Raw genomic sequence first — 127,722 nt, 5'->3', positions numbered from 1 at the left:
GAGGGAGGGAGGGAGAGAGAGAGAGAGAGAGAGAGAGAGAGAGAAGAGAAAGAGAAAGAGAAAAAGAGAGAGGGAGAGAGAGAGAGAGAGACTACATGGTAGACAAGTTTGTGGAGAATTTTTTAATTGCTTTCTAAATTCTAAAGTGATGTTAGAGCAGTGGTGGGATTCAATTTTTTTTTAACTACTGGTTTTGTAGGCGTGGCTTGGTGGGCGTGGCTTGGTGGGTGTGGCAGGGGAAGGATATTGTAAAATCTCCAGTCAGAGGTGGCATTTGCTGGTTCTCCGAACTACTCAAAATTTCCGCTACCGGTTCTCCAGAACTGGTCAGAACCTGCTGAATATCACCTCTGTGGTTAGAGGTTAGATTTTTGTATGATATCAGATCACAAGGGCAGAAAGAAAACCTGAATAGTTTTGTACGGGAATATAGAACAAGAATGTTTTTATAGGTTTCGATACCATAATGAGCATCTACTTATTCTTAATATAGGGAAGGTCTTTTTCTTCCTCTTTTATAGAAGAATTCTCAACTTTCAGGGTGATGGATAGGAAATCATGTAGCAATTTTATAATGACTGTAAGGAAAATTCAAATTAGGTTCATTAATCTACAAGCAAATCCTCACCTAATGCAATAAAGATGAAATTATGTAGAAAGGGATAAGGGCATTCTTTTTACATTGGACTCTGGCCACATTGCAGCTGCAAGGAAAGAATAAATCAACAAGAAATCAGACCTCTCCATTTCTGTTAGGCTTCATGAAACCCTGCAGTTTGAAAATGCTTGCATTTTTTCAAAGCAGACTTGAAGATGTAAATGTAGTATTGAATCCAACTCCCTAGTTTTCAGTATTGATTATCTTTTTTTCATTGCTCTACACACACATACACCCTGTTTTACGGCCACAACTGAGCCCCCAATTTCTGTTGCTAAGAGAGACAGTTGTTAAGTGAGTTTCTTCCCCCAATTTTCTTGCTGCAGTTGTTAAGTGAATCATTGCCGTTGTTAAATTAATAACATGTTTGTTAAGTGAATCTGGCTTCCCCTGTTGACTTTGCTTGTCAGAAGGTTGCAAAAGCTGATCACACTGCAACTGTCATAAATACAAGTCAGTTGCCAAGCATCTGAATTTTATCACATGATCATGGGGATGCTGCAACGGTCAGAAATGTGAAAAACAGTCATAAGCCACTTTTTTCCTCCATTGTCAAGGATTCTCTCTCTCTCTCTCCTCCCTCCTCTTTCTCTCTCTCCTCCTTACCCCCTCTTTCTCTCTCTCTTTCTCTCTCTTTCTCTCCCTCTCTCCTCCCTCTCTCCTTTCTCTCTCTCCTCCTTCTCTGTCTTCTCCCTCCCTCCCTCCTCTCTCTCTTTCTTTCTCCTCCCTCTGTCCTCTCCCTCTCTCCTCCCTCCCTCTCTCCTCTTTCTCTCTCTCCTCCTTCTCTCTGTCTTCTCCCTCCCTCTCTCTCTCTTTCTCTCCTCCCTCTCTCTCTCCTCTTTCTCTCTCTCCCCCTCTCTCTTCCCTCCCTCTCTCCTCTCTCTCCTCCCCCTCTCTCCTCCCTCTCCTCTCTCTCTCCTCCCCTCTTTCTCTTTCCCTCTCTCCTCCCTCCCTCTCTCTCTCTTTCTCTCCTCCCTCTCTCTCTCCTCTTTCTCTCTCTCCCCCTCTCTCTTCCCTCCCTCTCTCCTCTCTCTCCTCCCCCTCTCTCCTCCCTCTCCTCTCTCTCTCCTCCTCTTTTCTCTTTCCCTCTCTCCTCCCTCTCTCTCTCCACACACACACACCACACACACACACACACACACACACACAACACACCTCTATCCTACCTACCTAACCATTCTCCCAACTTTATCTTCTGAAAGTTGAAAATCCTATCAAAGAGGTTTTGGGATGACTTATAATTAATCACAGTTTTAAATACGAAGTCTTTTGCTTAATTCATACATCAGCCCTCTACTTTCAGCCTCTACACAAGTGAACTGCACAAGTAGCACACAATGGCTTACCTTATGCACATGAGATAACAAAGCAACACATCAGCAGTACCTTGAAGATACAAAAATACATGTTCATTAATAAACATAAGTAAGACATACAATGTATAAATAGAAAAATAGATGAAAACATATTCAACACTCCTGTAACCAGTGTAATAACAGAATATATAGAAGAAGGGCACTTTATTATGAAAAAAGATATTTATGGAACAGTTAAGGAGGGATTATGGTGGCATTACATAAACAACTCAATTAGAATTGATACTTTTGTGATGAAATTACTGTTTTTTTAACTGAAGAGTATAAATGACAGGTTCTAAATTCATTGTGTATTTTTTAAAGTCTGCCTTGAAATGTTTTTAATAAACTTTGTTTGAATTTCATCTTGATTGCAGCTTTGTGTTTATATTCAGTAGACTAACTAAAAAAAACATTTTGCTATAATGCTTTAATTCCTAGGTGGACTTCCTAGGAAAACGGGGTTTTTTCCCCGCTGATTTGGAAAACCAGGAAGGTGTGGAGAGTGGGCATGCTTTAGGTGGTGGGGAGACAGACAGAGACAGACAGATGGATGGACACACAGATAGACAGAATAAATATGGCCAGCTTTTGGAAGAAAGGAATAGACCCAGTGGAAAACTTGGCAACCATTAATTTCCTGGTATCAGAACTGCTACACTGGAAAGATTAAGTCAAATAGATATTTTCTATTTGATTTTTACAAATATCTTTATTAAGTTTCTCTTCATTAAGTTTCAAAAGCAAACATTTAAATACAAATTAATATAAAGGGGAAAAAAAGGGAGGAAACTACCGGACAGGTTAAAAAGTGACAAAAGTACATCGAACAAATATATTACAAAAGTGACCTCCAATTTTTTTCAGTACAGAAGTAATCATACAATACCACAACCTCTCTCTAATTTAAATGAGTAATCAATATTTAAATCATATTAAAATGTTAATAAACATTCTACATGATCAATATTTATATTTTTATTAATCCAACCCATAATACATTGTCAATTGTCATATATTTAAAAATCCATATTTTTTTTCTATAGTTAAATTAGATCTAATCCTTAAATCTCATAGTCAATAATTTATTTTTCTCCGGATCTTGTAAGAAATCTATCACCACATATTCTTGGAATACCCACAAGAAACCAAAAGACGGCTATAATCAGACCTGTAGCTATCACAGGTCATTGGCTGTCTGTGGAACGCACAAGATGAACCCAGAAAGTCTCATGATGGCAGGACTTGAGATTCCACAGAGGCTCTGAAACCATAGCTCTGTACATGACTACCTAAGTATTCTCCCGGTAAAGAAAAATAAAAATATGCACATGGACACATAACTCAGAAGTCAAGGTAGATTATTCCACCTAAATATCAAAAGTCTCCTTGATACCAGCAAATATGTACTTTAGGAGTACCTCTATTTCCCCAAAATAAGACCTATCCAGAAAATAAGCCACAGCATGTTTTTACATGTACACCTATTTATTTATTTATTTGTCAAAAGCTTACAATATAAAAGAAACAAGAATAAACATAATTTTAAATACAAGAAATAGGAACTAATAATTGGGGACAATAGGACAGGGATGGTAGGCACAATTGTGCACTCGGGCACATGTAATATAAGCCCTACCCCTAACATAAGCCCTACTTAAGAGTTTGAGCAGCTGGCCACACACCCATTCCATCTGGTTCCTCACGGTGCTGCAGCCATGAGGTGAGGTAGGGTGGTAGTGCAGCTGCCCCATGCATCCCACAGCAGCTTAACTCAGGGCCCCTGCAGCCAGGCCATCCACTTCCCAAGACTTGCCTCTCAGCAGCAGCACCAGCAAGAGCCCATGTGATTGCCAGCCCATTCCTCCTTGCTCACGGCCACAATGGAGCAGGTGGTTGAGCAGTATGTTGCTGCCAAAGCCATGAGGCAAAGCAGTGTTGAGGCATGAGTGGCCTGGCTGCAGGGGCCCTGAGGTAAGCTGGTATGGGGCACCTGGGGCAACTCCACCATTCCTGTTTCATGGTGGGGGCACTGGTATGCCATGTGCCCCCCCCAAACAAGCAGAAGAACTGGGCAAAAAAGACCCCCCCCCAAATTAAACCCTAGTGCTTATTTTGGGGTCCAAAAGAAAATAAGACCCAGTCTTATTTTCGTGGAACATGGGTGCTGCAAGTTATCTTTTACTGTTTTAAGTGGGCAGATAATGAAAGTCCTGTAGAGCTTATAATTTGAAGAGTGCTGTATATGTTGTATTTTGCTGCCCCCCCCGAACCACCTTCCCCCCCTCCACATTGTTGTACTGAATCATGAGGTTACGTTTCATTCTGATTACTTCTATTTATGTACTATTTAAAGGTAGGGTTGTAGAATGACCTAAGGGGAAATGGCTATGATACTGAAATTGTATGAAGCACAGTTTGTGGTAAATTTCTGCATTCTCTTAATAGCTGGTAATCACAGGGGAGAGGAGGATGGTGCTGAAATGGAAATGGTTATACGGGTACCTGCTCTGCATACAAAAAAAAATCAGGTTGGCTTTTTTCATCAAAACAGTGTGATCTAGATGTTAATTTAGGACTGAGAAGACCCAGGCTCAGCTTGCCTAGCTAAATGCAAGGCCTACCATTTAAAACAACAACAACCTCAGGTTGTCAAACAAAAAGGCAGCTATAAGACTATTTGGGACTAAAAACTTCTTTCAGAAAAGACTTTCATTGTTTCTTGACTAAAATGCTACTTTAAAAAAAGGTGAATTATAGATGGCTGATTCCAGAAGGTTTAATGTTCACATGGCAAGAACAGAGACATAGAATTGACTCAATTGAGAAAGCAGAATTATTTTATGCAGAATTTTTCGGAAAGAAAGAGGAAGAGGCAGAAAAAGAGATCTCACTAATTGAATTCCACGAGGTCTGCAAAATGGCGATTGAAAAAAAAAAGAAGGTGCAGTAGGTGGAAAGGTAGAAGCCAAAGAACAACGTGAACCAAGATCTATGAGAGCTGCTAAACCTAACTACAAAATATAACCATGGAAGAGAAAAAACTGATTACAATTAATATAAATGGACTTAACTCAGCTATTAAAAGAAGGAAAACCTTTCATAAATCAGAGAAATTAAAATTTGATATAATTTGTCTACAAGAAGTACTAGTTAAAAAACAATATGAACAATTGTTGATACAGCCAAAACTAGGGAAAATATTTACTTCCTTGACCCAATGTAAGAAAAGAGGAGTGGTTTTATATATTAAAGAGACCATCCCAGCAAAACTGATTTATACTGATGATGATGGAAGAATATTAATGGTGGAAATAATGGACAATAAACTGAAAACACTCCTGATTGCAATCTATGCCCCAAATGACAAACAAGAAGAATTCTACAAAAAATTACATATGAAAATAATTGAACTGGACTATGCTAATATAGTTATGATAATGGAATTGTAGACAATAAATTGGACTATACAGCACAGAAAACAATAAAGCAAAAGTAGAAAGACTCTCCCTAAATCTTTTTTTAAAATGGTAGATGAAATAAACTTAAAAGATACATGGAGAGAAAGAAATGCCAAAACTAAACAATACACCTTCTACTCAAATAGACACTTATCATGGTCCAGAATAGATATGATATGGATGTCAACAGAATTGTTAACTCATATTCAAGAAATAAATATTGAAACAAGTACTTGGGCAGATCACAATCCAATGACAATTAAATGGAAAGGACAAAAAAGAAGATCTAGATGGACGTTAAATAATACTATTTTAAAGGAAAAAGACTTCACACAGTGGATGGAGAAAGAATTGGCTTTTTTCTTTAGAGAAAACGAAAAAGATACATCAATTCAGAATGTATGGGATACAATGAAGGCATATGTTAGAGGCTTGATAATAGACTATACAAGGAAAAGGAATACTATGAAAAGATTAGCCTCTAAGGCCTTAGAGGATGAGTATAAAAGACTTGAAAAAGAGCTACAGAAAAAGGACATCAAGCTAAAAATGGATATAGTTAAACATAAAATGGGTCAAATAGAAAAAGAAGAATTAGCACAGAAAATTAGAGGTGCTAAACAGAACAACTTTGAAGATGCAAACAAACCAGGTAGATGGTTAGCATACAAATTGAGAAAGGAGAAAGAATCAAGGAAAATATTGCAATTAACAGATGACCAAGGCCAAGTTTGCTATGGTAGTAAAGAGAAGAAGGAAATCATTCGAAACTTCTATGGGAAACTATATATGCAAAAGAATATTGATCAGGAAAGAGTTAAACAGTACTTACAAAATGCTAATTAACCTCAGATACCTAAAGAGATTGAAACAATGTTAGAAAGCAATGTAACGATGATGGAGTTAACTGAAGCACTCAAGAAGCAAAATAATGGAAGGGCACCAGGCCCAGCTGGACTTCCGGCAGAATTTTACAAAACATTACAAGAATCGTTGAATCTTCCATTGCTAGAAGTTATGAATGAAGTTATGTTAAAGAAGAAGATATCTAAATCATGGTCAGAAGCCTATATTACACTTATTCCAAAAGAGGAGGCTGATCCATTACAAATTAAGAACTATAGACCTATTTCTCTACTAAATGTAGATTATAAAATCTTTGCTTCAATATTGGCAGAAAGACTTAAAAAATATCTAAATAATTTTATTCATCCTGATCAAAATGTATTTCTGCCAAAGAGACAAATTAAAGACAATATGAGAGTAATCTTGGACACCTTGGAATACTACGAGGCACATCCTGAAAAAGAAATGGCTCTGATATTTCTAGATGCACAGAAGGCATTTGATAATGTGAATTGGTGATTCATGGTATTACTGCTGGAACAGGTGGGCTTCAGTAGAAAATTTATTCAAGCAATAGAAGCTATATACTATAAGCAAACGGCAAAGGTAATGATAGAGTGAGAACTGACAGAATCTATCCATATAAGAAAAGGGACAAGACAAGTGTGCCCACTATCACCTTTGTTGTTTGTGTTAACTTTGGAAGTGCTAAACAGAAATATTAGAGATGAAAAAAATATAAAAGGAATGAAAATCAAAATGGAAGAATTTAAGCTGCAAGCATTTGCAGATGATCTGGTTTTCATCTTAGAAGACTCTCTAGAAACAGCAATTGATAGAAAAGATAGAGGCATATGGAAAGGTGGCTGGCTTGAAAATAAATAAAGATAAAACAAAGATCTTGACAAAGAATATGCTATTAAGACAAAAGGAAGAACTGGCAGACCTATTGAAAATTCAGGTCACGAATAAGATACTTGGGGATATATTTGACAATAAGGTACTTGGAGATATATTTGACACCAAGATGTAGTACACTAAAAGAGAATAATTATATCAAACTTAAACTGCAGATAGCACTAGATCTGGCGAAATGGGAAAATTTACAACTGTCACTAATAGGGAGAATTTCAACAATCAAGATGAATATATTACCCAGAATTTTATATTTGTTTCAAACAATTCCTATTAGGCTTGGAAAAGATTACTTTGAAGATTTAAATAAAATTGTGTTGAAATATATATGGCAAGGTAAGAAAGCGAGAATAAAGTTAAAACTTTTGCAAGATGCTAGAATTAGAGGAGGATTTGGTTTGCCTAATTGGGAGTTGTATTATCAAGCTACAAATCTGATGTGGGTTAAGGAATGGATAACACTAAGAAATACTAGAATGTTGATGTTAGAAGGACATGATTTGTTGTTGGGGTGGCATGCTTTTTTATGGTATAAAGGAACTAAAACACAGGTGTATTTTAGAAGACATTATATACGGGAGTCTCTGTGGTTAAACTGGGAGAAGATTAAAAGACAATGTTATTTGAAAATTCCAGTCTGGCTATTGACTGTTGAAGCATTTTCTTATCCTATAATATACAAAAAGGAACAAACAGATATGGTGAAATATTGAATGAAAAGGGTGAACTCAAATCTATACAAAAATTAGAGGAACAAGGTATAAAGATGAATTGGTTTTCATATGCACAAATACATTCAAGGTATGATAAAGATTCTAAAATGGAAGGTTTCTATGATAAATTAACTGATTTAGATAAGATTTTGACAGGTACTGATGAAAAGGTAATTAAAAATTGTATGGATATTTATTAGAAATTAAATTAGAAGAACAAGTTAAAGAAACTATTATTGCTTGGGGGAAGAATTTTGGATATGGGATTGATTTAGAGCAACCCTGATTTAGAGCAACCTTTTTTTCGCCCCGCACCTCTAAAGAAATTTCACTCGAACCTCGCACCCCCTGAAATTTAGACTTTAGGAACTACTGAACGCGTTAAATATATGGTAGGATTGAATCTTTTCAGCTATGTATGTGACGGCCACTAAATAACGATACTTAACTCTAAAATGAAAACAAAGTTAATCCATTGCATAATAAATAAAAATGCCAACATATAGCCAATATCCTATTTTTTACCTGGACTTTTCTCACACCCCGTGGAATATTGTCTCTCACCCCCAGGGGGTGTGAGCACCCCAGGTTGAGAACCCCTGATTTAGAGAAATGGCAAAAATTGTGGTCTCAAAATTATAAAATGACAATGTCAACAGCATATAAAGAAAATTTGTATAAGATATTTTACAGGTGGCATTTCTACCCCACAAGAATAGCAAGAATGTTCAAGAATAAATCCGAAAAATGTTGGAAATGTCATCAGACACCTGGCTCATATTACCATATGTGGTGGACTTGTGCGGATGCTAAAAGATACTGGATTAAAATCCACATGTGGTTGGAAAAAAATGACAAAAAACATATAGACTTGAAACCAGAGATATTTTTATTGGGAATTTCACCCGAAATATATAGTAAAGACTTGAAATATCTGATTGTAAATGTATTAACAGCGGCTAGGATTGTATTTGCCAAAAACTGGAAAAATGAGAAAACACTATCACAGGAGGAAACCATTAAGAAAATATTGGAATGTGCTGAAATGAGTAGATTGACATTTGAAATTAGAGAACAAGAGGATAAACAATTTTATAAAATCTGGGATCTATTCTATCAATGGCTAGACAATAAAATACAGTAATGAAATATGTAGACTCTTAGAAAATAATAAATATATAGAGATGTATTTCTTTCTTATTATATCTACAAAATGATTTTAGGATAGATTTGGGATGATAATATGAACTGTTATAAAACAAACTAAGTAAATTATGATTATCTTGTAAAACATGAATGAATAAAAGTATATTCAAATTGATTACCGTATTTCCCCATGTATAAGCACCCCCTTTGTATAAGCCACCCCCCCAATTTTTGGACTGTGAAGTTTTGAAAAAAATATTTTATTAGAGAAACAAGTTATGAAGAAAGAAAATTTACAAAGAAACAAAATTCGACGTCTAGATCTACAACTTCGGTCATGGCGCCAGCGGTGCGGGCGGCGCTAGCAATCTACGCATCGGAACAAGAGTAGAGCGAAGCATTCAGGCCGATGCCTAGCGTATGCATTTCTATCGCGTACTCGCACTCGTAATCGTATCATCACGTACAATTTTTACAAAAAAGTATAGCATACTGCTGGAAAATCAGTTTATTCCTACTTTATTATTTTATGCATTTTTCACGTATAAAAAGTGTACCTGCTTTGTATATACCACCCCCCTACTTTTTGGGCTTGAAAATTTTGGAAAAAAGGGGTGGCTTATACATGGGGAAATACGGTAATAATGATACTAAGGTATTTAATTTTTGATTAAAAATACGAGATTATATGCAATGTAATTGTAATTGAAGACTACTAAATGGAAGCACAAAATAATTTGTAAATCAACCGGCACATTGTATGTATACATATGGAAGATGGCTTGATGTTTTTATGTTTTGTTTGTTTATGTCTGTTTTTAAAAACCAATAAAAACTTAAATAAAAAAAAAGACTTTCATTGCAACCAGTCACTCCAGCAACTCAACCTTCTGACTTGGGATTCTGAGCCATTTGCACTCTTGGCAAAAGTTTCTGACTCCAGACTGGGCAGGTGCAAGTAAGAGCATTGAAGAGAATCCTCGACTTACAACAGTTCTTTTAGTGAACGCTCAAAGTTACAATGACATGGAAAAAAGTGACTTATTTCACACTTATGACCATTGCAGCATCCCCATGGTCACGTGATTTACATTTGGATGCTTGACAATGCTTCACTTTTATGACAGCATTGCCCCAGGGTCATGTTATTCCCTTTTGTGACCTTTTGACAAGCAAAGTCAATGAGAAAGCCAGAGTCATTTAATAACGGTGTCACTAATTTAACAACTGCAGCGATTCATTTAACAAATGTGGTAAGAAAGGTCCTAAAACAGGGCAAAACTCATTTGACCAATTTCTCATTTAGCAACACCAAGTTTGGGCTCCATTGTGGTTGTAAATCAAGGACTACCTGTCTGTTTTGTAGTGTTTTGAAACACAATGTTGCCAGCCAATCAAGACAAAAAAAAACACTACAAAACAAAGAGAAGATATTAGAAACACCAATAAAACAGAAAACAGCAAACTCCAAGAACAATAAACACAGACCAAAACTCCCAACCAATCAGGATGAAGAAAAAACCATTCTAACACAGCAGTGGGCTAGCACCAAATTCAAAACAGAAACAGCTGTGAAAGCCTGACTCACAGACAAACACAATACACAAGCCTGATGATGGCAGATGAGCTTCTGCTGAAACGTCGCTACAGCACACAATTTGTTATAAATAATTCAGACTTGCTGCATATGAATCTGCTGCCCTCAGTCAGCTCATTTTCCTTGTGTTATGCTCAGTCACGTCGTCATAGATGCATCAAATGTAAACATTGAGCATTGTAAAATCCAGTTAAGGTAAGAAACCCAGCAAGGTGTTTATCCAGCATTACTTGTTTTAATGCAAGCCTTTTATAAGTTCATTCCTATCTCTGGGTCAGACTTCTTGGATTATGGTGAACTCGTGAGAGGGCAGAAAATGAGTTTGTTGTTGTTTTCTTTAAAAAAGAAAAGCAATTGGCTTTGCTTAGAGGAAGGCAGCTTTTAACAAGGAGATAAATCTTTGCAGATTTCAGAGATAGCAATAGTTGCTCCGAAATACTTCAAGGACAGAACGATACAATTTTTTAAAAAAAGGTTTGGAGCTGAACCAAGTCTCCCTTTCAAGCAAACATGTGGATGGAGAGCCAAAGATAAATAAAAGTGAAGAGAAGTTGAAATTAAAAGCTCTGGCATTGTGGGCCTAATTGGTTCTGTCTGCATATTGGATATTAATTATTAATCAACACCAGGACCCCTTGCTGATTTCAGAATGACTGATAGGTAGTCTGATTGTGTAGAGCAAATTGTTCACTGCTAACATTCTTTTCCAGGTGTAAATTGGTTGCTGCTGACACCAGTTGGCATATGGGGCTCACTAGGTTAAAACGTAATTTCCAATGAATAGAATACTAATATTAGAAATGAGACCTTTGTCTCTTGAAATTAAAGTGCTTGTAAAGATGAAGCTTGCAGCTCCATTTATTAGATCCCAAAGAGATATTATACTGAATCATTCATTCCACCCCTCCTTTTTTTTTAACCTTTTCCCAGAAGCACTGGCTATTTCAGTCATTTTCATTCTATAATGAATTTAGCACTGTCATATTTGCTGCCAGGCAAGATCAGTATTTAGATCTTTTTCATGTTTCCATAAATGCAGAGAATGTGATTCCCCCCCCCCTTCATTAATTTTAGGAAGATTTTAGCATGACCTTCTGTTAGATTTCATCACTTATCTAGGTCTTACTAAAGAATGGAGGGACTCATCTATTTCATTTTCTCCCACATCTGATTTTTCCGGTTCATATTCATACATACACAAACATGGACACACGCAACTGAACTTTTCATTCATTTGCCTCTGTCAATTTATATAGCTATTCCTTGCTTGAAAAGGATTGTGTTGTGCCTGCTATGGAGCTGTTAAACAGCCTGCCAAAGAGCAGTAAATCTAAGGCACCACCATAAACATGATTGAATAGCCCAGGATTCAATTCTGGATTTTTTAAGAGTGAGGCACCCAAAGCCTTCCTTTGAATTAACCGATTTATGAGTTTTGTCTTCTCTCGCATTCAAGTCAGTGAAGTATTTGGAATAATACTCTAACCCAGGGGCCTCCACCCTTGGCAACTTTAAGACTTGTGGACTTCAACTCCTAGAATCCCTCAGCCAGCCATGGGGAATGCTGGGAGTTGAAGTCCACAAATTTTAAAGTTGCTAAGTTTGCTCTAACCCATTGAACTCTAGATGGGATATGAAAGGTCGTATATTAGCAAGGCTGGGATTCAGTTTTTTTAACCACTGGTTCTGTGGGCGTGGCTTAGTTGGTGGGTGTGGCTTGGTGGTCATGTGACTGGGTGGGCGTGGCCAACTTGACATCACTCATGTCAAGGGGTGCTTCTCCTCACCTGGCCTCTCATGACAGTGGGGATACTGCAACGGTCATAAGCGTGAAAAATGGTCATAAGTCACTTTTTTCAGTGCCATTGTAACTTTGAATGGTCACTAAATGAACTGTTGTAAGTCAAGGATTACCTGTACAAAAATACAAAAAGCTTCTTTGCTTGCAAAAAGCTGCCCCAAATACCAATCATTAGATTAAAAATATATCTGCAAGCCGGAGTTACAAATCAGGCAGAGCACCTTGAGGAATGAAAATAGTTAAAATGCAGTGATAACTATTAAGCAGCCAACTCTTGCTCATAAAGTGAAACCCTTTAGCAGAGAGGTCATTTAAACTCTCCAGAAAAAGCACACCCAGGAAAAGCAACCCTTAGATCCATTTGCACCACTTAAAGATACCAGTTGGTCTCACTCACCTCACAAGGTATCCTAAAGAAATCCTCCGGATTTAAGGAAAGGTCACATGTTCCCCAGAAAGCCAGAAAAAAAAAAATCAGTGCCCAGCTTGCATCCTGCCCAAAAACAAAGTGCCAGATAGTATTGCAGTGAAGGAAGACCCCCTCCCCAGATGATTTCGAAGAAGCAGACTTCCATTTTATTTTCTAGAGGACTTAAGACTGCAATATGTGTCTATAAGAACATCTGAAAGAATTGTTGGTACAGGTAGGCCTCAACTTATGACCACAACTGAACCCAAAATTTCTGTTGCTAAGTGAGACAGTTAAGTGAGTTTTGCCCCATTTTATGACAATTTTTCTTGCCATTGTTGTTTCCAAAACAGCCCTCATTGGCTGACTTAGCTGTTATGCCTATTCATTGGCTGACCTTGTTACCAAGCTCTATTCCAGTTCATGAATATACTCTGACATGCTTCGCATCTGGTTCATATTTATGACCAGTACCGTGTCCCGGCATCTTGTGATTACCTCTTGCTATCTTCTGATCAGTAAAGTCAATGGGGGAAAGCCACTGACTTTACAACTGTTTTACTAACTGCACAAGGTCAGCCAATGAATAGGCATAACAACTAAGTCAGCCAATGAAGACTGTTTTGGAAACTGAAACTAAAAGTAGCTTAGGCATGGCAGCTATATTAAGCTCTGCATCTCTGAAGCTATGTTGAGCTCTGAGTCTGTCTATTGAAAATGAAACTGCTTCTCTTCTCTGCTTGCCTGCTGAACTGAAGTGAAACTGATGTCTGTTTCTGAGCTGCTGAAGATGCAGCTGAAGCTCTGAACTTGTAACACGTTTGCTGTTGTTTGAGTTTGCTCCATGTTGGAGAAATCTACAACTGGTTTGTAAAATCTACTTATTATGTTTATAAAGATATTAATTGAAGCATCAGCCATCTGTGTTTATTTTTCTGGTGCTGAATTAATGCTGAAAAACTCTGAATAAAACATCCAAATTTTGATACTGTGACCATGGAGATGCTGCAACAGTACATAAGTGTGAAAAACAATCACTTTTTTTCAGTGCTGTTGTAACTTTGAACGGTTATTAAATGAATGGTTATAACTCAAGGACTACCTGTACTGCAGAGGTAGCAGGGTTTTAAAGGTATTAAAGCTATTAAAGGTAGAAAGGTTGATATCCCAATCTTTCAAAATGTTCCTTTCTTTACCATGGACACAATCAAGAAATGTTACTTTCCAGATCATTTCTTGAAAAAGGATTTCTCTGGGAAGCCGTGGAAACATTTTAATAAACTTTGGCCCTGAGCCTAACCCTAACCCCAAAATAGAACATGTTTTACTAGAACAAGCTGCCATTAGCACAGAAGTAGATCAATGATGTGAACCTATGTATTTCGGTTAAGAAATAATTGCAAATAAGTTCCATGGAATTTATTGTCAGATAACTTTAGAACATATTCCAGAAATACCAGAGAATACTTGAGCTGTTTCATCACAATCTTGTGACTCTAAAAAGATTTTATCTTATTAAATTATCCAGACATTTTCATGTTCATGATAGTGATGAAAAGGATTTACAGGATCCAAACTGAATTAATACCTCAATTAGCATGATACTATGAACTAAAAATTTGTTCTAATTAGTATTATTGACACACCAGTTTCAATTATTTTGGAAAAATACAGTAGGTGCTGAAAAGGGAACTGAAAAAAAGCAGAATACTTGATCACAAATTTAGCCTTCCTTCATCTTGTATTTTCTAGCATTGTTGGACTATAGTTCCTATATAGCCAGTGTTGCCTTGATGTAGATGTTTAATAACATTTCCCACCATAGAGAAAGCACAACCTTTGTGAGTCTGGAAATCTTTTTGGTCTGGATTTGTCTTTAATAATAGCAACAAGAGCAATGACAGGGGTAGTAATTATAGCAACTATTTCTAGGTAGATTTGCTTGGGGAAACAGATATCATAGTTTACAACCAGCCCTGGATACGCTTAAAATACAGAAGATAGGTTTAAAATGCAGAAGAATCTTGACAGATTCGAACATTGAGTGCTATCCAGGATGGGATTCTACCAGTTTGAATTGGTTCAGGCAAACCGGTAGTTCCGGTGAGTATTTGGCCCCCACCCCAGCTCTTTCCTGTGCTTTATTTCCTGTTTTTTTTAGCACAGCTGATGCACGCGGCAGAGTGGTTTGCTGTGCCGCAGCTGTTTTAGTCTCAGATGCTGCAGTAGAAGGTAAGTAATTGAATTGAAAATGGGCTTTTTGAAATGTAGAGCACGTGTGCACGAAGCACGTGTTCACTGAACCGGTTGTTTCACCGGTTGAATCACATCACTGGTGCTATCTAACAAAATGTAATTCAATGGTGAAAAAAGTAAAGTTCTACATTTAGGCAAGAAAAACCAAATGCACATGTATAGTATAGGTGGTACCTGGCTCAATAGTAGTAACTGTGAGAGCGAATCTTGGAGTCCTAGTGGATAATATGAGCCAGCAGTGTGCTACAGCTGCCAAAAAAGACAACATAATTGTAGGCTGCATTAACAGAGGGATAGAATCAAGATCATGTGAAGTGTTAATACCACTTTATAATGCCTTGGTAAGGCCATACTTGGCATACTGCATCCAGTTTTGGTCAACATGATGTAAAAAGATGTTGAGACTCTAGAAAGAGTGCAGAGAAGAGCAACAAAGATGATTAGAGGACTGGGGCTAAAATATAAAGCACAGTTTCTGGAATTGGGTATGTGTAATTTAATGAAAAAAAGAATTAGGGGTGACATGATACCAGCGTTCCAATATCTTAGGGGTTGTCACGACAAGGGGGCCAACCTATTCCCCATCTGAGGCAAGAAGCAATGGATGGAATCTAGTCAAGGGGAGAAGCAACCTAGAACTAAGGAGAAATTTCCTAACAGTCAGAAGAATTAATCCATGGAACAATTTTCCTCTAGAAGTTGTGAATACTCCAACACTGGAAAATTTAAAGAAAAGATTGGACAATCATTTGTCTGAAATAGCAATAGCAATAGGATTTAGATTTATATACCACTTCACAATGCTTTATAGCTCTTTCTAATCTGTGAAGAATCAGCATATTTATTCTTTACAGAAAGAATAAATAAATACGATTCTTTACAGAATCAACATATTGCTCCCAACAATTTGGATCCTCATTTTACTGACCTCAGAAGGATGGAAGGCTGAGTCAACCTTGAGCCAGTGAGACTTGAACTGCCAAAGTCTAACCACAATGCCACCATATATAGGGTTTCCTGCCTGAGCAGGGGATTGGAGTACAAGACCTCTAAGGTCCCTTCCAACTCTGTTATTCTGTTCTGGAGTTTCACACAACCTCCTCTGCCCTTGAAAGACTGTAGAACAGACTGTGCTCTGAGTTTTCGCCTTTTCTGAGTTGAGAGCAAGGGGATTTTGGAGGGGCATCTGCCTGGTAACATGCTTTAGTAATCCATATTCAGGGAAACCTATTTTATACTCCATAGCTGTTTTATTCTTTTTCTGTCTTTTGGGGTAGAAAAGTTGACTGAGAGGGGGTTCGCTTGGGCTCCTAAATGGATTTCTCATTGTTGTTGCTATTGCTATTGTCACTGCCTTTCTTCTATAGTGCTTAGATTAATTTTAATTTTTAAGCCTACACCTTGTTATAATGTAATGTTTTTGTCTACCTCTGTTTGCATATTTCTAAGACAAGACTAGCTCAAATAAATAAATGTAGGATAACATTTTCAAGAAGAAACTTGGTTGGACATTTAATAGCTGGTTCATTCTCCCAGAGGTGGATTGCTCTGTAAAAGTTTGAGGAAAATTGGTTCAGCTATTTTCTACTTAGCCAAGTGTTTTTCAGCTGTTAAGAAAATTGGTTCAGCTATTTTGTGCGTGACTAGCTCAGTCTTGTTTAAAATGTCAAAGTCGGTATATCTAAGTCCTGAAGCATGAACGGGTGTTACGTCCTTCCTTGGAAACTGGAAAGATACTACTGAGTTAATGAAGATCCATTCCCATTGTTTATTTGCACACATTACTACAAATAGTTGCAAGATTGAGCTTGATAAAATCTAAATGTGATTAAAATGTCTAGTTGAGGGGGGACAAAAGAAGATTCAGCTGCAGTTTGGCTTTGGGTCTTTTCTTCATTGTTCCATCCAACCTCAAGGGCAGAAAACTACACCACCATGAAATTTACTGTCCCTATGACTGTAGCTACCCAGGCAATGGGTGACCAAGCCTAAATCATTTTTTTCCCACCTTGAGACTTCCCTTGAACAGTAAGTGGGAAGATCTTATTTAATACTGGAACTACAAACAATGGGTTAAGTTTGACTCATAGTTGGGCTGGGGATGAGATGAAACCAAGCAACATGAGGGGGAAAAGCTAGAAAAAAACATTTATACAAGTCATGTTTATGCTGTGGTTATGTGAAAGGGGGGGAAGAGTCTTGAAATCATGCTGAATTGGCTGTTCTAGATGTTGGTGGATGGATGGAAACTAATCAAGGAGATAACCATCCTAGAATTAAGGAGAAATGTCCTGACAATTAGAACATTCACTGGAACAACTTGTCTCCAGAAGTTGTGGGTGATCCAACACTGGAGGTTTTTTAGAAGAGATTGGACAATCATTTGTCTGAAATGGTATAGGGTAATGATGGCTAATGTTCAGAGGTGGGATTCAAATTTTTTAACAACTGGTTCTGTGGGTGTGGCTTAGTTGGTGTGCGTGGCTTGGTAGTCATGTGACTGGGTGGACATGGCTTGGTGGTCTTGTGACTGGCTGGGTGTGGCCAACTCAATATCACTCACATTGAGGCACGCATCTCCTCGCCTGGCCTCTCATGACTGTGGGGATGCTGCAACAGTCAGTAAGTATGAAAAATGGTCATACGTCACTTTTTTCAGTGCCATTGTAACTTTGAATGGTCACTCCATACAAGCAAAGTACCAGCAAAGGAGGGGAAAAAAACTCCAGAGAAGTTCCTGAGACAGGAAGTCTAGTCCTGCCAAGAATGTAATAAGGGTTAGCGGAGAGGCACTTTCTGTAAGCAACACCAGAATGTTTCCTTCCTGCCTTCCTTACAGGATTAGGCCAGTAATTTCTTCTTTTTGGAGAACAACAAGTTCTCCAAACTGCTTAGAATGTTAACAACCAGTTCTAGCGAATAGGTACGAACTGGTAGAATCCCACCCCTGCCCGCGCATGCACAGCAGAGACCCGAAGATCAGCTGGCTGGTGGAAGGCACCCAAGGATGCATGGCAGATCTGAGCAGGGGCAATGACTCATATGCCCACTGAGAGGGTTCTGCATGCCACCTCTGGCACGCATGCCATAGGTTTGCCATCACGGGTGTCATGCCTGAGTAGGGGATTGGGCAAGAAAATCTCCCACATCTCTTCCAGTTCTGCTATTCTGCTTGTGCCCCTGAATATATTGGCAGTAAGATGAAAATCACTGAGCAAATGCATGAGATCCTCACTGAGTAGAGATAAAACTAGGCAATTCTCATGTAATAGAGCAGAAAGAAATATTTTGCAATATTTTAAATTTTTGGCAGCAGATTAGTAGATGCTGTATGATTGCATTGACAGCCATGTCAGGTCATATAATCCCTAAGTGCATAGAGTTCTATTCAAATTAAGGGAAGGCAAATGCAGCTCTGCTTCAGCCCTCCTGATTCAAGATAATGAGGTTTAGAATATCTGCCCAAGGGCAGAATAGGTGTGGAGGCCAGAATAAGTGGCTTTAGCTCTCATTCTGAAGAAGTCCAACACCTGGTTAATGCTCACAACTCTAGATATTAACAATCACTAGAATAATTTTGAAGAGAGGGGATTCTTCTGAACAGCTGTCTGTCCGCATTCATAAGATCTGGCAGTGCTTTTACACTTCCTTATGATGTAGTCAAGTGTTGTCTTTTTAGTCAGGCTTGGAGTTATTACCACATAAATTCTATTCTTTCCCCCATTCTTCTGTTGTAAGCTGCAGAGACTCCTGAAGGATTTAGTAGCATATAAATCCAATAAATAAGTAAATGAAATTCTCTTCAGTTACTACCCATAGATATATGTATCTATAATTGCAGGCCAGTCTTTTTATTTTATTAATTCCTTTTAAATATCAATTCATAAAAAGACGCGCACTATTCCGCATAAATTGAAATGAAACCAAGAAAGAGATTCAATTATCTAATTCAAATTTATATAAACATCTCTTTTTTGTTTTGTTTTGAAGAATAAAACAGTACTCTTACCTCAGCGAACTGGGTACCACTTCAATCTGATAAATTAGCTGGGAGTTCACATAAATTAAAATAATTCAGTTTATAAAACTGTCAGTTTCTTTTCAATTTAGAAACCTATGAAGAGCACATGTGAGCCAAAGGTCTTTTTTTTTTTAAAAAAAATGTTATAATACCAGAATAAATTACTTTTTAATACAGAGATTTGTAATTTACAGGTAGTTTCAGTTTCATTGTCCAAATAATTTGTGTTGGCCATAATAGTTTAAAAGCAGGCCTTGACAGTGCTGAAGCAGCAGACTTTTCAAATCTCCACAAATTAGGCAGAAAAGGTGCTGAAGCAAATAATATATTTAACTATGTGAGAAATAAAATATAACAAGTGAATAGAGAGGGTTTTTTAATCCAATTATAAGTTGCAATGTTCCTATTATGATGGCTGCTTTGCAATTTCTTTCTGGGGCAGATTACTTTAGTTGAGTCAGGAGTTAACACTTCCAGTTGACATAATGGTATGAAGTTTTTCACGCACAAGTTTTTAATGCCAATTAATAAGTGGAAAGTCTGTCATTCATTCACCCACCTGATGACAGGTGGGTGCTTGTACAAGGGCTCTTGAGCCCAACTCATGCTAATTAGCAACCCCCCAATAATACATATACTCTTTTGGGTGGCACTAAAAACACCAATTAAATATACTTGAGAAGTACATTACCCTCGTAGGTGAATAGGTAGTTCTTGTTTCCATATGCTGAAGTACATTTCTGAAGCCATCAAGGAGCTACTTTATTTTTCAGGTGAGAGTCTGCTGGAGAAAAAGAGCATTTTCAGTATTTTCCAGGCTGGCATTTGTTAGATCCATTATAAAATCCTCTCAGCTTTAAATCAGATTGTTGCTGCAAACACATCTGCTGAAGCCTGAGACACTGGCCTGATAGAAATGAAGCATTCATGCAATTAGTTTCCAGATGAAAAGGAAGAAAAGGGTTAGAGGTGAGGACTCAGGTGGATGCTTTATTTAAGGGCTACGCTTGATGTCAGTGCTTGGCATGGTGGACCAAATACAGAAGGGTGTATCAGCTTAAACTCAAATTATATGTACCGTATTTTTCGCACTATAAGACGCAACTCCCCCCCCCCCAAAGTGGGTGGAAATGTCTGTGCATCTTATGCAGCGAATGTTGCCAAAGCTCTGCCCACCCACTGCCCCCCACCCTTCAGCCTCTGGCTCCAGCAATTTGCCTCCTTGCAACAAACAGCTGGTTTCTGCATGTCCCATTTTCAGCCTCCGTGTGCCCCATTTTTGGCTTCTACATGTCCCGTTTTGGCCATTCAGTGATTAACAGCGATCAGCGGTGGCAGTGATCCCTTTATTGTACCAATTATTCTTCTCTTGAATCCTGTTTGCCCAAGCCTGTTGCCACTATCCAGAATGCACTTCAATGAATGCACGACTGGTGAAAATTTATCCAACCTTGAAACCAGAATGCTGGAAGTACAAACAAAAGAAAGGAACGTTTTTCCATATGTGGTGGAAATGTACAGAGGTCAAAAAATACTGGAAGAAAATACAGAGATGGCTTTTTGAGATTACAAAATATAAATTGAATTTGGAACCCGAAACATTTTTATTAGATATGATCAAAGGGAATTTGAGTAAAGAATAAAAGATACCTTATTGTACACATCTTAACTGCAGCAAGAATCATGTTAGCACAAAATTGGAAGAGTGATAAAATATCACCAGATGAAGTTTTGATTCAAAAAATAATGGACTGTGCTGAACTAGATAAATTCACTATGGAACTGAAAGGCAAAGAGGATCGAGAATATTATGTGACATGGGAGAGGTGGTACGAATGGGTGAAGGATAAGGATAAAAATAATGTATAGTCACAAAATAAGAAACATGTATATACAATGACACAATAACTGTGAATGGAAATGAGATTTTTGTAATTTTTGTTTTTAAAGAATATTTTTTTTTAAAAAAAAGGTTTGCCTTTTAAGTTGCATTACTGAAATAAATGAACTTTTGTACGATACTCTAATTTTTTGAGTTTCACCCGTACTTGGTGGCATGTCCTGCAAAGATTGGTCTGGGGCTGCGTATGTCTTGTGAACTGCATGCTCTACGGTAGGGAGATAATATCACAGATTCTGTTGAAGAAGGACAAAGGCAGATGTCCACCACTCCAATGAGCAGAAGCGTTTCCAAACCAAGGAAGGATAACTTGCTGTATTTTGAAATAAGTTGTAAATTGGCAATTATATCCAAAGAAGAGAACTGAAAAAAAAAAAACCTGTTTAAAATAATTTAAAATAATTGAATAAAGGACTATTGCACTGAACTGGGGTTAGGCAATTTAAAATGGAGGCAGTTGCTCTTCAAATTATTACAGTGATAAATCATCATGCCTAGCTAAAAACTTTGGCTGCAGGTTTAAAACAAACTAGAGTTTACTCATCTTGATCCTTTTTAATGTCTTCAGAGAGGAGAGAATACTGATAGGTAAAGTGTTATGTCTGTGGAACTGGTTGGGGTCCCCAACCAGGTCCGCTGTTTGAGCGGGAGCACCAGCAGCTCCCATTGGTTGGCTCCATTTGACAGCCGGCTATATAAGCCAGCTGTCGAGCAGAGCCAGCCGTTGTCGCCCGCTGGTCTGCAAGTTAGCAAGCAGACGTGACAACCCTTTATTCCTTGCAATAAAGCCTGTTAGTTGTACGCTCTGGTCTCATGCCTCTTCCTTACCATCGCTCTACAACATAAAGCATCATTGGATATGAGATGGGCAGCAAATAAGTTTCATAAATTATAAATAAATAAATTTGTAGATTGATAAGTTAAAAAAATATTTTCCAATGTTTGGTACCAGCCATGTAGCTTAAAAAAAAAGTAAATGCATAGAGTAAATGAGAAAATTCCATTGCAGGAAGAAATTATTAAGAAAATATTGGAATGTGCTGAGATGAGTAGATTGACATTTGAAATTAGAGAGCAAGAAGATAAACAATTTTATACAATTTGGGACCTTTTCTATCAATGGTTGGACGATGAAATACAAAAATAGAATATTTAGAATGTTAGGTAATAAGGAATATTATTGACTTTTTTTTTCTTTTTTCTTTTGCTATTTGACATTACATTTATAAAGTGTTTTTTTTTAGGATAGAATTGGTATGATTATATGATTTGTTATAGAATAAATTACTTAAATTATACTTATCTCATAAGGCATGAATGAATAAAAGTATAGTCAAATGATTTTTTTTTAATAATGATATGAGGATATATAAGTTTGGATTGATAATAAAAGTTATTATGTAATGTAATTGTAATTGTGACTACGAAATGAATGCACCAAACTGATGAACCAACCGACACACGGTTTGTATATAAGTATGGAAGAGAGCTGATGCTTTTATGTTTTGTTTGTTTTGTTTTGTTTTGTTTTGTTTTGTTTGTTTGTTAAAAAACCAATAAAATTGTTTTCAAAAAAAAAAAGTAAATGCTTGAAATCTTGGCATAACTTCATTGTAATGCACAGAATTACAATGGAAGGAAAGGACTAGAGATACTAAGATAATTGTACCCTAATTATAGTATGTGCCAAAATTTGATTGGGTACAATTAGTAATTAATCTTCCATTAATAAACTGTAAGGGGAAGTTTATATAATACCAAAATTTAATCTCCCATTGATAAACTGTAAGGGGAGGCTTATATAATACCAACATTAAGTTCATTGTTACTCCTGTTTTCTGTGTCCAGCCATGGTGTTTTTTGTAGGTATTGTGTGTAACAAGAAGGAGTAATCAGTTGGTCTGCAGAGTTACAAAAATATTTAGCAATTTTTGAAGAGTGGAGAGGGAGAACAAGTTACATTGAGCAACAGCACTTCAGTCTCGTCATGGTGGAACCCAATTTTGAAATGCAATTGTGGAGGACAACAGTGGGAGGGGAAATTATCTTAAAAACCCTGGCAAATAATTGAACAGCAAGCAATAAAAGAGTAGTGTATTGAATAGAGTCCTTTTTTTAAGAACATAGGAAGGGTCATGTTGAATCAGATTGATCCAGTAGTCTGTCCATGCAGCAGCCAGCCTGGTGCCTCTGAAAAGCTCCAACAGGATTGAAGGCAATGATCAGCTCTCGTCAAACTTCAGAACTACCATAGCTAGGATAGGATGCCTAGGAACTCACTGTGCAGTTTTGACTTTTCAATATACTACAGGTAACCCTCGACTTACAACAGTTCATCTAGTAAACATTCAAAGTTACAACGGTACCAAAAAAAGCGACTTATGTCCTTTTCTCACAGCCTTTATAGCAGGGGTGTCCAACCTTGGCAACTTTAAGACTTTGCTGGCTGAGGAATTCTGGGAGTTGAAGTCCACAAGTCTTAAAGTTGCCAAGGTTGGACACCCCTGCTTTATAGCATCTCCATGATCATGTGATCAAAATTCAGATGCTTGGCCATTGGTTGCATACTTACATGTGATCCCTTTTGCAACCTTTTGACAAGCAAAGTTAACAGGGAAGCCAGATTCATTTAGCAACCGAGTTACTAACTTATCCACTGCAGTGATTCATTTAACAATGGTGGCAAGAAAGATGGTAAAATGAGGCAAAACTCACTTATCAAATGTCTCACTTAACAACAAAAATTTTGGGCTCAGTTGTGGTCGCAAGTCAAGGACTACCTGTATATAAACAGCCTTTGATATGCAAGAGGGGGGCAGTTTATTCAGTTTTTAAATATATGGGGTAAAATGCTAGGATAGCAACGGTGATCAGTACTGTAAATCAAATCATTGCAAAATATCTCTGGAGTACTTGAGAAGCATGCTATACCAAAATGATGGTGGATAAGTTGAAAATTAACATTCCAAGAAATAAAGAAGTTACACCTCATATAGACCTTGGAACAAACAATCAGGTATGGTCTTATCGTCCTTTTTTTTTAAAAAAAAAAAAACCAATCTACTTTTAATGCTGTGCAACTTGACTATCATCCCTGCAGTCTGGAAATGAATTCCTCAGTTCCAATGTGTGCAGTGTGAAGAAACACTTCCTTTAATTTCTTCTGAATCTTTCTTCATTTACCAGATAGCACCATCTCTACATGTTACTCACTTTTTCCACTTCTTAATTTTATGCATCTTTATTATGTTCCCCTTTATTAAACATGCTTTGAATTGTTTTTTTAATCTATATTGAATGAATCATATTGGTTAAGCCACGAACTATGGCATGCAAACCACAACAACTAGTCTCACAGATCTTCATTAGAGTAGAAAAACTCTAAGAAATGAGTATGATGGGTAAGTTAAAATACCCAGCTCGTATAACCTTTTGGCTCCTAAGAATATAGTTCTGGTTCTCTGATCATTCTAGCTGACCTCTTCAAGAGAAACCAGCTAATTGAAAAGGAACCCAGATTTGAAGAAGCTTTATTTGACTAATTAGCCTAAGTCTACATAAACTGTGATTGTTTGAGGCTTTTGCTATTTTTCGTCTGCTCCAGCTGATATTGGTAGCCTTGAGGCAAATCACTGGCTTATCACTTTATTTTGCTTAAAATCAATATAAATGAAAGTTATAAATTGAGTTGTTTGTTATGGAGTATGTAAGGGAATATGCCAGGATAAATGGATCAAGGATTGCCATCTTGTTGATTAGTCTAGTCTAGTCTTGCTAAAACTCATGGTGCTCTGAGTTGCAAGAAAGCATAGATACTCATGTGCACATAAAACAAACAATTCCTTAAAGATGGACTCCAGCACGAGTCCGAAAGCTCAGAAGACAAAACCTCTGGTCCCCGTGATTGACCCATATTGGATCCTGAAACAAACAATCAATCCGTGGAGTTTATGAAAAGTTGTATTTTATGGGCCACTTGGCAAATAACAATGGCAAAAACCACCTAGTTTTGCAAATGTATGAGCCTCCTTCTTAAAACAGAATGTAAACTATGGTTTCACATCCTTGTTAGGTTATTCTTCAAAGATATCTAAGATGCTACCCTTGAACACTAAACTAATCTGACCACTATTCAGTGTTTTTTTTTTTAAAAAAAACTTGTTTATATACAGGTGAAGAGTTATTCTTAGAGTTATTCTTAGCTTTTCATTGAGTTCTTAGATATATTAACTTGAACAATGCATATGTCTTTCTTGTATAGTTATTTAACACTGCTTGACAGCTGAGCTAATTACTCACCTCTACATGATTATTTAATATGGTTTGCTGGCATAAATATTCTGAATGTGAATATTTCATTGCCTAGGTTGACAGTTGTAATGTTATTTTTAATTTTAATAATGTGGTATGAAATATTTTCAGGATTTCAAAAAAGATATGCTCTCCCATCCCACCCCTTTTTACCCTGCAATTGACTACTGGTTTTTATTTTTGTTTTGCCTGATCAAACGTTTTTGTAAAAGTAATAGCTCACAATTGCTGCCATCCAATCTCTACTCTCATTATTGGTTGGTTTAGGTCTAAGCACTAATGTATTCAAGATCCTAAGGAACTGACTTACCATCCCATTGATCTTGTAATAGCACACTGTATGTGGGGATCAATAATTTAGTTAATCTTTTTTTTAAAATATGTTCTTATTAAGTTTCTAATTTTCAACATAAAACATCATAGTTTCAACAACATTCTTGACATCTATACACGTTCTTATCATAAGTATCCTAACACATTGTATTTATATTTATCTAATATTAATTAATAACTTTAACTATTATAATTATTCCTATATTCTTACATAATTTACAAATTTACATTTTACATTCTTAATATTTCTTACAGTTAATTTTTTGTTCTGTTTGCTAACCAATCATACCATTTATTCCAGATTAGGTAATAATCAGAGTCATCTCTTTCTTTCAATTTCAATGTTAACACATTCATTTTGGCACTTTTTTTTTTTTTACTTTTTGTAATATCAGATCTTCTTTAGGAACATTGGGAGTTTTCCATACCTGTGCAAAGGCTATTCTGGCAGCTGTTGTGATATGTAACAATAAATATTTTATTTCTTTTGGTATTCTACCTTTAATAATTCCTAAAAGGAAGGTTTCCAGTCTGAGCTCCATCTGATAACCAGTCTCTTGAAGCCAGTTTTTAATTTGAATCCAGAATGTCCTAGTCTCAGGGTATAGCCACCACATATGATAAAATGTACCATCAACCTTCTTACATTTCCAGCATTTTGGGCCTGTGTTGGAATAAATTCTTGCTAATCTCAGGCTAAATACCATGTATAAAATATTTTATGTGGCTATTCCACCATTAAGCAGACATTGTCAAACACGGATACAGGGATGTTTGCACGTATCCAATGACCTTGTTTTAGCCAACTGAATAATGTTTCAATATGATCACGAAACACTGACTGTTGTTGCTTTTCTTCCCAGGACACCATAGCCTAGTATGATAAGCATATTTGCAAGCTTGCAAACTATCACATACTTTGTTCTTTGTTCTTTGTTTATGATCTTCTTCCATATAAGGTAAAACTCTGCTACCCCCTGTGTGCTCCCCCACCCGCTTGAAAGAGGTTAATAAATGAGGTTTGTACAGAGCACCCGAGGCCCCGCCTTTTTCAGCTCCTTCTCCAGGTCCCCCTCCTTCTCCTCCTCCCCCTCCTCCTGCTGGCTGCTGCTGCCTGGGTCATTCCATCTGCCTCGGGTGTGAAGTGCTGCCTCCTATGAAAACAATCGGATGTCTGGTGTCTGTTATTGGTATTCACCCTTGCGAGGGTCCCTCTAAACTTCTTCCCTCGCGGGAACTCCATAGGCAGCGAAAGACGCAGACGGAGCAACGGACCGGTCGCTCGCTGCGACAACTGGGGGCTCGTCCGGGATCCGTCTGCCTTCGCTGTCTCAAAGGTGTGATCTCTGTCTAGAGGTGCATCTCCTTCACTCCTGTTCTTACGCACCTGGCAAAGGCATCGTACAATCGTAAGTAATGGGCTCCTCACCTTCCAAAGTTTCGTCAAGTCATAGGGGACGAACTTTATACTATAGTGAAGAAGGCTAATTCATTTCAAAAAATTAATGGCACCACTGTATATCCTCTTTCAAAAAAATTATTGACTAACTTATTGACATATATAGAGGAACATTGTCCATCTTATCCTGAGAAGGGAACACTCCGACACTCCTCATGGCAGAAATTGGGGAAATATCTACACGATATCCCGAGCCCCGCCTGAAATATTAACATCTTGGCGGGCTGTCATGGCAGCATTAAACACACTCTATCCTCCAAAAGAGAATGCTGCACCTCCTACCTCTGAAATTCCCTCTTCCTCTTCTTCTTCCTCAACTAATCCTGCTAAATCTGGAGATCCTCTTGTGGCACAGGTGGAAACTCCCTCTCTTCCACCACCTTACATCAATCCTGCAGAATCTTCTAATCCTCCCCCTTCTGCCCCCACTCCTTCTTCCTCTCCACTAACTCCTCGAGGAGGCCTTATTAGCAATCTCCTTTCCTCCCCTCTACTGTTGGATGACTCTGAAACTCTTTCTGCCTTCCCTCTTGCCCTTCCCCCGGGAGGTGGCGGCAACCCTGTACATACTAACATTGAATTTAAGGTCTTGAAAAACATAAAAGATGCTGTAACTAATTATGGTCTGCATTCACCTTACACTAGAGGCATACTTGATTCCTTAGTTTCTGGTAATACTGTCATGTTGCTCTATGATTGGAAAATGTTGTTTTCTATGCTTATGACCCCAGCACAATATGTTGTGTGGCAGTCTGAGTATGAAAAATGTGTTGATGTAGAAATAAGGCGAGGTTTGCCGGCAGCAGTCACTGAAGGCCATCTTAAAGGGACAGGACAATTTGCCACTTTAGTTCAACAACAGACTTGTCCCGCCGTGCGTTTGCCATCATTCATATGTGTGCAATGAATGCTTTAAAAGCGGGTGGATGATACAGACTCACAATCCACCCAAACCTTTTAAAAGTAATGCAGAATCCTGATGAATCCTATGCCTCTTTCATTAGTCGTAAACAGCAAACTGCATTGGATCGTCAGATTGACAATGCTACTGCTAAACAGGAATTACTCATGAAATTGGCCTTTTCTAATGCTAATCATGACTGTCAAAAGATTTTGCAACCTGTTGCTAACAAGCCAGGGGTTACTTTGGCTGAGTTTCTCCAGCTTTGTAGAATTGTTGGCACAACCTCCCATAAAATGGATGCGCTTGCTGCAGCTATTTCTTCTTCTTTCCCTGCTTCTGCTTCTTCTCCCGACGCTTTTGCTTTAACTCGTAATGGCAATTGTTTCAACTGTGGCAAGCCTGGACATTTTAAAAGTCAGTGTCGGATGCCGGGAGGAGGAGGGGCACCCGCAGCCAAGCTAGGGGCCCTCCGCCTCCTGATTCTAAAAAACCAAAAACTATCTGTCCTCGCTGTCGTAAAGGCTTTCACTGGGCTTCGCAGTGTCGTGTAGTAACCCCCTCTGCTCAGCCTTCGGAAACTAACTATGGGGCCCTCAGCTAGCCCCGCTACCAAGGCTGACCTCCCCACTACCACTTTCCCGGTAGTGTTATCTGAAGACCTTGTGTATGATGACCCTGGTGCTGTTATAACGCTTCCTTTAACTGCAACTCTTTTAACATCCTTGCCTCCCTCATTGCCTATTCTGCTCATTCCCAATTCCACTCTCACTATAGAAGGTATTGTTGCTGCTCCTTATCTATATGACTCCTCTGCTCTCAATAATCTAGCTCTTGCTGCAATAGGGGATCGCTGTTTTTCCTTAAAAAAGGGGACTGTGGTCGCACGCATCTTAATGCCACTTACTGATCCGCCTTCCCTATTTGCATTACAGCAACCTGTGCACGCTTCTAAACCTACCCTGTCTGTTACCTTGAATGGTTACACTTTTGATGGCCTGATTGACACCGGTGCTGATGTTTCTGTCATCTGCTCTGCTGAGTGGCCACCTACTTGGTCTCTTACCGAGGCTGCCTCAGTGCAAGGCGTAGGCGGAGCTCAAGCCGCTAAGGTCAGCTCTAATTGGCTCTCTGCTTCTACTCACATTCAACTATAACAGCATATCTTAAGCCTTATGTTCTTCCCCTGCATTGCAATCTATGGGGACGTGATTTGCTTTCTCAGTTTCATGCCTATATTCAACTACCCTAACACCTCTGTGTAAAATCTTTGCTTTCTTTCAATATGTCTATTGACCCTTATCTCTCACATTGAAAACATCTTTGCCTGTATGGACTGATCAATGGCCTCTTACCAAAGAAAAGTTAGAAGCATTGCACCTTCTTGTTCAGCAACAGCTTGCGGAAGGGCATATTGAGCCATCTACAAGTCCTTACAACACTCCTGTTTTTGTCATCAAAAAGAAATCAGGCAAATGGCGCCTCCTGCAGGATCTCAGGACTGTCAATGCTGTCTTGCAGCCCATGGGACCTCTGCAGTGTGGTTTGCCTAATCCTAACTTAATTCCTGTTGGATATGATCTTATCATTATAGATTTGAAGGATTGTTTTTTCTCCATACCTCTAGCACAAAAGGACAGGATCATATTTGCCTTCACAGTACCCAGCTCAACAACTCAAAACCCACGGCTCGGTACCAGTGGAAGGTCCTTCCGCAGGGCATGTTAAATTCACCAACTATGTGTCAATTTTTTTGTTAACGAGGCCTTGCAGCCTTATAGGTCTCAATTTCCCACTTTTCTTGTTTATCATTACATGGATGACATCTTGATAGCTGCAGATGGGCCAAAAGGAACAGTTCAGAAAACCTTTCCAATCCTTTTAACCACATTAGCAAAAGCAGGGTTACACATAGCACCTGAAAAATCCAGTCTCATTACCCAATGCAGTATTTAGGTCACAAGGTATTAGCCTCCACGGCTTCTCCATCTATTCCTCACTTACACTTCCTCAACCAACCACCTTGGTTCAGCTGCAACAATGCCTAGGAGTCATCAATTGGGCTAGACCTTATCTTGCATTGACCACACATATGCTGTCACCACTGTTTCAGGCACTAGTAGGATTAAAGCATCCAGCAGACAAAATTTATCTTTCAGAACAACACTTACACGCTTTGCACCAGGTAAATACAGCTTTAGCCACTAGATGGGTGGACCGTGCCCTCACTGATAGACCACCCTCCCTTGCCATTCTCTCTACCCAACAGCTATTAACTGCTATAGTGATTCAAATTTCGGATGAAAAATGCCTCCACATTTTGGAATGGTTACACCTACCACACACTCCCAAGACATCTATAACCACTAGAGCAGCTCAGATGGCTTCCCTAATAGAGAAGGCGAAAGCGAACCAAAGCCTTGATGGGAATGGATGTTTTACACTATATATCCCTTTTAAGATTGCTCAATGGGAACCTCTCCTGCAAACCTCCATGGTATTACAGGATGCATTGGAAGATTGGTGTGGTCAAGTGTCATGCCATCTTCCCCTGATACTCGGCTACAAGTTTTGCGAACAGTGCCTTTTGTTCTGAAGTCACCTTTTGTTCAACAGCCCTTGAAAGAAGCCCTTACTGTGTTCACTGATGGCTCTAAGACTATTGGGGCCTGTGTGTGGTACATAGATGCTCAATGGAATAAACGCTTAACTGCCCGCATGAAATCAGCACAACAGGCTGAATTGGCTGCTTTCTCATTAGCCTTGTCTCTTTTCCACAGCAACCTTTAAATATCATATCTGATAGTATGTATGTCACTCAAATGGCTGTTTGCATGTTTGATGCCTATATCTCCCCTGTTACCCCTCCCTCTCTCATGACACTTTTTTTACAGCTCCAAAAGCTACTGAAGGAAAGAAGTAAGCCCTTATTTGTGGCTCACATTAGAAGTCATCAACACTTGCCTGGATTTTTATCAGAAGGCAATCATATGGCCGATGAGGCCTGCAAAATCATGACCTCCTCCCCTTTTCCTCAACCACTTTCGGCTGGGGAGAGTCATGACTATTTCCATCAAAATAAGAAGGCCCTGGTACAGCAATTCGGGATTACGTGCCAGGAAGCCACAGCAATAATCCAACAATGTCCCACATGTAGTCTCCAGGCTAGAGGTATCCCTGAGGGTGTTAATCCCAGGGGTATCCAAGCTTGTGACACATGGCAGATGGACATTACTCACTACCCTCCCTTTGCTCCCTGGAAATACATTCATGTGTCCGTAGACACTTATTCAGGGTTTATTATGGCAACATTGCAAAGAGAGAGGCAACTAAAAATGTTATTAATCACTGTATTCGAACATTCGTAACGTTGGGATGTCCAAAAATTCTCAAAACAGATAATGGTCCTGCTTATGTCAGCTCTCCCTTTGCTGAATTTAGTCATAAGTGGGCCATCACTCATAAATTCGGTATACCATTCAATAGCCAAGGTCAGGCTATTGTGGAAAGGGCAAACCAAACTCTGAAAAATGCCCTTGATCGGCAAGCGGGAAAAAGGGCTTAGGCCCCCGAACCTCCGGCGTTACAAAACATCTTGAACATTACACTCTATGCTCTTAACTTTCTTAACCTCACTGGCTCTCCCTCTTCTACGGCTGCTTCTCGCCATTTTACCAAGCCAGTGCCCCCTCCTCTCGCCCTCTTGTCTATTTCAGGCAACTTCCAGATCCTGCGTGGAAAGGCCCTGCACAGCTCATCACGTGGGGAAAAGGATGCGCTGCAGTACAACTTCCTGACAAAGTGCTTTGGGTTCCTGCCGTTGTGTCCGCCCTACCATGGGCCACCCAATGGCCAAGACTCCTCTATCTCTCACCCTCTTGCTGACAATGATATTTCCAGTCTTTTCACTCTTTAATGCATCTCCAGGGGTTATCCTAGCCCCCTTCACAGCACAGTAACCTTTACTTATGAAGACAATTCTCTTCCTGCCTGCAATTATGCCTTTCAGCATAATGGCGCCCTCTTCTGCCTGCTTCAGAAATCACTCTCTCATATTATTATTTCCCTTGCTTCATTTCTCTGACTATACAGGTAACCCAAACAATTGGCTCCTATTCTTGTTTAGGCTTTTCTTTTAATCATACTTACCTCAATCATACTGTTCTCTTATTGTCTACCCCTCTTCTGCTTTTCCTCCCCTATCCCCACCGTTTCTATCCTGGCTACAGCTGCTTGACTCCAACGTCTCTCTTCTTTCGGAACGTCTGGAGAGACACCTTCACTGCTGCATTCCACCCTGCGATTCTGCTGCCTGCCTTTGGAGATCTACTCTTCCATCTTATTGGCCAGGCCGTTATAAGTCACCCTTGGACCGCAGACATCGCCTCATCCTCAATGGCACTTCTCACAAAACAACCACACTCATCTGGACGCATCGCCTCAGATACCCTGCATTTCCGGGTCTCAGCTCCATTTCCAACGCCATGGAATGTGTCCAGCGCTCTCCGGTAAAAAGAAGGGAACTATTTGGAGGTGGTTTCAAAATGACACTCTGTTGACAGATGACACCCAATATTCCATCACTTCTCATTTTCGTGCTACAACCCTGGCCCTTCACCACGTGCGATTGGCTGACTATGGACAGTACCAGTGTGAAATTACAAAAATGGTCAATGGATTTACCACTTCCTCCCGATTGACTCTCACTTTGTATCAACAGCATGCTCCACACACCGCCCATCGTGTCCGTCGATCTCCTCGAGCAGTCTCCATGAATGCACATCAACCACATACCTATACCTGGACTATCCTGGACGTTCAGGACAAGTTCTTAATAGCACCACCAACTACACTCTGTGGCCATGGTTTCCCCCATTATCCATGGACTTTGCTGAAATGGGTACTGGGGTCGAGAAATTTGCTGACAAAAAACTGCAAGCTGATGGGACAAACAAGGCTCTTGCACTCCAAATCCTGCTCATAACTTTCCTTTATACTTTTGTCCTGCTCACAGTACCGGCGAATCCCGCACTGCTTGTGGTGGTCCAATCGATAGGTATTGTAAAAAATGGAACTGTGTGTCCACTGGCCACATTCGGTGGTCACCCCCTACCAAAAGGAGATTATATCAACATTACCCGCACTTTCGTGGGCACCTTCCCTGCTCTTCGTGGCCATGTTGTGGCCAGAGACTGAACCCGCTCACCATTACCTTTACCGAAAAAGGGAAGACATTGACTCAACAACAATGGATGTCAGGGGTTTACATGGGGGGACGGCAATGGGATGGTCATAGGGATGAAGGTAACATTTTCACTATTCGTTTAACAATGTCTTTGCCCACGTATGACATAGGTCCAAATCAAAATTTGAAGTCTGCCTTTTACAAAAATCTGACACTCAGGCCAATCCATTAATTCAATTGGTTAATTCTTCTTTTGCATTGTTAAAAGCCACCCTTAATGACTCCTCCAAAATGGACCAATGCTGGCTCTGCCTATCTGACCTGCCACCCTTTTATGATGCAGTAGCCTCAGATGAACCCATTCGCAATTCCACCTCAGATAACGGATGCCGATAGAATACTTCTTCCATCACGGTTACTGACATAATAGGTCAAGGATGCTGTTTGGGAAATATCCCTGCTAATTATTCCAAGTATTGTCATAATGTTTCATTAGGTCATCATTGCCAAGTCTATTTGCCCAAAGAAGCGGTTAGCCATCACATCCTTTACCGGGCATGGTGGATGTAACCCATTATATACCTCTTCTGGAAACAACATAACTGCTCGCCTCCGGGGTCAGTATTTCATTCAGTAACAACTCTGTTTGGGCATGCTCCATGGGAGCTACAGCCTGTGTTCATGGGGACGTTCTCATTGCTCAAAATCCTTTTGCATACAAGTAAAATTGCTCCCCAAGATAACTTATTACCCAGGGCCGGAACTTGTTAATGTGTTAGAACCCCAAAATTTCCACTTCGTCAAAAGAGAAATTGTCACAGCTCTCACATTGTCTCTGTTGTTGGGCCTTGGTGCTGCTGGCGCAGCAACTGGGGTCACAGCTCTGGCTGTTGGTCATCAACAAGTAGCAGCACTTAGTTTACAAGTAGATGAAGATCTTAAACATATTGAGACCTCGATCTCTGCACTCCAGGCCTCGCTCACTTCTCTGGCTGAGGTCGCTTTGCAAAATAGAAGAGGTCTTGATCTGCTATTTTTAAACAAAGGGGATTATGTATAACCTTAAAAGAAGAATGCTGTTTTTATGCTGATCACTCAGGTATTGTTAAAGATTCAATGGCTGAATTACGCAAGCGATTGAAGGATAGAGAAAATGGCGACAACAGAATCAAGCATGGTATCAAGGCATGTTCAATTATTCTCCATGGTTAACTACCCTGTTGTCTGCTGTAGCCGGTCCTCTGATATTGCTATGCCTTGCCTGTTTAATAGGTCCATGTGTTATGGGACGATTGCTAAAATTCTTACAAGGTCGCACAAGCACTTGATAGTGAAATCAGTAATACTCAAAAAAGCGGTCAGTTTTCTCACATCTGTTATTGTATCCAAAGATTCCGTTAAACAGCCTCTGCTGGAATGGTCTTCTGACGAAGAGTCAGAGAATGAAATAGATGCAAATGCCTCCTATGCTCCCAAAGGAGCCCTATTGGCTATGAGTGATGAAGAGTCAGAAGGTGAGTGTTCCTCCTCGTATGAATTGGTGCAGCAGGGTCTCAACAAACCGAAGGGTTTGTTGCCACCCATTGAATCCATTTCAGGGAAAAGGACTTTACCTGGAGACAGCATCACAAAAATAATAAAAAAGGAGGAATTGTGGCTATTCCACCATTAAGCAGACATTGTCAAACACGGATACAGGGATGTTTGCACGTATCCAATGACCTTGTTTTAGCCAACTGAATAATGTTTCAATATGATCACGAAACACTGACTGTTGTTGCTTTTCTTCCCAGGACACCATAGCCTAGTATGATAAGCATATTTGCAAGCTTGCAAACTATCACATACTTTGTTCTTTGTTCTTTGTTTATGATCTTCTTCCATATAAGGTAAAACTCTGCTACCCCCTGTGTGCTCCCCCACCCGCTTGAAAGAGGTTAATAAATGAGGTTTGTACAGAGCACCCGAGGCCCCGCCTTTTTCAGCTCCTTCTCCAGGTCCCCCTCCTTCTCCTCCTCCCCCTCCTCCTGCTGCGGCTGCTGCTGCCTGGGTCATTCCATCTGCCTCGGGTGTGAAGTGCTGCCTCCTATGAAAACAATCGGATGTCTGGTGTCTGTTATTGGTATTCACCCTTGCGAGGGTCCCTCTAAACTTCTTCCCTGCGGGGAACTCCATAGGCAGCGAAAGAACGCAGACGGAGCAACGGACCGGTCGCTCGCTGCGACAACTTTATACATGTTTTCTTTGTATGCTGAGGATATAGTTAATTTATAATTTAAACTCCATATTTTCTTCCAATGATTTAGTTAATCTTATCTGGACTCAGGAGTTTAGGAAGGTTGGAGTCTACTTACTACTGCTATGGGGAACCGTCAAGTAATGCCAGGGCTGTAGGCTGGATTGGAGAATTGAAAAAAAAAATCTCGGAGGACAATGGCAAATGACTTTTATGAATAGCTAGGGAAACTATGACAATGTTTCTCAAAAGCCATAGAATTAAGCTCAGCTCAAAGGAGTCTTGTCCAAAATCACATGCACTATATATTTTTTCTTTCTGAACTAAATTAGAAATGTGGTCAGTAAGATTGAGCACATTTATGAATGCAATGTGAACACAATTTAAGAGAAGTTTCATTGATTCTAGACCTTCAGATAATTCATGAGATAAAGTAAAAGAGTAAGGGGATGCTCATTGACTGAGCTGAGTTGTAATCCTACTTGAGACACTGTGTCAGCTGTTAGCTGTACTTAAGACAATGTGAGGGAAGTCAATTAAACTGATAAGTCTTAAATCTCACAATGAGGAAGTTATGAGCATGCGTTCATGAATAGAGCCAAATTACCCTCCCAATCCCAAAGAATTTCCCATTTTTGAACAGGAATAATGAATATATATAAAATATTCTGATGGATTCAAATTTCACCCTGAGAGGAAACATTAAGCCTCAAATCATTCTTTTGACTTTTTTTTATTTATATATTCAATGTTTATGAGTACCCAATTCACAAATGAAATTCCAGCAATTATCTTCAGATTAAAAAGAAACAAACAAGCAAAATATCAGATGTACACTAAAAATCTACTACATTACTCCTTAAATATGGGCTCACCTGGTGCCCTGGCCACAATGCTCAAGAGTCTATCCAAGTTTTCAATAATTTACAAAAAGCAAATCGTACAGAAAAGATTTACTTAATTATACATGTCTTAACAGTGGCTAGAATTGTATTTACCTAAAATTGGAAAAGTGATAAGAGACTAATAGAGGGAAAAATAATTGAAAAAAATATTTGAATGTGCAGAAACGAATAGATTGACACTAGAAATCAAAGAAAAAGAAGAATCTGAATACTATATGATATGGGATTTGTTTTATCAATGGATAGAAAATAGAATAAATTAAAAGGGATTGGATGTATTTATAGAGCAATTAGATAAATTAATGTAGTAGATACACTTGATTTTATTATTTACAAGGGAATGTAAATATGGTTGTATTGTTAGACTTGATAAGAAGAACATTATTGATAATGGTTAAATAATTGAAATATGTACCTAATCGACACACGATTGAAATGGAATGGATCTGTTATATATAAAAAACAATAAAAACTTTTTATACAACTTACAAAAAAAGCCAGCAGAGTTGAGGCTGTTCAATGGGGCGGGCACCCTTACAGCCACCAAGGAATGTCTCCTGGGTCCCATCCAATGGCATTTAATAAGGGAGCCCTTGACCTTGTGGGATGGATAAAAATAATTGGAGTCCCATAAATAACCTGGCCTTGTGCCATGAAGGAGCTTATAGGTGGTAACCACCATATTGATTTGCACCCACAAGCCTACTGGAAGCTCATGCAACTCATGAACTAGCAGTGTTACATAGGTGTCCATTCTGTACCAGTTGCAGCTATTCATTCATTCATTCATTCATTCATTCATTCCCTTATTCATTTATTTATTTATTTGTTTGTTTGTTTGGTGGTAGCATTTCTTTGATTATTCTCCCAGCTTCAGGCTAGGAGGCTGTATAGTTTGCCATGGCTGGAGAGTGTGTGGAGAATAATAACTTGAATGTCTTCAAATGAAGCAGCATTTTTTGTTAGCCTGAATGCTCTGAGCAATCTGATCCTAGGATGACTTTCAATATTAATTAACAAAGATGAAATGATACATCAGAATTAGCCTTAAAGAACATTGGAAAAAAAACCCTTATGTATCAGAGAAAATTATCAGAGTAATCACCATTTACATGTCAAAAATGTTAGGCCGATGGTTGCTTTAGTTAAACAATTGAAAATGATTGCCAGGGAGGTAAAATAATAGTGCTTCTTGAAGGCCAGAGAGAGCAGGGATTCTTTCAACATTGAACTTAGCTAAATAACATGATGGGAAGATGCTTGATTTCACACACAAAGCCTCTTCCATGGAATGGATCTGGGTTTTCATTTTCACAGAGAAAACTGCAACGCCCATTCCATCTATGGAAATCTAGGACTGCTTTTGTTAAGGATGGCAGACAAAATAGCTGCTGATAGAGAAGGAGTCCCCAGCACTATGAATCATAAGGTATGGCGCCACCATTTTACTTTTGTTCTTTAATGCATTTCTGCTTGGTAAGAAAAATAAGGGAAGCAAGTTACATGTGGAAAATGACACTGTCTGGACTTTACCTCCCAGTAAAATTCCACAAATGAGGTAGTGTGATTTCACAGTAATAAACTCATCTGGAAGCACTTTGATCTTTTACTGTGGCATAATGTAGAAAAACCCATAAATGTTCTTATTCTCTCTCTCTCTCTCTCTCTCTCTCCCTCCCTCCCTCTCTTCCTCTCTCTCTCTATCCCTCCCTCTCCTTCCTTTATTATATTATACTCAGTCTCCACCTTTATCACTACTCCAAAATACTACTTACTATTCAGCAGAAGCAGGTAGAATCTGACAGAAATTTGGTTTTAGTGTATACCTTGGTATCTGCAGTGGAGTCTCTGGATAGAGTGGGGAGGTGTGAAGAGGAGGCTAAGCTTTAGAGTATTTGAACAGCAGGAAGCAGCAAAGATCTTACCTTCCCAGTATCCCTGAAGCTTTATTTGACTGTTCCCAAGAGAATGGAGTCTGACTGATGAGATTCTTGTAAATAGGCATGCAACAACAAAAAGGTAACTTTGATGAATTCACAGTGTCATTCTAGTTCCTTGTGCCTGACAGTATCTGTATTGATTTTTGGATGCATCATGCATATGCTTTGCATGTAGAGAGATGGTTATTGTATGGCTTGAGAATTACACTTGGATCACCTTTGTTTCTTCTATCATAATTGCTGATATCTTATTATTACAGCACCAGAATCAAAGAGTTGTGGATGTTTCAGTCATGCACCTTTATGATATTTCATACGTTTTTAGTGTTTTTGCTTTTCAGAAGGCATTTTCTATTAATTGAGGGGTAATGACATGCCAAAAATCAAGAATAGACCAACAAAGAAAAACAAGCATCCAAAAACATAGCAGTAGATGATTCATGCTCCCAAGAGATAGCATTCACATTAGAAACATTTTTTATTTTGAGACCAGTATGTTGAGAAGATCATCAGTTTCCTTCCTTCCTTCCTTCCTTCCTTCCTTCCTTCCTTCCTTCCTTCCTTCCTTCCTTCCTTCCTTCCTTCCTTCCTTCCTTCCTTCCTTCCTTCCTTCCTATTTTAGTACTGCATCAGCTTTTCATTTGTATTAGTGGCATACTATGAAAAGGAAATGGAAAACGAGAAAGTCATTTCTCAATTTTTACATAAGAAACATTTCATTGAACCAAATAATGCAATTTTACAAATGGAGCTGTTTGCTGACTGATGCTTAGTTTCAGCCTAGAGTCTACCTCATCACTGTTGAAATGCCATAGCAGCTAAGGACTTCTACTAGAGACATAATAGAGTTACACTACTAGAAGGGAAAGATGTATATCATCTAATCCAATTCCCCAACTGATTCCGGAAATCTAGAACTAGGGTATCTCCTTCCCCCCAATTTGTTGCCAAGAGTGCTGGTACTGAAGAATAGTGGGAGTTGCAATCCTAATGTGTTTTGGAGGGGACCAGTTTGGGGAAAGCTGAGTTGCAACATCACCAAGAGATGTCTGTCCAATTTATGCCTGAAGACATTGGAGTCTTGTTTCCAGTGATTTGTTCCATGATGAAATTGCCAAACAAATCTTCCACTTTTCTGTATGAAACTCTTTAAATGCGTTAGAATATCTTAGCATTGTCATCCGCTTCCAGTTTTCTCAGGGAAAGCACAAATCTCGGGTATTCCATAACTATCATTGTGTTCTTGCCCTTCTCTGAATCTCTTCTGGTACGTCCTCTTTCAAACACAGCACTCAGAAGTGACTCATGTAAAACGAAGTGGAACCATTACTTCTTGTGATTTGGAAATTATAGTTCTTTTTAATGTACTCTAAAATCAAGGTTATTTTTTTGTAGTTGCATTAGTCTTTTTGTATGCTTCTTGGTTTCCATTTAATAGGAATAATAATCAGTGAAAGGATGCTTGCAAAGTTTAGATGCTACACTTAATTGAGCTGGAATGCTGGCAATGTCAATTAACTGTGTCATACTGAGCTAAAAAAGGGGCACTTCACTACATTAGTTGAATGTAATGATTTCCCAGGCATGAATCACTCAAAATTTACAAATTATTTCAGAGATGTAATAATATCATACATGAGTCAGAGAGAAATAAAAAGGGGTATGGAAGGGTATTCATAACTGTAATATTGGAGTGGAGACTTAGAAATGGTTCAGAAAACTTTGGGATCACAGACAGACATAATATAACATCTTGGTCATATTATGAGATCAACTCAATATTAATCTTATAGTTAAATGTAAATACTTATAATTTTACTGGGCAAATAATGTGTCTTCCTTTGTTTCTATGTGTACAGACACACACACATACACACACCAACTCACCCCCTTAATCGTGAAATAATCATATGCAAGAAAAACAATTACAGTTAAAAGTCTGAAAGATTTTAGAGTCTAAAAACTCTAAATGAGTTGAGTAAAAATAATTATTTTAAGTCTCCCCTAACTGTAGCAAGGAGAGGGCTAGCTTCAAGGGGTAAACTGCCCCATAATCTAGGTGCTGCAATGGAAAAAGCAAAATTCGCAGTTGATGGGGAGTGTATCTATAGCACAATGTGCCATTTAAAATTTAAATGTGGGGTATTACCAATTATAGTGTCAAGGATATGACCAGGTACTGATTGTCAAACAGATCGTCAGATGCTCAAGGGCAAACTCCAATTTAAGCCAAAGAAGAAGGCCAGTCAGCTTCCACAATATGGTCTTAACATACACCAACCCTTTTCAGGGAGAACATCAGGAATCGCTTTGAAGTCCTGAAACTCATTGATAGAGAATGGAAACCAACTAGGAAAAAGTATTTGAATTTATAAATAAATCAAGAAAATCATTAGCATGTTAATTATGAAGAGAAAACAATGATATTGAAATTACAAGAGGGAGATACTGTATTAATGGATAATGTTGCTGTACAAAAACATGTTTTCAATGCAGGTAGTTCTCGACTTACAACAGTTCATTTAGTAATAGCCCTTGCTGTGCTGAATTTAGCCCCACTCTCTGCTTGCCTCTACCCTATATTTTGACTAAGCATAGACATTATGGCAATTTCCCTACTACAGGTAGCCCTCAAATTACAACAGTTCATTTGGTGACCATTTAAAGCAGGGGTGGGATTCTACCGATTCAGACCAGTTCTATAGAACCAGTTGTTATGATTCTGCACAGTTCGGAGAACTGGCAAATCGTGCCCCTGGCTGGACGCGCCCCTCTCTGCTCACCCCTCCCCTCCCCACACAGTCAGTCCTTATCACGCATGTGGATCCTCCTCCACTCAGGAGGCTTTCCTGAGGCACAAAAATTGGGGTTGGGGGGTTGGGAGAGGTGCTGCAAAAGCCACACCCACCCAATCACGTGGCCATGCCCACCTAGCCACGCCCACAGAACCGATTGTTAAAAAGTTTGAATCCTACCCCTGATTTAAAGTTATAGCAGCACTAAAAAAAAAGTAACTTATGAGCATTTTTCACAGTTATGACCTTTCCAGCATCCCCATGATCATGTGATCAAAATTGAGATGCAACTGGTTCGTATTTATGACTGTTGCTATGTCCCAAGATGTGACCATCTTTTGCGACTTCTGACAAGCGAAGTCAATGAGGAAGCCAGATTCACTTAACAACCAGGCTACTTAACTGCAGAGATTCATTTAACTACTGAGCAAGAAAGGTCATGAAATGGGCCAAAATTCACTTAACAAATGTCTCACTTAACAACAGAAATTTTGGGCTCAATTATGGTCATAGGTTGAGGACAACCTGCATTATTCTTTGTATAGAAGATGGAATATTTCAGTGGAGGAAATAAATGATTAACTCAGAAAAGAAAATTTACAGAGGATTACAGAAGAACAGAGGAAAATTATGAATGAATCAATCACCAAGAGAATCTTCAGAAGCTATTAAAAACAGTGAATCGGGAAAGGTGTCTGGACCAGATTGGTTATTGGATTTGTACTGTAAGTATTTTGAAGGTGAACTTTTACAAACTCTGCAAAGCATGAAGAATTCTATTTTACAGGGCCAAACAGTTAGAAAGATACTACTAGAGCTACTATATTAGGACACCAAAATTAGATTAAAATTAAAGCAGTAACCAAAGATGGACAAGATATGACTTTAGCTAGAAGCTACAGACTAGTATTATTATCAAATAGTGATTACTTGTGCACAACAATTTCTCCCCTGTTCTGTTTATTTTAGTTCTTGAAATGTTGAGTAGAGACACAAGACAAGAGGAGAGGATTATAAGTGCAAAGATTTTTAAAAGAGACATGAGTTAAAAGCTTTTGCAGATGACTTGGTTTTAGTTTTCACAGGCTCTTTAAAGGGAATCAAGCATTTAATGAGTAAATAAAAAGAATTTGGAGACTTTGGGTCACTATCAGTTTTCAAGACTAGCAAATAAGACAAAAATGTTAACAAAAATAATATACCAGATAGTGTTATAAAGATACCAGATCAAACAGATCTGATGAATAAAATGGATTTTAAGATTGAGAAGAAGGTAAAATACTTGGGCATGACTATGACAAATATTAATTGTATGTTATTTCAAAATAACTCTGTTAAGACATGGAATGAAGTTAAAAACAATATGTTAAGAAAGGATAAAATACAATTGTCATTGTTGAGGAGAATTTCTGTGATTAAAATGAATGTTTTACCTAGAATGTTATTTTTGTTTCAGACAATACCTGTTTTGACAACTGATGTACCATTTAAACAATGGCAGAAAGATATGTCTAAATTTGCAGTGGATAAAATCTGAGATAAATATAGAGCATTACAAGAAGCAGAGGAAAAATGAGGATTGGGTCTACTATATTTGAAATTTTATTTTGCAGCCTGCTGCTTAGTTTGGATTAAAACAGGTGTTGTTAAAGCTTTGGAGTTAGAAGGACATGATCTGAAATTTGGAAGACATGAATATCAATGGTATGACAAAATTAAGATTAATATAGATTTCAAAAATCATTATGTAAGGTAGGCCATTCTTACAATATGGAATAAATATAAATCTAGGTTATGCCCCCCAAAATCTGTCAGCACAGGAAGCATTTTATAGATGAAAAATTATAAGTAAACATAAATGTGATGTATTAAAATAAAACATTGTGATGTATTAAAATTTTCTAATGAAGATTGTAAAATTAAAATCAAGAGAAGATTTGACAACAGAAGGATATTCTTGTCAACGGTTTCTTCTGAACAATTATCAGAAACATTTAAAGTAGATAAAAGGTTTTATGGTTTGAACGACGCAAGATTGAATTTGAAATGGAATTATGTAAAAATGATGAACATATTATTGCTAAAATATATCAACTTTGTTGAAATATAAGATAGAAGAAGGACAAGTGAATGTATGAGCAAATGGGCTAAAAATCTGGTTACAATATACAAATGGATCAATATGTGGTTGAAAAGATTTACATTATGTTCTAGCTTTAAAGAGAATTTTTATAAAATAATATATTGGTATCTGTCACCAGAGAAATTGTCTAGACTGTATAAAGGTTTTTTGAATCTTTACTGGAAATGTGAATAATATGTATGGTGGTTATCAGCTGTTGAAATTCATGATGGTCTTGTATCTAAGAACTAAGTAGGATAGATCCTACTTAACTTAAAAAAAAGATTAGTCAACATCAGTTTAGTGCTGCCACCTGAACAAAACAATGTATTTCCATCACTGAATCTTTCAGTCTGATTCCCTCCACTGTTTTAAGTATTACTATAGAAAGTAATGTTTGGTTTATGGGCCTTCCCTTGAAGAACACATACAGTTCCAGGCTGCATAAACAGAGGGATAGAATCAAGATCATGTGAAGTGTTAATACTACTTTATAATGTCTTAGTAAGGCCATACTTGGAAGACTGCATTCAGTTTTGGTTGCCATGATGTAAAAAAGATGCTGAGACTCTAGAAAGTGTACAGAGAAGAGCAACAAAGATCATTAGGGGACTGGAGGCTAAAACATATGAAGAACGGTTGCAGGAACTGGGTATGTTTAGTCTAATGAAAAGAAGGACTAGGGGAGACATGATAGCAGTGTTCCAATATCTCAGGGGCTGCCACAAAGAAGAGGGAGTCAAGCTATTCTCCAAAGCACCTGGGGGCAGGACAGGAAGCAATGGATGGAAACTAATTAAGGAGAGAAGCTACCTAGAACTAAGGAGAATTTTGCTGACAGTGCTCCAACACTGGAAGTTTTTAAAAAGATGTTGGATAACCATTTGTCTGAAGTGGTGTAGGGTTTCCTGTCTAAGCAGGATGTTGGACTAGAAGACCTCCAAGAACCCTTCCATCTCTTCTCTTCTAGTGAAAGTTCAGGATGCAGAATATGGTTTGTATGTTTAGTTATGGGTGCATTGAAATTTTCCTATGTAACATCTCTATTGTGAGAGCATTGTTGGCTACCAAGTAGTTTACAGATGCAATTTAAGGTGCTGGTTGTCACCTTTGAACCATATATTGCTTAAAGTCTCGCTGTCTTAAAGTAGCATTTGTGTGTGTGATAACATGAGAGAGAATGATCATGGTCCCTCAGTTAAGGAATCACTTTCTTGTGTCTTCTTGATGATGATTTCTTTAGAACCTTATTCCCTATTCCACATATTAAGTATATGAAAAGCTTTGACATTTTTGGCTGGCCGAGGAAAAGATGGAATGAAGAATCATTCCCAAAAGTATGGATATCTTTTACTGTTATTGGAGAAGTATATCTTGGATCTTTGCTGCTGCCTGATATTTGTTATTTAAATGGTTTTTAATGTTATTACAGGCAAAATGCAAATTGCCTAAACTTTCTTGACTGGAGCATTATATGTAAATATGAATAAATAAATACAAGTGCTCCAAGGAAAACGAGGTTTCATTTGATCTAAAAAGTATGCTTAAAAATGTTTACAGCTCTTTTTGGAATGTCTAATAATTGGATGGTTCTTGATACGAAACTTGAAAAACATTATCAATTCTGCCTGTCTGTTTATTTATTGGTTTATTGATCTAACAACTAATCAATCCACACACTAATTTCTAATCTGTGAAGCCTGCTTTAATTGGATAGTTCAGCATCCATACCAGCATGTTTTTGAATCAGAATACGTTTCCTGACATTTTAGGAACATAGAACGTTGCCTAATACTAAACCAGACTAGTGGTTCTTTAAGCTGCACCAACTGGAATAGCTGTTCAAGATTTCAGGCACAGGAATGGCAGGGACTGAATGTGGATTTTTCTTCATGTGTGCTACCACTTCCCTACTAACTCCAAAAAATCCAGTTTATCATTCACCACCTTTTACAGGGATGTCTAAATTAAAGAATAGATTGACATGTCTTATGATAGCTGCTGGAGATGTGTGGAGATACAAAGTTTTTGGGGCTAGTGGACATCATGAGAACTGTCACAAAATAAGAGACATGTGCAGAGTCCTTCAAGTTAGACCAGAGAGGTTGTTCCTTATCACATCTCTGCTTCTCCAGGATGCTCTCTACCATTTCACAATACAGATAGTCCTCGATTTAAAGCAATTCACTTAGTGACCATTTGAAGTTAGAACTACACCGAAACAAATGACTGATGATGACTTTTCACACTTACGGACATTGCAGCATGGTCACATAAATCAAAAGTCTAGATGCTTGGCAACTGGTTCATATTTATGATGGTTGTAGTGTCCCAAGGTCAGTGATCCACCTTTTGTAACCTGGGAAAGTCAGTGGGAAAACCAGATTCATTTAACAACAGTGTTACTAATTTAACAACTACAATGCTTCACTTAAAATATTATAGCAAGAAAGATTGTAAAATGGGTCAAAATTCACTTGATGACTATCTTGCTTAGCAACAGAAATTTGGGGCTCTATTGTAGTCATACATTGAGGCTACCTGTGTCTCTTTTCTTTCTTTCTTTCTTTCTTTCTTTCTTTCTTTCTTTCTTTCTTTCTTTCTTTCTTTCTTTCTTTCTTTCTTTCTTTCTTTCTTTCTTTCTTTCTTTCTCTCTCTCTCTCTCTCTCTCCCTCCCTCCCTCCCTCCCTCCCTTCCTTCCTTCCTTCCTTCCTTCCCTCCTCCCCCCCCCTCTCTTTCCTGGGCAGGTGGAAAGTTTCCTAGAAAAGTATTGGGTCTCCTTTTTTATTTTATTTTTCACAAATACAATACTAAAGAAGGGTGCCTTATTTTGTGGCATCAGTTTCCTATTTATTATTTTAAATTCAAAGAATAAATATATATATATTTGTTTTCGAGGTTCTCGGTTTTGCCCCCAGTCCTATTCATCCCCCCCCCCCCCCCCCCCCCCCCCCCCCCCCCCCCTCCCCCCCCCCACCCCCCCCCCCCCCCCCCCCCCCCCCCCCCCCCCCCCCCCCCCCCCCCCCCCCCCCCCCCCCCCCCCCCCACTTTGACTACGAAAAACGAACAAGACATAATATATATATATATATATGGTTGAAAATGAAGATGGTGTGCCCATGAGTACCAAATTATCATTTGGAGAGTCCAAAAGCAGTTGGAGACAGCGCGGTGGAACTCCTCCCAGCCATTTTATTCTTTCCTTATTTTGACATCGTTTCACCCCCGCCCTCCCTTTTTGTACTCTACACCTGGAGCTCCGTTTGCTGCAGCAGATGAAAGGAGGTGAAGTGGGCCACGGAGTCAGAAAGGCAACTAGAGAGGAGGAACTCTGCTTATCGTCTGTCCTCCATTGCAAAGTTTGAAGCCTGTAGACACAAAAAGTGGTGCGTAACTGAAAAGCCAAGAAACGCGGCTGTTTTAAGCACTGCTGCTCAAAGACGATCCTTGCAAGATGAAGCTTTTCCAGATTCAGAGCACTGAATGGAGAAGCTGTTATTTGCTGCAGCTGTTAAGGCTTATGGCCAATCTTTACAGCCAAGTGCTGGCAGATTGAGTCTGGTTCTTAGGGAAAGCTTTTCGTCCTGCTTGTTGAATCCATTTGTTTTGCTTATTTCTCTGTCAGTGTGCGTGTGTCAGGCAATCAAACCAAGCAGCCCCGAGACTTTAAGCTTAATTTGCACGCATATATGGCAGTATTTCCACAAAACAAGAAAAGATGGTGCACGAGGACAGGTAAGAATAAAGTTGAGTGGATGCTAGCTAATCCTGGACTAGGGGCTAGTAGTCTAGATAATTATGCTTTTGGTGTTGGCTTTGAGCTCAACTTAACAGCCCAGGTGCTCCATTGTATTGGGTGATATTTAATAACAAGTGCGTGTTTTATCAGGTGAACTGTACAATCCTGTTATTTCCATTAACTTTCTAAAGCTGCACCAAAATCAGAGGATGTACTTCTGAAGAGACATATATGGGGTGGAATGTGTCCTGTTCCTATTAGAACTAATCTTTCATCATTGAGTAAAGTAATGATTCATTGTTTGAGCCTGGACAAGTTCCTGGAGTCACCAAGCTTTGCAAGAACCACTAACAAGCAGCGTCAGTGAGCTTCCTGCAATGATACCTTATAACCTTTGCCTATATAGGAATTCTAACGGCCCATGCCCCAAAGCATGAAAATGCTACGTATGAGAAGGAGCGCAGGATCCTGGTGTATAAGACAAAGGCTTATGAAGTTTCTTCACAAAAGCCGATTTTGTCAAGATGCATGCTCCTCTGTGCCACAGACTTTGCCAGTAGCAGGAGAGAAGGATCTTTAGTGCGATTCTCTAGGCTCTCTGTTGGTTATATATGTAGGGAAATCATTAGGATCCCAACACAGAGAGGTTTTTTTTTTTTTGCCAATTCCCATTTCTCAAGCACCTGTTCTCTTGCCTGTTGCATGTTCACATTAAGGTTTTAAAAAAAGGTCTTGCGCCTTTCTTTTAGAAATGTAAGGAAGGATTGTGCAAATACAATATGAATAAATAAATAAAATAAATTTCAACTTGGTGACAAGAAAAATTCTCATCCCTGTCTTTCTCTCCCCACTCCCCACTTCCCCGGATTTAAAAAATTATCAGGAATTTCAAAGTCAAGGGAAAATAGGAGCAATACAGTAAGGTCTCTAAAAAGACCTTTTCTCTTTTTCTTGACCTGAATGTTTTAAATGCTATTTTTTTAAATAAATGATCTGCAGAACTCTAAGGAGCTTCCCAGATCACAAATAAATACAGATATGTATCCATATCTGCAAATAATCAGCACTCAAATACTTGGCTTACAAGTAGAAAGAACATTAGGTAAATCTGTAGTTCCCACGTATCTAGAGAGCCTGTCTTGTCCATTCTATTTTCCATCAGCTTAAGTAGCTAGTGACTGCCTACACATGAAAAAACCAAAATGTTAAAAAGTTATGATATTTATATAGTTATTTACTAAGCATATCTGAAGTATATTAAAGTATCCAAAATATCTTTACAGTCCCCAAGGCATGTCACAACCTTTGAGCACCCCTAATGTTTGGAAATTGAAAGTTGAAATATCTGACACGGCCTACTATTCACTGGGTCAAAAGAGCTTGCAGACGGATACTCCAGGGAACATCTAGGGGTGTTTATCATTTGGAAGGTTTCTCCTTTCCTAGCTACTTGATCTCTTGTACTCCTTGGATCTTAATGACAAACTACAGGTTGTAGGGAATACTCAGTCATTGCTGTTAAATTAAACTTTCTAACAGATTTTACTGGTCAGAGTTTAGGATGTTGACTTCTCAAATGAGACTGAAGGTCAAACAAAGTCCTTTAGGACAAGGGGTCTCCAACTGTGGCAACTTTAAGACTTGTGGACTTCAATTCCCAGAGTTCCTCAGGCAGCTTTGCTGGCTGAAGAACTCTGGGAGTTGATGTCCACAAGTCTTAAAGTTCCCAAGGTTGGAGACCCTTGCTTTAGGATGTCAAAGCAAATGAAGACAAGTTAGGCCAATGTGTGGTAAGAAATTCATTTGGATGGGTTTTTTGATCCTCGTTCGAGAATCACCATGGGGCTAACTGTAGCCAGCTAGATTCTTAGCCACATCCACAACTCTTGCTCTTCCCTCTTCCCAAAGAAATCTAGGGCAGTAGTGGGAATTCAGATTATCACTTTAGGCAGGACAAAAATGTCACATAGCTTCTGAGTGTGCTTGGCATAGTCACTGGCATACAGTGCATAGTTATCACTATGTACATCAGAACAAGGATTCCCTTTGGGACACTCCATCCTGCTTCCTTGCTTTATCAAAGGCATCCATTGGGATGGGATGACAAAGATAGAAATGATGAACCACTCAGAGCACATTTAGTATATCATAGATGGTTAGCCATGGTTGCCTCTCTCTAACCCAACATCTAAGCTGGGTCCTGATCATGTTACATGCTGATCAGCCAGTGCTGCAGTCTAACACCACTGTATGGTGTCAAACCCCCGGTTCCTGCTATATAGAATAACAGAGTTGGAAGGGATCTTGGAGGTCTTCTAGTCCAACCCCCTGCTTAGGTAGAAAACCCTATAGCATTTCAGAGAAATGGTTATCCAATCTCTTCTTAAAAACTTCCAGTGTTGGAGCATTCACAACTTCTGGAGGCAAGTTGTTCTACTGATCAATTTTTCTAATTGTTAGGAAATTTCTCCTTAGTTCTAGATTACTTCTCTCCGTGATATAAAATCTCTAAGGCTCAATAGCATGATACAGAGGCAAGGAAAGCCATCTGAACATCAGATAGAACTGAAAGTGAGCCGAAGACTGTGTACAAGCTAACAGGTTGATGCCACACCAGACTGGATGAGAATCACTGACCTTGAAGAAGACAAGATTCTTCTTGTGAATCTTCTGAAGTGAAATGAAGAAGTTGAGATTAATTGCCAGGTGATGAATTCCACTCAGCGTTTATAATATCTGGTGAGTAAACAGCTCTGAGCTTAGTGATTTAGTTGCAAATGTTTTGTCCCTATTTGAGGAGACATCTTCAGTGCGCTTTGGATCCAAATGAAACCAACAACTTAAGTGAATATGCATCTATGTGCATTATACTACATTCAGTAAGACTCAGAAGTTAGATATGTGCTGTATCTCACTTTCTCTATGTTGTCAAGCAATCTTAGTAGTGGCATATTCTCCCTGTTGAAAGGACTGAACAATTGTTTTATACAAACTTGATTGTTCTGCAAGATTGTACATTCTGAAGCATCAGGTGCATCTCCCTAACCATAGGGTGGGAACAGAGATTGGGGTGGGGATTTTCATTTGTGGACATTACTATTAAGTCCATTTCAGAAATTGAGAAACTTGATGCGTACTTTATCAAAGAGTGTATTAAAGAGGAAAAAACAGTTTAGTATAGTGGTTAAAAGCACCTTGTAGAAACAAGAAGAATCGTGACTTCTATCTTATACATAAATCCAGATGGGAAGTTTTGTGTGAGACTCATTCTCTCAATTCTAAGGGAAAAAAAAACAATGGCAAACTTGCTAAGAAAACTGCAGGGACTTGTTCAGGGATTGTCAGATGTTAAGATTTCCTTAAAGGAATCAAAAGAATTGAAAGAGTAAGAGTGTGTGTGTGTGTGTGTGTGTGTGTGTGTGTGTGTGTGTTAGAGAGAGAGAGAGAGAGAGAGAATTAAAAAAAAAATACTTTCATTTGTTCCTCTTTCTAATTGTCTCTAGATTCAAAGGAAGATAATGTGTGTTGCTTCCCTTTTGGCTCATGTGAATGTCTACTTGTCTGTGGATATTTTGGGAAGACCCATTCCAAGTCCCATCCTCAGAGGAGTCTATTCCAACACAATTCTGCCTCTCCCTCTTTAGGTCAAAAGGTAGAGATTAGTTGCTTCACTGAACTTTGTTATGAAGACAAGACAAGCAAAGAACACACATCATTCCGTACCGGTTTGCAGACATAAAATGGTACAATTATGAGTTCTTCATTGCAGAACAAAGCATCCTCCTTGAACACAACTTACTTATGTCTTTGCTTTCCTACAAGACACAATGCCTCATTCTTGGACTTCTTCAGTCATACCTCTTCTTGGAGAAGTTTCTTTTCCAGTCTGTGTTGTCTAATTCTCTTCAACATTCACCATATTTAGGTCATATCCAAGCACAAGAATTATGGAACAAACTATGATGAATCAGACAGTTAAAGTACTTGCATGTAGGTGTTCCCTTCCAAGAGCTGAAGCAACATTAACTTATATGGTCATCAATTCAATGACCAGGGGCTGTTTGATCTGAAGATGCTGTGCCTCCAGTCATAGTCCTCCAGCCTTCCTCCAAGATTTCCATCAAGATTTCTTGGTGAAAGTAAATGCAAAAGGCAAGCAATACTGATAGGTTTCCTGCTCAGTATTGCTTTGTGCCTGCAAATGCAACGAGTCACTTCCTAGGGTTCTTTCATCTTGCTAGTTGAACATGGCACAGTAGTTAGAATGGCTAACTCTGCTGATTGCCAGGAGTTCAATCCTGAGCAGCTCAAGGTTGACTTAGCCTTCCGTTCTTCTGAAGTTGGTAGAATGAGGACCCTGATTGTTGGGAGTCAATATGTTGACTCTGTAAACTGCTTAGAGAGGTCTTTAAAGCACTGTGAAGTAGTATATAAATCTAAGTGCTAACCAACAAAAAATGTAGCAGCACTGCCTTTCAACCTGTTTTCTCTTTACAAGGTAAATTCTTTTGTTCCCTGTGAAAACAGAAAACACAGAGATGCAGGTATTCTTTCGTAACGTGACTTTCTTCAATAAACATTGACTTTTTGTACCTTAGACTGCCATTTCTAGATATGCTTAATGGGCTTCATTCACTCCTGAATGAGTGAGTAGGCTCACTCTCCTCCAGTGAATGAATTCAAGGATTCCATCCATAGTTATTTTAACATTTCTCCTCCATGCAATTCCAGGCAAATTCAGGTAACATTTCCTAGTACCCACATTATCTGCCAGCCTCACAGACTGCTGCAGGAAAAGTGCTTGAATGAATGACTGGCAGGGTGCTTCCAAAATTGGCTGAGGTCTGCCTGAAATTGGGCCAAGACCTTAGGTTGCCATCCTGATGTAAAGAAAATGGAGACCAAGCAGTGAAAAATGCAGGAATTCACTCAATGATCAGGTTGCCTAACACAGATTAGTTATCTCTTCACTTACCTTTTCTTGTAGCCAAAGGTGGCAAAAGATTATATATAAATGGATTAATTCTTTTCTTTTCTCCCCTCAGAACATTTCTACAGTGCAGTGGAAGCTACTACGTTCCCTTTAGCAAATCTAAGGATAGAATTGAAAGGTGTAATGATTCCATGTTAAATTAATCCAGAATTTTAAAATATAATCCTAATGTACATTTACCTTAGAGTGAATCTTGTTGGCCAGTATCACAAATCTTACTATACACTACCTTATTTATATTCCGTCTTTCATTTTTCAATTCCTTAGCATAGCAGTATAATAAAAACCAAAAGATAAAACAGTAATTTGAACAGCAGCAGCAGAAATGAAAAACATCACTAGAAGGCTTTTAAATTCCTGGGTAAATAAAAAAAAAAGCAAATTGTGCTTCAAGAGTATGATTTTCTGAAAGTGATAAACCTGTCATTGCACAGAGAAGAGGGGCTTGTGAAGACTAAACATTAGGGTAGGGTAGCAAAAGGAACCTTATAGCAAGTTCACTTTCTTTTCACTTGTAACAAGCAAAGCCTTTCAGATGCCTGTTATTCTAACGTGTGCAAAGGAGGAGGAAAAAAAATGGAAGTACGGTTCTTTGTGTAGAATAACTTTGGTCTGTCATCCCATGGCAGTAGGTAACTTCTGTACTTGCTCATGCAGACAGTATGATTTTTAGAGTATGAAAAGAGCTATTTGTTGGAGGAAATAACATGGTTTCAATAAAATCCACAGTAACCAGAAACTTCTACTCTTTAAAAAAAATTCTTTTACAGCATTCCCTGGAATGTTGATAAATGCCTGTGAAGTTTTTGTACTCTGAGGTAATCTAATTAATTGTTCATAAACAAGGTTGGACCTGCTCATCTCTATTTTTTTTTGTTGGTGGTGAAAAAAAGTAACTTATTTAACAAGCCAGATTAACACTCTTCTCTAATTTTGCCTACAAAACCTGGGACAAGTTTGAAGGCCAAAGCTAGCTCTGTCTGTCTGTCTGTCTGTCTATCTATCTGCTATCTATCATTTCTCTGTCTCTCCCTCCCTCTCTAATTAATATGTTATGTCAACACAGTTGAAAGGACAGAGTGTACACTGAAGTTTGACTTGAGTTTATAAATTTGTATAAGAATAACCAGAGCTTAAGTTAGTGCCAAAATGAAGTTTGCACTATGTCAGTTAAATCACCAGGGGAGTGTTTTCCAGTCTGAGCAACTTAAAGTTATATGGACCCCAACTCCAAACATGTTGGTTGAGAAACACTACTCTAGGGAGAAGGTAGTGTCTTACCTGGGTACCATATTCAACAGGGCAATTCTCCATACTTCTTAGAATGGACAGTTCCCAATGGTGGAAAACAGAGAGTATAAGGAAGTATCTACAAGAAAAGTTGTTTCTTCAAATATCAAGGCCACAAACCTTTTTTTTTAAATGTAGGCTCCAGGTTTTATGTCCATGTTACTTACAAATATTAAAATATCCCCACTTTAACTGCACCCATGGAGGAAGAGGTATCACTTTTCATTTAATCCTCACAGAAAGAAAGAAATCAAAAACAAAGGCAAGTGTCATGACCCTGTCGGAATCTGACTCAGAGGGGGAGGCCAAACAGCTGACATGAAGTGGGAGTATGGCTCCATTGGCCGAAACGCAGTTTCCAGTTTCGTGGAAGAAACTGGGGAAGGGCAAAGGCCAGCTGGGCAGAGCAGGGAAGAGGTAGAACAAGGGAGAGGGAATTCAGAGGAAGACCCAGGCCCACACCCTCTTCATCCTAGGGCACGCAGGGAGGAACGGAGAAGGGAGCAACATGAGTTGCGTGGCTTATGGGGGAGGAAAGGGCCCTGATTCCCTTCATTAACTGGAGCTGGGAACACAGTGTTTAAAATGGGAAGCTGCGCACAACGAAGTTGTTGGGAGCAAATCGTGAATTATCTGGTATAGTCGAGGCTTATCTGGGTTCCTGCCGTCTTCCCAACTGAGTGTGTTTTGCTGGGCTTTCAAGTCTGCAATGACGTAGGAAAATACCCGAACAAAGCTGAATGCCATATATATATGGCATTCACTCCCAAGATATTTTATATATATATATATAAAACTTAAGAAAACACACACACACACACACACACACACACACACACACACACACACATATATATATATATATATATATATATATATATATATATTTCTTAAGTTTCTTAAGTTTTCGTGGGTACTTACATGTATGTTATTCAGCTTTGTTCGGGTATTTTCCCATGTCATTGTAGTTGTGCTTTTAAAGTTATAGCAACGTTTCGGCAGAATCTCATCTGCCATCATCAGACTTTTATCTTGTCCCAAATAGAGGGTGGATTTTGCTGCTCAATTCCAGGTGTAGTGCTAGCAAATCTTTGTTTAACTGATCCAATTGGAATCTTTTTCTGTGGAGCTTGTTCCTGAGTAGAGCCATTTCAGTTCTTTTCAGGATATGTTTAGTAGCTGCTGTGCTGTGATGAAATGTTAATTTGAAGCAGGTTGGTGTTGCATTGTTGTCTCTACAGCTGCGTAGGAATTTTGAGGTCACATAGTATTCCTGCTCTTTTAACTTCCAGCTTCTCATAGGTTTTGGTCTGGCTGTTTATTTCCTCCCTGTAGAGGCCTGATATTTGTTTTCTTAAGTTTTTGCAGGTATTTATATGTATGGTATTCAGCTTTGTCCGGGTATTTTCCTACGTCGTTATAGTTGTGCTTTTAAAGTTGTAGCAATGTTTCGGCAGAATCTCATCTGCCATCATCAGGCTTCTGTATAGTGTTAGTCTGTGAGTCAGACTTTCACAGCCATTTCTGTTTTAAATTTGGTGCTAGCCTATTGCTGTGCCAGAATGGTTTTTTTCTTCATCCTAATTGGTTGGGAGTCTTGGTCTGTGTTTATTGGTCTTGGAGTTTTCTGTGTTCTGCTTGACTGGTGTTTCTAATATCTTCTGTCTGTTTTGTTGCTTTTTTTGTCTTGATTGACTTGAACCACTAAAACAGATTGGTTTTGTTGAAGTCCATGACAATTGGGAAATCTTGTCCTACTTATCTACCTTCATTGAACTGGGCAAGAAAATGATCTCATGTTCCTTGTAAAAAGCAGGGATTATATTCATAAAACAATGAACAAAAGCTAGCAATTGTATATGTTACTCTCTCTCCCAAGATTCTTGCCATTTCTAATTGTCAACCAAACTTTAGATACTTTGTGGTCTCTCCCAGGGTTGCTTCCATCATGATTGTTGAGTCACCAAATCAATCATCTTGAAGAATGACCCACCACAAACCCCTCTTTTTAGGGGTTTCTCCCCTGGAGAGTTTTTTTTTTTAAATATTCAGTGGGTTAATTCAGATTTGCCGAGAGTGTGATGTGGACACTGTTTAGCCACTTTGCCTCTCTCCCAGGGGTTTCATGGGGGATTATGATAATCCTTCTGCTGCCAACAGTGATAAGTTAGCTCCTAGCAGCTCTGTCTTTTGGAATTGTTTCTGGATGATTTGTGGCTAAAACAACAGCAAAGAGAGTTATTTCACATCGTTTTAAATATTGTTTCTGACCTCAAAAATGTTAGAAAGAATATTATGTTTTCCTCTCCTCTGCCATGAATTTGGGTAAGAAAGTTATCTTTTATTTAGGCATACCTAATAACCGAAGAAATAAGTGTATTTCCTTCACACCTGAATAAGATTTATATGTTCCGTTACTGTGGGAGAATTCTATGTTCAAATGCCACTGTCAAATGACTGCCTACTTTATAACAGAGGTTCCGCTTACAGTTGAATCCATTTAAGGGTCACTTGGCTTGGTAGGGTGGAATTCAAAACATGTTGTTCCTCACCCCGTCCCACGTTTCTCATTAATGGCATAGACACTTTGCTAGAAATAACCCAGTCAAGCATAACAAAGGAAAACAGAACAAAAAAGCACAATGTAAACCTCCCAATATGCAAGAGGCTGGATCAAGCAGAGGCAGATTCAAATCCTCGTGCACTCATGGAGCTCTTTCGATGGATTTTGATCATTCAAAGGATTGCTGAAATGAATCGACCTGAAAAGCCTGTGATGGAGTTAACACCGGAATATATATATATCTGTGCACACAGTATCTTGAGTGTCTGGTTAAAGAAAAACATGCTTGGATTGTGTGCACAGATATATTTTCCTTCCTTGAATGGAAGGACAAAGAAAAATGCCCTCAACTGGGAAATCCAAACCCTGAGAAGAGAGCTGAATTTTGCCAGAATAATGACCTCCATCAGTCACCCTAGGTTGCTAACTGCCATTGTTTCCCTTGTGCTGAAAGAATAATACTTTTCTCAGTAAAAGTCAGAAAAGAGGAGGAGGAGCTATCATCCCAAATTATTTTAATGAATATTAGTTTGCATTTCTAGTTTTAATGATTAAGCATGAGTTCTGGGGAAGTTAAGACTTGACTTGAATGTGTGCATAAAGGCCGATAATGAATATATGCAGATTCTAGAAGCTTTCTTTTGAGGAATGAGGTCAGAACATTCGGACTGACTTGCATGTGTTAAAATATAATGAAGCCAATGCAGGGTCTCCTGGGGAGCAGGTCTTCTGTCCACTTTTCAATGAGTTGCTGCTTGTATGACAGCTCATTCCCTTCTCTTTTTTAAAAATAGGATAATTATTTAGGGCATATTTCCAATCTCATACAGGTCTCTCCCTTGATCTTCCTCATTTCTAAAAAGTCAATCTGATATGAACGGATTCTTAATGTAATTTTTCTGAACTGCTTTTAGTTGCTCAGACTCTTTCTTTTTTCAATTGACGCAGCATAAAAGCACCTGTCATCAACAAATAAAATATGTAGGATATGATTCTTGATTAGTCAGTCAAGGGGCTGCCACAAAGAAAAGGGGGTTAAGTTATTCTCCAAAGCATCTGAAGGCAGAACAAGAAACAACAGATGGAAACTAATCAAGGAGAGAACCAATCTAGAAATAAGGAAAAATTTCCTGACAGAACAATTAACCAGTGAAATGGCTGGCCCTAAAAAACCGTACCCAGTTTTTAAGAAGGGAATTTGGCCAACCACTTGTCTGAAATAGTGCAGGGTCTCCTACTTGAGCAGAGCACTAAGGCCCCTTCCAACTCTTTTATTCTGTTATTCTATTCAGTAACTTTCCATCTCCAAGCCATGTATTTTTAGCATGGAATAAAGCATTCTAATTTGCAGTGAATATTCATGCTTGAACTGAATAGCCAAGTCTTCAGAACCTGGAGTTCAGTAAGTTTATTAGACAAGTTAATGGTCTGTGGTTAGGAAAAGTGGGAGTTCAGCATATTGGATGAAACAGGTTAAATTCTTGTAGATTTGGAACAATGGGGAGATGCGTTGGCTGGGATACAAGAGGTTTTGCTCTTAAGCTCTAGCCTCTTCTTCTCAACTCATCATATCCAGAGTGATGTCCACTTAGTGACTCCTATGGGGGGGTCCTATATTTTGCAGAAATCTCTAACCATTCCTGAGACACATTTTGCCTTTGTTAAGAATTAAGACAAATTCTTTGACTCCAGAATTAAAAAAGCTGCCATGTTTGGCCTCTGTGTTCTAGCGATGTTCTAAATCACTATTTTATAATAGGAATAAATAGGAAAATAAATAGAAAAAAATAATTAGAGGTTATGACTGAAGATACTGGTAAAAGGAATGAGGATGCCAGTGAAAATAAAATATATTTTTTTCAGTTTCTATGTTATACAAATTAAAAGAACAAGCTCTATGTCCGACAGTATTAATTTTTTTACTATATTTATTTCCTGCTTATTTTTGGTGGGCATATTTATGAAATTCAAGCTCAGTTGATTTGATTTGGATCAGAGGTAGTATTCAGCAGGTTCTGACCAGTTCTGGAGAACTGGTAGCAGAAATTTTGAGTAGTTCGGAGAACCGGAAAATACCACATCTGACTGGAGATTTTACAGTATCCTTTCCCTGCCATGCCTCCCAAGCCACTCCCGCAGAACCGGTAGTAAAATTTTTTGAATCCTACCACTGGTTTGGATCATCCCTGATTTCATGAGACAAATCCTAACAACATAACCTGAACAAAACTGAGAAGCATTATGAAGCTATTGATACTTTTGAGCATTCTAAAATGATAGATATCTAATTCCCAAATCCATACAATGTAAATTGATTCTGTACCCCCAAATAACTGTATTTTGAATAGAGCTCACTATGAAACTAGGAGATTAATACATCCATTTTTTCCCCTATACCCAAATTTATAAAGACTCTTCTTGTACAAAAAGCTGTCTTCCTATCAGTCTGAAATTGAACAAAACTAATTCCTTCAGGAGCAGACAACCGTGTCTGTATGTGTCATCTAGTTTTATCTCAATGAAAAGAAGTGTGTTCCTTTAAAGTGTGTGTTCCTTTAAAAAAATGAATAAAACAGTAAAACTCCAGAATCTCTACACACTGGTTTTGAAGATTTCCCTCAGAAGGGTCTACCATGCATAAAATGTACATTCTATTCTGTTAAAGAATAAAGTGTCTGTAAACATTTATTGGTTTTCTGCACTAGTTAGGGGGAAATAGTTAGCTTTATTAAATTATTATTTATTAGATTTTAGCCCACCTTTACTACTTTATTGGTAATTCAAGGTAGCAAACATACTTAATACTCCTTCCTCCTCCTATTTTCTCCACAACAGCAACCCTGTGAGATAGGCTGGGCTGAGGGAGAGTGACCAGCTCAAAGTCACTCAGCCAGCTTTTATGCCTAAGATGTGACTAGAGGTTCCTGGTTTCTGTGCCAGCACCTTAACCGCTACACCAAATTGGCTCTCTAGCTTAGATTTCTGAAATTCACATTTTGATTTTGACTCTCTTTATTCACTCTCTTATCTGGTGAAGAAGTATGTTAGGTATTGCCTTGGTAAGGCCACATTTGGAATGCCTTGGTAAAACAACACTTGGAATACTGCATTCAGTTTTGGTTACCACAATGTAAAAAAGATGTTGAGACTCTAGAACAGAGGTGTCAAATTGGTGGCCCACGGGCCGGATGCATCACACTTAGGCCATATCCACACCAGCTCCGTGAAGGAAAAAAAGCATAGTGAAACATCTCATGATGTCAACGTGATGCCACGAGTTTGACACCCATGCTCTAGAAGGAATACATAGAAAAACAACAAAGATGATTAGGGGTCTGGAGGCTAAAACATATAAAGAACAGTTTCTGGAATTGGGTATGTCTAGTTTAATGAAAAGACCAGGGGGTGACATGATAGCAGTGTTCCAAAAAGAAGGTGTTGCCAGCCTATTCTCCAAAGCATCTGAAGGCAGACGAGAAATAACAGATGGAAACTAATCAAGGAGAGAAGCAACCTAGAACTAAGGAGAACAATTAATCAGTGGAACAACTTGCCTCCAGAAGCTGTGGGTATTCCAACACTGGAAGTTTTTAAGAAGAGATTGGACAACCATTTGTCTGAAATGGTGTTAGAGTTTCCTCCATGAACAAGGGGTTGGACTAGAAGACCTCCAAGGTCCCTTCCAATTCTGTTCTTCTGTATTAGCTTAATTTGCTTAGAGCACTGGGTCATTATTCAGTGTTATATGAAGGAGCCTTAGATCGGTCATGCTCTTTTGCACAACTATGAGGAGCCTAGAAGCATTCATTCTTGGCCAAAATCAACTCCTCTTTATTGTTATGCCTAAAGGGGCAATCAGTAATCTTCCAATCAACTTCAGTACTAGAGAGTTCACTTAATGGAATCCCAGAACTTCATTTCAAATAGACATAACGGATTTTCCATGCTGGAAGCAATAAATGGCAACTGGCTTTATGGGTATATTGCAGACAGGTGACCAAGTGTAAACATCACGGATTTTGAATGTATTTTGAATGGGGGTGGGGGATATCATTCTCTGATATCTTCCATATTTTCCAGATCAAGGGATTGATATTTTTTATGACTTGAACTTTTTAAAACAGACCTTCTCTATCTTCATACATGATTGCTGCGGTTTAGAAACGGTGAATAGACCTACCTTAAATTTCTGCACTAAAAAGACAGCCCAAGTAGGCTATAGTTATAGTGTGCTATGGTTACCTCTTTTCAAAAATTTAAATTGCAAACCCTGATTAAAATCTCAGGAAAATGATACAGCAGTACAATATCTGAACTGATAAAAGGGGTGTGGAAATGCTTCTTAATAAATCACCCTGCTTAGACACAAAGAAAAAAAAATGCAATCCTTCTTCTTGGCACTAATGAATAAAGATTTGATTATAAAAAGAAATGCTCAGTTACCATTCTGAAAGAATGAAGAAGCAAGAGACGGGGTCAGTCGCCAGGTTATCGATACTGTACAGAAAGCAATAATAGAAATGCATTGAAAACGTGTATATGACCTTCCCAACAGATTAGTAGCCAGTAGAACATGTTAGCAAAATGCAGCGTATTGTGCTTCTTACACATAAGATACTTTGCTATTGTAATGACAAAGACACTGATGTAATACAAATTTTCGTTCCAGATTGCATTATCAGTATTCCCTTGCTGTATTGATAAATGAGTGCCTTGCTTAATGCTCCTGATTCTTCTCTCTTATCCCCAGATTCTATGTGTTTGTTGTGCTTGATGGCTTTTTCCTTGGGAAAGGTGGGCAGTCTTCTATCTCTTTTATTAATTCTTGGGGTGGGGAATTAATCATCCATCAGTTCACCAGATGGCTGAAAAATTAATCCTCCTATCCCATTTAAGTGTAGCTTTTAACTGTAGCCATGTAAACATTTATTCCTAGAAAGATTATTTTATTCTTGTAAACTGGGGATTTTTTTAACAGTAATTTTGTTTAGAATTGCAATTACAGCAGTAAAAACTAATAGATTCTGAAAAAAATACGAAGAATAAAAAGTAGAAGTTGCAGAAAAAAAGTAAAAAAGAGGTAAGAAGGAAAAATAAGAATATAGTAAAGAAAAATAAATAAATACTTCATCACAAATATAAACAATTTTAAAAACTCATGTCCTTCTCTGTATAGCAAATGATCTCTTCTTCCCATATCCCATCTTTTATCTATAAACAAATATCTAAAACTAGCATTTCAATCAGCAAAAGTCCATTATGGGCTACAAAAAACACACATATTTTAGCCTGGATCAAATAAACCAACTTTATATTCCTTCCTTTATTTCTAGCAACTTTAATCCCTTTAAATAATATTTTATAATTTGATTTCTTTTCATCGTTTCTTTGTCCCATCTCACAAAATTCTCTTTTTATGAAGCCTCTTTGGTCAATGCAATATAAGAAAATTACCCTGGTTACTCTGAAATAATACTGAATTATTTCAATATTATTTTTAATTATTAAAATATCAGCTGATTTCTTTGTATGTCCAATATAACAATTTTTCCATATCATTCTTGTAGCTTCTCATTTTTAAATTTACCTTCAAATCAGTCTCAGTCTCGCATGCTAAAACTGGTTCCTCTTCCAGAACATCTTTTAAACATAGTCTGTCAATAGAGACACTCCTAAAATTAATTTCTGACACTCTTAAAATTAATTTCTGAGTCCATTGTTAAAAAATACCCTTCAATATATCCAATGTTAAAATATTTTTAATAATAATAATAATTTATTGTCATTGTACATATATACACAGTATACACATACAACAAAATTCACATAACACCCAGAGACCAGACCCAACATGCACGCACACATGACAATCCCCAAACATCCCTCCACCCACCAAAATTCCCTATCTCCTAAAATACACAAGCATCCACCCAACAAACCAAGTAACATTGTCCAATAGATCACTGATGGTGGTCCTTAAGTTCATTGTTAAATGCAATTATAGCTCTGAAATAAAAATTGTTCAGAAAATGCATGGTCTGAGTTTTAATTGTTCTGCCAGAAGGGAACAGTTCATAAAGATTGTAAGTAGGATAGGAAGAGTCTCTGAAAATCGTGCAACTTCCTCAAACAGCAAGATGCAAAGATGTCATCCAGGGCTGGTAGCTGGAGTCTGATGATTTTCTGGACAGTTTTAATGATTCTCTGTAGAGCTTTTTTGTCTGCTACAGAGCTTCTGCCATATCATGCAAGGATGCCATATGTCAGGACACTCTCAATAGTGCTACAGTAGTAGGACAGAAGTAGATGCTGAGATAAATTTATCTTCCTGAGCATTCTCGGGAAGCTAATTCTGTATTAGCAATAGCACTTAGACTTATATACCACTTCACAGTACTTTACAGCCCTCTCTAAGCAGTTTACAAGTCAGCATATTGCCCCCAACAATCTGGGTCCTCATTTTACTGACCTCAGAAGGATGGAAGGCTGAGTCCATTTTGAGCTGATGAGAATTGAACTGCCAAACTGCTGGCAGTAAGCAGAAGTAGTCTCCAGTACTACGTTCTAACCATTGTACCACCACAGCTCTGCAAGTCAAAGTTAAGTATTCTTGTCCTTTGATTGTAATATTTAGTTCCCCTTTAATCCCCTCTAGTATCCAGCCTTAAAAGTTTCATCCTATCATTCTCTTTAAAGAATTCAAAACCCTTAGCCCATTTGTAATTTTTCAAAATCAAAGTTCTAATAACCTTTTTGCTGCTTATTAATTTTGCTGCTTAAACTTTTATTTAAAATTTCTTTCATCAAGAACTGATGGAACCTCACCCTGTGATTTTGCACTTGTTGGATTTGTCAATCCAAACATTCCTATAAGCACTTAACAAGCAATTTCCAACAGTGATTAGAAAAGGTAGGATGGGAATCCATTGTTCTTTCCAAGGTGTTTCCATTTTGTTTGAACAAAATGGCTATTCCCTTGCCTTCCAGAATTATAAAGTTTATGGAGACCAATATCTTGTAGTTTCCTTGCAAATGATTAACTGTCTGGAGCACTTGTGGGTAATCTCAGGTCCTCTCCTTCTCTGGAGATGAATTATTATTAAAGAGCCAATCTACTCATCATTTTTTATTCTGCCATAGTCATTGGCACTGGGCCTTCAACCTGTCATTTCATTCCTAGAAGTCCTTGTTCCTGGAACTTTGGATATTTTTATTCAAAGCCAACTTGTTCTACTGACTTGACCCCAAAAGGTAGAAAGGCTTATTATTATTCAAAAGATCCAGACAGAAGGGTACACAATCTATGCTGCCATCAAAGGCTGTTTGGATTTTGATCACCCTTTATGGTAGCCCTAAAAGAAACAAACAAACACATAACAGGTAAGAACACCTCTACACAAATTGATGTAAATGGATTGTGAAAAATCAATATCTCTGTTCTTCAGCCTGCAGAAAAGGATTTTGGCATGGAATTGGCTCCTATTATGGCTAGACTCTATTCTGCTTTAATAAGGTCAGTAAGTGAATTTTCCTAACTTCTAAATATTTATTAATGAAATGTATACACTGTCTCATATTGGACTCTTCTTGGATTCATCATTACAATATGATGATGGTGATATGTAAACATATAAGCAATACTCAGTATAACTAAATATTACATTGATGGCTCTAAAACCAAACATGAAAACTCTCACAGTGCTATAGTTTTACAACTTTTCATAAGGAAAAAAAAATCTACAGAGGATTCCCAACCTTTACAGACTGTACAATCCTTCCAAATAACATTATAAGGCATGACATGTCCAAGCCTTCCTTCCCTGACATATTCTAAATAGCTCAGCTGGCTGACATTCTGCAGATGTATAGTGATATTAGAGAAGCACTTCAGCTTTGCAGTCCTGCAAACTGGGCTTGAACTTGAATTGGTCTGGTTGTATTGGCTTCTTGTTTCCAACCAGCATCATTCCAGGAGTTTCTTTACCCACTTGATTTAACAGAACTGCTCAGCAAACCAAATAACTGATCAGGGTTGATTGGTGGAGACGGGCTGTTCAGGAGCAATCTTGTCTAATGCCCTGAATGCAATTGAATTCAAAGAACTGTTGAACAGAATTCTCTTCCAGCTTGCTTGGTAAATCTCCAGGTGCCATTTGGATGCATTCTAGATTCAACGAATGTCTACATTGGAGCATTTTAATTGAATCCTCCATCTGAAGAAGTTAGCTGCTCCAGTGGATTTCACGGTCACACAAATTGATTAGTTGATTACAGGAAACAAGGGAAATAAACATAAGGACCTGATTATATCTTATCTACTCCAGTTAAAGGCCTGATTGAAGGTGTGGTAGCTGTATGGGTGAGGGAAGTGTTGACTTGGCAGAAGTCTATGGTTGTTGGGCAACTATGATTCCCTGATCCATCTCTGATCCAGAGGAGGGGAGTTAAAAATCACCCATTGCTAAGAGTTGGGATGACTCCACAATCACCCTTTCAATGAGACTGAGTAGCTCATGAAGAGATGTGTCAGGGTTCCAAGTAATACACCCATAGCAAACAGAACTCTGAGGTAGATAGGTTTCTCAAAGAATAGTTTTATTGGACATATCATATTGGCACAGGATGGTGAAAACCAACTCTGAATGTTCCTGTGGTTTTCACCTAATTAAAAGTAAACGTTTTTCCCCTTCCCCAAACAATCAGTCACATGGTCCAAACAAGGTGCCACCCAGTTGCCTGGTAACTTCACTTCTCCTACTATCTGTGGAAATGACCTTGGTTCCCAGGAGAATGTACTTTGCTTTGGCTACAAAACCCCAGCTATTTCTATACCCCCCTCCCTATCCCTCAGCACTAGTGTGGTAACATTGAAGCCTCAAAATGCCCTCAACCAGGTCAGCTGCAGGGTTGACAAGATGTGGCTATACATCTGGGAAGACAGGACAATGGCAGCACCTTAGACTTATCCCTGTGATCTAATCTCAGTAGCATCTCATGTTTGGCCACACGTGGAACTCTGTTCCATACAACAGACAGGTCTGCTGGACACAATTGCCACCTTACTTCTCTAGCCTTGAGGTCCAATGGAAGACAGGAAAGCAAGCTGGACAGAACTTAAATTTTGTTTAAGTTACTGAACAATAAGTTCCAATAATCATTATTAAAACAATAATGACGATGTGGTTTTTTTAACAATTGCTATGACATTAGACACATTTTTCTCTTTGTGAACTTGCTCCCTGATTTCTGTCTTCCAAACGTACGCTATGCAGTCAGGTAGCTTGTTAAGCAGTTTAACAAGGTGAAAAAGATTCAATTACTTCCCATGTGTTTATCATGCTGTTGCAATGTTGGGAAGTAACAACATACTGAGTGTCATAGTTGCTTCTGTTGATCTGATTTAATTGTCTTAACTTGAGAAAATTGGACTAATATGAAGACATTAATATAGCTTTGGACTAATTTTTTCCCAGCCACAGATTTCTCTTAAACAGCATATTATATTTATTCTATTCTATTCTATTCATATTATAATATATTATATTATATTATATTATATTATATTATATTATATTATATTATAATATATTATATTATATTATATTATTATTTCACATTTTTGAACTGCCTATCTCCCTCAAAAAGGGACTCTGGGTGGCATACAATAAACATCAAAATGTAAAACAGTATATAAAAATTAAAATATTAGAATATTTTTTTAAAAAATCAAAAGATTTTAAGGAAGTAAGAATAATTAAACCTTGTTAAAATTAGTTGACAAGGGCAAAAGGAAGGTTCTCGTGGGACCAATCACCTGCACAATGGCATGGTCCTTTGTGCTCCCCACAAAAGGTTGCAGAGCCATGTTTCAATCCCTCATGCCGAAATCTTGGTTTCATCCAGTTGAGATTACATTATATGATGGGCTACTACTAGCTGCTGGGAAGGTATAACAGTTTGTGCAGGACAATTTCTTGGGTAGCACAGTTCCACTGGTCTACAGAAAGCAATGAGTAAGATAGCTCTGCTTTTACACCTAATTTTACCAGGAAAAATCTGTGGTTGACCTCCATCTTCAGCATGCTCTTCTTTTCTTGAGAGAAATGGCATCTCACACTTGGTCTATCTGAAAGGCTGAGATTGGGCAACCTTTATAAAGCTGCATGTCTCTCTAGGCAGCCACCCTAGTATAATGGGAAAGCATCCTAAGGGGTGTGTGTGTAGCTGAGCTGTATGAACCAAAATCTCAGTACAAAGACATAATAACATGAAGGCTCTCTTTGGTTAATATATGTTGAGGAAAGAGAAAGAGAATATACCAGCACCTTATGAATTGAGTGTTCGTGACCATGCTTTGGCCAAGGCAGCCGGTTTATCCATATGTATTCATTTTCCTTTCCAGCAGGCTATTTAGGTTCAGCATATAATGCACATGAAAAGTTGAGTGAAAGCATTTTTTAGTACAAGCTACTATTGGTTTTCAATTTGAATCTCCCAACTTGTTCCCAAGACACACATGTTCAGCAAGAAGCATTCCTTTCTTGTTCTTGTTTAAAAAGAGCACACAATAAAAAAAAAAAGGAGAAAAACCTAAACCTGCTTCTTTTTTCTTGAAGGTGTTTTCTGAAACGGATCACTTATGTTTTGTCTCTGGGCTTTTGCCATCAATTTTTCCAAAATATCTCCAAGCATTGTCTGCTTATACTTAATGAACAAATGCTTTCCATCAACAGCTGAAAAAAAGACTAAAAAGTAAATCATCCGAGAGCCTGATAACTGTAAGTGATGTTTTTCAGAAAGATCCTACTAAAAAGAAATCTACTCTTTCATCACCATCATCATCATCATCATCATCATCATCATCATCATCATCATCATCATTATCATCACCATCATCACCCCCACCCCCACCCTGAATCAATCCATTGCAAGATGTAAACCTCTTTACTGATGGCTGTGAGCCATAATCTACCATCCTGGTCCAGTGTGAGTTGGTAGATAGATGCTTTGCAACTTTGTGTATGTATTCCTGAGGCAACTAATAATATGAGAAGAAATCAATGGTTCGTGAACAACTTGCCTCTCTTATGGCTGTTGAACAGGGAAGAACTAAGGTTGGAAAGTTATAGTGAAAGTTATACTGAAAATAGAACTGAGGCACAACATGTGTTAGATTTATGCTTGTTTTGAAGACTGAGGAAGCAGTGGAGCCTCTGGTAGTGACTGTAATCTATTCCTGGACTCTCGTCGGGACCCAGTTTGGTCATGTCGAGAAGCATGACCAACTGCACATGTGCGCTGTAAAAAAAATGGCACCAAAGGGAAAATCGGCGTGGAAAGGGAATCTTTCTGCACCGATTTTGTTTGCCACCTGATTTTTGAATCATGATCTGGTTCAAAAATCAGGTGGATTTTTCGTTCACCACCTGATTTGGTCGCAAACAGGAGCAATCACAACCCGAAGTTCTACTGTAGGCTGCAGTGAAACTTGATAGGGTGACTTCCTTCAGTTTATCAGCCTATCCATTCATTCTTTTGGAGTGGAAAGAAATATGACCTTTAAAAAGCTTTCACTAAGTTTAATTGAGGGTTATACTGTTTGGGGTTGCCTAAGCTAAAAGTGCCTTCACTGAGGAAAAAGATGCCTAAGGGATAGAAGTGTGTTTGTATGTATGTGTATGAACCCAAGATTGTGAGAGGGATCTATTATGAAAAAAGCATCAATCTACTTATAGACTCCTCTTGGGATCCCAGAAGTTCTTCTTGGATATGAGAGAGAGAGTGAGTGAACTGAAGCAATATGGTGGTTAAATGTATCCCAGTACTCTTCAATACCTTCATTAATGACTTAGATGAGGGAATGGAAGGGGAACTTGCCAAATTTGCAGATGATACTAAGCTGGCAGGAATAGCTAACACCCAAGAAACCCCCTGAAAGGACCTAATGGTAAAGACTGCAATGACGACACTATTAAAGCCAACATCTTTAACACATTTTTCGGCTCAGTATTTGTAAACAGCAATGGATCATGCCCAGTATTTCCTTGTCGAACCACAGACAACTACAATGATCTGATACATATTGATTTTACAGAAGACAATGTTGAAAAAGCACTATGCAATCTAAAACCATCTCTATCTATTGGACCAGACGGAATACGTACCTACTTCTTAAAAAAGCTATCCACTGCCCTAGCCGAACCTCTAAGCATCATCTTTGAAAAATCTTTCAGGACCAGCTCCTTGTCAAAACTATGGTCACAAGTCACGGTCCTCCCCATCTTCAAAAAGGGAGGCCCCAGCCTAGTTGAAAATTACAGACCAATCTCTTTATGCTGCGTCACCTGTAAAGTCATGGAATCAATTATTAACCAATCCATTATCCTCCACTTAGAGACAAACAACCTACTCTCTAATAAACAATTTGGTTTCAGAAAAAAACTATCCTGCAATCTGCAACTCTTGCACTGCAAAAAACATTTGGACTACACAACTCGATCAGAGCAAAGCAATAGATGCAATCTACATAGACTTCTGTAAAGCCTTTGATTCAGTGGTACACGACAAACTACTCCTAAAACTAAAATCTTACGGTATCTCTGGACACCTGCATTCAACACCACAGACAATACTGCTACCCTTCAAAAAGACCTCAACTATGTATCAGAATGGTCAATCAAATAGCAACTTCAATCTCAACAAATAAATGCTCTGTCCTATATATTGGCAAAAAAAAATCAGAAAATAAAATACAGACTGAATAGTCAAGACGTTGATGATCCAAACTCCGTCAAGGATCTTGGAGTACTCATCTCTAATGATCTAAGTGCTAGAGTCCACTGAAACTACATAGCCAAAAAGGCATTAAGAGTTGTTCACCTAATCTTACATAGCTTTTTCTCTGGTAATATTACACTAATAACTAGAGCATACAAAACATTTGCTAGACCAATACTCGAATACAGCTCATCAGTCTGGAACCCACATTATGTATCTGATATTAGCACAGTTGAGAAAGTCCAGAAATATTTCGCAAGAAGAGTTCTCCACTCCTCTACTCATTGCAGAATACCTTATGCCACCAGGCTCGAAATTCTAGACCTAGAAAACCTAGAACTACGCCGCCTTCATTCAGAACTAAGTATAGTATATAAAATCATACATTGTAATGTCCTACCAGTCAATGAGTACTTCAGCTTCAACCATAACAACACAAGAGCAAGCAATAGATACAAATTCAAGGTTAATTGCACCAAACTTGATTGCAGGAAATACAACTTCAGTAACAGAGTGGTCAATGTCTGGAATACTCTACCTGACTCTGTGGTTTTTTCACCCAAACCCCCAAAACTTTAACCTTAGACTGTCTACTATTGACCTCACCCCTTTCCTAAGAGGTCTGTAGGGGGCGTGCCTAAGCGCACCAACGTGCCTACCATCCCTGTCCTATTGTTTCTTTTATTTCTTTTATTTTTCTTATATGTATCCATGTATTCATAACTATGTTTTTACTTATACCTATTATCTTGTAAGCAATTGACAAATAAAATATATAAATAAAAATAAAATAAATAAAGAAGATAGGCTCAAGATCCAGATGTATCTTTACAGACTAGAACACTGGGCCATATCTAACAAAATGAAGTTCAGTGTAGAGAAAAATAAAGTCCTACACTTAGGCAAGAAAAACCAAAAGTACGCATACAGACTGGGTGAAACCAGGCTCAATAGCAGTAACTGTAAGAGGGATCCTGGAGTCTTAATGGACAACCAGCTAAATATGAGCCAGTAGTGTGCAGCTGCAGCCAAAAAAGCTAATGCAATCCTAAGTTGTAATAACAGGGGGATACAATCAAGATCAAGGGAGGTACTAATACCACTCTATAAAGCCTTAGTAAGACCATACCTAGAGTAATGCATCCAGCTTTGTTCACCACATTATAAAAAAGATGTTGAGACTCTATAAAAAGTACAGAGAAGAGCAACCAGGATGATTAGAGGACTGGAGACTAAAACATATGAACAACAGTTACAGGAACTGGGCATGGCTAGTCTAGTGAAGAGAAGGACCAGGGGAGACATGATAGCAGTCTTCCAATATTTGAGGGGCTGCCACAGGGAGGAGGGGGTCAAGCTATTTTCTAAAGCTCCTATAGGCCAGACAAGGAATAATGGATGGAAACTGAACAAGGAGAGATTCAACCTGGAAATAAGGAGAAACTTACTGACAGTGAGAACAATCAACCAATGGAACAGCTTGCCCTCGGAAGTTGTGGGAGCACCATCATTTGAGACTTTCAAGAAGAGATTGGACTGCCATTTGTCAGAAATGGTATCGGGTCTCCCGCTTGGGTGGAGGGTTGGACTAGATGATGTACAAGGTCCCTTCCAACTCAGATTATCTGTCATTATATTATTAAATGGATAAAACACAAATGAGAATAGTCTGCCACAAACCACCCACAGCAGAGGAGATAGTCAATCATCATGTTCCCTCTCCTACCACATTTACAACATGGGAGGGGTGCCATCTTCATCCTACCTTACAAAGCAGCTACAAGCATTACAACAAAACAATGAATGTGAAATAAATTGAAACATTTGAAAACTATGTTTATTAAACCATGAATAGAGCTTGGGGAAAGAGTGGCTGTAGGAAAACAACTGAGGTTTCCCTTGCAATATTTTAACTTGTGGAAATATATGCCTATGTTTTGCAATATTCATTAACTTTTCCCCAAACTTCTTTTTTTACTTGGCTGGGTCCAACTGCACCCAACCACTACAAGTGCCTGTTTCTCTCCCTAGCAGATCCCTGGTTTGGGAATAGAATAATGGCTTGCAGAGGTTCCATTCCATACAGGGTGGCCATATGGTATTTATAGGTGCCTGGACAACTGAGTTACCGTAAACATCACCTACAGTTTCCCTAAAATGTTCAATTCACAAAAGTGTAAAATGCTCTCAATCGTACCAGATATCCGAATCATATAAAGGTGTAGTATATTTGCATATTATCGTGCATAAGGACAATAAAATATCAGGAGACTTTGGCCGGGGTACCAAAATCCTATGAAATTGTACCTGCAATCGTTCAAGATCTCAGAGGTTAATTTGGCCCATTCTACACATTCCAATGCAAGTTCTCATGAGATTTCAGTGTTTTTATGGGAGACCTCAGTGAGATTTCCCTTCAAGCTGCCTCATTTTATTCCTGGGAGGGATGTGCACAGAACATCAGGAGTGCATGCCGAGAGTATATAATCCCAGCAGGGTCACCCAAGAGGTCACTCTATATCCAGTAAAATAAAAAAAAAAGAGAGAGAAGAAAATATACAAACAATAGTCTTAATTTCTCATGCTAAGCAAAATGATGTTTATGACGAACCATCGTAGATTAGACTCCTGCATTAAAAAAAAGATGTCAAATATTTAAGCTGGTTTTAGAAAAAGCTGAGGAACGTGAGATATAATTGATGCATGCTGGATAATTGAGAAAGCTAAAGAATGAAAAAAAGTCAGCATGTTCTTCATTCAATAAAGATATCTTTTGAGTTGTGTTGATTATGTCAAACTGCAGAATGTGCTTAGAAAAATAAGAATCCTAGGAACATTTCATTGTCCTCACATGAAACAGGAAGTCACAGTATGGACAGAACAGACTGGCTCCAGGTTGGTAAAGGAAAAAGTCAAGGCTGTGTACTTTCCCCTTATTTATATGACCTATATGCTAAATAAATATTAAAGAAACTGAATTGGAAAAAGGTGAGGGTGTTTTTAAAATTGAAGGAATAAATATTAATATCTGATATGCTAATGATAGAATTCTGATAGCTGAAAGTTCAAAAGATCTATAAGGTCTGGTAATAAAAGTTTAGGAATGCAGTGAAAAAAGGGACTAAAATATGAATATAAATAAGAAGACCAAATTAAATTAAATTTTAGGATCAAATATCAACAGTAGCCATAAACATCTTGGTAAAGATATTCAAATGCTGGTTGGTTGATGCCATGAAAACCTTCCTTTTGCCCTTGTCAACTAATTTTAACAAGGTTTAATTATTCTTGCTTCCTTGAAATCTTTTGATTTTTTTAAAAAAATTATTCTAAAATTTAAATTTTTATATACTGTTTTATATTTTGATGTTTTATTGTATACTACCCAGAGTCCTTCTTTGAGGGAGATAGGCAGTTCAAAAATGTGAAATAACAATATATTATAATAGAATAGAATAGAATATGAATAGAACAGAACAAATATGATATGCTGTTTAAGAGAAATCTGTGGTTGAAAAAAAATGAGTCCAGTGCTATATTAATGTCTTTATATAAGTCCAATTTTTCTCAAGTTAAGACAATTAAATCTGATCAGCAGAAGCAACTATGACAGTCAGTATGTTGTTACTTCCCAATGTTGAGACAGCATGATAAACACATGGGAAGTAATTGAATCTTTTTCACCTTGTTAAACTGCTTAACAAGCTACCTGACTGCATAGCGTACCTTTGGAAGAGAGAAATCAGGGAGCAAGTTCACAAAGAGAAAAATGTGTCTAAGTGTCATAGCAATTGGTTAAAAAAACATCATCATTCATTATTTGGAACTGATAATGAAGATACAGATAAATAAATTGATAGCTTCTACATTTTAGGATCAAATATCAACAGTAGCCACGGACATCTTGGTAAAGATATTCAAATGCTTTGATGTGCCAAGACCTATCTACAAAAATCAGAACCATGCCAGCAGTGTTATTCCCTGTGACGCTTAATAGAAGTTAGAAAGGAAAGTCAAACAGAATAGAAAAAGAGTGTTGATATTTGAACTTTGGCATTGAAGAAGACTTTTGGGAATACCATGGAGAGTGAAGAAAACAAACAAATGGATCATTGAACGAATCAACCCGGAGTGCTCACTTGAGACAAAATAATCAGGCTCACATTATCCTACTTCAGACACATTGCATTAAGACCTAGCTCTCTGGAGAAGGCTGCAATCCTGGGAAAAGGAAAGAAAGAGGGGAAAAAAAGGACAATGATCGGCGAGATGAATGAACTCCATTTGAGTACCAATGAGTGCACCTTTGGAAGACTTGAAACCACAGGTTGTCACGGGGAAGCTTTATATATATGGTCACTAAGAATTACAATGACTTGATAGCATGTAACCAATGAATGAATCAAGTAATCGATTAAGCAATCAATCAAGCAAGCAATCCATCAACTTGTGTTTTTTTTAAAATTAGGATAGCATGCTAATTTACCTATTTCATGTTTTCTGCTTGAAAAATTGTCAACCTCTACCATATTGTTATTACTAGATAAGAACAAGAGCTTTTTATGTATGGTGTTCCCTCAAATAGTGTCACTCATTAATCATTTTAAGAGTCCTCTCACTTCTCTTCCCCTCTCTTCCATTACAAAGAAACAAAGACTTTGGACTTCTTTGGTTTGCTATGGAATACATTTTCTACCAGTTTCTTCTGATGATATATTGCTGAGCAAAAATCATTAACTCATTAAAACGATCACCCCCAACTTTCATGAAGTGGTGAACGTTGCTTAGTGCTGTAGCACCAAAAGAGGCTGGTAGAAATTTCATTTTCTAGCAAACCCAAGTAGAGATGTTCCTCTTCAGGTTTCCATTGTTATAATCAAACAGATGTTGGGGGGGTGGGGGGAGGAACTGTGGGGGAGGAATACAATTTTACTATGCAACATTAGCTTACATGCCAAAAGAATAACCCCCAACTGCTTGGATTTTCAAAGCTATTCTTTAGTTTATATACTTGGTTGTAGCTTATTTACAATATCCTAATAAAATGAAAATCTCCCCTGTCTTTCAGCTGCAGTATTTCCTATTAAGGGGCAGACATCGTGGTTTGCCAAGCATTTGAAGTGAAGGATAAGCAAAGGATACAGATTAATAACAGCCAGTAAATTTCCATCGCTGAGGATCCTTGGGAGAAGAAAGGGAGGGGGCGTGTGTGAGAAGACCTTCAAAATACATTCTTAACATTTTTAAAGGAATTATTCTAATAGAAAATAAAGTAGAGATGAGAAAATGCCTGAAATAAATGATATTTGCAGATGAATGCCTATTGAAATGTCAAACTGCATATGCAAGTTTAGTATCTGGAACTAATGCCCCCAAATAAACCTTCTGGTGAATGAAAGACAACGAGAACATTAAGGCAGGCTCAAACCGACAAAGACTAATTCGTAAAGGACTGTGATATTGTTTGTTGTGTTAAATATGTATATAACCCCTCTACATAATGTCAAGAAGATACATTGGCTAAGATTCTGTATTGCCATGAGTAGGGATTATGACATAGAGCTCATGCTTCAGGGAAGAAGGAAGTCAGAGTGTTTTTGCGATGAGGAAAATCATCATCATCATCATGGAAGAGAAAGAGTGCCAATGAATGAATGAATCCTACTTCAGACATATTGCATTAAGACTTAGCTCTCTGGAGGAGGCTGTAATCCTGGGGAAAGGAAAGAAAGAGGAAAAAAAGGACAACGATCGGCAAGATGAATAAACTCCATTTGAGTACCAATGAGTGCACCTTTGGAAGACTTGAAACCACAGGTTGTCACGGGGAAGCTTTATATATATGGTCACTAAGAATCACAATGACTTGATAGCATGTAATCAATGAATCAATCAAGCAATCGATTAAGCAATCAAGTAAGCAAGCAATCCATCAACTTGTGTTTTTTAAAAATTAGGATAGCATTCATTCATTTTCTACAACCACCCAATTCAACCAAGTGACTCGGGGCAGCTTACAATTCTGAAATTCCAGAGCAATTTAAAAGACTTTAAAACAATAAAAACAACTGCAAAATAAGTAAGGATAAACAGAAGCTGTGTTGATTAATCAATAATAATAAAGACCAAGTAATGAGGACCTTCACATATCCCTTAGCCTAGGTTCCTACAGGACCACTTCTTTAAGCAAAATTGTCCTGTCCAATTCATTCTTTCCAGGAAGAAGTGCTAATAATTTCCAACTTTCATGGGAATGTAGTTCGAATGTATTTCAATGTTTATTTTGTTAGTTCGTTTCTATGATCATTGTAATCTTTCTGATGGATTTCATCTTGCTTTTGCTCTAAACTGAGTGTCCTTGCAGACTAAAGTAGCATGCAACTTTAAAGACCAAATAAATACATACCTGACCCTTTACTCAAACACTGAGCAATTTACAATATAAATCATACAAATACATAAGAATAATACATAAGAATAAATGAACATGAATGGGAGCCAGTTTAGTGTAGTAATTAAAATGATGGTCTAGGACAGGGGCTGTCAAACTCCCAGCCCGCAGGCTGGATGTGTCATGTGCTGGCTATGTCCATGCCTGGTTTAGCGAAGGGGGGAAAGGTCCCGATACATCATGTGAGAGAGCCGTGACAATGTGAGTTTGACACCCTTGGTCTAGGAACAGGAGATTGTGAGTTCTAGTCCTGCCTTAGACATGAAAGCTAGCTGGATGATTTCGGACCAGTTACTCTCCCTCAGCCCAGACCACAAGGCTGTTGTTGGGAAAATAGAGGGAGGAAGGAGTATTAGGTTTACTTGACCCCTTGTGGTTTTTCAAATAAAAATAATAAAGGCAGGATAAACAATCTAAAAAATAAACTAAAATCAATACAGTACTTTAAAAGCATTTATACTATTAAAAGCTATGCTGGAAAAGCGACACATTCAAAACAGACATTGATAATCATATCAAAAAGGCACCAAAAGCCTGCTCTGAGTGAGCCAATGTTTTTTAACGGCATTGGGATTTTCATCTGACATCTAATAAACTGTTGCTATAATTTTTCAGGATCACAAATGATGACTCCTGGTGACAAGGCAGCATAAAAGACTGCTGTGATTTGAATTTCAGATGAGTCAAGCAGAAAAATGGCCTGTTGATAAACTGGGTACCAAATCTGCATTAGAGAAGCTCTGTAAAAGGACACTTCTGATTTAAAAATAATTGGTTTTTGTTTTTTTAAACTTTTGAGTAACTGGTTGAAATATCCTTGTAAATTCAGCCAATAGTTGGTGATTATGGGACCCACAGTTAGCCTAAAGTAGCCAGACAGAATTTATTAGAACAAATACATGCCTGATGAATGAGTACCCCATTTACCAAACGTCCAAATAAGAAATTTAATCCTTGTTCACCGCCCTATTATTTTTGCTTGCTTCATTATGCCAACTTCTCTTTTGCTTGTAACACAGCCTCATTTGAACAGCTTGTGAGTCTTTTAAAAAAAAGTATCATTGGCAAAGTCATTTCCTTGCTGTTCCTAGGGTATTGCAGTAATCTTCCTTATTCCACCTTTTTCTTCTTACCCGTAAAGGAGACTGACTCTGTTCCTCCTGCTAATATAAGATGGTTCCCTGAAGCATATTGCTTTGTCCAGTGTAGTTTTCTAATGTTGAAACTAATGGAGCATTTCTAATTCCTGTTGGGGAAAAAACTATGCCACACTTTAATAGCTTTCACTATGGAGGATACTTTCCCTGATATTTAATGTCCTTCCTTTATGCTTTTGAAATTTTGTATGCTATTTATATGCAGTTCTAGGGCTCAAATATGGATGAAGTCAGGTCTCAGGCATGGAAAGAGGCTCTGAGAACAGAAGAAGCCTATATTAAATTAATTTTAGATTAATTATTGTGTTTTGATAATGAACTTTTAAACATAGCCTTTTTTTCTTTTCATTAACACCAGGTATGCTAAGCAGGTCTCCTTAATTTTGCTGAGATACAGCAATAAATTACTCATCAGTGCCATTAAAAGGTGACTGTAGCTTTCAGCAGGAACCACACTGTTACTACTTACTGCAATTGCTATTAATACTACATTTTGATTAAGTACAGATCCTTTATATAGCAAGTTTTTGCAAAACGTCTGTTAAAATAGTTTTTATTATGGTGTGTTAAAACTAGCAATCTTCAAGCCTGCAAGCCAGGATCCCTTTGGGAGGTGGAGGGTGGATTCTGATTCTGTCAAGGATAAAGTTATATGGATTATTCCTTTTCTCTACATTTGTCAATAGAGTGATATTTGGATTGCTGAACTGAGGCCAAATTAGCCAGGTCCAAACATTCCAAAGCAAAACAATTATTTCTGAAGTGCAAAATGGTATCTGAAGTGAAACTTGCTTGGTGCTTACCCATTCTGCAGTCTCTTATTATTTATTTTGGGGAAGCAAGGCCAGGATAGCAATAGCACTTAGATTTATATTCTGCTGCATAATGCTTTACAGCACTCTTTGAGCAGTTTACAATGTCAGCATATTGTCCCCAACAATTTGGGTCCTCAGTTTAATGACCTCGGAAAGATGGAAGGCTGAATCAACCTTGAGCCTATTAGGATCAAATTCCTGGCAGTGGGCAAAGTTAGCCTGCAATACTGCATTCTAACCACTACACCATCACAGCTCATCTATAGCAAATTATGATGGTGCCAAAATGGTGATGCCAATGAGGACATCATCACAAAATGCCACTCTTGTGTACCTCAGATGTATGTTTTAACAAACAGTATAATGCAAATAGTGCCCATATTGTAGTTTGCTTCTCTTGCTCTCCGTAGACAACCATGAGCAAAGATAAAAACACTGATAATGATTATGCCAATTATAATCGGTGAGTCGTGATAATCTCCGTAGACTGAGGATATTACCAAACTAGATACCTTATACAGTATTGGTTTTCTTTTCCAACTGTTCTGAAAAATCAACCACTTTTCCTAGGATGGAATATAATTGCATCATTATTTGCTTAGAGTCTTCCTTAAGATTTAAGGATATAAAAGAATGTAGGTGGAGCATCGTTGGTTTTGCTGAACAAGCCATAATGGTCTGATTTGCAAAAGGTGCTAAACCATAATGGATTGGTGCATCCATTATGCTAATTTGAATGCAAACTAATTATGCTATAACTTACAGGCAGTAGTGTAACTCACTGAGAATGTAGGGTTAGGGTTAGCTGATAGAAACCTGGCCCCTTGTAGTCCTCAAAAGTTTTTTCCTGCTTGCAGAACCTCCTCCAAGGCTGAAATTGGTAATGGATTTTACCACCATTTGGAGTAAGAAAACACCCCAAAACTTACTTTTAGCTTACTTTGATTTTTTTTTCAAGGAACAAAGTTTCTTCATAAAAAATGAACTCTCACACTCTTGCCATCACTCTGATGTCTGATGCAGCACTTGGCCTTCTTGTATAACTTCTGGGTACAAAAAGTTACCCACTTCTGCTCACTGTGACGGTATGTCTAGACCTTGTGGCAGAGGTGGAGAAAGCCTAGCTTAAGGCAAGTGTATATTTTTTTTTCCCCGATCACATTTCTAGATAGACGCATTTCAAGCTTTTGAAAAATATATGTTCTATGATTCTGAAGGGGCACTAGCACAAGTCCATTTAATCTATAGAATTAAAGAACTGAGTTCTGTTTAAGGGTGTGTGTGTGTGCAAGTACAAATGCAATCGTCTCCTCCTCCATTAATGAATTATTTCATCAATGTTGCAACCATTTCCTCCTCTTCTCTGCACTGCTGCGTAGGTCTTCTCACTATTCCTCTTGGTGGGGCCAGCTAGTGGCTCCCAACTGGGCTTCAGAATGAAAAAAAAATTGAGAATGGATTTTCAAGGGCTCTTAGAATCACCCCTGCCCCCGCCCCTCAACAGGGCACTGCTGTGCTTATTTTGCTATCAATTCATTTTCCCACTTGTTGTTGCATTTACTCTATATTTAGCACATTTTAAGAAAGGCCAAATAGATTGTGCGGATACAATAATACTCGGCAGGAGCTTCACTGCTGTTCTGTAACAATTATGTGGCTTAAATCTAACTTTTCCTTATTACCTCCTCTTAATATTCCTCCACTCCTCTCTTCCCCCTTTTTATTATCTCCCTCTCACAGTGGGTATTACATATACTGAATCCCTCAGGAAAAAAAAATAACCCTCCACCACAGAACACTTTTAGATACATTTGGTTGATAGAAATTAGTGCTACACACTAAGGTATGAACACTCAGTTTAATTGTTTTATAATTGAAATGCAGTATTACTGCTATCCTAGGAAAAGTCAGAACAATGCTTAAGTTGCCTAATGCTTTAAGTATAAAAGATACCAGTGGCCTCTTTTTAAAGCTTTTTGACAATAGAAGCCTTTAAAATTCTATTCAAATAAGGCTTTCACCCCGCTTCTTTCTCTTAGTTTTCAGCATTTTGGCATGAGATATTGAAAAAGAAAAAAAAGTGGAGAAACTATTTTTATTCAGCATAATGATAGAACGAGAAGATGTTGCAAAATTAGAACCTTATAACTAGTGGTGGCCCTAATGTTGGGGCAGCTACTAAATTGATAAGTAAATATTTTTAAATAGGGGATTTCTTGTTAATTTTTGTCCACCTTGTTCTTTCATGGGGTTATGGTCCATGTCAGAGGTGGGGAACTATGGTCCTTTTATGACTTGTGGACTTCAACTCCCAGAATTCCTGAGCCAGCCATGCTTAAAAGTCTGTGCTGACCAATTGGCCTCCATCTTCACCCGAATCTTCAATAGATCACTAGAGATGTGCTGTGTTCCTTCCTGCTTCAAACGTTCTACCATCATCCCAGTGCCAAAGAAGCCCTTCATCAAGGAGCTGAATGACTACAGACCAGTTGCTCTAACATCTGTAGTTATGAAAATCTTTGAAAGGCTTGTGCTGTCCCACCTGAAAACCATCACAGGTCTGCTGTTAGATCCCATGCAGTTTGCATATCAAGCAAATAGACCGACAGATGATGCTCTGCATTATATCCTACAACTGATACCTGTACAATCAGCACAGGGCCCCCCCAAGGCTGTGTGCTATCTCCACTTCTCTTCTCCCTATATACCAATGACTGCATCTCAAATGATCCATTTGTTAAAATACTGAAGTCTGCTGACGACACAACAGTGACTGGTCTCATTCGAGACAACGATGAATCTGCATATAGACAGGAGGTTATACAACTTGCTTTGTGGTGTAACTGGAACAAACTTGAACTGAGCACACTCAAAACCGTAGAAATGGTGGTAGACTTTAGAAGAAACCTTCCCATACTATCACTTCTTACAATACTAGACAACACAGTATCAACAGTAGAGACCTTCAAATTTCTAGGTTCTACTATATCACATGACCTAAAGTGGACACCTAACATCAAAAACATCATCAAAAAAGCACAACAAAGAATGTTCTTTCTGCACCAACTCAGAAAGCTCAAACTGCCCAAGGAGCTGCTGATCCAGTTCTACAGAGGAATTATTGAGTCTATCATCTGCACCTCTATAACTGTCTGGTTTGGTTCTGCAACCCAACAGCAAAGACACAGATTTCAGGGGATAATTAGTACTGCAGAAAAAACAATTGCTACCCACCTGCCTTCAATTGAGGATCTGTATACTGGATGAGTCAAAAAAAGGGCTGTGAAAATATTTACAGACCCCTCATGTCTGTTTCAACTCCTTCCCTCAAAACGACACTATAGGGCACTGCACACCAGAACAACTAGACACAAGAACAGTTTTTTTCCGAATGCCATCACTCTGCTAAACAAATAATTCCTTCAACACTGTTCAACTATTTACAAAGTGTACACTACTATTACTGTTAATCTTCTCATCACTCCTTATCACCCATCCCCTCCCACTTGTGATTGTAGGACTGTAACTTTGTTGCTTGTATCCGTATGATTTATATTGACTGTTTCTTAGTATGATTTGATTGTTGATACCCTGTGACTATTAAGTGTTGTACGTTATGATTCTTGATTCTTAATGAATGTACCTTTTCTTTATGTATACTGAGAGTATTTACACCAAGATAAATTCCTTGTGTGTCCAATCACACTTGGCCAATAAAGTATTCTATTCTATTCTATTCTATTCTATTCTATTCTATTCTATTCTATTCTATTCTATTCTATTCTATTCTGATTCAGGAATTCTATGGACTGGCTGGCTCAAGAATTCTGGCTCAGCATGGCTAGTTCAGGAATTCTGGGAGTTGAAGTCCACAGCTCTTAAAGGGGCCATAGTTGCCCACTGCTGGTCCATGTGGATAATGGTGGATAATGGAACTGCAAGCAATGAAAAATTGAGTATGTAGAAATTGAGGTGATTAGTTTGGAAATCTTGGAAAATGACATATTGTTTCTTGTAATCTGGATTTTTTTAAAAAAAGGTTCCCCCCCAATTATGTCCAACTGTAGTGGAAATCTGTTTCCTATCCAAGGGAGGCAGCATTGCCTGAAGAGGATTCCATGATCATGTGACCAGCATGACTATATGCTGAGATGTACAGAACACAGTTACCTTCCTAGCAAAGTGATAGCTATTTATCTGCTCGCATTTACATGCTTTCAAACCGCTAGGTGGGCAGGAGCTAGGGCAAGAACAGGAAGTCACACTGTTAGATGGTACTTGGATATGATACCCAAATACAGAAGATGACTTGTTGAAAGAAAATCAGCCTCACTTCTGCAAAACTAAACCTGGCTTTCCCAATCTTCTATTGTTCCCTGAAAGTGTCAATAAGCATTGGATGGAAGTGACCCTGTCAGCACTCTATGTTTGCATTTCAAAAGACCTCTGACTCCCTCAAAAGTTGAGTAAATTTAGCAGTCATGGGATAAGACATTCCTTTTATGGATTGCTGACTTTTGTTTATACTTGCATATAAAGTCCATTTGTGAATAAACCAGCCCTGGAGTTTTTAATTAAAATACCATGAAAAATGTGTCACATACAAATAAGCCAATCAATATGGCATTTTGGTTAAAAATTCAAATGTTGGCTTATCCACAAGTATACCAATGAAGAAGAAAAATAACAGCTCTCAAAAGAAACCAGCATGGCTGCACAAAGAACTCTCTGATAAATTGAAAGACAAAAAAGGACAAGCATAAAAGTAGAAAGAGGGGCACATAACTAAGACAAAATATCAACAAATATATTGCCCGAGCCTGCAAAGATGAAGTGAGGAAAGCTAAAGCTCATAATGAACAAAGGCTTGCGACAAAAGTAAAAAATAACAAAAAGCTGCTTCCAACTTGTTAAAAACAAGAAAAAAGTCAAGGGAACAATTGGTCCATTGGTGGGAGGAAGTGGCAAGAAGGTCACAAGCAACAGGGGGAAAGCTTGTTTTTTTGCATCTGTCTTTACACCAAGGGAAAAAAAACAGCCCAACCTTTCAAAAACAGCACCACAAAAAAACAGATTAGAAACACAAGTCAAAATAGGGAATGAAATGGTAAGTGAGCACCTGTCTACCCTTAGATGAGTTCAAATCGCTAGGACCAGATGGATTACACCCCAAGGTTCTGAAGGAACCTGGCAGTTGTGATCTCAGAACCACTGAACTATATCAACCAACTTGCCCTGTTTGATTAGAGAAAAGATAATAACTACCTCAGGGGTGTCAAACTTGCGGCCCACAGCCTGGATGCATCAAGTGCTGGCCATTCCCACCCCAAGTTTAGCAAAGAAGAAAAAAGTTGCGATACATCACGTGATGACAACATGACGCCATTAGTTTGACACACACCCTGATCTACATTGATTGCTGATTGGAAGCTCTTTTTGCGCAAAACAGAAAAAAAATGAACTTATGATCTATGCTTCTGACGATTAGCTAGATAGATTATAGAAAGAAGAAAGTCTCGATGTAATTTTAGAAAAAGAGATGTAGGAGAGATCAGGCTGAGCCCAAGGAAGGGGTCAAATGCATCATCAGTCATGAGTACCTGCACACCCACAAAAGATCTATGTCCAGCCCACCCTGAATGCCTTCTTAATCAGATTAATGTCAGGAGATTCAGGGAGTTAAAATGAATATATAGATTTGTTGCAAACTTCAGCTCTCTACAAGAATCTGATCAACCAATGGTCAAGGGAAATTAATGGGAGATAAGAGAGGCATTCAAGGTAGGCTGGACATAGATCTCTTGTGGGTGCACTGGACTCATGACTGATGAAGCGTTTGATCCCTTCCTTGGGCTCAGCCTGGTCATCCCCTGTGGGAGGTAATCTACAATTGTCCTTGTACCTGCTACATAGAAGATCAGAAGATCACTTTTCTTTCTTTTCTATTTTTCTTCTTCCTTTTTTTTCTTTTCTTTTGTCTTTTTGTACTTTAACTTTCTCTTTTATCTCTACCATTTTCTTTTTTCTTTCAGTTTGTATCTTGTTTTTAAAACTTTCAAAAAGACTATATTAATAAAAAAAAGAAATATTTTTATTTCTTTGTAGTGCAATCTGGGGCCACCCAGTTTAGGGTAGCAGATTCAGAACAAACAAAAAAGAAGTAGCTCTTTTCCCCGGTGCAAAATCTGTTATTGTCACGGGATTTACTGATGGCCAGCCGTGGGCTTGAAAAAATTGTAAAGGCACGCAGATGCATTGAGAATGTCAAAAGCTCCAAGTCACACTGGGTTGTCGGAAACAGAGGCAGCATGCTTCGCTTCTGTCCTAGCTGCTGGGAAGCCCATTCGCCCCACATCCTGCTTATGGAACTCCCATAGACCACCGGTTATGGCTCACCCTGGGAACAAATTGCTGCTGTTGTGCGATCCTGTCAAGTTCTTTTGATTTCACATCTGAAGGTCAAGTACAAACTTGCCAGCGCAGATAAAATGACACCCAGTGGCTTGTTCAGCCTTGGAACTAATTAATTAATCCGAGTGTAGGAGGAGATGTAAAGGGCGCAGAGATGAGACAGAACCAGTCTCCCAATCTAATCCACACAGCAGGAAACTTGTCAAATCAGTTGAACTGACCCGCGTATTCTTCCTAGGAAGTTCCCGGTAGCAAATAATCTAAAAGGATACCCCAAAGCTTGGGTGCTGCCCCAACAACATCCCATCTAAAAAGCTGCCACCCAACCCCAATTTCGAAAGTGATGAAATTCATGAGAGTAAGAAAATTTAATATCCATCTAAGTTATAGCTCATTGCTTCCATCTGCCCTAGCTGTTTCCTGGAGTAGAGAACTTTGGCTTGAGAAGTAGATCCTCGCTTTCCTAATGAGAATACACAATTACACAATGAAATATTGTTGTACTAAATACGTTACCTTCTTCATTCCTTTTACCCAGAACTGGTGACTGATATGAAGTAGGAAAGCATATGATACAGTGGTTAATGGTGGATAATTTTAATCAGTGCTAGGAAGAGGAGGAAAAAAATGATTCTGATAAGGTTTTTTTCCTCATGTTTTCCTGCACAATTTTCTTAACAGACAGGGTTGCAAATAAGGGATATAAAGTTCCCAGTCAAGTGTGGCCAGGCACATGGTAATTTTCAATGATAGGATTTTCATAATCTGAACATTCTGCCTTACTGATCAGTTCAAGATGCCAAGTGGAAGAAAAAAGACTAAGAATGGCCAGACTGAAAGCGTTTGGCTTATCTTCAGATATAACAATGGTCTTCCAAGTCCTAAATAATTTAATGTGGCTTCAGGATGTTTTAATTGGCAGAGGCAAAGATAGGAGGTGGTCCTGAGTTGCTTAATGCCACATAATGCTCATTTAAACAGAGGCAAGCTTAGATCATATCTCAGGTGTTCTGGCACTTCATTCTCCCTTCCATACCCCACTGATTTTTTTTTATTAATTTATTTATCAGGGCTGAATGATGGATCATTGCTGATTTCATTTAGAGGCGGCATAACTTTCCTGTTTTTTAACTGTCAGTTTGACAAGCATGCAGTGTATTAATTAGCGAATCTTTTGCAATGTTCTCTTACTATTCCTGCTTGGTCCATGCTAGAATTGCCTGTATTTTTTTTTAAAAAAAGAGAAAGATGAAAGAGTTCATCATTATTCATTATGGAACTGGTGAAATAATGCAGCCAGGAGTCATGTTAAATTCACATCCTAGAGAATCAAGTTATCTGTTGACTACTTTGAGATTTATTCAAAAGGTTAAACATGATAGATCTGATTGCTTTTGCTGACATTAACCTTTTGACTCTGAAAATTAGCAAGGGAAGGAAGATCCCAATCAACCAAGCATACAGAAATACCTAAGCATCTTTATAAGTCACTCCACATTACTTTCAAGAATTGTAGTCCAAATCTCCTGTCCATTTCTGAAGCGATCTATTGCACTAGCCAGGATTCTTCCTCCCCTATCCCACGAATGCATTTCCTGCTCTTGACTTCAGACTAGATATAGTCCGCATTGCCTTACCTGGTCTCCTTCATCCAGTTCTTCTTTCCTTCTAGCGGTGGGCCATGTAAGATTCGTGTCTTCTGGTGCTACAAAAAACTTCTCAAGAGGGAATTTGTACAAGGTGAATGTTAAGACCCCAAACTTCACACAGTTTTCTTCAAATTGTCCCTTTTAAAAGCTGTGCCAACCAGGTGGGATGTTGCAAAGATAGTTTACATCTAGAGGTAGTTGTTGACTTCTAGATGTAATACCACAATTGAGCCCAAAAATTCTGTTGCTAAGCAAGACAGTTGTTAAGTGAATTTTGCCCCAGTGTATGACTTTTCTTGCTACACTTGTTAAATCGATCACTATAATTGTTAACACAGTTATAAAATGAATGTGGTTTCCCTCTTAACTTTGCTCATCAAAAGGTTGCAAAGGGGGAACCCAATGACCCGGAATACTGCAACAATCATAAGTACATGCCAACAGCCAAGCATCTGAATTTTGCTTGCATTGGTTTTGGGGATGCTACAACAGTTGTAAGTGTGAAAAACAGCGATAAGTCACTTTTTTCAGTGCCACTGTAATCTCAACAAATGGTTGTGAGTTGAGGACTATCAACTCTATGTATAGCAACTACCAACTCTTTATGTATAGCATCTCCTGTAATCCTCTCCCCGCAGATTGACTTCTTTTACTTTAGCAATGGGGCAAAGATGTTTAGAAAGTCTCAGATAAGCACCAGAGTGTTCATTAATGCAAATATCTTCTCATTAAAAAAGGTGGTCATGTTTAATTCAATAGTTGCTTCAACTTTATTGTTGGAGTCAGCTGATACTAGCATTTGTGTACTGCTTTTCACTTGCTTTGGAATGCACTGAATTGAAAATTACCAATGGGCTGGCAATTTAAAAAATGAAACATGGGTGGATCCTAGAAATTATGGATGGATTAGCTTTCAATCTGTTTCTGAACAGATGAGTGGGAAAACATCTGGTGACATAAAAACATCTACCTTAATTTAGGAAAAACCTAGCTGAAGGAAAGTCAACACAACGTTTGCAAAGAAAACCAAGGATCACATGGTGGGAGTCATGGTCTCTTTATACCTTCAATGGTCTTTTTGTAAAGTTCTTCAAAAGAGATCCAAGAGCAAATCTAGCAATTGTAGGAAAAGAAGTAGCACTTTAATGGACTGATGTTGAAGGGAGTCAGTACTAACTGTGACTGATCAGAAATAGGATCTGTAGCAACTAGCAGTATGATGAAAATATCCACAGAGCTAATTAGTTCTCATTCTCTGGATTTTCCCATCCTCGATAACCTAACAATTTCCACAAGAAGATCTTTGGGAAACTGCCATAAATTATGAGGCAACCGTATCGTGTAATGTTAGACCAAAATTATCCTGCACAAGACTTTCTTCACTGTCTTAGATATTCAATGGGACTTTTTTTTCAGGTGCAACCTTGGTACATCTAATCCCAGCAACAAATTCTATGCAGGACCCATACTCTGGAATGAATTGCTGTTGAAATTGACTTAGGTGCCTGGTCTTATTCAAATGTAGGAGGGAGGTTAAAGCCTACAATTTTATCTTCTAAATTTATTGAGGTTTTTAGAGTTTAACTATAATGTTAGTGTTCCAGTTTTGAGTGATATTGGTATTTTATCTAGTATATGTATTATAACCCCCCAGAGCAATTGGAGTGGGCAGCGTATATATAAATACCTTTAAGTTAATAAATAAAATCCCATTTGCTGCATTTTAAAAAAAGTTATTGTACCACTCAAAAGTGAAGTAGTGCAATAACGATGGAGTATTTCAGCTTGGAATAACTTTGTGCTTGACAAATATTTTGATTCAGAACTCCAACATTATCTTGTCATTTGGGTGGAACTACTGGGAGTGTAATGCCAAAGAATTTGGAAGGGTCCAAATTACCTTTGTTTGCAATCACCCAAGAATGTGGGCACATACAGTCCCAAAAGTCTCTTTTGGAAGTTTTCTAGAGCTCACCAAGATGTTGAGGTTAAATTTGATGACCATCCATTGAAGAACAGAAGACTAATTTCCCACTGACTTTGGAGGAGAAGGACTGGCACAGAATCATGCGTGGGATTAGAACTCAGTCTCCCAGTTTCTAGCCTGATGCCTTAACCAAACTCTCTGCTGTCTTTTTCTCTTTAATACTTACATGCAGAAAAATAAAATCCAGAACTGAAGAGTAAGGAAAGAAATCCCTATCTCTTTCATGATGTCATTATTCCATTTATAGCCATGCAAGGAAGACAATACCAATTAAGAACACAATGGCAATCTGCCCCCAAAAGTTACCAATGACTGCTTTAGAATAAAGAAGATTAAAACCCAGAAGAACATAATCATGGCTTGTAAAATTATACATAGAGAGAAGTGGTTTGGGACAGGAGGTCCTTTTCTCATAATAATACATAATTTAGGTTCATGTATGAAAAGGGAACGAGACAAGATTTTAGGCACAGAAATAGAAGCACTGCTTGCAATTAAGGATTGACTCTCTCAATTCTTATCAACTTGAAATACTTTGAAAAGCTATTAGGTGTAAAGGATAAACTTGTCAGTTTGTACAGAACATAGTGCTTAGATATTACTCTTAGGAATTTAAAACACGTATAAAAATAGGAAATAATACCCTCCAAAACAGACTAGTAAAACAAGATAGTGTTTTCTGTTTTTCCCATAAACAAGATAATTCTGCTTTTTAAAGTTTATTTACTTATTTAATTTGAACCGCTGACCACCTTTCCCAAATGTGTCTAGGTAGTGTACAACAATTACAAATAACAATCTAACAAAAAGTTAAAAACCAATAAAGAAACATCTAAAACATCAGAAGCCACTTAGAAAATAAAAATAACTATGGTTGCAGCCAAACTTCATCGTTGTGTCAAGCTCAAGAAAACCACTGTAAAAATTGTCCATCATTGTTGGAACCCCAAGCACATAGCACAGCCATGTCTTCAGTACCTTCCTAAAAACTACCAAGGTCCAAGCCAATTTAAGTTATAGGGTTGGAGAGGATGATGTCCTAAAGCAGTATGTTAGAGTTTGCAGCATAAATTCAAGTCCAGAAAACACACAGATGACTGATTCAGCATTAACTTCTTTATAAACATAATATGAGTAAAGTTTACAATACCATTTGTAGATTCTTTCAATGTAACATAAGCAAAAACACAAGCAGCAGCAGCTCACAGTGGATATCAGTTTTAGCAAGCAAGCAAATTAGTTTCTCTTTCACTTTAGAGCTGAGCACAGAACAGAGATAAACCACACCCAGATTCTCTCTTTAAGTTTCAGCTCCTAATTCAGCTCTCGCTGGCTGACGTTGTTACTAAGCTCTATTCCAGTTCATGAATATATTCTGGCAACAGTATTTCAAACTTTTAGAAGGGTGGGCTCAACTCCCTCTCTGTGAAAAATGTGCTTTAAGCCCCAAATTAAGATCAAAATAAGATCCCAAATTAAGACCTTAACTCTGGGGGCAAACCTGGCATCTATACCCTTGTTCCTTAACCTGACATCCTTCGGATATGTTGGAACTGGCAGGAATTCTGGAAGCTTTAATCCCAATTTATTTGGAGAACATCAAACTGAGGAAACCTGTCCTAGGCTAAGGAATCGCCTTAAGCAAACAGATTACAAAAGCTCAAGTATCAGTTTTGTAACAGATGTGTTTTATGCATCTGCAATATATATCCTTCCTTCACAACCTGCTAAGTATCCAAAGTGATAAGTACCTGCATATGCCTCCTTCTTCCTCTTTATTACCAACACTAACATCAACGTCTGAACGTTTTATCATTAAGTGCGGCAGCCTATTGTATTGTTATGTGTAGATAAAATATAGTTGCTAAGAAACACCAGGATTAACATGCTGACAGAGCAACCTTCCTTTGACAATTTAGGCATCAGTTGTCTGCATCTCTAATTGGCAAGGAAATAATTTCTGGAGAAAAGCTGTCAGCCTGAAGGGGGGAAAAAAGGAAACCCCCCCCCTCCAAACACTGAACGTTATGAATGAATGAGAATAGTCTCTTTCCAGGCCCGTTCCTGAAATGGAGGGGATGTTATCTATTTTGTTGATTTCAGATGCACGTTGAGTTCACCTGAACCACCTAAAAAAGGTGTCTAAAAATCCAATTGTTGCTAGATGCTATCAGCCTTCATCGCACTCATTAAGAACATGGGGTCTTTGCCTGATAGGGTTGCAAAAATGGGAATTCTGTTCATATGGGTGTTCAGAGTGCACCCACGGCTCTGAAGCAGGTGAATTAACTATGGGAAATTGGTTTTAATCCTTTAAACTAAGAGGTATACAAAAATATCAGACAAATTAAATCATGGCAGCATTTAAAAGAGCAAAGCAAAGAAGATGAGCTCCGGGGGCGCAGTGATCAAGGCTCAGTATTGCAGGCAGACTCTGCCCACAGCCTGGAGTTCGATCCTGATGAGGCTCTAGGTCAGAGTGTGTCAAACTTCCACCACACGGGCTGGATGTATCCTGCGTTGGCCATGCCCATGCCCGGTTTAGCGAAGGGGAAAAAAGTCCGGATATGTCACGTGACGCGGCTATGACAATGTGAATTTGACACCCGTGCTCTCGGTTGACTCAGCCTTCCATCCTTCTGAGGTCAGTAAAATGAGGACCTGGCTTGGGTAATATGCTGACATTGCAAACTCTCCAGAGAATGCTTAAAGCTCTGTGGGGTGGTATATAAGTTTAAATGTTATATTATTATTATGCTAAGGCATAAGGGACAATCATGGCTAAGCTGATAGTTAACTAATGCTTTTTAAGCCAAAATATTACAACATAGTTATCACATTTTTTAGTTCTTTGGAACACTTCAGTAGGTTAAATAAAATAAAAACAAAAAAACTGGGAACTGATTTTAAACTGGTGTCATACACCCACTAGTGACTTGTAATATCTTTATTGCACAATCTATCAATTGCTAAAGTGAAATAAAGCAAATTGTATCCTTTGGACCTTTGTTCTTTTTGTCTTGTAGAGAAATCCTGGATAATATCAAACAATTTTTATGAACAGCAGCACTCTGGGGAACCGGTAGCAGAAATTCTGAATAGTGCAGAGAACCAGCAAATCCCACCTCTGACTGGAGATTTTACAGTATCCTTCCCCTGCCACACCCACCAAGCCACGCCAGAGAACTGGAAGTAAAAACATTTGAATCCAAGTATTTCTTTCAAATCATTTTCAAGCATACATAGCTGCACTAAACAGAAACTACAGGGAATCCTCGACTTATAGCAATTCACTTTTAATGCCCATTCGAAGTTACCACAGCACTGAAGAAGTGACTTATGACCATTTTTCCACACTTATGACCCTTGCAGCATTCCCATGGACACATGATTGACATTTGGATGCTTGACAACTGACTCACAGTTATGACGGTTGCAGTGTCCTGGGATCATGTGATCACTATTTGCAACCTTCTGACAAGCGAAGTGAATGGGGAAGCTGGATTCACTTAACAACCATTTTACTGATTTAACAACAGCAGTGATTCACTTAACAAATGTGGCAAGAAAAGTCATAAAATGGGGCGAAACTCATTTAAACAAATTTCTCACTCAGCAACGTACATTTTGGACTCAATTATGGTCGTACGTTGAGGACTACCTGAACATATTTCATTTTACACTTGATCTCTGGATAGTTGCCTTCCAAACTTTTCACATTTAAAAAAAAAAATCCAATTCTTTCTTCATTTTCACCCATGGGATGAAGTGGGATGGGAACGTTTCCTTAAGCCTCATTCTCACAACACTGAGGAATATATATATATATATATATATATTTCAACTTTGCTGGCTGAGGAATTCTGGGAATTGAAGTCCACAAGTCTTAAAGTTGCTAAGGTTGGAGACCCCTGATCTAAATTGCCTGGCACAGCTGATCATCACCCAGCTGATTGTCGGAAATACCAGTTCAGTCAAACCGGTAGCATTTTTCTTTTACTACTGGTTCTCCCGAACCAGTAGGATTTTTTACTACCAGTTCAGGTGACCCGGGCCGAACTGACAGCTTTTCACTTCTGCAGTTGGTCCAGCTCTCATCTTGAATCCTGCAACAGGATTCTTTTAGAGCTATTTTTTAAAATCTACTATATACTTTGACTTAAAAGCCCTACGTTACATGTGGGAGTGTCTTCTCCAAAAGTTTTTTCCATTGTGAGAGTTGGATCAGAGAAGCCTTTTGGGATACTGTCAGAGCACAACCCTTCTCTGAAGTTGTTGATCACTCTGCAACATTCTGTCTCTGTGATCTGGGTAGTCCCTGACATTTGGAATCCAGGAGGACTATAAAAATGCTGCTATTTTGTTGGGCTTTGAGGTGCCTTTGATACTTTATTCTTTAATGAGATGTATTGTTTTATTATATTGATGATCTTTTCATAGAAATTGCCTGGCTTTTGTAGTCTCAAATGGGATTATATATTAGATGGAAGATAGATAATAGATAGATAGATAGATAGATAGATAGATAGATAGATAGATAGATAGATAGATAGATATTAGATGGATGGATGGATAGATGATATATATATATATATATATATATATATATATATATATATATATATATATATCAATCAGATGGATGGGTGGATGGATAGATAGAATATGGGTAGATAGATAGATAATAGAGAAATAAATATAGAATAGATAGATAGATAGATAGATATAGAGGATAGATAGATAGATAGATCGATAGATCGATAGATCGATAGATCGATAAATCGATAGATGGATGGATGGATGGATGGATAGATAGATAGATAGATTGACAGACAGACAGATTTACCTTTCCACCCAATAGGTTCAGCTTTCTAGACTACCTTTTCAATATCATGCCCACCTATGAGAATCTCAGCTATTGGTGTGGTTTGGGGAAGCTCATTGTTTTCTTGACCTATTTTTCCCCCAACTTCCCAGGAAGGTCATTAGCGTGAAGGGATTTAGTTAAACCGTGACTTGTGTTTAGCCAGGCAATATTCTCTCTCTCTCTCTCTCTCTCTCTCCCCACCCTCAATCCCTACAAATGTGCCTACAGCAAAGTAATTAGGAAAACCAACGATGCAAATCCCCTATGATAAGCTTGTCCTATTTAGGGTACAACTACAGGCTGAACTTCAATAACACCTTTGACATAATCAAACATCCTGGAGCCCTTTACAAAGCCATAAATTACTCACCTGTAAAATAATGACTGCAGGGAATTAGGATAGTTTCGCCAAGCCCATTGATCAATGTTGGACTAAATGAGGCAGCAGAAAGGCTGCAGAGTGCCTTAGTTTCTTTTCCGCTCCTTCTTTCTTCTCTCCCCAGCCAGTCTTCTGCGTCCTTTAGAAACTTTCCCTCTATCTGAAGGAGAAGAAAACAAATGAGACCTGTAACAAAATGTTGCAGCTGCAAAGTCAGGTTATTTCTCACTGCAACTTGACAATTGGGTTCAGACAATATCTTTTACTTGATTTCGGAAGGATCTTATTTCCTTGCTTTGCAGAATACTTTGAATCAGAAGCAAGCCAAGTTCTCACAACATGCTTCATCGCAAAACATTAATCGAGGTTTACATTCAACAAGCTTAGCATCTTGTAAACATACATCACCTCAAGCTTTTCCAGAATTGGTGAAGCAGATTATATAGATCCTGTAATTTTCCAGAAGTGGAAACTGGTACATAACAATCTGTTTCTTGATTGCTCTACCTTTTACCATATTTATAGGAAAATTGCATTTATTTATTTATAGGAAGATTGCTTTTAAAGCAGAGATTCAAGTCTTGAGAAATGGCAGATTGTGGACTGCAAAACCCCAGATGATCACCAGAGGGCAGCATAGAGTGTTCTGTATCTTATTGTTGCTACCTGTGCTATCAGTCTAGAACTGATAGCCTGAAATGTTTAAATATATTTCTGGCCAAGAAACAAACCTGCACTTAGATACTGTTAAGCTGAAATTTTAAACAAATCATTCTTTAAATAGTTAAAGCAATTCTTTAAATTGCTTTGTCAGGCAAACGATAGCCTCAACATCTGGCACGTCCCTGTGTTTTATTCTGAGTTCTTGCAAGACTCATCTCACTTATGTTGGAGTAATTCCATTATCCACTGTGGGATTGTCCCAAAGCTCTTGAAAATCCAATATGTCCCTTGGATGGTATGCCATTAGATTGTCACACAATGGCAGCTAATTATTTATTTAATAGACACTCCAGTTCTGCCAGTCCTACTTGCAGTCTACATTAAAGTACACAGCAGTCAATCCCACTGAAAATAGCAAGGCTAATCAGTTTTGGATTGTACTTATCACAGAAGAGGCAACATTCCAAACTGCAGGCATTGAAGTAGACGGCTTCAAATCATCTTCCCAATATATTATGCTAATCAGATTCGCTCCCCGACTGTAGTGAAATAAATGCAATTTGATTAAAGGGGGTAATTGTAAATCATTAAAAAAAAACGGAAGAAAGCAGAAGGACTGACATTAGAAAGGAGGTTTTGTCTACGTTTCTATTTTATTGCCTAACCCACTAACTCCTTTCCCCCCCAAATGGAAAGTGTATTTTAATATTTTGCACAAAAAAACCCCTTGAGTCAATAAATGTAAAATTGCAGAGGAACCATGCTTTTCCTTTTCATGGACACATTAAGGGTAGTGAGTGTCTGTTAGGCACAAATGTCCATTAAATTTGAAAGTACATCACTGCAAATCACTGCAGTGATTTGTGTCATTTGAGTCATTACTTCATCATACAAGTCACATCATTTGGGTCAAGTTTATCTAAATGACAGTTGGTGTAATTAATGTAATGATTTCATTGTACAATTCATGTAAATTGCTGCAAGAACTTATAAATGGTAGAAAGAAACAAAAAGAGGCAATTATAGAAATTGATGCCTGCAATGTAATTGTGCTACCTCCATAAAGACACCCATTGCACAAATAATGCATATCGAACAATATACAAATGATGTAAAATTGTCCCCATGGAACTTAGACCACTGTAGATGATTTCATTAGGATATTCCTGAGGTTTGATCTCCTCTTCATTGAAGTTATCCAGCCTGGGGACCTGCTTCTAAACTCCACTTTGATGCAGGAGGAGCAGAATGGCTGATAGATAGTCCTGCTTTTAGGAGGGTGGAGAAATATGTCTGAGTATCTTTACATGTCTCCCTTTCCCAACTCAAAGGTTCCAAAGTAAAAGAGAGACAGTCCAAATACATTTTCCCCCCATTAATCGGAGCAGTGAAGAGTTGTACCCCTCAAATCTGGAAAACCACACAACAACTTCGGATAAAACCAAAGTTGGTAGACCTGTCTTGTCATTAGGTTCCTTAGACTAACGATATTGTTCAATATTCAGTGATAGATATAATATCATTATGCTGACCGGGATATGCTATCAGAAACATGTGCTTTTAACAATGTTAATAAAAGGATCTTCAAAACTGTATTAACAAATAGAGAAATCTAAGTACTATCTGTTCATTGCTCTTCCTGTCTATTGTTACACCTGCTGTTACAATTGTTTTTATTCAACTAATTTGTGATTTTGCATTTTTTTTTCTCTTTGAGAAACATCTCACTAAGTGCATCTTGGGCCATAAAGGAAGGTCCATATCATTTCTTCACTGCTCCTCCTCATTCTTTAAATTCATTTAGGAAATATTTTTAAAATGATTTACATTATTTTTGACATATATGGAAACCCTAATGATTCTTTAGAGAAGATGCCAATTGTTATCTCCTTCCACATGAGAAAGGGTTACTCTCCTTCCCTCTCCCTCTCCCTCCCTCTTTCTTTCTCCTTCCCTCCTCCCTCCCCACCCTCTCTTGTTATGCCTCTTTAGATGGGAAGAGAACTACCCTTGTCCTTTTGAGTCCCTTTTCCATCTCATTCAGAAGAAATTTTATTATCTTTTAGAGTTGACTAGGAAAAGGAGGAGAAAATACAGAGGGAAGGATAATCTCCAGGAGCAAGATTGTTAACGATATGTTAAAAGTTTGGAAAAACTTGCAGCCCGGTTAAATTAATACCCTTCACCCAACACACATCAATTAATTAAGGAGAAAAATCAAGATAGCCACGATAAAAATAAATACTTAATCAGCAGCCTTTCGTGGGATTGGAGAGCTCGGAACGAGACTCTGCTGCCTTCATGGAGATCTGGAAAAAAAAAAAGGACAAGCAGAATTCTCTCGCTCTCTTAGCAGCCCAGTGGTCATTCTTTTAAATTGCCTGCACAGTTCTGCTTCAGCAGAAATGCATGGATGTGAGCGTATTATTATTATTATTTTAAAGTAAACTGCAAAGTTTGACTCCTGTAATTAAATGGGCAATTTCAGTTGCTGGGCTTGAAGACGACTCATTTTGGAAAGACACAAGTGCAGGAAGTCACCGATCAATGATAGCTGAAAGAGCCAGACGCAGAATGTGCCTTAGTTGGGTGCTTAGCAAAAAAAGGACGAGCAAGCAATTGACACATGTTAGAGACAAAAGGCAAAGCTCCTTCAGGAAAAGTTTCTGGACATGAAATGACTTGGCAACTGGAAATTTCAGGGAAAGGAGAGGTATCCCCAAGTCATCATCTTCCTTTGGGCAACAACTCCCTCGGTCTCAGAAATCCATTTTCCTATTCTTATTCTTGTCTTACTATTCTGGTCCCAAAGATGCTTTTTGTTGTATTCTGAAGAAAGCAGTAAGTTTTCACTCTGGTCCACCTTTTGGGTGGGAAAATACTTTGAATTGATTGGTTGGCTCATCTGACAGCTCCTATAAAAAGAGAACTGTCAGACGGGGAAGTTGCTGGGTTGATGTTTACAATAAAGAAGTTAGCTGTTGCGCATCTCCATCTCTTCCTTTTTCCCACACCTCCTACACAACACTGTTCCAAAAGGCAATTGAACTTTCTTGTTTTGTTTTTTCCCCCTTTCAAAATAGTTCACTTCTCATCCAAGAAGCAGAACTGAAGAAGCTTTTTTGCATGAGAAGTAAAATGTTTTCAAGGGGAAAAAAAAACCAAGGAAGTCCAGTTGTCCTTTGGAAAAACACTTTCGGGACGAACCATGACTTGGATGATTGAGAAACTCCGTGGATGTTTGCTATTTTGATCTTGCCTCCTTCTGACATTTGCTGCGTTAGGATAAAAATTAGGGAAATTGCTGAGAAATTACAATCACCCTCGGTGATACATGCGTTCCTCCAACTAAAGCTATGCTGTGCCTTGGTGGAGGCCAGAATGAGGCACTGGTGGCTGAAGTACTGGCTGAAGCAAATCAGCTTATCCTGGCTGATAAATTCATCTTGTCATGAAAAAAGACAAAGAGCTGTGAAACTGTCATGGCACATTCTGCCTAGAATGGACAAGAGAAAACATGGCTAAAGTCAAATTTGACTCAGAGGTATCCAATGACAGAATCAAGTCCTCACTAGCCTCTTTCTTGTTCTCTCCAACATGCCTTCTGCCATTCCGAAATACTTCCACAAAACTCCCTCAGTTGCACTTAGAAACGTGCCCATCCTGATGAAATTTTTATTTTATTTTATTTATTTGATTTGTCAATCACTTACAAGATAACAGGTATAAGTATAAACATAGTTATGAATGACATGAGATGGATACATATAAGAAAAATAAAAAGAAACAATAGGACAGGGACGTAGGCACAATTGGTGCACTTATGCACGACCCCTCCAGGCTTCTTAGGAAAGGGGTGAAGTCAATAGTAGACAGTCTAAGGTTAAAGTTTTTGGGGTTTGGGGAAGAAACCCCAGAGTCAGGTAGAGTATTCCAGACTTTGACCACTCTGTTGCTGAAGTCGTATTTCCTGCAATCAAGTTTGGTGCGGTTAACCTTGAGTTTGTATCTATTGTGTGCTCTTGTGTTGTTGTGGTTGAAGCCGAAGTATTCATGGTAATAGAAGAGAGATTTAACAATACCCCGCCTTTTCAAGAAAGCCTTCTGGATCTATTTTGAATGCAAAGGTCGAGACCTTGACATGCGTTCTCCCAAGCTATCCTCTGGATCATACTTGCTGCTTAGAGATAATCTCTCCCCTCATCAGCAGAAGCTTGGACTGGCCTCAGTCTGAGACTGTGCTCTTTCGACTGAGGGATCAGTCCGTGTAATCACCACCAAAGTCTGCATTGTTGCAATTGCCAGTAGAAGCTCCCCGGTTTGAAAGGAATGGCTTTGACCCCAAGTTTAGCTAATCCACTCTGACTGACACTCCATATACTTACATCCTCTCATACAGGTCTAGGTATATATGCACGCACACACACACACATGTCTCCTTTCTCTCTTCTTTCTCTTTCAGCCTCTAATCCGTGGTCCGATTTTTCTTTGATCCATGTTGGCTCTCCTTTCCCCAATCTTTCTTCTTTCTTTTTAAACCTTTGACTATATAGCTAATGAACAAATAATAATTAGCCATTTATGACACAGCCCCTATTTGTCAGCTGTGGGGCTATCTCCTTTTGACCTTTAATTTAGCATTCTTTAGCAGGTTCCAAAACAATCCAGTTACTCGACAGAGTGAAGGTGAAGTTGGGGAGCTCTTTGTCATTTCACAATGCAACCCCTGCTGTGGCTGTCAGCTGTTGTTTTCATGGCTTTTGAGATTTGGTGTGTGGGTGGCCCAAACAATGTGTGTGTGTGTGTGCGTGTGCGCGCGCATCATGAAGCAGTGGCAAGGAGAGCACTACTTTGTCTCTCTCACCTCACCGTGTGGTGCACATCCACCTGCCATTGCCATTATAGATTAAATGCAACATTGGAGTTGGAGAGCTATAGGCCTATAAAGAACCTCCTCTTTCATTTACCTGCCATTTTTTCCCAGTCAGATAACTAATATTCATGCTGGGAGTAGTGGTTTGAAGATGGTGTGTGTGTGTGTGTGTGTGTGAGTTCCAATAGATGGCCAAACTATCCTGCAGATACAAGACAGAACAGAAGCAACTGGGATTTGCAAAATCCATACCTCATTGTTTTTCTTCCATTCCCAAATGGAAGATAGTTTAATTGGGCTATTGCTCAATCAGGCTACTATATCTGAGCTGCAAAAATCTGAATAAACACTAGAAAAGAGTTAAATGACAAGAAAACTCTTTGTATCCATCCACTGAGCATCTGGATCTTTGTAGCCCAGATTTGCTATTCAAGATTGCTTTCAGCCAAACTTTATCTTCCCTTTTCCCAGCTTTCATTTAAAATTGGAACTGGAGGTGTTTTTTTTACTAATCATGATGACCAAACAATGATCAAATGTGTGTTGAGATTCATGACACAAGTTCTGGCCATTCATACCGACGTCCCATGACTGGATCCAACATATGAAACACCAGGTTTTGCATTGTGAGTCACAATATATGTTTCTTCTCTGAAGACACATATGGATGGAACCTCTGCTTGCTCTGATTGATTAGCAAAAATAATTGAATTTTTTTTTTACCTTGATAGAATGACCAGCACTGCTTCCTCTGTCTCTACAACAGTGAATATCAAGTAATACCATCAAAGGTCAGATTTCTGTTCCACAAATGATATTATTGCTTTTGTTCTAAAAATAGAACTGGTTTGCACCTTTTTCAAACCAACTTCCAAGATAGCAATAGCACTTAGACTTAAATACCACTTTATAGTGCTTTACAGCACTCTCTGAGCAGTTTACAATGTCAGCCTATTGCCCCCAACAATCTGGGTCTTCACTTTACCAACCTCAGAAGGATGGAAAGCTGAGTTAACCTTGAGCTAGTCAGGATCGAACTTCTGGCAACCATAGAATTAGCCTGCAGTACTGCATTCTAACCACTGTGGCACCATGGCTGATGGTGGTACAGTTTTTATATTTCACCAGTAAAAGATTTATGGTTGGATCTATCATGAAAGTATATTGAACCAGTCAAGTTTAGTCAAAACTGAACTATGATTCTTCTGTAGGTGCAGGGCTAAAGAATGAAAATACCTTTTCTAAGGTTGTCTGCTAAATTCCAACAGCTGTATTTTGAACAGAGGACTTAGTGGCTCCAAGATTTTCCTCAACCCAACTTGACCAGGCATTGTCTGGTTCTACTGGGAATGCAACTATGGAATGGCACCCCAGAATTCTGGATGGGAATGTGTAAAAGCTGTAGCTCTAATGCACCTGGGAGAGTACCAGGGTGTCTAAATTCTTACTCAAGAAAATATTTGCCAGATAACATGAGTTAATTCAGAAATATCAAATATGCTGTGAAGTTATTATCTCAAACTGAGAGAGAGAGAGAGAGAGAGAAAGCAAGCCTAAATAAATACACGAGATATAATCGGAATGCTGATTTGGTTTTGAATTAAATCTATATAGTCCTGGATGGGAAGTTAGTCCCATTTTGTAAATGAATATAGAATTTACAAAGTATGTGTCTTTCACTCTAACACTGCTAATACGATAGGACTGCAGGGAGCAGATGGTTCTGCTTTCAAATAATAATCAGGAAAATACTCTGAAAGCTGGTCTTCACTATCCTCCATGTTGCTGTAATTTATTGCCTTGGATACTGAAAAAGAAAATACATAAAAAGTGAGAGTGTATGAATAACATAAGCCGTGCTGAACCCTAAAGACTTAATTTAAGGAGCGGTGGAAAAGTGTTTAGCTAATTGTGTATTTCCTTCGGTGGATACACTCGGATGATTTTCAGAAAAACTCAGCTGGATTTACATCTGGTCAAGAAGGCACTAAGAAACTCAGGCATCCTGAACAATCAGTACTGTTTCCCAGATAGAGAACTGTTTTGCTGCATCAGTTCTGTGGGGTCCACTTATAATGCGAGCAAATTATAGCATATAATGTTTGCAGGTACAATCTGATTCATTAAACAGATTTTTGTTTCTTGCCTGGAAGACATTTCTATTCCCATTGCCCTTATAAGGCTTAGTGTAGCCAGGCCATGTGTGTGTGTGTGTGTGTGTGTGTGTTTGTTTGTCACAGAATACAGGTAGTGTTGTGGCTCGCAGTGGCCAGCGGAGCTGGCTGCAGACTCGGACAGTGAGGAGGTTGGGAAGGAGCATGGGCCAGTCCTGGAATCTGGGGAAGGCTCTGATGAGTGCTCTGCTTTGGAGGCAGAGATGAGGCCAGGGCCGTCTGACAGTTATCAGCTGACTTCAGAGTTGAGATCAGCAGGGCGGAAGAACAGCTGGAGCCTGTTCCCAGTGTGCGCATGCTCAGAGCTGCCAGGAGAAGGGAATAGTTAAGGAACAAGGGTCAACTTGGGAATAAAGGCTCAGGTGGATGGTGAATGGCCCCTCCCATAGGGAATAAAGAGGAGCAAAAGGGAAACGGTGTTTGCAGGAGACAATTAGTTCAATTCATTAAGGTGAAGATCTGTTCCTGACTTCTTGCCAAGTAATTTCTGCTACAGCGCGGCGTTTGGAAGATATTGGCCTGGCAACTCTCCAAGCCTGATAAAAGTCTGTAGTTGTGAAATCTCACGAAAGACTGTTTGTAGAGACTTTGCTGGAGAGGAATTCACTTTAACCTAAATAAAAGGGGTTTTATCAGAATGAGGAGTCTGTTTCAGGATCTTGGAAAGCCTAGGTCAGAACAGATAGTCCTTGATTTATGATCACAACCGAACCCAAATTTTCTATTGCTAAGCAAGACAAGTGAATTTTGCCCCATTTTACAACCATTCTTGCCAGAGTCGTTAAGTGAATCACTGAAGTTGTTAAGCTAGTTACACAGTCATTAAGTGACTTTGGCTTCCCCATTAACTTTGCTGGTCAGAAGGTTGCAAAAGGTGATCATGTGACCCTGGGATACTATAACCATCATAGATACATGCAAGTTTCCAAGTGTCTGAATCTTGATCCCATCATTTCAGGGATGCTGCAAAGGACTTAAGTGTGAAAAACGATTATAAGTCACTTTTTGTACTGTGGTAACTTTTAAAGGTCACTAAATGAATGGTTGTAAGTTGAGGACTACCTGTATTCCTCTGCCTTTCCTTTACCAACTGAAAATTTTCCTTCTTTCCCATCAACTATTGAAGTCCATGATGCAATAAAACAGGAACATGTGTTGGGGTTAGCCGGCAGCAGGTGCGGATGGCTGAGGAGACTAAGGACCCAAATGAGGGGCCAGGACCATTGGGGAGTAGAGTGCTGCCTTCAGAAATTGTGGGGGCTGGAAGCAGCGATGAGGAGGTTCCCAAGGTGCCTGTGCCAAGTGCGCGTGCACACAGGATTGCTTGCAGGAAAGAGTAGCTACAACGGCACGGGTGACTGGGGAGTAAGGCTGCAAGGTAATGGCCCCTCCTTCAAGAAGATAAAAGCCAGCTGTGAAACGAACGTACTTTGCAGAAGGCAAAGACGTTTTGAAACTCCAGCCTTGTGGACATTCCAGTATCCTGAGTTTGTATTTGAAGATTCTTGTATTGCAAATTATTTCTTGTCTGTTATCTTTTGGCAGTCTCACACAGTTTGGCAACACTTGTGCTTATCACAGCTAATTATTTTGCAGAAGCATTAAAAGGTTTCTGTTCCCTTTGGATTGTGTTTGATTTGTTGGAAAAGGGCGTGAGTCAGAACAGTATGTTGGGAAGCTTCCCATCATGAAATTCCTTTTAGGATTGATGGAGTTACCTAGTTTGGGTAATGAAATGTCTGTGTGATGACCCAGGGTGTGGCACAAAAGCAATAAAGTCACAAAAGTAGGTAAAGTCCCTTTAATACCTCCAACGTGGCCCCCAATGTCCAGTTATCATCAGTTGGAGAAAAAACTCTCCCAAGAACAGTCTTTAAAGGGAAAAAATTCAGTCCGAACCCAAAGTAAATATACATTATAAATAAAAACTAACAGAAACCACTGCTGGAGCAATTAACGAGACAGGGCAAGGTAAGGAATTCCAGACTTCCAAAAGATAATGAAACACGCACAGTTAGGAGGACGCCAGAACCCAGATAAGCCTCGACAAACAGAGATAATGCTTTGCTTCCAGCAACTTTGCTGTGCGTAGTTTGCCTTTTTAAACGGTTTTCCCAGCTGCAGCTAATGAAGGGGATCAGGGCCCTTTCCTCCCCCATAAACCATGTAACTCACACTGTGCCTTTCTCCGTTCCTCCCTGCGTGCCCTAGGATGAAGAGGGGGTGTGGCCCTGGGTCTTCCTCTGAATGCCCAGCCGAACTGTACCCTTCCCCAGTTTCTTCCACAGCCACTGGAGCCACACTCCCACTCCCTGTCAGCTGCTCAACCTCTCCCTCAGAATCAGATTCCAACAGGGGCATGACAGTCTGCAAGAAAACAACCAAGCCCAGAGAGCACCAAGGACCCTCACTCTTAAGGTGTCGTTCTTTGTCTCTGGTATGTCATTTCCTTTCCTTTCCTACTAGGTTTGCTAATCACCACAATCTCATAATTCTGGGTGGTGTACAACAAAATAAAAACAACCAGATATAATATAAATAATAAAATAATCAACCAGAGACACAACAACAACGTGCTGCTTTAGGGAAAAGGGTCAGTTTAATTGTTCGAAGAGTTTTTGCTTCCCTGTCCATGAAGATTTTGTTCTAGTTTTAGCTTGACTGCCAAACATCCACCCCACTATAGCTGAAGTAAACACCCAGAGAATGTCCTTCCCACTGAGATAGCAGTGAGACTCTCTCCCCCACCTCCCAAAATCTCTCACTGCTCCTGTTGTTTTGAGAAAGCAGGGACTTGCAATCTTGTTCACTGTGTTTGGTTTTGCTCTACTGAAATTAAAATAAAGAAGAACATGGTTTACAATGAAAAAAAAAAGAGACACATACACACACACACACACACAACAACATGTGCATATATAGAGAAATGCGAGGAAGTCATCCGCCTGAGCCAAAGACTTGTTGAAAAAGACTTTCTGAATACAAGAACAGAGGGCTTCTTCCTACTCTTTGAGGGTAACATATAAGGTCTCCTACTTTGCCTGAGACCCACACATTTTATAAGGAGAAGGGACTCTTAGCAGGCCTTCTCAAAATGTTTAACCAGATGGGTGGAGTTAAATATGGCAATGCCTGGTGGTATAAAGCCTGGTAGTATAATCTGGTGCTGTACCTAACAGGCTGTATAGGTAATGACATGTTTGAATTGGGCCTTGAGGTTAATAGATATTGTTCCGGACAGGCAGGCTCGAAAGCCTGCAACTCTGATTGGCCCACGAATAGCAGATCGTGATTGGTCACCGCAGACTGATCCGATTGGCTAGTAAACGGGCTGCCGCAATTGGCCCAGCCAAGAGCGGCAAACTCAAATCGCCTTCATTGGCTGCCTAGCCTCAGCCAGCCCTATATAAGGGGCTGCTGCGGCTGGGGTTAGTTGCTCAGATCTGAAGCCACTAATAAAGAGCTGTTGTTATTATCTGAGTCTTGCCTCCGTTCTTGAACCGTCCTCCCAGATCTAACAGATATGATTTTGAAATCAGTGTTACTCTGTGTGTGGGGGTGTTCTGACAGCAGTATGGCCACTGTATGTTGAACTAATTAGGGGTTCCAAGTTGCCTCCAAATGTTGCTCCACATAAAGTGCATTTGCAATACTCCAGCCACATAATGATCAGGCTATGGGCATCTCTCACCAGAGCATCCTGATTGAAGAAGGGCTGTGGTTGGTTTTCCCACTTAAACTAACTGAGTAGCCTTGCATAAAAATAAGTCATTGTATAATCACTTGTACAATACTTTGAATGGGAAACGTTCTATCTGAAAAGCGCAAGGCAATTGCTGCTTATTGGTCTCCTTAAAAAACAACAACCCTTCTTCCTTCTAAACTTCATGCCTTTTTTTTTCATCTGTGAGGTCAATTCTAGCCCCATCAAAGCATACGCATTAAGAACTTTATTTGTCCTTAAGGTTCTGCCGATGCAGAACCAGGCTATTAAAGGATGGGAGCTTAAATGTCACTTAGGAGCACTGTGACTTATTTGGGAGGGAAGACATGGCTTACTTTAACTCAGTTCAATAGTATTCTTTATCGTAGATCCACCAAATCTGGGCTGTAAAAAGATGTTGTGTGTTACGGTCACGGGGCTACAGAGGCAAGGGACAAAAGCATGCCTGAATGTCGGCGTGAGACCCTGTTTTAAAGGCACAAGTCTTTTCAAACCTGCAATTTAGTCTCATTTTAAAGATGCCACTGCAATTTCTTAATGGATCAAGACATTAAGCAGTTTGATTTTTTCCCCTCACAAAGCCAGAAGTACTAATAATGCATCCATAGCAAAGGACATCACAAAGTTCTCACTTCCAATCGTTGAACTTTGCAACCAAATATGGATTTGACCTTTTGTTCTTTTCATTTGGTGCTTCTTCTAAAAGCAATCACCGTCATCCTAGAAATGACTCTTCCCCCACCCACCCCTCCTCCTCATCTCTTCTCTAACTTTCAAAAGGGCTGTTAAATTCTAAACTAAGCTGGATGATCAGTGCCAGTTATATTTTCTAAGCCATTTATTTTAAGGTTGGGCTTTTGTTTCTTTTTTAAGGCCTTACCAACCATTAAGTTAAATGCAACTGTAAACAATTTATTGTCAGCAGGAGTTATTCAATTGCTTCTTGGTCCCAGCACGACAACGTGGAACATGTTTTGGCACAAACGAATATGCTTAATATAATCTTCCCTTTAAGAATTTAATTTCCACCTTGACTTACTCAATCTACAGGTGTAGGAAAGAAGGGAGACGGAACCTTCACTAGAAAACTACAGTAAATCCTTTCACTCTTTTCAGGAGCTGGATGAGGGAGAGTTCTCTGTCTTTCTTAACAGGATCATGTCACTCAACTGCCAATACTGATCCTAATGAAAGACTGAATTGTATTGATCTTTGAGATGATTGTTGCTGTTGTTATTATTACTAGACCTCAAAGAAGTGATCCAATGTCTTTTATGGTCATTCAGAAAGAATGAAAAAGTAAAGGACATTTTAATTTCCTAGAGTGGAGGCACAGACGAGTTTTTCCACCAGTCGTATGTCATTTCTATCTTTCTATCTAAAATAGCATCTGAATGCTGCACTTTTTGCTTCTCACAGCATTAAGGTCACATAAACAACCTAAAAGCCACGTAGACTGAAGCTAACACAATGCTGTAGGGCTACAACCTGGCTCCATAACACCATGACCTTTTTTTTCCTCACTGTTGAAAATGTCATGGTTGTCCAGCAACTTTATATGAGATGATGAACAAAGATTGGGAGGGAAGGATAAAAAAATTATGAGTGGTTATGGCACTGGTAATAAATCTTGTTCTATAGTTAGAGGATTTTTTGCTTGTGAGGAGGAAGAAACAGGAAGCAAAAATGTGAAAGAGGAAGAAACTGCAAAACTTTGGAATTCGTTCCAAATGTATTCCTCTCATGATGGAACCGTTCCACGGCCTGCTTTATTAATAAAATGGCCTCTCTCTCTCCCTCCCTCCCTCCCTCCCTCTCCCTCCTCTCTCTCTCTCCCTCTTCCTCTCCCCCTCTCTCCTTCTCTCTCTCTTATCATTGTACTGCCATCTATATTATTTTACATGTCTTCCCAATAACCTACAACAGTGTTTTTCAACCTTCACAATTTTACAATGGGCTGGCTGAGGAATTCTGGGAGTTGAAGTCCACAGACATTAAAGTTGCCAAGATTAAGAAACACTCTTCTACAGATTATGAGAGGCTTATCAAAGGAAAGCAAGATCCACACCTCCACTTTCCTATATGAATGGTTTTGCTCATGAAAGATCCTTCTACCATTGGTGGTATGGATGAAAAGGAATTCTGCAATGGAGCCTATATTCTGAGATTTTGGCTCATTGGATTTATGGGTGCCTGAAATCTAGCCAGAATTAAACCTGGCTGGCATTTATCTGTGCCCCCCGCTTCTCCCCAAAATACCCATGATCTCTGCCTCTTTCCCTCTTTCCTGTATATCTAGTTATATACCATTTTATATACACTGCTAAAAAAAAAAAGGGAACACAAATTAAGACATCCTAGATCTGAATGAATGAAATATTCTTATTAAATACTTTGTTCATTACATATGTGCTGACAACAAAATCACACAAAAATTATCAATGGAAATCAAATTTAGCAACCCATGGAGGTCTGGATTTAGAGTTACACTCAGAATTAAAGTGGAAAAAAACACTACGGGCTGATCCAACTTTGATGTAATGTCCTTAAAACAAGTCAAAATGAGGCTCAGTAGTGTGTGTGGCCTCCACGTGCCTGTATGACCTTCCTACAATGTCTGGGGATGCTCCTGATGAGGTGGTGAATGGTCTCCTGAGGGATCTCCTCCCACACCTGGACTAAAGCATCCCCCAACTCCTGGACAGTCTGTGGTGCAACGTGGCGTTGGTGGATGGAGCAAGACATGATGTCCCAGATGTTCTCATTTGGATTCAGGTCTGTGGAACGGGCAGGCCAGTCCATAGCATCAATGCCTTCATCTTGCAGGAACTGCTGACTCACTCCAGCCACATGAGGTCTAGCACTGTTGTGCATTAGGAGGAACCCAGGGCCAATCGCACCAGCATATGGTCTCACAAGGGGTCTGTGGATCTCATCTCGGTACCTAATGGCTGTCAGGTTACCTCTGGCGAGCACATGGAGGGCTGTGCGCCCCCCTAAAGAAATGCCACCCCACACCATTACTGACCCACTGCCAAACCGGTCATGCTGGATGATGTTACAGGCAGCAGAACGTTCTCCACGGTGTCTCCAGACCCTGTCATGTCTGTCACATGTGCTCAGAGTAAACCTGCTTTCATCTGTGAAGAGCACAGGGTGCCAGTGGTGAATTTGCCAATCTTGGTGTTCTCTGGCAAATGCCAAATGTCCTGCATGGTGTTGGTCTGTAAGCACAACCCCCACCTGTGGACTTCGGGCCCTCATACCACCCTCATGGAGTCTGTTTCTGACCATTTGAGCAGCCACATGCACATTTGTGGCCCGCTGGAGGTCATTTTGCAGGGCTCTGGCAGTGCTCCTCCTGTCCCTCCTTGCACAAAGGCGGAGGTAGCGGTCCTGATGCTGGGTTGTTGCCCTCCTACGGCCTCAACCATGTCTCCTGATGTGCTGGCCTGTCTCCTGGCCATGCTCTGGACACTACGCTGACAGACACAGCAAACCTTCTTGCCACAGCTCGCATTGATGTGCCATCCTGGAGGAGCTGCACTACCTGAGCCACTTGTGTGGGTTGTAGACTCCATCTCATGCTACCACTAGAGTGAAAGCACCACCAGCATTCAAAAGTGACCAAACCATCAGCCAGAAAGCATAGGAACTAAGAAGTGGTCTGCGGTCACCACCTGCAGAACCACTCCTTTATTGGGGATGTCTTGCTACCTGCCTATGCTTTCCACCTGTTCTCTATTGCATTTGCACAACAGCATGTGAAATTGATTGTCAATCAGTGTTGTTACCTAAGTGGACAGTTTGATTTCACAGAAGTGTGATGGACTTCGAGTTACATTGTGTTGTTTAAGTGTTCCCTTTATTGTTTTGAGGGTACATACTTGGTTACACACACACACACACACACACACACACACACACCCCTACACACCATATATATGTATATTATTTCATCCAGCAAAGCTTATAAAGTAAAGGTCTATTGTCTACCCTGGCTTTACTTCTGAGAATTTTCCTATGGATTTTAATGAAACATTGGGAAAAAGGCTTTTAGATTGGAAATATGCTTTTAAAAATAAGTATTCAAATGGAATGGAGCTATTCTGATTTACTAATTTCCATGCAGACATAACCTTTGAAAACAAAGTTTTCACAAAAATCAATTCTTCCACTCTAGCTAAGATTGCTGATATTATTCTATTCTATTTTGTATTTTTGGTGCTGTAATTTTGCTTGTTTAAAATTTGCTAATTTAAAATCATTGCAGGCACTTCAATAAGATGTTTTACAGCAAGGTCTCCAAAATTAGCAGTGTGTTGACTGAATATTGAAGAATTGAAGTCCAGCAGATCTAGTGAACGCAGCTTGGAAAAGGCTGTTTTACAAAACACAAAGGAGGGAAACTGTGATAAATTAATTTCTTGCCCATCAACACAACTGAGGTTGGCAGTGATGTTGCTCAAAAACTGTGACACATGACTTAGTTTTAACGTTTATGTGCAGAACGCTATACAGAATATTACATCTACAAAAAAGCATATGGATAGGAAAATAAAGCTGAACATAAGAGAAATATAATACTCTAAAATGGTATTCATTTTTTGAAAAAGAAGTCTTTGATTAATCAGAATGGCATACAACGCCCTGTCCTCTGGATCATTTCTACTTAAAATACGAACATAAAGAAGCCATCAGGGCACCATTCTCTGTTTGGAAGCAACAGATGTCATTATTTGCAGATATGTACAACTCAGTGGTGAGATTCAATTTTTTTTACTACCGGTTCTGTGGGCGTGGCTTGGTGGGTGTGGCAAGGGAAGGATACTGTAAAATCTCCAGTCAGAGGTGGTGTTTGCCAGTACTCCGAACAACTCAAAATTTCTGCTAGTGGTTCTCCAGAACTGGTCAGAACCTGCTGAATAACCACCTCTGATTTCCTTAAAATCCCATCCTGGTGTGATTGATCAAAAGCATTGATAAAATGTTATCTATAAACATATCAATGGATATGTTTTTTTCTTTTATACATTTGTGAATTACTGGACAAACCTTACAAAGCAGGAAGAGGAAGAACTGGGTATTTTGGCACAAAGCCATATTAATAGATATTAGTGCTGCCCTATCCAGATGTGTTGGGCTAGATTTCATTTCCCACAATTCCACAGTTAGGACTGAAGGCGTGATCATTTTAATGGACAATTCTGGGAATCACCTTAGATACTATAGGGTGATAGATTGGCAAAATGAAGCCTTTTCTTATAAAGAAAAACATCCAATCCTGGTTACATTTTTTTTTCAAAAAAACTATGTCATATCTGACAAAAGCCTATGGGAAAATGTGTTATGGTCTGATGAGTCCAAGGCTGAACATTCTAGCCATAATTCCAAAATGTATGTAAAGATAACACTGCACACCACCAACAAGTACACCATGCCCCCAGTGAAACATGGTGGTGGCAACATTGTGCTTTGGAGCTGCTTTTCTTCAGCTGGATTTGGGGCTTTAATCAAAGTGGAGGGAATTCTGAACAGTTTCAAATATCAGTCAATTTTGGCACAAAAAACTTCAGGCCTCTTCTAAAATGCTGAAAACGAAGAGGAATTTCACCTTTCAACACAACAATAACCCAAAGCATACTTCCAAATCTACACAAGAATGGTTTCCCTAGAAGAAGACCAAAGTTTTGGAATGGCTCAGCCAGAACCCACACCTGAAGAAGGTTGTGCACTGGAGGTACCCTGGCAATCTGACAGATTTGGAGAGCTTTTGAAAGGAGAAGAGGACAGGGGTCTGATTCAACCGATATAACAACTGGTTCAGTGACCGCATGTGTGCCAAACGCGCATTCTGTGTGAGCAATCCACATTTTAAAAAGCTCATTTTCAGCTCTTCAACTGCAGCCCCTGTGAATAAAACAGCTGAGGCGCGGCAAACTGGTCTGTCACACCAATCAGCTGTGCTCTAAAAACAGGAAATAAAGCTCAGGAAAGAGAAGGAATGGGCAGGTGGGCCCACAGCAAACCGGTTCAGGGGCAGCTGATCATTGGAACAAGGGGTTTGCCTGAACTGGTCCAAACCAGGAGAATCCCATGTCTGGAAGAGGGGGCAAAAATTCCCAAGGCAATGTGTGTTATGCTGTTAGGTTCCTACCACGGGTAGGATTCAAATGTTTTAACAACCGGTTCTGTGGGCATGGCTTAGTTGGTGGGCATGGCTTGGTGGTCATGTGATTGGCTGGGCATGGCCAACTCATCATCACTGACATCGAGGCACGCATCTCCTTGCCTGGCCTCTCATGACTGTGGGAATGTTGCAACAGTCATAAGCATGAAAAATGGTCATAAGTCACTTTTTTCAGTGCCCTTGTAACTTTGAATGGTCACTTCACACAAGCAAAGTACCAGCAAAGGAGGAAAAAAAAACTCCAGAGAACATTCAGAGACAGGAAGTCTAGTCCTGCCAAGAATGGAACAAGGGTTAACGGAGAGGCAGTTTCTATAAGCAACACCAGAATGTTTCCTTCCTGCCTTCCTTACAGGTTTAGGCCAGTCATTTCTTTTAACAACCGGTTCTCCGAACTGCTTAGAATGTTAACAACTGGTTCTAGCGAATAGGTGCGAACCTGTAGAATCTCACCCCTGGTTCCTACCCCCAAAAACTGAATGCTATCATAAAACCAAAAGGTATTTCAACTTAGTATTAGTTTAAAGGTACCTACACTTATACAGCTACATTATTCTAGTTTTTTAATTGTTATTTTCCCCTCAAAAGATTTCAGTTTATTTTTCAGTTGATGTATGGCTTATATGGTATATTAAACGAAAAATCTAAACAAATATGAAGTTTTTTGTCTTGGTCTGATTTTTTTACGTCTCAAAACCCTGATATTTTAATAAGGGTGTGTAGATTGTTTATATCCACTGTACAGTAGCTTGCCCTGTTAGTGTTGCTCTTTTTTTTTTTTACTTGGTAGTTCCTTGGTTAGACTGTTGTTTACTGCTTGATTGTTTGTCTGTGTTAATCCTAGTGCTAGTTCCTGCTTACTTGGTGTTACAGTGGTGGGACAGTGTTCTGATCTTCTGCTTTCCTCTTTTAGTTTTTTTATTGCCTTTTTAAAAATGGTACGTAAATGCTGTTTATCTCTATATGCCTATTTGTCTGAAGGCCAAGCTTCCAGGAATTTCCTACTATTTTTTTTGAATTTGGCTTTATCTAGGATGCTCACCATTTCCCAACTGAAACTGGGAGCAGAGGTGTAACTGTGGAGTGGCACCTCATTTTGTATCATGAGCCTGTGTAGCTTTCCTGCATCTCAGGGTTTCTTTGTGCTGCTTAAGGCGTCATCACCTTTCTCTTGGGTTTAGCTGCTTAGGGTGTCCAGATATTTGCTCTGGAAGCTTGTGGACTAGGTGGGGCTACTGCTAGGTTTGGGAAAGCTGTGGAAGCTTCTGTTTACCCTCTTCCTGAATTTGCCATCTTCTTTGAGCTCTTGGGGCATTGGATAACTCTTCCATATGAAGGTGGTGCTGATTTTGATGTGCTCTACAGCCTAGCACCTTAACCAACTGCCTCCAGGTTTCTGAGGGGTTCTTGCTGATTCTTCCACTATATTTCCTCCTGTTTTCCCAGTGTCATTCAGGAGGAAGGCTCTTTGAAGCCGTGTAGTTGAGTAGGTAAAAGTTGATATCACCTTTGCCTTTTTTTTTTTTAGTCTTGCTCTACTGTTGGTCTGCTCTTGCACTGTCTAAACTGTCCCTTCCGCTGATATCCAGTTGCCTTTTAGAAAAAGCACCTTTGAGATGACCATGACTTGCATGATTGAGAATCTCCAAAGACATGTCTGCTGGTTGCCCTATTGCTGTCCCATCCTGAATTTATATTTACTATGGTTTTGTAGGCGCACTGTTTTTATCTCATTTGTATATATGGCTCGCTTTAGGTGCTTTAATCATTTTTTGCAACGTGCCTTATGATTTGGTAGGGTGAGGACTATAAATCTAGAATAATTATGTTTGCTGTTTGTGTCAAATACAGGACAACAATCCAAGCAGGCATTTAAGTTTTTCATTTGAAATCAATAGGAGCTAAATGCGCCTACAATGTGTACTTATAAAGATTTGATGAAATTTCTCTTAGCTGCTTTAACTCCTGTTTTTAATAGGAACATCGATATTGTGGAGAGCTGGATGTGCACTCAAGCTGAATTATAATTATGTAGGCATAAAGTTACTTATATAAATATAGCATCTGCTATATGTCTTTTTGTGTACTTTCATGTAGAATCTTGAAGAATGTAGTTTTCTTTACTATACCAGTTTATATCCGTTATTGTCTAACTGAATATTCTTACATTTTTCAGAAAGGTAAGGGTGGATATTATTAATCACAACCCAATGACAAACTGAAAAGAAAAAAAAATCAGTATTTGGAAAGTTCAACATCAGGAAAAGATGTAGCTGATTAAATAGTGCACAGTAGAATCAGAGGTGGTATTCAGCAGGTTCTGACCAGTTCTGGAGAACCGGTAGCAGAGATTTTGAGTAGTTCAGAGAACTGGAAAATACCACCTCTGACTGGCCCCGCCCCCATCTATTCCATACCTCCTGAGTCCAGCTGATCAGCTGGGTCTTCTTTTGTTGACCTACATAGAAAAACGGAGCTGGAAAGCAGGTTAGTGGGGTGGGGAGGGAATGGGGATTTTACAGTATCCTTCCCCTGGAGTGGGGTGGAAATGGAGTTTTTGCAGTATCCTTATCCTGCCACGCCCACCAAGCCACGCCACACCCACCAAGCCACACCCACAGAACGGGTAGTAAACATTTTTGAATCCCATCACTGAGGGGGACCATGTACACACATTTGCACTGTCCAAAACACTTTTTTGGAATCAACTCTGAATCCTTCCACCTTCCTAATCAGTCTATTATGCAATGGCAACATGCTAACAAAAAAGTTTGTGGTTCAGCATTTCTTTTTAAAAAAATCTGTATGTTCCATTAAGAAATCATGACCAAACCTGGATGAAAAAACTGGACTGAAGCTTGGTTTTAATAAGATCAACCCCAGGGAATGTTTGAGTTGAATTCCATAGGACCGGACAAATTGAATACAAAGAAACTGGCTAGTGGCCTGGCTGAACGCTATCCCTATCTTCAAATATTTTTAAAATCAGGGGAAAGGAAAGGAAAAATGATCAAAATACAGATTATTCAGGCTACATTGCTAATAGGGAGGAGTCTAGAAAAAGTCACAGATTGAGATTGACATATGGTTGTATTTCACAGAAAGAACAAATCTTAACAGATATAAATTTAACTAAACTTTAATGAGGGCAAGATAAAGTAACAACGCACACAATATACTATAATATATTCATGTATAGCCGGCTTGCAATTTATACCCAATAAACAAATAGCTTAGGGCAGTGTTTCTCAACCTTGACCACTTTAAGAGAGGAGGACTTCAGCTCCCAGAATTCCCTAGCCAGGATGGCTGGCTGGGGAATTCTAGCAGTTGATGTCCATCCATCTTAAAGTGAAATTTAAGAGATAAAAGCACAATTCCTTTTTATAGATATTTGTTACCTGTAAGCTAATGTTACATGCAAACACTAAGAAATGAATGGAATTATTGCCTAGGCAATGGGAGAGCATCTTAACTTCTATAGCAAAAGTGTCAATGGATCTTGAACTATGACTTATAAAAACTGTTTAGAATATATTGCACTCCACTATGTTTTTCTATGAAAACATACTGGAGTACAATATATCTGTCAAAGTTTTGTTGGAGATATAATAAGGATAATGCTTCTTTAAAAAACACATTATAAATATGATAGTATGACAAAAGCCAAACTTTTCAGAGGATAATAAGAGGATATATAGCTCATGAAATTTGAAAACTGCACAATGCCAATGGATTCTTTATATTCTTAAAAGGCCCAAAGTCTGATTATACAGCAATGTAGAGATAAATATAAGGCTCCATTTATTCAATGGATTGAAGACCCACAGTTAGACTGATAGAGAGAAAGAAAGAGATAGTTAGATATAGAGATAGATATAGAGATACGAATAATATTTAAATTAGATAAATACATGTAGAATTGTAACCATTTACTGTTATGAGCAAAAGTCTTTTTTTTTTTTTGGTTCATACTCATATGTGGCCAGAATGTTTTGCCTCCCTGACATCAGCTCTATACATCTTCCTTTGTGATTTGGCTCTCTTTCCCTTTCTTGTATGTGTTCCCCTTTTTTGTTCTCAGAGATTCACTAACCATTTTATAGTCATGCTGGCCTTTTTTTTTTTAAATGCTGTTCTCTGTTTTTCTCCTCATTAGAACTGTTCGCAGTTGTGCATTTCATATCAGCTTCTTTAAGAACTCCTGCTCGTTTGCGCCCCTTTTTCCTATTAGCGTTTCTGCCATGGGATTCTGCTTATTATTGCTCTATTAAAATCCATTATTGTAAAGCCCAGGATACATATTTGGCGATGCTCTCAGTTTCATCCCATCTTCTAATCAAGCACTCCAGATCATGTGATCACTTTTCTTTGTTCCTGCTGCTTCCATTTCTTTAACTTAAAGCATATTCATACAAACCTTTTCGGCTGCTCCTGTCCTGTACCCAATGGTGGGATTCAGCCAGTTCGCACCACTTCGGGAGAACCGGTTGTTAACTTTCTGAGCAGTTTGGTGAACTGGTTGTTGGAAGAAATCATTAGGGCAGAGAACTGGTTGTTAAATTATTTGAATCCCACCACTGCCTTGTACCCATGCCAGCTCGACTCTAAGAAAATCATTTTAAGAAAATCTTGCTTAGGGTGAGACTTTCGGCAACTCCTAGGAATTGCCAATTGCCTTTCTTCCTTCACACACACAACACACACACACACACACACACACACACAAACACACACAAAAATAATTTTGTGGTGTGTGTGCATCTATATATGTACATATGCAACATATCTGAAACAATATACAATATATAGATATGCAATTTTTTTATACATGTACACATACTCTACACACACTCACACTCACACTACATGTACATACCAGACACACCCATGCACATATAGATTACATCTATATCTCTCAATATCTACACGCAAAATATATATACAAAATTAAACTGAATATATACAAAATGAGAGTACTGAAATGCATACGTGCTGGCATAACAAAATGCTTTTTTTAAAGAAAATCTTTTTTCCATTCTTTTAATGCATTGTAGAATTACTCTTACTATGAATACTGTAAAAGCACAAGGCTATAAATCTTGACTTATAGATAGAAAGTTGCTACTTTGAAACCTGGTAAAAACATATTTCCCTCTGCCCTGCAAAATGCTTTTTTTTCTTGCTGTGAGCTGCCAACTTTTCACTGTGCTTTTTTTTTTTTTTAGTTCAGTGGTGCTCCATTTCATATTTTAACCCATCCCTAAAACTAAAATGTTTTCATTCTCAAACCCCAAATATCTGAAGATCATTTGGAATTCTATTTGAGACCGCTGAATCTTGAGAGTCCTTCCATGATTTTCAGACTCTGGTATAATCCTGTATTATCCTTTTAACACTATATATGTTTGTGTGCGTGTGTGTGTGTGTGTGTGTGTGTGTGTGCGTATGTATATGTATATGTATGTATATGTATATAGTAGCCCCAACTCTATGAGGTGGATTGGGCTGAGACAGAGGGACTCATGATCTTCCAATTTCTAGCCTGCTGCCTTAACAAAGAGACCAAATTGGCTCACTACCATATCTTTATATAAATCTTTAAAGCCTCATCATTCAGTTCTGGCTGAAAAAAACCCATTGAGAGCTACTGCACATATATATTTGTTAACTTTGATCAAATAAACCAACTCTATATTCCTTCTTTTTGCTTTTAAAAATCTTGATGCTTATTCAGGTTAAATTGTGTCCCCAAAATTTTCACGTTGTCTTTTCTCAGGAATTCCTTCGTGAGTATAATGAACTACTTTCAAAATAAGAATAAGAAAGTTTCCAAGTCATTCTTTGGATTTTTTTTTTAAATTTGTCTGTCTCTTTTAATTATTAAGACATCATCTGTATCCTCTTCAATCTCTTCTTTTGAACCCATTTTACTGTAGCAGATGATCTGAAAAGAAAGTTCTGAGTGCATTGTTGCCAAATATCTTCAATTTCTTTCAAAAGTTAAAATATTTTTCTCTATACTCTATTAGCGAGTCTGCTTTAATTACAGTCTTTGGCCTTTTCTGGTTGCCTCTATTGTCCACCCTTCAAAGTCTCCTCTGATCATATTTTTCTCTAATCATTTTTTCATGGGAAGGTTTCTTACACTTAGATTTAAAATCTTCACACATTTTAATAGGATTTTAAACAACCCATAGGAAAGCTTCTTATAATTAGTTTCAAAAACTTATTTCCAATCCATCTGGCCCCTTAGCCCACATAAAACTTTCCAAAATCAATCTTTTAATCACCTTTTGCTGTTTATTTCTGAATACTTTTTTAAAAAGTTTTTAAAATTATGATAGGAAAGTTTATAACTGTTGTAAACCGGTATGTATCTGCTTTTTAATGCATCTTTCAGCATTCAGCCAGGGTGGATTTTTTTAAATGTTTAATGTTAGATGTATTTGATATTTGAGGTTTTTGGGGACATGTTTTTTCTTTTTTTTGTTGTCACCGTTAATATTTGTTAGTCTGTTCCCCTCCCCCGCTTTTTTTTTCCTTTTCTGTGTTATGTATTTTATCCTTGGTGATAGAAAAGAAAAAAAATGTTTGAAAATAAAATCTCTTAAACTTACATGAAACATTCTTCAGTAAGGATATAAGGAGACTCACTGAGTGTGATGGAACTTGTTGTTCTGAAGGTTCATAATATCCCAAAAGCAGATAACAATCCATTTCCTGATTCAGTTAAGAAAGGGAATGGGTGAACCCTGTGTCTGTCTGAAGGCACCAAACTGTGGCTTGGGTAGTGCTGACTTTCCTAGCTCCCAGAGTTCTAACCACCCCTCCCCTGAAGATCACTATTTTAGAGTCTCCTCATGGGCAGCAAGTGTATGGAGTGCTTATAGGCGATTCCAAGTCTTCCCCCTTTATCCAGAGAGGAATTTTACAGTGCCAATCCATTTCATTAGCACCTCCTTCCATTGCGATCACTGCTCTGTGAAAAATGAATCTGTTTCCAGTACCATTGCTACCCCTAAGGTCCAAAACAAAAGTGTTCTGATGACATTGAACACAGAGATTTATTATCCTCTGGAGTGCTTTGCTGTCATTTTCCCAGTAATCGGAAAGATCCATTCTATTAGCTGTTCCTACTTTTTTGAAATGTTAGTCCATATTATTTGGCATATATATATATGTATGCGTGTTTAGGTTTAGGGAGGAAGGGGCTTTGGAATTTTTACAAGAATCTTCTGATTGTGAACAAGGAAGTTGTCGTGGAACTTTTGCCAAAGGAAGGAGCACAACGCTGAGGAGAAATGGTTGAACTTTATTGAATGATCATTGGGTGCAAGAAAGAATAATGCAATAACAGATGTTCTTATCCAGGCAGGAATCCAAGAGATCTGATTTGTGGGTAGGTTTTCTAAGGAAGTGAGACAGACAGGAAAGATATATAACTATATTGGAGGAAGAGGTAGATGATAGATAGATAGATAGATAGATAGATAGAAAGATAGATGAAAAGATAGATGGAAAGATAGATGGAAATATATATAAATATATCTTTCTATGTATTTATTCTATATAAAGCAAAAACCATATCTTTCTGACAGGTGGAATAGAGATAGCTGCGCAGCCATGCTTGATTATGACGAGTTCCCTATTAGAGCAGTCTTTGGAGGACAAAGGAGAGCTTTCTTTTCATAAGCAAGTGGAGGAAGCAGGAACAGCACAGAAATGGGGAAAGAGTTTACAACTGGAGAGGCAGAGGGGCAAGCAGACAAAAGAAGCAAGGAAAAGGGGGCAGGGAGAGTTTGGAGAAGAGTTTGAAGCTTTATTGTTTTTCCCCTCACAAAGAGATGCCTGTAAAACTGAAACGAACTGGGAAAGGCTGACTTATTTGTACACCTATGCTTTTAAAATGATGTATGGCTTTAAAATTTATCAGCATTTGTATTGTAGTTTAATAATCACAGTCTAATCCAGATAATACCCTAGAAGCGGTGTTTCTTAAACTGAAGGCCTCTGGGGGTTCTCCAGGATGCTCTGGGTAGTCCACAAAATCAAACTTATTTGCCAGATGCTGAAAATAATTGTAAAAATTTAAAACAATCTCTTCCTATTAGTATTTGATATTTCTTTTTTAAAAAGACATAGTCCCCCCCCAATATATTATTTATGTTAATATATAATGGCTTTAATACTGTTATTTTTACACAATTCAATACATTACTATTCTATGGATATATCAATTTTAATTCTTCACACAATAACAGAGGTGATATTCAGCCAGTTCTGACAGATTCTGGAGAACCGGTAGCAGAAATTTTAAGTAGTTTAGAGAACCGGCTAATACCACCTCTGATTGGCCCAACCCCCATCTATTATCTGCCTCCCGAGTCCCAGCTGATCAGCTGGGTCTTCTTTGGTTGCCCTGCACTAGAGAACAGAGCTGGAAAGCAGCTTAATGGAGTGGGGAGGGAATGGGGATTTTACAGTATCCTTCCCCTGCCACGCCCATAAAACCACAACACGCCCACCAAGCCACGCCCAAAGAACCGGTAGTAAAAAAAATTCGAATACCACCACTGTACAGTAAATATTGATAAACATAACCCAAACAAAGTTCTTTTGAGGTCCTCTATTTAAAAATGGGAAGGGATCCTGAAATAAAGAAAAAAGTTCCAAGTCTCAGAGCAATTTGACCTCTCCTTTTGTAGAGACTGCTAAAGTCTCATGTGTCATATTTTGTCTCCTCTCTTGTAAACAATTTTGCTCTCACCAAGTATTATTAGCAAAAGCTTTGAATATCAGGTTGCTATTTGGTGAAAATAAATGGCTATTGATCAAATAACAAAAGTCACAGGCCTCTTTGTTGATCTTCTGTGTGACAGATTCACCTATTAAGAAACCTTTAAAATGAGGCACAGAATAGTTATGGAGGTAGGCCTAACGTGTTTAATGGCAGTAGTAATCAATTCAAAGTGGAATGAGTCATTCAAGCACCTGTTATTCTTATGGTCATTACAGTACTCAATATCGAGGGCCAAGAAAATAAATTGTAAATAGAATCTTTAGCTTTTGTAAACAGGAAACAAAAGCATGAAGAGTTTGTTTAGAAAAGGGTGAGGAGGCAGTAGATGCATTCACAGGGAAATAAAAAGAATTGATAGTCATCAATAATTGACCTTTTTTAATATATACGGTTGCATGGCTTCAGTCATAAAGTTGTGGCTGCCATCTTGAATTATTTGTTCCATCCTTACCCCTGTGGACTTTTTTGAAACACAAGATTCTTTCTGTCTTGTTTATTCAGCCAAGAAACCCTTTTTATTCAGAATTAAGCTGTATTTTATGCAGAGTGAAGTGAAGTACATAATAAAACGAATAAAATGTGATAGAATGAATCGTAAAGTGATGCCATTTTTCTCTTGGGAGAAAACAGAGGTTTGTTTAATATGTTGTTTCTCAGCTTCAGCTACTTTAAAACATGTGGACTTTAACTCCCAGAATTCCTGCTGCCTGGGGAACCCTGGGAGTTGATGCTCACACATCTTAAAGTTGTTGAGGTTGAGAAGTACGATTTTAGGAGGATATATAATTTAAGGCTGAATATGTTTGGGTTTGCAAAATATAGGCTATCAATGCTTAAGATCTCTTAGGATCGTATTGTCATTTCTTGAACATGACAAAATAGAGGTCACATTTTTAGTGATTGATTTATAAAATTTCCCATCTCACCTGCATAACTCTGGGAGGTTTACAAATCAAACCACAGAATCATATAAAAGCCATAGTTAAAAAAAGGAATTAAACAAAATTAAAAATAACAATTGAGAAAGTTAAAAAGGTAGAGGGAGCAAGGTCAACCTACTAACCAACCTCCAGGGTTATGTGGTATTAATAGACACCTGCATGTCAGTTGGAAGGGATAGGACGATGTTCTTCTGGCAGTCAGCAGAGTAGAAGCCACATGGCCTTCAGGGCCAAGGTGTTCCCTGGGTGAGGGAACTGGCAGAGAAGTCTTGCCAATTGAAATTCTTCACTCCATGGGATACATAACATACCCCACCTGCCTGACTGGGTGGGATGCATCAATGAAATAGGGACAAGACAAAGCTGAAGAAGCTTCCTGGATGAGAAGCGAAACATCTTTGAAGAAAAACCAGAAAGTCCAGTTGCCTCTTGAAAAAGCATCTTTGGGACAACCATGACCTGGATGACTGAGAATCTCCATAAACATTTAGGGACAAGACAGTTTTTCAGGTAGCCCGATTCCATACCACGAAGAACTTTAAAGGTTATAACCAACACCTTGAATTGGATCTGGAAGCAAACTGGCACTCAATGGAACTCACATAGAAGAGGTGTGGCATGCACAAACCTAGGGGCACCCAAAATGCTTGCACTACTGCATTCTGCACCACACACAGCTTCCAGATACTCTTCCAGGGTAGTCCTACATATAGCACACTGTATTAGTCAATACAAGCGATGCCCAGGGCATGAATGATTGAATTAAGAAATTCTTGATTTTCAGGAAGGGTCATAACTAGTGCAGAACACAAAGTTGAGCAAACAACCCCCAGCAACATCTGCCATCTGTTCTTTGAGCAGGAGCTGTGACTCCAGGAGGACCCCCAGATTAGGGACTGGGTCTGTCTGGGCAATGCAGTCTCATCCAGAACAAGATTGGAGATGCCCCTTCCCATAGCCGCTCCATTGTACCAGGTTTCAGCTGTAGCCTGTTATTTCTCACCCCATCCTCAGCCTCCAAGCACTATGAGAAGGCATCCACAGAATCATTTAGTTCACAAGACAGATATGTACAACTCAGTGGTGGGATTCAATTTTTTTTACTACCAGTTCCGTGGGCGTGGCTTGGTGGGTGTGGCATGGGAAGGATACTGTAGAATCTCCAGTCAGAGGTGGGTATTTGCTGGTTCTCCGAACGACTTAAAATTTCCGCTACCGGTTCTCCTGAACTGGTCAGAACCTGCTGAATACCACTTCTGGTACAACTGAGTATCATCTATATTCTGATATCTCTTTCTATGAAGATTCTTTATCTCACACAGCAGCTTCATGTAGATGTTAAAAAGGAGCAGAGAGACACTGAGCTCTGTGGCAACCGAAATAATAGGGATTGTATGCTGAACCTCTAACTCCCTATCATCAGTGATTGGCACCAGCCTCAAAGGAAGGAGGTAAACCAGTACTTGTGTCTCCTGTAGAAGAAAGGAGAGAGAGAGAGAGAGAGAGAGAAAGAGAGAGTGTCAGTCAGTCACTGGTTTGCCTTAACTCTGTACACAGGAAGTAAGTTTATATTGCAGGTGCAGAAAAGTTCCTTTTGTCATCATGCTTCTTTTGGAAACAACATTTCACATTTACAGTTGCTCCTATGTAAATTAGTTTAGCACTCCAACTTAAATTAAACTGAATTCAGGTTGTTGCAGTGAAACAATTAGATGCATGATCTAGTCTTCTATGGGAATTATGTCTCCATCTGGGGAAAATTGGGTCAAGTGGCAGAATAGGTGTTAGAGTCATAAATCAGGTCCTTTGTTCCGAGCGGTATAGCCAACTGCTTCCCTTCTATACAAGCCACAGGGCTGATCTATGGGGAGTGCAAAATATGATCAGCAAATCAATTGGACCAAAGTAGGAAGGGGAAGTTATAACAAAGCAAAGCAAATTGATCTGATATTGTTTTCGGATCAAGCCCACCAGACCAAAACCTGAAATTGGATCAGCAAATCAAAATGACTAATTCAATTTTGTCCCTGAGCTGGAACAAATATCATACCAATTTGATTTGCCAATTATATTTTCTGCTGTGTGTCCACTTGATGGCTTATCTGGAATCAGTGCAGTTGGCAGACCCAGCTAGTTCAGCAGAATTCTGTCCCCCCAAATGGCTTCTGTTAACTCTAATTTACTAATTGTCTAGGGAAAAACATCCCAGATTTTTTTTTCTAGGATCTCTAAAGTCCATAGGTTTATTTGGCTACCTCTTAAATACAGGTAGCCCTCAACTTACGACTTCAACTGAATCCAAAATTTATGTTGCTAAGTAAGAATTAAGTGAGTTTTGTCCCATTTTACTATTTTCCTTTTGTTAAGAGAATCACTGCAGTTGTTAAATTAGTAACATGCTTGTTAAGTGAATCTGGTTTCCCCATTGACTTGGCTTGGGAGGAGGTTGCAATAGATGATCCCATGTCCCCTGGGACAGTGCAGTTGTCAAGCATCTGAATGTAAATCGCGTGACCGTGGGGATGCTGCAACCGTCATAAGTGTGAAAAACTGTCATAAGTCACTTTTTTTCAGTCCCGTTGTAACTTCAAATGGTCACGAAGCGAGCTGTTGTAAGTCTAGGACTACCTGCATTGCTTTATTTTTGCCTTATAGAAAATGTAAATACCCTTTTTTTTTCTTCGCTTTCACCGTAATGAAAATATTTTGCATCTCTCAACGTATATGAAGAACCCACTCTTAAAGCAACTACCCCTTTTCTGAATAGTGGCTTTTTTCAATAGGCTTCCCCCAATTGTGTACCAGCAGAATAAAATAATTAGGATGCTGCAAAAATTTGCCTTTCAAACTCCCTTTTGTTTGCGAATACATTTTCTGTCTCTTGCGAGCACCAGATGATTACCGAGTAACAATGAAGCTGTAATATAGAGAATCCCAAAGCCTCAGCCAAGGGGGAGCACTGCTTGTATAATATAGAAAGATTGCAATGTGTACGCTACAATTTTTAACACATTGACCCAATTTCCCATTCCATTTCTAGCTTTAATTCTCCTGTCACTTACACCCACTAAACAATGGGATCATTCCTCTAAAATCAATCTACTCTCCCCCTAATTTGCATGGCTGGAACCAACATCTGGGATTTAATCATCTGCAGCTGCTGCTCAAGCACAAGTGAAGTGCTGGCAATCATTTCCCTTGACTACAAAAGGGTGACTCTGTGTGTGTGTGCAGTGGGGAAGGTTGGGGTTGTACCATTCATAATTTTACTTCCTGAGAATAGTTGATAAGAAAGGGAGGACGCAAGAGGCCATTTTATGCATGGAAATGACATCATGAGGCTCCCCTCCGTGCCTTCTATAAAAGGAATAATTTTTAGAGAGCGCAGCACTGGGAAAAGAAGCCTCGCGTCTTCTTTGTGAGTTCCTTATGAGTAGCACTATATGCATCTATTATGCTGTTCTTTTCAAAGCTGCTGCAACCCTAGCCTCTCTTTAACAATGGTATATAATTTGCCAGATCATTCAAGACCTATGACATTTTACAGCAATAGAAAAATCTCATAAATTGGCCAGAGTAAGAATTAAGAACCTGTAACTCAAAATAATGTTAACTGAATTTGTAAGACATCCCAATGTCTGTAGTTCGCAAAACATTTTTAAAAATATGGGTGGGGGCATAATTCTTTGAAGGGCCTGCAGGAACAGTTTGGAAAGGGATCAGCCTAACCTCTAGGGAGGTGTTGTGGTTAACCGGCAGAAGGTGCGGACGGCTGAGGAGAGCGATGACTCTGATGAGGGGCCAGGACCATCAGGGAGTAGACTGCTGCCTTCAAAGATTGTGGGAGCTGGCAGCAGTGATGAGGAGGTTCCCGAGGAGCCTGTGCCAAATGCACGTGCACAAAGGATTATTCAGAGGAAATAACAATTACAGCAGCACAGGCAACTCGACAGCAAGGCTGCAAGGTAATGGCCCCTCCCTCAAGAGGATAAAAGCCAGGTTTGGAAAAGCGTTCTTTGCAGACAGTGAAGAAGCTCTAAAGCTCAACTGGTGGACATCTTAGTTCGTGTTTGGAGCATCTTATAATTAGTTCTTATCTCTGGGTTTTTGGCAGCCTTGACAAACAACTTGGCAAGGCTCTTTCTTGTTCGAACTAATTAGTAGGAAGCAGTCTTCAGAACAGAATTCATTATTAAATCTTAAAAGGTGTGGGCTGCTGCCTTTGTCTGTGTTTGCTCTTTGGGAACCTGGTTGGGTCAGAACAGGAGGGGTTTAGCCCCAGCTTGGCACCAAGAGTCAAAATCAAGACTTTCTAGGCCCTCCTCCCTTCATGAAGCTGCAGACCCACCAGCAGCTTCTCCTAGATCAGAGCTGTGAAACTCCCGGGCTGGATGCATCACGTACTGGCCATGCCCATGCCTGGTTTAGCGAAAGGGGGAAAAAAGTCCTGATACATCACGTGACACCACCGTGACAATGGACACCCCTGTCCTAGATGAATGGACTTAGGGTAGGGTAGGTGGCCCTGCCAAGCTCTGTAGTGCTTCGTAAGTCAAAACTAGAATTTTGCGTTATATCTGGAAACCTGATACAGGTTGAGCAGGTGAGGATTGAACTCCTGGCAGTGAGCTAGCTGAATTAGCCTGCAATACTGCATTCTAACCACTGTGTCATCAGGGCTCAGTGGTGCAAGCAGGTAAGCGGTTACTGGGGGAGGAAGGGAGGGGCTGCTGGTTGGGAAGGATATGCAGAAGTGCCATGCAGGTCAGGGAGTGTGTTGGGGGGGACAGCATCGGTTAGGAAGATTGTGTGGGAGGGCACTAGAGGTGCCACTTGGGTCAGGAAGATGCATGTGTGGGACAATATGAGTTGGAGAGGGTGCATGAGAGTTTCTTTTTCCCTATTCCTCTCTCCCTCCCAGAGGTGGTATTCAGCAGGTCCTCACCAATTCTGGAGAACCGGTAGTGGAAATTTTGAGCAGTTTGGAGAACCAGCAAATGCCACCTCTGACTGGAGATTTTACAGTATCCTTCCCCTGCCAGGCCCACCAAGCCCTGCCCACAGAACCGGTAGTAAAAAAAAATTGAATCCCATCACTGCTCCTTCCCTCCCTCTCTCCCTCCTTTTCCTTTCTTTCACAGCAGGCAATTAAATGGCTGCTGCTGGGTGGTGGAGAAAGAGAAGCATTATGTGAGTGGCCTGGAAACTGTCATGGAAGATTGAAAATGAGGATCATGTGGCTGGAGCAGCCTAGCAGTGCTGAAGCAGCTGCCACTTTTCCACATTTTATTCCATTGGGTACAATGGGTCCCGGCATTCTGTACGTTAGTCCATTTGAGATACGGTAACGTTTGTTGACAAGGTTTGCCCTGTAATATACCATTTCACTCTTATTAAAAGTTACAGATAGGATAGTTTTAGTAGTATATAGAAATGGCTAATTCAGACTGAATAGTGAAAAAAGAGGTTATTGTAGTCAGATTTTTTTGCTGCAGATAAGGCTCCAATTTGTACATCAGCCATAGCTAGGGAAAAAAATGTTTCCTGGCCACAGCCTCTCATCCTTTTGAGAGACAAACTCTGGAGCTGTTGCTGAACAAATGACAACTCTCTCTTGCTTGAGTTTCACTTAGCTTGTCTCTTCCACTTTAGCTTTCCTTGTCCTCTACAGACTCGAACAACCTTCAGACTTCAGAACAAGACTTCAATGGCATCTCAAGCTGAGCCTGGGGTAGCAACATAAAGCTAAATATCATCAACATACTGAAGGTATCACATCCAAATCACCGGTCATCTCTCTCAGTGGCTTCTTATAGATATTGCATATCTAGATATCGCATAATAAGGACGAATGGACTGGTTCCTGCAGCACTCTTCTCCCACTACTGCTGTTAATCCCCAGTGCTTCATAGGTGCTTCATGTGTTACCATGGTGGTGAGTACTGAAAGCTGTTAGAAAGTCTTGTAAAATCAAGAGGGATGCACAACACTCATCAAGGCTCCACAAGGGTCACCCACTAGACCAGGGCAATCAATGTCATCTTTGTTTCATGTGATGATTGGAATCCTGATGGAAAAGGTTAAATCTAGATAAATCAACTCTGTCTGGAGTGCTCTGCAGCTCAATCCCCAACATAGTTCCAACAAGCATGCCTCCCTGAGCTCCATTTTCATTGGCAGAGTGCTTGGGCCCCCAGAGGCGCCCCGACACAAGTGACATCGAGCTGGCCACGCCCATCCTGGTCATGTCCAAACAAGGTCAAACACAACCCTGCCAGCATGTGTTAAGCCAGAGACTCATAATCGCCATCATCTAGCCATTGCCTATCCACTGCAGGATGAAGGCCCCTTCTGCATGTTTCCAACCAATAAGGTCCAGAGCTTTCTTTTGCCAATTGGGCCTGCAATATTTGCTGACGTCATTGATCCATATCAATTTAGGTCTCTTTTGTGGACGTTTTTATCAATTGGAATCTATTCTGTTGATGGTCCACCTGCCATCAGCTCTTCTTGCTATGTGACCAGCCCATTTCTATTTCAATTCTTTTACTCTCCTGAAGATATTATATACTTTCATTCATTCTCTAATCCATGTGCAGGTCTTTCTATCTTGTCTTGTAATGCCAAGTATGTATCTTTTCATGGCTCTTTTTGTGCCACCTGTAGCTTTTGTATCCATGAAATGCGGAGACTAATCTGTGAGGTAAGTCTCCATGTTTCACTGGCATATGATAGAGCAGGTAGTACACACTGATCGAAAACTTTTCTCTTCAGGCATAGGGGGAGGTTGCTTTTGAAAATTGTGCTTAACTTGCCAAATGCCTGCCAACCACATTTAACATATAAATTAATTTCCTTTATTGTTTCACCTTCCATTGGGATCCGTTGGCCAAGGTATAGAGGTGGTATTCAGCAGGTTCTGACCAGTTCTGGAGAACTGGTAGCAGACATTTCAAGTAGTTTGGAGAACTGGCAAAGACTACCTCTGACTGGCTCCGCCCCCATCTATTTTCTGCCTCCTAAGTCCCAGCTGATTGGCTGGGTCTTCTTTTGTTGCCCTACAAAGGAGAACGGAGCTGGAAAGCAGGTTATTGGGGGGGAGGGGATGAGGATTTTGCAGTATCCTTCCCCTGGAGTGCAGTGGGAATGGAGATTTTTACAGTATCCTTCCCCAGCCACCCCCATGAAGCTACGCCACACTCACCAAGCCACACCATGCCCACCAAGCCATGCCACAGAACTGGTAGTAAAGAATTGTGAATCCCAACACTGGTCTACTACCTCTAAAGCCAGAGATTACTTATAACAAAGTCATGGTTGCCATGGAGATCATGAACTCCCTGATTTTTCTGGCTCTAACACATCAGGAGTATGGTCAATAAAGCTAGACAATTAAAAACAATGTTTTTAACAATGTTTTTATGGCTATCCTGGAAACCAGAGCAAAGAGCCACAGGAAAGATCCAAATGGGTCACAAATCAACCATCAGACTGGAAGAATATTCAGCTTGTTTCTAAAGTCCAAAATAATATGCTGGCACTAGTTCCCTACCACCTCATGAGCAGGATCATTAATCAGAAATAAGATCAGTGGACAGGAAGAGGCCACATAGGAGCAATGTAGTCTGAGGCTCCACCAATAAGTTAGATTTCAGCTTGGTGTTCTTCTGGGGATTGGGCTACAATTCTCAGAATATAGTCTCAATACACCAGGGAGGTACCAGGGAAAAGAGGCATAAATCATCTCTGAAGAATATACTTGTACTAGATACCGGAGTAAAAAAATTCAAACTGCATAACAAACAGACAAATTGGCTTAGAACCCTTTCGGTAGCTTTGAAAGGAACAGATAACTAATCTAACACAATAAGGACATTAGTTTCAGCAACATCTGGAAGTTCTTGTGGAAGAACAGTCTTTGGACTTTAATCCTAATCCTAGCTTTCTGGTTAAAATAATTTAACATTTTTCTTTAACAGATTTTTCCTCAAAAGCTCTTGCCTGGCATCAA

General features: G+C 38.9%; 1 long non-coding RNA gene across 1 annotated transcript; it reads left to right on the top strand.

The window, feature by feature from the left end:
• Nucleotides 1-15,078: 15,078 nt before the first annotated feature.
• On the top strand, nt 15,079-74,175 carry LOC148127843 (uncharacterized). The gene is made up of 4 exons (XR_015741153.1): nt 15,079-15,133; nt 37,726-37,837; nt 63,296-63,363; nt 73,696-74,175. It is a non-coding gene; the product is annotated as an uncharacterized LOC148127843 (long non-coding RNA).
• Nucleotides 74,176-127,722: the final 53,547 nt, after the last annotated feature.

The sequence above is a fragment of the Pseudonaja textilis genome, chromosome 1 (assembly GCF_049901715.1).
Source record: "Pseudonaja textilis isolate UNSWEBS1 chromosome 1, rPseTex1.2, whole genome shotgun sequence".
In the NCBI taxonomy this organism is placed as follows: Eukaryota; Metazoa; Chordata; class Lepidosauria; order Squamata; family Elapidae; genus Pseudonaja; species Pseudonaja textilis.
This window is presented reverse-complemented; position numbering and strand designations above follow the sequence as displayed.